At 35.7% G+C, this 144,179-nt stretch overlaps 1 protein-coding gene across 25 annotated transcripts; it reads left to right on the top strand.

Annotated features, from left to right (window-relative positions):
- The first annotated feature begins 38,969 nt into the window (after positions 1–38,969).
- Positions 38,970–136,647, top strand: ZNF280D (zinc finger protein 280D). Of its 25 annotated transcripts, none has more exons than XM_045395509.2 (23): positions 38,970–39,141; positions 60,652–60,756; positions 61,027–61,070; positions 61,190–61,251; positions 64,078–64,224; positions 67,130–67,195; positions 67,289–67,428; positions 74,622–74,739; positions 77,954–78,124; positions 78,274–78,383; positions 84,719–84,942; positions 88,363–88,520; positions 89,502–89,602; positions 90,357–90,503; positions 98,112–98,246; positions 100,062–100,369; positions 100,512–100,652; positions 107,904–107,966; positions 111,862–111,980; positions 112,132–112,168; positions 123,460–123,505; positions 131,572–131,627; positions 134,705–136,647. In XM_045395509.2, the coding sequence occupies exons 4-23, from the start codon at positions 61,224–61,226 to the stop codon at positions 135,327–135,329; spliced, it is 2,940 nt and encodes a 979-aa protein (XP_045251444.2). In that variant the 5' UTR covers positions 38,970–39,141; positions 60,652–60,756; positions 61,027–61,070; positions 61,190–61,223; the 3' UTR covers positions 135,330–136,647. The 25 variants fall into 25 exon arrangements, 19 of the variants coding, with proteins under 19 accessions (XP_045251444.2, XP_045251441.2, XP_045251443.2 ...); XM_045395506.2 differs by having other exon boundaries at positions 61,183–61,251; XR_012414993.1 differs by lacking the exon at positions 60,652–60,756 and having other exon boundaries at positions 61,183–61,251; positions 100,062–100,248.
- The last annotated feature ends 7,532 nt before the right edge of the window (positions 136,648–144,179 follow it).

Here is a 144,179-nt window from a genome sequence, read left to right as displayed (position 1 = left end):
GTAGACTTACTCCTTTGGTTATGTCTTCCAGCCCCATAGTTTTAAGTGCCATCTGTATGGCAATGTCTCCAAAATTTACATCTCCAGTTGAAAGCTTTCCTTGAGCTTCAGAATTGAAGATCCATCTGTATACAAGACAACTACTTGAAATCCTCTTAATTGTCTAATAGGTCTCAAAACTTAAAATGTTCAGAACAAAATGTCTGGTTTTGCTGTGAGGATAATTATCTACAGTGGGCAAAAGTAGAACAGTGGAGACCAGACAGAAGGCTAGTGCCATAATCCAGGTGAGATACAGGTGAGAGATGATGCCGGCTTGGACGAGTGGTGTAGGGACTTTGTCGATGATTAGGTTACAGACTTTGAGAAGACGAATTCGCCTGGATTATCAAGGTGGGTCCAATCAAATCACCTAAATCCTTAAATATGGAGAAGCTTTCCCGGCTATGGTCAGAGGTGTGGTGATAGAAGGGTCGGAGAGATGTGATGTTACTGGCTTTGAAGATGGAGGAAGGGGCCATGAGCCAAGGAATGAAGGCACCCTCTAGAAGATAAGAAAGGTAAAGAAACAGTCACACTTCTGGCCTAAATAATTTTAAGATAATAAATTTGTGTTGTTTTAAGCCACTAAATTGTGGCAATTTGTCATAGCAGTAACCAGAAACAATTGCAGCATATGGGTCCCATTCCCTGTATCAAAAGCGGGTACAGACATTAAATGAAGTTCAGAAATGTGATTACTTATGGATATGGGTATTCAAATTTCTGAACTGAGATCATATTTATGATTAAAATGACACAGGTCTTTCTAGTACCTTGGAGTGGTCATAAAAGTGATGATCTTTCCGTATGTGCACGCAGGGATGAGAGGAACATCACCCACTTTATCTCATCCTGACGGAGTTAAATTTTAAGGACAATGATAAGTAATGCTTTTTTTTTTTGGAGACGGAGTTTCGCTCTTGTTGCCCAGGCTGGAGTGCAAAGGTGTGATCTTGGCTCATTGCAACTTCCACCTCCCAGGTTCAAGTGATTCTCCTGCCTCAGACTCCCATGTAGCTGGGATTACAGGTGTGCACCACCATACCCAGCTAATTTTTGTATTTTTAGTAGAGATGGGGTTTCGCCATGTTGGTTAGGCTGGTGGCAAACTCCTGACCTCAGGTGATCCCTCCGCCTCAGCCTGCCAAAGTACTGGGATTACAGACGTGAGCCACCGCGTCCGGCCGTAACTTTTTTTGGTAAACAAAATGCATACATGGACATGAAAGGACAATGGCACTAAATCAAGGTGGACAACAATATGACTCAATGAACAGACCACAGTATAGAGAACATAATCAGACCTTAAGTAATGTAATCAGAAAACCTAAGATGGCTACAGGCCAGTGAAATAGAGGGCATTTAATAAGGTTACACTATTAAACATAGCCTTCCTCAAATTAAAATTTTAAATTTATTAATTAAATTTGAGCTAGAAGTTACTCTTTTAGCCAGAAGGTAAGATGAATGGGAAAAGTGCCAGAGAAGAGGTGTGAAATGCACAGAGCAGAAACTTGCCACACAGAGGCAAAGAAACCATTCCACTTACAAAGTTCCAAGTGGCATTTGAGAGAAAGGATATTGGAGGGTATTAAGAGGGAATAACTGTGAAAATCCCCAAACGGGGACTGAAATTACTCTGGCAGCAATCATGGAAAGAGGAATACTAATGTTATAACCATTGTTTTAAAGCCTAGTAGGCCGAAGTTCACTAAGCAATATCTGCATGTTTACATGGGGCACGAATGAATAGCATTTACAAATTCCATGTCTAAAGTTCCCTTGTTTAGAAATCTGACTTGCTTGATTTATGTCTCCTTAATCTGCTTAGGCAAAGACCTTTCCTTGTGTTTTAATATCAAATAGGCTTTAGCATAGACCAGTCTAATGGGACTTTGCCGTTGGTGGAGGCTTAATAGGGCATCAGGAGATTGTAAGTAAATTTCATTGCGAAGCTACAATCTCTACCTCAAGAAAGATTACATAGATATACGTGTGTATATATATACATGTATATGTGTGTGTATATAAATATGTAAAAAAGTCAAACATATATACTTTGTAAGGGGTCAGGATATCCCCATCTTTGCTAGAGCAATATTCTAGAAATACCCTACAGGAATTACCTGAAGGTGTCTTATATTCCATCTACTGTTCACCTCCAGTTATGAACAAGCTACATAAACTCAGGGCCCAGGATTGCTTGGACAATTGAAGTTTTCCCCTTTCAAGCAAACAGCTGAAAAGATCATGGCTAAAATATAATTATTGTTTGGACATTGAATTTGATAGAAAATAAAAGAGCATATTAATCACATTTGACTGGTAGGTAATATTAGTTGCTAGTAAGGAGGGGAATTAGGTGGCTGTATTGTAGTTGCTTTCTGTTTTTTAGAATCCTGAATTTCTGTCTAATTGTTACCAAAGAAGTAAACTATGAGTTATTGCAGAGAAGGGAAGTTTTCCTAATTTGGCAGACTCTAAAACAAATAAAAGAAATCCTCCTTAAGATTAATGCAATTAAAAAACAAATATAGTCAGAGGGTTATGAAGATTTCTGTTCATAAACTTATAGGTATTTGCATGTGAATAACCATGAGAATTATTTGAAATTTGTCTTAAAAGCCTTGCTGCTAAGAAGCACCATTCTGAGTCAGGTGATCAGGGAACTATGAATAGGGTAGGACTCCAAAGAGGGTGGGAGATAGCCCAGAAATGGGTTGATAAAAGAAGAGGCAGCCTAGGATAAGGGCGTTTCCCTTAGCCACTACTGGCTAAGGGAATTCACAAATTCCACAGAAAAGATATTACATGTAAATAACAGAATCACACATTGCTTGCTTATTTATTTACTTATGAATAGGTAATGAATTAAGATTTCAAAATTCTGATTGCTCAAGAGTATACAGCAATAAATTCTCTTTAATTCCAATACAGCCACCTACTTCTCCTCCTCACAGGCAGCTAATATTACCAAAATCTTATACATCCTTCAATGCCATATGAGCAAATATAAACATACAGTTTTGCCTTTTACACAAGTGATAACATTCTATATACTCTGAAGCTTTTTTTTTTTTTTTCCACTAAACTATACTTGGAACTTACTACGTATCCGTAAAACATTTACCCTTCTTTCTTCAGCAGCATCATATTCCATAGAATGGATGCATTATAATTTATTTGATCAACTTCATCTTGATGGATATTTATTTGCAGTGTTTTGCTATTACAAAGAATGCTTCAAAGACTTTTCTAGAACATATGTCATTTTGCACATATGTAACTAATCTGCAGGATAAATTCCTAGAGGTAGAATTACTGATTCAAAGAGTGTATGTGTTTGTAATTTTGACAAATGTTGCCAAATTATCCTACATAGAGGTTGTACCAATTTATGTTTCTAACAGCAATATATGAAAATGCCTCTTTCACACTCATATTTATGCAGTGTTACCAAGCTTTGTTATATTTTCCAATTTGATGGGCTAACTATAATCTTTCAGTTTATTTTATTTTAATTTTTATTTTTTGAGATGGAGTCTTACTCTGTCTCCCAGGCTGGAGTGCAATGGCATGATCTTGGCTCACTGCAACCTCCTCCTCCCAGGTTCAAGTGATTCTCCTGCCTCAGCCTCCCGAGTAGCTGGGATTACAGGTGCCCGCCACCACACCTGGCTAATTTTTGTATTTTTAGTGCAGACAGGTTTTCACCATGTTGTCCATGCTGGTCTCAAACTCCTGACCTCAGGTGATCTACCCTCCTGGGCCTCCCAAAGTGCTGGGATTACAAATGTGAGACACCGCATCTGGCCAGTTTAATTTTAATTTGCATTTCTCACTATGAATGTGATTCAGCATCTTTTCATATATATTTTAGAGTCCTTTTTATTTCCTTTCATGTAAACCGTTCACATTCTTTGCTCATTTGTCTTCCGGGTTATTGGTCTGTCTATAGTTTTATTTTTTTTTAATTCTTGTAGATAAAAAAGTTGGGACTTTGTGATATGAATTGCAAATGTTTTCCAACTGTTTCCATAGAGTTCATGGATATTAAAAATTTCTTTGCCTTTATCATTTGAATAATAATTTGGATGATATAAAATTTTGGGGTCATGCTTTTTTTTTAATGCAGATTTCAGGGGCATTTCCCTACTGTCTTCTAGAATTGAATATTATTGTAGAGACAGCTTATGTCAGCTTGTTTTGTTTTTACCCTGCATAGATGACTCATTGTTTTTGTCTGATTGTTCAAAGGATTCTTTTTTTATCTTCAAAGTTCAGCAGTTGTATTAGGATATGTCTCAGTGTTGGCCATTATGCGTCAATTTTTCCTGAGACCTGACATTCCCTTTCAAAATGAACATTTTCTTCCACAGTATTTCAGATACTTTTTCTAATTCATTACATAGAGATTTTGAATAACTGTATATTGCATTTCCTTTGCCTGTCTTCCCTACTTATTTACATTTTATCTATCTCTAATTGTTTTAAATTCTATTTATTTTCATTCATTTTGCTTGCTTTTCTCATTGCTAACTTCTGTGTTTCTTTTCTGTATTCTCATCAGTATCTAATCTCCACGGTGCTACTTCTGATTTTGACTCCATTTCTATTTTTAAGCTTTCCTGGTCTCTCCATTTTCCTGAGTCTTTTTTTTTTTGAGAGACAGAGTCTCGTTCTGTCATCCAGGCTGCAATGCAGTGGCACAATCATAGCTCGCTGTAGTCTCAAACTTCTAGGCTAAACTGATCCTCCTGCCTCAGCCTCCAGAGTAGCTGGGACCACAGGCATGTGCCACCACACCTGGCTACTTCCTGAGTCTTGCATATCTGCTGTATGTTCTTGTCTTTTTAAAAAAAATGGTAAAATATACATAGCATAAAACTTACCATTTTAACCATTTTAAAGTGTACAGTTATGTGGCATTATGCACATTCACCCTGCTGTGCAACTATCATTGCCATCCATGCTCAAAACTTTTTGGTCTCCTCCTGTTGAAACTGTACCCGTTAAATGCTAATTCTCATTCTTCCTTCCCTAAAGCCCCTGGTAACCACAAATTTACTTTCGGTCTCTATGAATTTGACCACTCTAGATATCTCATGTAAGTGGAATCATATAGTATTTGTATTTCTTGTGACTGGTTTATTTCACACAGCACAATGTTTTCAAGATTCATCCACGTTGTAGCATGCGTCAGAGTTTCCTTCCTTTTTAAAGCTGAATAATACTCCATTGTATGTACCTATGTGCTCTTATTTTATACATAGATTTCTCATTAACTGTTAAATCCATGGCAAAATATTTGGTCGAAATTATCATCTGTTCCATGGAAATACTTCTGTGACCAGATTTCACCTGCATTTGCTTTTTTCTGTTCCTTTTCTCCGTGTGTGTGTGTATGTGTGTAGTGTATTCTCATCATACTTTTATATATATATAGTATATATACACACATATAACGAATATATATAATGTGCATATATATACACACATTATGTATATAATGAATATATGTATATTCATTCATTCTGGATGGTTTATTCTTGATTTCTCATTTTGGATGAAACGGCTTTTCTTGACTAGCTACTTGTAAATGCTTCATATGATGGAGATGGTGGAGCTGTGTCCAAGGCTAGCAGCTCTCCTTAGGGTCCCCAGCTAAGTGTGAGAGTCCATTTAACCTCTCCCCAGCTGACAGAGATAGGCAGCTCTACGATATACACCAGGCTCTTTTTTTCAATCCTCTGCCTCATCAACAGATTGTTTCTTAAAATACGGCTTTATCACATGAGTCTGTTCAGTCCTACCACCTCTACTTCTCAGAATCAAATGGTCATGGATGCTTCTGTCACCACCCCGCCGTCCCTGTTAGGACACATGAGGATTAGAGCTCTGCAACATGGGAGTACTCTGCATCTTGGGGTAGTGCCAGTTGTCTCAGGGATTTGCATTCACAGGCATCTCCTTCTGCTTCCTCCCACATCCTGTTTGTTCTTCATTGCTTTTGGCAGCCCTTCTACCTATTTGTGGCTTAAAGTTTCATATGCATCCTAGCTTGTGTTTCTGTTTCTCATTCTTCTTTTGGGTGATTTCCTAGAGCAAAAGGGGGAAATGCCAATTTTACTTCATTATATTCAAACTGGAAATCTGTATTTAATTCTTCTTCCATAGCTTAGGATAAGTGATTCTCAAATAAATGTACTATTGTTTTTATAAACCTTCAAGTTAGAGAACCTTTCAGGTAAGATTATTTATATTTGAACCAAGAAGACCCAGCTGACAATTGCAATCACAAGCATGATGATGAGAGGGCAGAGAAAAAGCAGCAGCCTCACAAAAGGAGGCTGGCACTGGCTTATTTCTAGTTGTGTATGTTGCATGCGACACCTTTATGTCCTCTGAGTCTATGGTCATAACCATCGATATATTTTCTATCACTCTATCTTTCCTACAAGTTTCAGATTTGAAGGAAAACAGCTGTTACTAGCCAATACTGTGATTGTGATCTAAGAATAGCCCTTGCAGCTGGGCATGGTGGCGCATACCTGCAGTCCCAGGGAATCTAGAGGCTGAGATAGGAGGATTGCTTGAGTCCAGGAGTTTGAGACTAGCTTGAGCAACATAGCAAGAACCCCATCTCTCAAAGAAAACAAAAATGACCCTCAACTTTCTTCCAACTAAACATATTTATGTATGAAAAACTTGACTTTAGATGGGCACGGTGGCTCACACCTATATTCCAGCTCTTTGGGAGGCTGAGGCGGGTGGATCACCTGAGGTCAGGAGTTCGAGACTGGCCTGGCCAACATAAAGAAACCCTGCCTCTACCAAAAATACAAAAATTAGCCAGGTGTAGTGGCGCAAGCCTGTAATCCCAGCTACTCAGAAGGCTGAGGCAGGAGAATTGCTTAAACTTGGGAGGCAGAGGTCATAGTGAGCCAAGATCATGCCACTGCATTCCAGCCTGGGTGACAGAGTGAGACTCGGTATAAAAACAAACAACAACAACAACAACAAACAAACAAAAAACCCCACAAAAACCAAAACAACAACAACAACAACAAAAATTTGACTTAAGTCAAGTTTTTACGTCTATGAGTGTATAGCAGGGGCTTGCTCTACTGTGAAGATAGTGTAGTTTCAAGAAGGCCCTGAAATTGTACCTCTGATCTATGTACAATATGTGAAATCTCATCAGTAATAATTTACTGTTTTGTGTTATTAGGATCTCTTTTAAAATGCCTATATTTCTTTGAAAATAAGCAAGTTGTCATTGACATCTTTATGGAAATTACTTTTAAAACCTGTTTCTAAAGGAAGGAACATTGAGAAAGGAGACAGAGGAAATGTAAATTAAGAAACATCCAAGATAAACATTACCCTCTTAACAATTTGATCTAGCTTGCAAGTCAAGTTGCTACCTCACAGTATAATCATACCTGTGGGGAAACCACATGTAAAATTTGGTAGGTGAGTACTTCTGGGGAGAAGGCAAAAACTTTTAAAATGTCTATAAGTAATGCCTGCATTCTTTCCTTATATTATGGAATTTTTAAGCCTTTCATTCCGCACTAAGTCCAGTTGATTTTATTGTTCTTCCTAGAGCATACCTCTGCTCTATGGAAGCTTAGCTACTGTTCTGTTTATATCCTGTGAAGCAATACTGGCCAGACCAGCTAGTTTAAGGGAAATTAAAAGAAGCTCCACCCTGGGATTTTGCAATATCAACAGCTCTTATTTTATATGAAGAGTGATGTTAGGATTAGAATTAAGCTTTCCTGTACTAGGCTGGCATGGATAGTTGTTGCTCAAAGTCATAATTATCCAGTCATTTCATTTTTAGAAATGAATTTTTAAAAATAAAGTGACAGAGAAATGTAGACGTTCAATATGATCTGAATCCAGCAAGGATTCTAATGTGAAAAATAAGTTTTGTGAATTGGAAACTATCATCTGACAGAAATGCTATTTTGATTGACAGCCTCATATGGGTATAATATAATCATCCATACATTATGTATAAATTTACCATCATTTCCAAAGCCAAGCAGAACACATTGTTACTCCTTCTCAAAAGTACTCTTAATCCTTTGGCTTATACAACTGGAGTGATACTGCCAAGACAGCTATTTGAATTTCTTGTCCCATAAACAGAAGCACTTAGGCACAAATACTTGCAATAAGAACATATTTTGCAAGGCATTTTATTAATAGTTATGGTTTTGGAAATGATTAGTTAATAAGCATTGCACCTATAATAAATATTGTGTTCTGATAACTTATTTATTCAGTGATCATTCACTTAATTGAGAATTTTTCCAGGATCTACTACTTTCTTTTTCTGCCCTTTTATTCATTTCACATTTTAGTACTAAGATCAAGAAAAAGGAAAATGATAATAGCCAAAAAGGTAGAAACAATCCAAGTGTCCATCAACTGGAGTGGATAAATAACATATGTATATCCATAAATGAAATATTATTTAGCAAGAAAGAGAAATGTAATACCAATACATGCTATGACATGAATGAACCCTGAAAACATTATGTGAAGTGAAAGAAGCCAGTCATAAAAGACTACTTACTGAACTGTATGCTTCCATTTATATAAAATGTCAGAATAGGCAAATCTAGAGAGACAGAAAGTAGCTTAGTGATTACCTAGGGCTGGGCAGAGGGGAGCACGATGGGAGTGACTGCTAAAGGATATGAGATTTCTTGTTGGAGTGATAAAAATGTTCTAAAATTGATTGTGGTGATGGCTGTACAACTCTGTGAATACACTAAAAATCATTGAATTATATACTTTAAATGGGTGACCTATATGATTATGTGAATTATGTCTAGCTTAATCCATTAAAAAATGAAAAAAGGAAAGTGAGATTCTTATATCAGTCACATTTCTGAGATAACGAGTCATAGGGAACAAAATCTGGTGGCATTTTGATATGGAGTGTCAATGAAAACTGAACAATACAACGGGAATTCTTACAAGCTCTAAAAATGTTTTATCTAGCAAAATATTTTGGCTACTTTAATGCCCAGTTATTGGTCTCGATATCGATATAGATGTACACACCCCCACAACCCCCCCACACCTATTAAGACCAATATCAATATAGATATACAAAGACTGAGAGAGAGGGAGAGAGAGAGAGAGAGAGAGAAATTTATTTTAAGGAATTGGCTGACGTAGTTGTTGGGGCCAGCAAGTCTGAAATCTGCAGGGCAGGCTGCAGGCTGGAGACCCAGGGAAGGGTTGATGTTGCAGCTTGAGTCCAAAGGCAGACTGAAGGCAGAATTCCCTCTTCCTTGGGATCCTTTTCTCTCTGAAGGCCTTCGACTGACTGGATGAGGCCAACCCACATTATGAAAGGTAATGTGCTTTACTCAAAGTCTGTTGATTTAAATGCCATCTCAAAAATACATTCAAAGTGGCACCTAGACTGGTGTTTGACCCCCCCCCCCCAGTTTAGACGTCCAAATATGTGTATATCCAAATATATGGATTGCGTGGTCTAGCCAAGTTGACATATAAAATTAACAATTATACCCACTTATGTGGGGAAGTAACTACAGTAATTTTATTTTTTTATTCCAATTTGGCTATAAACTGTTGAGAGCAGAGAAAGAGCAGGCCAACTGTTGAGCAGAGAGAATTTAAAGTAATCAATACAAGCACTATGGTATTTTGGAACTTAATTTCTTTTCAGAAGAAAAATTAAAATGCCTGTTTATTATTACACATTTTTTAAATGTCAAAAAATAGAATAAATAAAACAAAACTCACTCTGTCCTCGTAATCCTGAGTTATATTTTTCAATTAGACTTTGTCTAGGATTGCTTCATAAATTGGGAGTTTAAATAAGGAGTATTTTAAAATCAAGTTTACAAAATGTATTAAGAATACTTATTATGAAGCAATTAAATACAAACTGCCTACAGTATGCAATTGGTCATTGCCACTTTTTAATACAAACAAGGAAGTGAAGAGAATCAAACAGCAGTGTTCATGGAAGAGGAGCTTTTTATGAGGCCCTGGTCCTTACATTTGCAACTGCTAATCTTGCATTTAACACAAATAATGACAATGTTTTGCCTTTCTTACCAAAACTTTTGCACCCTACTCTATTACCCACAAACATTTTCTCCACAAACTTAAATAAGCTGGCTATGAACTTCTGTAGTGAAAACATTTTATCTTAATTATGAATCAAACCACAGCCTACATTTGCTCTGGGGACCACATGTGTAGAAGATCAATAGTTATTAACTGAGAGTATACTAAGTCACAGCAAGTTATAGTTAATTTATTCTACAACGTTATCCACATGGGAGAAGAGGAAGGGAAGAACAGAAAAATGAATATGAATGTACGCTATGCACCATGTTTGCAGGCCTATCACATGATTTAATACAACAATCCTGCAAGGTAGGTCATGCTTTTCCTGTTTCTAATAGAGTAGCAAACTAAAGCCTGGATAGGTTAACCACATTGTTCTAGGTCACACAGCTAATAAACTGGGAAGCCTTTCTTCTTCCCAGAGATTATCTTTGTCTTCAGTAGTCTCAAATAAAAGAAAACAGACGTTTTCTGAGCCTCAGGCCTTGTAACTGGTAATCACTTTCCACTTTCTTAGGATCCTTCAAGCATGTTTGAGCTCCCATGTTTCAACTTACCTAAAAATGCTCTGGTTTCCCAATTGATGTAGTAAAACTTGGATTGTTGTACTTCCCCACACCCCCTGAAGCTGTCTTGGCAATGGTCCAGTGGCCAGCCTGTCTAGCCTACATACAGAATCTGGTTTCTTTCTCAAAGCATAGTCTTTGTGAAATTCACTGGAGTTTTTGAAACTAGCAGGAGTGTCTGAATTTGGCTCTGTTTCCAGTCTGAGCTTTTTGATAAGGTATGATAAGGTGTACCTGGATTCTTATAATTCCAGACAAGTTCCCACATATCCCAAAAGTTGGGATCAAGCTTTATAATGGATTTGATGAAGAATACAATGAATAAAGTCTGAGCCTCAGATTTTCATTTTGAGGTACTGGGTAAATGATGGTGCAATCAGAGACTGGTAAGACCGAGAAGCACTTTATTGGGGAAGTTGGAAGAAAATGGGCTGTTCTGAACTTTAAGCACTTTCCTCATGCCACATATCCAATCCTTCATCAATTCTGTCTTTTCCACCTTCAAAATATGCCCTTATTCCAAGATTTCTCACTAATCCATTACCTCCTCTGTACCAGTCCAGGCTAACCCAAGAATACAGAAACCATTTAAAACAGGAAATTTAGTGCACAGAATTAGTTGCACAATGATGAAAGAAGTGAGAAGCCAGAGGGGATGGTAAGATTACCTAGAGATTAACCACAGTGGGAATAGCAGAAGCTAGAGCCCTTGGGTTCCTGCCAGAGATGCTGCTTGATTGGGACACACGAGAGAGAGAGAGAGAGAGAGAGAGAGAGAGAGAGAGAGAGAGGGAGAGAGAGAGAGAGAGAGAGAGAGAGAGAGAGAGAGAGACAGAGAGAGAGAGAAGAAGGAAGAGGAGGAGGAGGAGGAAGAGGAGGAGGAGGAGGAGGAGGAGGAAGAGAGAGGGAAAGAAAGAAATGAACTTTCTTCTCCTTATTCCATCTCCAAACAGTGCCTAAAACCAGCCAGAAGCCAGATGAAATGGACTCTGGAAAATGCAGAATGCAGGGACCAGCTAGCTAGGCAGAGCAAAGGAAGGGAGAAGAATGGGTCTGAGAGCAAATAGGCCCAGCTGGCACAGAACCTAATTCAAGCCACCATCATCTCTCGATGCATTTATTACAATGGTCTCTTAAGTCATCTCCCTGCCTTTACTCTAACCTCTCCTGCTGTTAGGGTAAGATTAGGCTATGGTAACAGAGACCTAATGATACGACAGCTTGTTGCTTAAATACATTGCTTTCTCTCTCACAGGTTGATAGGTTGATGGGAGCTCTGCTCTTCAAAACCCCAAGACCAGGGCTGCTTCTGAGTCCTTGCTTCTGGTCTCCTTGTGTATTGTCATCATTTGCATATCAACACTAGGTCTCTACTGTGTCTGAGTTGTGGCTTTCAGGAAGGGAAAAGACATTCAGGGCAAGGAATTTATTCTTTATCCAGTGACTCAGAAATTTCACAAATCATTTTACTCACACTTCATTCCAGTAGGGCCTGTACTTAGACACATACCCACATGCAACTGCAAGGAAGGCTAAGAAATGTAGCTTTAGCTGAGCAGCTAATTGCACACAAGAAGAAGGAGAGATTGAACTTGGAGGGTACAATCATATCCCCTATAATCTATACTCTGGTTAGCAACCAGGATATTCCTTTTATAACAGGAGTCAGATAATGTTTCTCCTTTGCTCACTACTCTTCAAAGGCTTCCCATTATCCTTATACTTAAATCCACATTCCTCATTATAGAATACAAGACTTCCTTGAGAGCTTGTTTGGAGGTTCTAGCAGGGGAGCACAGCTACTCGTATACCCTTGACCAAAGACCGGCCCTCCTCTAGCAGGGATGGTGGTCCTCTTCGAGCGAGCGCGCAGCTTCAGGAGGGACATACATGGAGCGGTGAGGGAGGAAGGGGACACCCACCTAGCCAGCCAGATCAGCCGAATCAACTCTGGCGATCAATGGGGTGACAGATGTCGCAGCCAGATCGCCCACATGGCACATGTACATATGTAACAAACCTGCATGTTGTGCACATGTACCCTAGAACTTAAAGTATAATAAAATAATAATAATAATAATAATAATAATAATAATAAACGTTGAAGGGCCCATAAAAAAAAAAGAATACAAGACTTCCAATTCTGGCATCTCCCTACTTCTTTGACCTCATCCCTACCACCAGCAGCAGGATCCTTGATTTGTAGCATTTGTCCATTTCCAAAGTATTAGTATTCCTACCATGCCTGATATCAGCTACCAAGGTAACATCACTGATTGCAAGACTGGAAAGAGATGTAAAATTTCAGCTCTTGTAAGCTAGTATAAGCTGCCTTCAGTACACTACTGCCTACCATTGTCTCAGTTACTCAAATTTAGCCACATTAGTTTTTCTCTTGTTCCTCTAAGATAGTACTCCTCAAAGCGTGGTCCCCCAGACCATCAGGATCAGCATTACCTTGCTAGAAATGCAAATTCTTGGGCACCATCCCAGACCTACTGATTCAGATGCTCTGTGTGTGGAGCCAGCAATCTGTTTTAACAAGCCCTCCAGTTGATGCTGGTGTGAGCTCAAGTTGGAGAACCACTGCTCTAATATTTACTCAGCTTCCTCCCAACTTGGGGCCTTTATTCTTTGGTATTCTCTTCTACCTGATATTCTCTTCCTCCAGAGCTTTCATATTATCCAGGTCTCTGTGCAAATATCGCTTTCTCAAAGTGGACTTCCCTTCTGCCAGTTCCACTCTAGTCCCCTCACTAGAATATAAGCTGACATCGGGGAGTTTGTTCTAACTTCTGCATGTCCAGTACCAAAAACAGGGCATGACACATGACAGGTAGAAAGAAATATATGTCAGATAAATTATTATATAACCAGTGTTAAAGTTAGTTTTATATTCTAAAGTTAGTTTTATGATTGCCTCAAGTACCTTGAGAAATGACTAGAAAATAAATATAAGAAAGAGAAAGGAATTATATTCATACTGTTAGAGACCATTTATCCTCCTTCTCTTACTTGTTAACCTGAAATTCAACATAGTAGTTCAGGTGTAAGTGATCTAAAATACTTTAAGGGGTAAAAATCACAAAACTAATCCTTCCTTCCTTCTTTTTTTTTTTTTTTTTTTTTTTTATTTGACAGAGTCTCTCTGTGTCACCCAGGCTGGAGTGTATTGGTACATTCTCAGTTCATTGCAATTTCCACCTCCTGGGTTCCAGCGATTCTTGTGCCTCAGCCTCCCGAGTAGCTGGGAATACAGGCACCTGCCACCACACCTGGCTAATTTTTGTATTTTTGGTAGGGATGGAGTTTTACCATGCTGGCCAGGCTGCTCTCAAACTCCTGGCCTCAAGTGATTTGCCCCCTTTGGCCTCCCAAAGTGCTGGGATTATAGGCTTGAGCCGCCATGCCAGGCCCACACATTACTATTTATCAACTGTTACTGGTCCCTTTTTTGGTAAAATCCTTACTGATACAGAACATACACCACACAATTCACCTGTTTATAATGTTCAATTCTGTAGTGTTTAGTATATTCACGAAGTTATGCATCTATAACCCCATCAGGTTTAGAATATTTCATTATTCCACCAAGAAAGTCCATATCCTTTAGCAGTCAACTGCTCTTGCCCCATTTTTCTCCACTCTCCCAGCTCCTAAGTAAGCAACAGTTAATCTACTTTCTGGCTCTATGGGTTTGCCTCTTCTAGACATTTCATGTAAATGGAATCATAAAATATGTGTTATTCTGTGACTGGCTTCATTTACTTGGCATAATGTTTTCAAGGTTCATTCATGTTATAGCATCTATCAGTATAGAGGGCCTACAATATCCATGGTTCCACATGTATGAATTAAAACAATAGGAGATTGAAAATAGTTGGAAAAATAACAACAAAGATACTAAAAATAAAAAATACAGTATAATTATTTATGTAGCATTTACATTGTATTACAAGTAATCTAGAGATGATTTAAAGTATGAGAGGATGTGCGTAGCTTATGTGCAAATACTACACTATTTTATATAAAGAACTTGAGCATCCATGGATTTTGGTATCCTCAGGGGGTACTGGAACCAATCGCTTGCAGATATCGAGGGACAATGGTACTTTGTTTCTTTTTATTGCCAAATAATATTCCATTGTATGGATCTATCACATTTTATTTATCCATTCATCAGTTGATGGGCATTTGGGTCTTTCCACATTTGGCTATAATAAATAATGCTGCTATGTACATTCTATATAAGTGTTTGTGTAGACATGTGTTTACATTTATCTTGGTTATATACAGTACCCAGTGGTGGAATTGATGGTACCTATAGTAATTGTATGTTTAAACTTTGAGGAATAACCAAATTGTTTTTCAAAAAAGCTGCACCATTTTGCATTGCTACAAGCAGTGCATGAAAGTTTTAATGTACCTATACCTTTGTCAACACTTGTTATTGTCTGCATTTTTTATTATCAGCATCCTAGTAGTAATGAAGAGGTATCTCATTGTGGTTTTTTAAATTTTTATTTATTTTAATTTTTTTATCATTTTAAAAAATGTTTTATTTTTAATTTTTATAGGTACAAAGTATCTTATGGTTTTGATTTGCAATTCCCTGATGACTAATGACATCAATTTCCTTTTTATGTTCTATTAGCCATTAGTATATCTTCTTCATAGAAACGTCTATTCAAATCCGGTGCTCATTTTTAAGTTGGGTTATTTGTCTTTTTATTATTGAGTTGTAATAGTTCTTTATATATTTTAGATAGAAGTCCCTTATCAGAAATATGATTTGCAAACTTTTCCCCCATTCTATGGATTGTCTTTTCACTTTCTAGATGATATGCTTTGAAGCACAAAGTAGTAGGTCTACATTATTTTTTTTCTTTTGTTGCTTGTGCTTTTGGCATCAAATCTCAGAGCTATTGCTAAATTACAGGTCATGCAGATGCCTATGTTTTCTTCTACTTCTAAGAGTTTTATAGTTTAGCTTTGATTCATTTGAGTTGGTCTTTGATTCATTTAGATCTTTGATCCATTTTTACTTAAAGTTTGTATGTGGCATAAGGTAGGGGTCCAACTTTATTCTTTTACATGTAGATATCCAATTGTCCCAATACCATTTTTTTTTTTTAAAGACTGTTCTTTCCCCATTGAATTGTCTTGTCACGCTTGTTAAAAATCAATTGACTGTAAATGTGAGGGTTTATTTCTGATTGTCAATTCTATTTCATTAATCTGTATGTCTATTCTTCTGCCAGTGCTCTGGTCCTTTTAATCAATGTCTGTTTGGTCATATCTTAGGGCCCATTTCACCGCACAAACATATGTTTTATTCCAAAGCAATTTTATCTGCATGTTTTCTTTCACAAATGCAGTTAGTTTCCACAAATGTAGTTTGTACATTTAACAAAATGTAGTCAGTTTTACCATCTGAGGGGAGAGAAGGACGGCAAATAATAAAAGACAATGTCTCCTACTTCAAATCAGTGGAAACTCTTCTGAATACCAGAAGAAGGAATTGGATGATTCCAACCAGAAGAACAGTAATATTAAAATTATGATTGCCTCATCTGGATCCCAGATGTGGTAGCTGTCTCCTTCTTATAAAAACAGAGAGAGAGCTAGAGAGAGAAAGAGAGAGAGAGAGAGGAAATCATAGGCACAGTGTATCTAAAATATTTGGAGACACGTATTACTTGGCAATGTTAGTGAAAAGCTTTAATATGTTGATGAAAATTTAGCTGATTAGTTCTCCTGCCTTTCTGACAGAATAAATTATTCTTCCTGGGAAATTGTGGTGCTACATTTCCCCAATACTTCTCCACTCATTCCTACTCCAATACTCTAATGTCTGAGGTCCTAGGGTTACTTCCATGTGAACATTTTATGTTAATGAACACAATTGCTTTCTCTTTTGTCCAGGAAAAAAAAGATTAATTCTACCCCCTGTGAAAATGGAAATACCTAAAAAGTCTCATCAGATGGAGCCTTGGACACTATCCTAAAGCAATCTTATCTCAAAATCAAACACATAAGATATGCTGTGATCTCTCCAAGAGAACTTCAACCCATAGCACTCTAGAATTTAAATGAAGCTTGCCTCATTTTGGAGAGCACCATTTTTAAAGAGTTTTGATTTAATAATACACAGGACACATTTTTTTCCCAAGTATGTTTTCAGTTTCAAAACCATGTGTTATTTACAGAAAATAGAATTCGTGTGTTTTTGATTCATTTACACTTAACTCATTAAAAAATTCCTGTTAAACTACTTGGTATTCAAGGACTTTCAGTTTTCTAAATAAGTTTCCAAAAGCCTTCTTAAAGATATGAAATGGTGTTAAATAAATATGTACATGAGTTTCCAAACCATGTTCATAATTTTTCTTTGGAATTTTTTGCCTTTAATTAGTAAAATGTGCTTTTCTCCTAGCCAGAAAGAGATTAACGTGTGAAAATTTATCATTTGTCAATGCAAGAAAGCCTAAATCTACAAATAAGAAGTTTTAAATATCACCAATCAACAAATAATTTGATTCACATATATGCCACAAAATAAATGTCAGATAAACGTCAGAGATTTAGGAGGAAGAAAGTGGATTAACAATTATTGAACACTTCTTGGGTGCTATGTACTTAGCACTTTATGTATGTAGAATTTAATTCATAGGAGATGGGTATTTTCATCACACTTTAGCAGATGAGAAAATTGAGGCTCAGACAAGCTAAATAATCTTCTCAAAGCCACATGGTTAATAAGACAGAGCCAGGATTCAAAGGTCTGTATGAATCTTCAGTTCATGTTATTTCAATTTCAGCTACCCATTTTTGAACCCCACTGGATTTGAAATTAAGAGATCTGGTTTTTAATTACTGCACTTTTACCTAATACAAATGTGAATAAGTCTTAGCTTCCTTGACTATAGATTAGGGACAGTAATATCCACCTTATAAAGCTGTTGTTAGAGGAAATGAAATAATGCATATATAAGTGCACCTAGATTGAATTGAGTTGGTTCTCTTAACAACAGAGAACCTGTTCTCTTCAGCCTTGTCCCTTGTCATAACCTGTGTCGTATGAGACTTCTATACATTTTTTATGCAGCACAGGTTAACACTTTGAAATTGTAGATTGCATGTCTATTCCACCTTGCAAAATTGTCAGATTCTCCTAGACTGTAGAATATAATTAAAAGTTCATACTGATTTTATTCTAAATTTACATATTCATCTCCTTTTGTTTCCCCAATAAAACTTTAATCAGAATAATTTACTCCTACACCCGAAACCCACCATATACACTATACTTTTTAGAAAATTGTGGTAAAATACACATAATGAAATTTATCATTTTAACGGTTTTTAAGTTTATAATTCAGTGGAATAACTTAATAGTACATTCCCATTGTTGTAACCATCACCACTATCCCACACTATGCTTTTCCAAGTAGCATTTCATCATTCCCTACGTTGAAAGTTTCTTTCTACTTCTATTTATCAACTCTTAGTCTTCATCCAAGATCTGACTCAAGCCCCCTCATTTATGACTCTTCCTTTAGTGTGCTTGTCTGATTTGTATCAAATGTTGGAAGTCAGTTTTGCATAGTGGTTAAGTGTATAAACTCTGGGTCAGGTTGTTCAAGTTCAAGTTCTTTCTGTGTTACTCCATAATTATATGGCCTTGTGCAAGTAAATCAACCTCTAAGTGCCCTAGGTATTTATCCAAATGATTTAAAAACTTGTGTCCACACAAAAACCCACATATGAATGTTTATAGCAGCTTTCTTCATAATTGCAAAAAACTGGAAGCAACCAAGATGTCCTTCAGTAGGTGAATAAATAAATTTTGGTACATCCATGCAATGAAATATTCAGGAATAAGAAGAAATGAGCTGTCAAGCCATGAAAAGACATGGAAAAACCTCAAATGCATGTGGCTAAGTAAAACAAGCCAGTATGAAAAGGCTACATACTGTACAATTCCAACTATATGACACTCTGTAAAAAGGCAAAACCATCAATATGATAAAAAGATCAGTGGTCCAGGGGTTTGGGGCGAGTGGTGGGGGTAGGCGAGTGGAGGAGGAATGAATAGGTGGAGCTCAGGGAATTTTAGGGCAGTGAAACTATTCTTTATGATACTATAATGGTAGATACATGACATTGTGCTTTTGTCAAAACCCATATTACTGTACCCTAATGTAAACTATGGAGAATCACAACAAAGGTACTACATTAATGCAATATGTTAACAACAGGGAAAACTGGGGTGGGGAAGGCGAGGGGATGTATGGGAATTCTCTGTAATTTCTGCTCAATTTTTCTGTAAGCCTAAAACTGATCTATATATATATATATATATATATATATATATATATATATATATATATATATAAATTTAAAAAGCAAACTAAAAAATTAACAATCAATAACAAAAATGTATCTGGGAAATCGTCAAATATTGGAAAATATATATCATACTTCTAAATAATCTATATGGCAAAGAAAAAATTAAAGGATTTTGAAGTGAATGAAAGTATATAAAAACACAACAAATTAAAATGTATGAGATGCAGCTAAAGCTGTACTTAGAAATTATGGCACTCAATGTTTGTGTTAGAAAATAAGAAAGTCCTCAGGTTTTCTACCTTAAGGAACTAGAGAAAGAAGAAAAAACAAAAACTCAAAATAAGCAGAAGAAAGAAAATGCTACATACCAGAGTAGAAATCAATGAAATAGAAAACAGAAGAACTAGAGAAAATCGGTGAAAACCTAAATCTTTGAGAAGGTTGAATAAATAATTAAGTAAATAAATCTCTAGCCAGACTGATCTAGAAAAAAATGAGAATACACTAATAACAATATCTGAAATGAGAGCAATAACATAATACAGGTTATGGTTCAGATGTTAAAAGGATAAAAAGAATATTATGAACAACCTTATGCCAATAAATCTGACAACTTAGATGAAATGGACAGATTCATTGAAAGATACAATTACCAAAGCTTATCCAAGAAGAAATAGATAACATAAATATCTATATATCTATTAAAAGATTTAATTTGTATTTAAAAACTTACCCACAAAAAATCCAGGCCCAGATGCTTTCATTGGTGAATTCTACCAAACATTTGGGGAAGAAAATAATACCAATTCCACATAAACACTTCTAAAAAATTAAAGAGGAGGAAATACTTCCAACTCATTCTGTGAGGCCAGAATTACTGTGATCCCCAAAAGCAGTCAAATAGATAAGACAGGAAAACCACAGACAAATCCCCCTCATAAAGTTTGATGTAAACATATTTTAAAAAATTTAACAAATTGAATCCAACAGTATATAAAAAGAACCAAAAAAGGTCTAGGAATACCAGGCTGACTTAACATTTGAAAATCAGTCAATATAATTCACTATTTTGATGGACTAAAAAAGAAAAAATGATAATCTCAATAGTTTCAATAAAAGCATTTGACAAAATCTAGCATCCACTCATGATAAAAACTCTCAGCAAATGAGAAATAGAAGGAAATCTACTCACCTTGATAAAGGACATTGACCAAAAAAACCCTATTGATAAAAAATTAAATGTTTTGTTTCTACCTTCTGAGATCAGAAGCCACAGAAAAATGTACACTGTTGCTGGGCAAGGTGGCTCACACCTGTAATCCCAGCACTTTGGGAGGCCAAGGCGGGTGAATCACGAGGTCAGGATTTCAAGACCATCCTGGCCAACGAGGTGAAATCCCGTCTGTACTAAAAAAATACAAAAAATTAGCTGGGCATGGTGGCAGGCACCTGTAATCCAAGCTACTGGGGAGGCTGAGGCAGGAGAATTGCTTGAACCCAGGAGGCAGAGGTTGCAGTGAGCCAAGATTGCGCCACTACACTACAGCCTGGGCGACAGTGCGAGACTCCATGTCAAAAGAAAAAGAAAAAGAAAAATGTACACTGTCACTGCTTCTATTCAACATTAGTACAATAATGTAAGGAAATGAAAGAAGGGCATCCAGATTGGGAAGGAAAAACTAAAACTGTATTTGCAGACCATGCAATCATGTATGTAGAGTATCCCGTGGACTCTACAAAAAAGCTGGTAGAGCTAGTAAGGGACTTTAGCAAGGTTACAGGTTACAAGGTAAATTTTTAAAAAACTACAATTTTATTTCTACATATTAGCAACAAACAATTGAAACAGAAATTTAAGAAATTACTATTTACAGTGGCATCAAAAACATGAAACACATAGAAAAAAATCTGACAATGCATGGGTAAGACCTGTCCACTAAAAAGACTAAAATATTGCTACTAGAAATTAATGACCCAAATAAATGAAAAAATAAACCACATTTATGGAAATGAAAGCTCAATATTGTTAAGATGCCAATTATCTCCCAAACTGATCTATAGATTCCATGTAATCTCATTCAAAATCCCAGCAGGCTTTTATTGAATAAATTAACAGTCTGATTTTTTCATTCATATGAAAATACACAGGACCTAGAAGGGCTAAAACAACTTTGCCAAAAAGAAAAAAATTGGAAGACCAACACTCTCTGATTTCAAAACTTTTAGTAAAACTATTTTAATCAAGAGAGTATGATAAATAAAGCTATTTTAATCAGGAGAGTATGATATTGGTAAAAATATAGACAAATCAACCACACAGAGTAGAGAATCCACAAATAGACCTACACATATATGATCAATTGATTTTTTGACAAAGATACAAAGGCATTGCAATGGAGAAAGGTTTTCAGCAAATGATTCTGGAATAATTGGATATCCATATTCAATAAGTATATAAATAAATAAGTATCCTCAATTCATACCTTGCACCATATACAAACATATTCAAAAATTCATCCAAAATAGATCATAGACTTATGTCTAAAACCTAAAACTATAACACTTCTAGAATAAAACAGGAGAAAATATTTGTGATTTTGGCTTAGGTAAAGACACATCATCACTCAAAGCATGAGTCATTACAAAATGTGACAAATTATACCACAGAATTAAGGACTTTTGCTCTTTGGAAGACACTGTTCTGAGAAAGAAAAGACAAGCCACAGACCAGAAAAAATAATTTCAAGCCATATATTAGATAAAGGACTTGTATTCATAATATATAGAGATTTCACAAAATCTAAATATTTAAAAATATCCAATAAAAATGGGTAAAACACTTGAACACACACTTTACCAAAGAAGATATATGGATGGCAAATAAACACATGAAAAAATGCTCAGTATCATTAGTCATTAGGAACATGCAAAATTTTAAGCCATATATGCATTTATTAGAATGTCTAAAATTAAAAAAGATTGATCATACTAAGTATTGGTAAGGATGCAGCAGTTTCTTAAAAAGTTAAACATAACACCTGCCATGTGGGCCAGGACTGGAGTGAGATGACTGAGGAGACTGTCTCCTTTAAATTGCATCCTAGGTGCTTCTCTGGTTTCACCCTAGTCCTGGACTTGCATGTAACTTAGCCATTCTGCTCCTTCTCTTGAACTATTATATTTGCCAAGAGTTTCACAACTTTGTTTTCACAAGTTTGTTTAAAATGGAAAAGTTGAAGTCTGAATCTCCTAGTGCTCTCTTAGCATTTCTCCAGAGCCAATAAAAATTATACAGAACATTCATTCGATTGCTATTTTACTAAGGATGCTTCCCAATTCCCTTAGGGATGGATGTTGAATTTTATCAAATAATTTTGGCATCTACTAAGATGATCATATGACTTTCTCCTTTAAACTTTTAAGACACTGAATTAAGTTTTATTTAACATGTTTTAAATTAGGAAACATTTCAAACATACTGAAAAATACAAACAATAATGTAACAGACACATATGCACCCACTACCAGTATTTATAGACATTAGCATTTTGCCATATTTGCTCAGCTCACTCTCTCTCTCTTTCTTTTTTTTTTCCAACATGGGGTCGCACTCTGTCACCCAGGCTGGAGTGCAGTGGGATGATCACTGCTTGCTGCAGCCTCCATCTCCCAGGTTTAAGCAATCCTCCCACCTCAGCCTCCTGAGTAGCTGGGCTACAGGCACGTGCCACCATGCCCGGCTAATTTTTTGTATTTTTGGTAGAGATGGGGTTTTGCCATGTTGCCCAGGCTGGTTTCGAACTCATGAGCTCAAGTGATCCACCTGCCTCGGCCTCCCAAAATGCTGAGATTACAGGCCTGAGCCACCACACCCAGCCTCACTCTCTCTTTTTAGATAAACAAAATGCATACAATAAAGTTTTCCATTTTCTCCCTTTCATCCTTTCCTTTCTGTTGAACTAGCATTTCTACTGAAGTTGGTATGTGCATTATCATGAATATTTTAATACATTCTATGTGATTTTATTTTATGTTTTAAAAATTTTATATAAATGGTATCATACTGAATGTATCATTGTGCAACTTGGATTAATTTCTATTTTAATTTATGTTTTTTATTTTCCATGCTTTTAGTTTGTGTTTTTTTTGCCTTCTGTGATCAATTTTTCTTCATTCCCTTTTATCTCCTCTCTTCATTTTAAAGTTATGTATTTTATTTCTATTCTGAATCCTCCTGCTGAAAAAACTAAAAAGTTGGAAAAAATACTAATTTTTGTCTCAGAAGCATTGTAGAACTGTCAAAGTAGTAAGGACTTACGGGCCAAAATCTAAGAAAACACTGGAATCTGGAGAAAGAAGCTGAGCATGAGTGTACTGAAGATGCCTCTTCTCTGAGGGAACTTGTTGATCTGAACAGATTTGAACCTTGGTTTTAGCAGATGTACGCAGGGCCTATCCAAGGAGGGGATCCTACAAGATGACCCCTCCGTAACTGAGCTAGCACCCCAAAGGGTGTCACCCTCAGAGTAAAAGAAAATCTGAAATATACTGCTATGATTTCAACTCATGTTGAAACTTAATCGTCAAGGAAACACTTTTAAGAAGTTGGCCTTTAATAGGCAGAGCCCTCATGACTGGATTAGACCATTCATGGATTAATGAGTTAATAGGTTAATAGATTAATAAATTAATGAGTTATCTTGGGAATGAGTTAATTATCACCAGAGTAGATCTATTATTTAAAAAGGCCAGTAGGGCCACCTATCATAAACCCCTTTACCATGTGATGACCTATACTGCCTGAGGACTCTGCAAAGAGTCCCAACCAGCAAAAAGGCCCTCACCAGACGCAGTCCTTCAATCCTGGACTTCCCAGCCTCCAAAACTAAGAAATACATTTCTGGCAGGGCACGGTGGCTCATGCCTGTGATCCCAGCACTTTGGGAGGCTGAGGAGGGCAGATCATGAGGTCAGGAGTTCAAGACCAGCCTGACCAACATGGTGAAACCCTGTCTCTACTAAAAATACAAAAATTAGCTGGGCATGGTGGTGTGAGCCTGTAGCCCCAGCTACTTGGGAGGCTGAGGCAGGAGAATCACTTGAACCCAGGAGGTGGAGGTTGCAGTGAGCCGAGATCACAGCACCGCACTCCAGCCTGGGTGACAGAGTGAGACTCTCTCAAAAAGAACAAAGAAAAGAAAAGAAAAGAAAAAGACATTTATTTCCTTTATAAATTACCCAATCTCAGATATTTAGTTATACTACCCTCCCATACTCCCAGGGGTAGAAGGGAATATTGCCTTAACACTGAGAAGAACAGATGTAAAAAGAAAAGGAGAGAACTCCTCCCTGAAAAGTTGTGCCCCACCAAGAATTACAGAGCTGGGTTTGGATAGTCAGGGAACATGAAACCATGAAGTCGGATAATGTGGTTCTGACTGGTAGAGGAAAATTCTCACTGAAAGAAGGTAACCTTCATCCTAGGCCTCGAAGAATTCCTTTACATAATATTTTAGGGACAATAATCAGTGCACAGTAAAACATACATGTGCACATGCGCATACACACACAAACAAGAGGTCTCATGAGAAAAATATAGATATGAAATTTAGCAGATATATGAATTATCAGAGTCTATTTACAATTTAAAACATCAAAATACTCTAAAAAGTGATCATATTTGAAAAGAACCAATGGTATTGTATAGAAATAAATATAAAAAATGAAAAAATTAAAAAATCAGTGGACAGGCTGGGCTTGGTGGTGTGTGCCAGTAATCTCAGCTACTTGGGAGGCTGAGGTGGGAGGATTGCCTGAGCCCTAGAGCTTGAGTCCAGTCTGGGCAACATAGTGAGACTCTGTCTCTTAAAAAAATCAGTGGATAAATATAACAGCAAATTAGAAGACATATATGTTAAGAAATTATGCAGAATGCAGCATAGATAGACAAAAAAGGACATATAGAAGAAAAGTTAGAAGACATGGAGGAGACTGGGGGAATCTAACATTTTTAAATCAGAGTTATAAAGGAAGAGGAAGGAGAGAAATAATGACTAGGGATGTTCCAGAACTAATGAAGAAATTCATTTCAGATGACTTGGCCATCTCACTATAGACCTCAAATGTTTGCAACACAGGCTATTCCATTTTAAAAACACTACTCCACTCATCATCTACAAATTAGAAGCTTCATTTATGTGTTGCTTATTTAATATGTCATTTAAAATTCCACTTTCATACCTGATAAATTGCAGCTGTAGCCATCTGGGCCAATATTAAGTTCAAAAAGCAGGCAAGTTTCAGGTGGGCCATTCTATAATAAGAAATTAACACCTTGATGCTCTATGGATATTTTAGTATACAAATTTTATTGTTAAAGGGTGGTGGTGGTATTTAACATTTTCCATACTAAAATTATTGCTGCCATCTTTTATGGTGTGGAACTCTGAAACATCGGCAACTCATTTGTCTGTAATTCAGAGGGGACACAAATTACTTTCTGAAGACAATCTCATCCTTACTCCTAGTACTTTATTTCTTTGGCACAACTCCAAGTACCAGGTGGACTGACTTTCTATCCATGCAGCTTTTTTCATGTTTTAATATTCGCCAGAAAATGTCAATGCTACCCCCCAGCTCTGCTGATTATTAAAACATAAGGCTCTGTACTTAATTAGTGACAATGAATAGATGTTTTCTAGGTATTTCTCAGGAGAGTTAATCTCAAATTCAGAGCTCTTCACTGTATTTTAAAAGCTCAGTTCAAAGAAACACTAAGGAGGGCCATTGGAAGGATTTGCAATTCATTCATTTTTCTGGATACAAGAAAATCTACCTCTGGATTAAGACATACCATACGTAGAATCTTGCCTACGATGACCCAATAGAGAAATTATTTTCTGGTTTTAATTTAAGCAGTTTTGCTTTTCCAAGAAATTGATTTGCTTTCTGCATTATAGACAACATATCTATTTATGGTCCAGTACCTTACTACTACTGCTTTAGGGCTTAAACTTAGGGAGACAGGATGTACTCATAGCTTTCAATTCTGTTTTTGATATGGTCACTTTGCTGTAGTTACAGACTCATCAAAATGGCCATGGTTATGACAAAATATAAATTCATTTTTATTGTTTATACCTCATTCCTTATACTCACTTCATTCCTGAGCCTCATCACATTTCTGATCTTCACCCCAGCTGAGGATGTCAGTAATTGCAGGAGGCTCAGGAATGGGCTGAAAACAGTCATTTTGCACAATGTGTCAAAATGAGAAAAAAAAATGTATAAGAGTTTCTATTTTAGTCTGTACCAAAATGTACCCTAGTCAAAATGATTGCATCAAAATTTTAATTACTCAGGAGCCTATTAATATAACAAATGCCAAATTCATTTAACAAACTTTTATTGTGTCTCAGCTATGGGTTAGGCATTTGGTACATGAAAATGATAATGAGATACTACAAGATAAACCCAAATTGATAGCAAAGAAATTAATCTAATATTTGAGAGTGGAACTAGCAGAATCTGTACATAATAGAAGTAACCAACTACCTATAAAGAAGTAGAAGGGTCTGTGTGTAAATCAGTAACTAAGGAATTCTGGAAAGAAAGTTAAAATGAAATTCATTGAGCATATTTATTAGGAGCTGGTCCTGTGTTTTTCCCTGAGTGAGGAGTGCCCAAAACTTCAAACAAGATAAAAAGAGAATAGTCTCAGGAAAAGATGAATGTATTGCTATGCTATAATTCAATCCAGCTCAATCTAATCAATTTTACCATACTTTGGTAGAAGAAATATTTTAATAAAGACATACTGTTCTGCATGGCTCCTGTAGTGGTGCAATAGACCAAAAAATGCAAAGAATGCTTGCCATTTCTTCCTTTATGTGTTTATGCATTGTCAAACATTCACAGAGGCTTGGTGTAGGTTTTGTGATAAGCACTGAAAATGTAAAGACCAATAAGACACAGTCTCCACTCACAACAAACTTACAGTCTAGTAGAGAGCAACAGACCAGAAAACCAATCATTATATTATAGGCTGACTATGACTGTAACTATTAATAATAATTACATGCTGTATTAGTCAGCTATGGACACAATACTGCATAAGAATGCAGTGATTTAAAATAGCAGTTGTATTCTCTAGGTCTGTGGGCTAGATAGGTAAGACTCCAACCCCTGGGTTTTGGGCTCTCGGATACAGGTTGGGTTTAGGTCAGCTCCATATGCTCCTCATCTTTGGACCAGAAGCTGCCTGGGGTATGTGGTCTGTTCCATGTGTCTCACTCAGGGACTAGACTGAATAATCAGCAGCAACCTGGGAAATACTCTTCACGTAACTGGAACAGGAGGGCAAGCTCAAGCACACAGCATATGTCAAACCTCTGAATTACAGATGCTAACATCCCATTGGCCAAAACCCAAAACATATAACCAAGACTAATGTCAATAGGATAGGAAAGAAACTATAATTGGAGTCTACAGGAGCAAATATTTGCTGAACAATAATCCAAACTCACACATACACAGTGCAACTGGAAAAAATAGAGAAGGATTATATAAGTCAAAGTTCTTGATTATAACCAGTAGAAACAGACTCTGGAATATTTAAGCAGAAAAGGCATTTACTAAGGAGCCCTATTGATTAGTACATAAAGTCTCTTGAAAGGTCTGAAAACCAGTCCCAGAGACTATGCAACCAGGTACAACTTCCAAAATCATACAAAAGTAGGCTGGAGAAGACACCACTGTTATTGCCAGTAGCACAGACACTCCCACTATAACTGCCCACACTACTAATACAATACTGTTGCTAGAACTACTGGCACTATTGCCTCTAAAAATTGATTTTAGCTGCCTTTTTTGTTGCTATACATTGTCAGAGTTCTGAAAAAGATGCTTTTTTTCATGCCATTAGCTTCTAATTCAAAATCTGGAACATATGTATTTGATTGGCAGATCCTAGATCACATGCACATGCTCTGATTACAGGGGATGTGGGAAAGCAAGCATGTGGCTTTTTCCGTTTTTAAAGAGGGGGAGCCTCCATCTCATAATGGCAACATCTCAAACGCAGGGAGGGGACTCAGATGCTGTGTGGCAAGAAAGAAGAATGAGGAATTTCCATTATAAGCACACAGATGGAGGCAGAGGCATCAGGACAGTCTTCCCAGAGTAGATCAGGTTCAAGTTGAATCTTCAAGAATAAACAGGAGCTAGAGAGTTCAGAAGAAGTAGTAACAATGTAGCTAGAGAGTTCAGAAAGAAGTAGTAACAATGTAGCTAGAGAGTTCAGAAAGAAGTAGTAACAATGTAGCTAGAGAGTTCAGAAAGAAGTAGTAACAATGGCCTTTGAAATAGAAAGAGTCATGAGAAAATGGCACACTTGTGGATGTGCAATAGTTTAGTACAGCTTAAGTACAACGTATGGGGATGGATGTGTATGGAGCAGTCATGGAAGAGTGTCATGAGATTGTTGGTGAACGAAATAGGAGATACATCATGAAAGCCTCGATTTTTTGTTTGTTTGTTTGTTTTGTTTTTGTTTTTGTTTGAGATGGAGTTTTTGCTCTGTGGCCCAGGCTGGAATGCAACAGTGCAATCTCGGCTCCCTGAAACCTCTGCCTCCTGGGTTCAAGTGATTATCCTGCATCAGCCTCCTGAGTAGCTGGGATTACAGGCGCCCACCACCATGCCTGGCTAATTTTTGTATTTTTAGTAGAGACGAGGTTTCACCATGTTGCCCAGGCTGGTCTCGAACTCTTGACCTCAGGTGATCCGCCTGCCTCAGCCTCCCAAAGTGTTAGGATTACAGACATGAGCCATGGTGCCCAGCGAAGCCTTGTGTGTTATGTAATGTTATTTGGTCAGGTTATAATGTAGGAGAAAGAGAAAATCGGTATTTCATATAGAAAGGTATTTAATTCAGGGAAATATAACATTGGCAGAAAAACTGGAAGAATAGAAATCAAGGGGCTGCTATAATTTCATAGCTGAGATCTAGGGTTCAGGAAGCTGCTGCTGCTGTTGCCATTGTGGCTGCATCAGTTGCCTCTCACATCCGTGAAACTGGTGAATAGATATCAGGACTCCAAGTTTAACTACTGCAATTGTCTCTTAACACCAGCATCTTCATAACTTTGCTTGCCAGTATCAACAACAACAGAATATCGCCTCTACCTCATTTTTGTCTTCCAAATCTGGTGGTAGTGCATCAAATTGGCAGAATCTACTACATCTAGAGCTCCGTGGCACTATTGTATGGAGAATATAGGGTTTTTTTGTTTGTTTATTTATTATTTATTTATTTATTTATTTTTAGATTTCCATCATCTCTGATTAGGAGAATGGAGAGAAATTAAAGTAGTCAATCCATAGTGTCTAACACACCATGTATGTCATTTTATGTATGAAGTTTATCTCAAGGACTATGAAAACAGTTAATATATATCTAAAGTATGGATATTACACACTTAGATTTGCTTTCTGAAAAGTTGTTTCTGCGACACTGGAAGTAATTAATTACAAGAGTATACAATAAAATATTTTTGTAATAACTCAAGTGAGATAGGGTAGAATAACTAGGAATTGAGAGTAAAGTAAGTGCTGGGGAAATACAGAGAAGGTAGAATCTTCAGAACATGGTACAGGGTCAGTTAGTTATACTGGGTTGGAGAAAGAGAAGATGAGGTTTACTCTCAGTTTTCAGAGTTGGATAACTGAAGAAGTGGTGATATGATTCAACAAAATGGAATAGAGAAAGAAAAAGAGAAAGAAGCATAATTAGTTCTAGAAATGTTGAGCTTTTAAGTCCTGTAGGACAGTTAAAAGGAGCTTTCAAGTTTGTGATAAGATATATGGCTCTGATGCTTTGGAGAGGGATGTGCTTTGAAGGTATAAATTCAGAAATTATGGGCATAAATATAAAAGTCAGTATCACAGGAAAATTCAATGACATTGTAGTTGGATAACTAACACTAGCTACTAAAACAAATTACCAAAAATTCTTGGTGGCTTAAGATAATAAGGTTTATTTTCTACGCACCTCATGGTTCAGAGTAATCCTATGATTTTGGTGGGGGAGATATTTCTGTTCCATCAACCATTCAGAAACCCCAGGTTACTTCTTTGCAGTAGCTCCCATGTCTTCTAGAGCTCAAAATACATTGGTTGATCCTCTGCATCTGACTGACCCAAGAACCAAAAAAGCCTGGGAGAATGTTAACAAGTTTTAGGGGCCAGGCTAGAAGTAATGTTAGAATGGAGCTTCTCCAGCTGGGTGCAGTGGCTCATGCCTGTAATCCCAGCACTTTGGGAGACCAAACCGGGTGGATCACCTGAGATCAGGAGTTTGAGACCAGCCTGGCAAACATGGTGAAACCCCCATCTCTACTAAAAATACAAAAGTTAGCCAGGTGTGGTGGTACACACCTGTAATCCCAGGTACTTGGGAGGCTGAGGCAGAAGAATTGCTTGAACCTGGGAGGCAGAGGTTGCAGTGAGCCAAGATTGCACCACTGCACTCCAGCCGCGGTGACAACAGCGAAACAACATCTCAAAAAAAAAAAGAAAAGAAAAAAATGGAGCTTCTCAAACTATCCGTAGGAAAGGACCAATTAAAAAAAATTCCAATCTGCTGCAGACCATTACTTTTGTAAAAGACAATAAAAATGTTGTGATGTTGTGAGCATAGAGGGAACATATCTCAAAATAATAAAAGCCACATATGAAAACTCACAGCCAACATTTTACTGAAAAGTTAAAAGCATTCCTCTTAAGAACTGGAACACGTGAGGATGCCCACTTTCACCACTCCTATTCAATATAGTACTGAAAATACTAGCTAGTCCAATCAGGCAAGAGAAAGAAATAAAAGGCATCTGAATTGGAAAAGAGAAAGTCAAATTATCTCTGTTTGCTGATAACATGACCTTATATTTAGAAACTCCTAAAGACTCCTCCAAAAGACTGCTAGATTTGATAAATGACTTCAGTAAAGTTTCAAGATACAAAATCAACATACGAAAATCAGTAGCATTTCTATACTCCAATAACAGTCAAGCTGAGAACTGGATCAAGAACTCAATTCCATTTACAATGGCTGCAAAAGGAAAAAAGAAATAAGATACCTAGGAATACATTTAACCATGGAGGTGATATATCTCCACAAGAAGAATTATAAAACACTGATGAAGGAAATTGTGTATGACACAAATAGAAAAACAACCCATGGATTGGAAGAAACGGTATCACTAAAATGACCATACTGCCTAAAGCAATCTATGAATTCAGTGCAATTCCCATCAAATTACCAATGTCATTTTTCACAGAATTAGAAAAAACAATCTTCAAATTCTTATAGAACCAATGCCGGGCATGGTGGCTCACGCCTATAATCCCAACAGTTTGGGAGGTGGAGGTGCACATTGCTTGATCCCAGGAGTTTGAGAACAGCCTGGGCAATATAGCAAGACCCCACCTCTACAAAGAATTTAAGAAAACTTAGTGGGGTGTGGTGGCATGTGTCTGTAGTTCAGCTACTTGGGAAGCTGAGGTGGGAGGATCACTTGAGTCCTGGAGGTTAGGTTGCAGTGAGCTGTGATTGTGCCACTGCACTCCACCTGAGACTGTCTCAAGAAAAAAAACATCTTATGGAATTAAAAAAAAAAAAAAAAAAAAAAAAAAAGCCTGAAGAGCCAAAGCAATCCTAAGCAAAAAGAGCAAGGCTGGAGGCATACATTATCTGATGTCAAAATATACTATGAGGTTACAGTAACCAAAACAACAAGGTACTACTATAAAAACAGACACATAGATCCATGGAACAGTATAGAGAGCCCAGCAATAAAGCCACATACCTACCACCAATTGACCTTTGACAAAGTCAACAAAAGTACACACTAAGGAAAAGACACCCTATTCAATATATGGTGCTGGGAGCCTCTGTTACAGGATTGAATTGTCACTGCTGGAGTGATGAAAAGTTGCTGGATTCATCATGACAGGAAGATAAAGAAAAAACAGGCAAACAGGAAGGAGCAAAGCCCTTCTTCCTCCTCCAGTCTTCCAGTCTTTCTTTAGTTCCCCCTTTTGGCAGAGCCTAACAGCAACTGGAAAAGCACAAAGTTGTTTTGTAGAGTCCTAGCTCCCAGCATCACAAAGCAAGAAGGGTGGCTGTGGAACTGGAATAAATAGTAGTTTAACATGCCCACAAGCCAAGGATACAGCTGTAGGTAAAACCCTAGAGAGGGTATATTCAGCTTGATCCTACAGGGAAATTCTGGAGTGTAAGTTATGTGTCTAAGTTGTTCCTACCCAAGACAGGGGGAGCTAAAGTTTCCATACTCCTGTATTTATCAGTCATTGGTTAAGAACTGCGCTTGAGGAATATAATTTCCCAGGGACTTCTAGTCCTTGTGAAAGAATGCAAAGTAGTTCCAAAAGCCTAAGGACAGTCCTGTGAAAAAGAGTTGCAGATCCCAGCTGTTGAAAATAGAAGCACAGTGAAACTTCAGGTAATGGGAACACTCAAAAAAGGTAGATAAATATCATCTACCTTTAAATACTGAAGCATCAACAGTATTTATTCTGCAGACATAGTTCTAAAAGCTGCCTTATTTTTCTGCTTTTTTGACTAAATTTTTCTCATTTTCAATTTAATGGCCGTTACTTTGAGGCTATCTGAAATAATAGGTGCTATCTGAAACACGTGTAATCTGATCTTTTCCTAAGTGCAAGTCACTTTTTTCAAATTCTACTGGTGCTTCCTTGCTCAAAGTCTTTTAAAGTCACATCTCTGTTTGGAATGTAGAAGAAGTAGTGTTTTCCAACCCTGCAAAGTCCCCCATTGGTGGACTCTCTCTATTCCCTTTCATTTCTGTTCGTAATGTCAGGGCTCAGAGAACAACACCTCAAAGTATGGTGCTTTGGGGTGTGCTGAGCACTTCTGAATTAAAGAAAATTGGAAAGGCTTAGAAGTTGCCCCAGAACAAAGGACTTTCTAACATTCTTCTGTCCCCCCAACCCCCAAACACAGGGAGAGGCTCTCCCTGGAAGTTCCCTTATCTTACAGAAGAAAAGTTTTTTCAAAAGGAATGCAATTGTTCTAAAGCCTCCTCCCTAGGAATCTCATCAAATAACCAGCCAAGATTAACCATAAGAAGAGAAAAGACTAAAAGTCATCATCATGCCCAGACAGACTGTTCCTCTATTCTTCTCAGGGCAACTGAGATTACCTGGGAGACTTTATCTGCATAAGAAGACCATCTTTGTTCATTTCTGTTGCTCAAGCTGGAATGTAGTGGCAGGATCATGGCCCACTGTAGCCTTGAACTCCTGAACTGAAGGAATCCTCCTGCCTCAGCCTCCTCAGTAGCTGGGACTACAGGTACACACCACACCTGGCTGCTGCTGTTCTTACAATAGTAACCTGGAGTAACCTGATATTAACCAATCAGTTTTCTTTCTATTATTCTGTCTCACTGCCCCACCTTACAAGGAAAGTAACTTTGAAATGACCAACTTGCTTTTTGTTGTTTCTTCTTTCTTCAGCCCTTTTTCTGTCTATAAAGCCAACCACATCTGCTCCATTCATGGGAACACCTATTCTATCCGTGTTCTATTGCCCCTCACTTTCCTTCAACTTTTTGCCACCTCCCCCAGAGCTCGGAGGAACTTTGTCCCAGACCATTGTCTGTTCTTTGAGCTCATTCATGTCTTCTGAAAATAATTTGCTACCCCTCAAAATTGCTTATGTCCTCTATTTTCTTCTCCCCTACGAAGCGAGTACTTGAGTGTCAACTGTCTGGCCCTTCTTTGAGTCTTATGTTTTGTATGACTCTTGTGCACAGTATCACGTTAATACCTTTGTATGCCTTTTCTCCTGTTATTCTCTCTATTGTTGGTAATTTCATCAGACTCAAACCTTCAGATGTGAAAAATTTCCTTTGCCCCCAACAATAAACTGGTTAATTCTGTTCTATGCTAATCTCCTTCTGATAATGTCTTGCTAAAAACATAAAAAATCACCAACATCTACCATTAATATTGCTTTCTGAACTCCTCCCTTAGCTTTACAAGTTATGTAGATACTAATCTGCCTTGTGAGATATTGTAAGCAAGAGTTTAGCCACCGCCTAATGTGAACCTTCAGCTGTCCACCCTCCTACATCTATTTCCTCAATTCCCACCTGATTACTGTGCTAAGCTAATGACACATATTTTAGTTTTTTGTTATTGTAGGCCATCGCTATTGTTAATCAGAGTTAGTGATTTTAGCTATTGCAACAAACCACCCTCAAATCTCAGGGTCATAACCCAATAAAGATTTATTTTTTGCTCCAATCAGTCCAATGAGGATAAGTGTGTTGATACAATTATTAAGAAACCCAGAGTCCTTCTATTTAATGTTTCTGCCATCCCCCAGCTTCTCAGAGTTTTCTGTATCTGGCTGACTGGTGTGTGAAAAACAAACAGGAACTATAAATTACTGGAAGTTTTAAGGTCAGGCTTACATGGGAGGGTCACTGCTTCTGTTTACATTCCACTGTCCAGAATTAGTCACACAGCCCAATATAAAGGTAAGATAGCTGGGAAACATAGGTTTCCTGGGTGCAAAGAGGAAAATAAGATGGTGAATATGTATCATTATCTCTGTCACACTTAACGATGATTTCAGTTGCAGGTAACAGAAAATTCAACTCAAATTGGCTTTGTTGGGGAGGAAAAACTTTTCCTTGTACCTTTTGAGGTTCTATAATTGGGGGCCTGTGAATTAAACTGACAAAGGACAAGAGAAGACAGATTTTAATCACATATATGTAAGGGAGATCACAAAGAAGTGTGACTCCAGAGGCTGGTTAGAATTTGGGGCTTATAGACTGATACTTCCCTGAAGGGGAGGGGGAGAAAAGCACTTATGGGAAAACAAATGACTTCTTAGAAGGGGAAGGAGCGGAAAGGGCACTTATGGAAACGACTTTCGGGAAAGATAAATGGGCCCTTTGGAGAATAGATGGGAGATATCATAGTTTTTTGACAATGTCTGTTTAGATGTGGTGACAATTCTCACAGTCTCTGACGGTGACTCAATCTTCCTTGGTTGCTCCCTGGAGGGAATTTATAACAATTGAGTTCTTTTGGGTTCTTTTGAAAGGCTCTGCTTTTAGGTAGATAAGGGATTTCAGGAACTTAAACATATTCAGCTCAAAATAATTTTTATGCCACAATGGCTTATTCTGGATCCCTTCAGCTTAAACAACAAAGGGAATTTATTGGCTCATAAACCAGAGAAGTCTAGAGGTAGTATGGGTTCCGGTGATGTTTTATTTGAAGGTTTATGATTCTCTCAGGGATTGGCTTCCTTTCCCTATGATTGATTCTCCCAACCATTCCTCCTCCACGTGTTGGCTTTATTTTCAGTTGGCTCTACTTAGTAGCAAAGGAAAAAAAAAAAAGAGAGAGAGAGAGAGAGAATGTAGCTCTTCCAGTATTTACATTTGAATGCTATACTATTCAGAGAAAAAAAATAACTTCTCTGTTCTTTGCTATAAAACAAAAATCCTAGGCTTCCCTCTGATTGGCCTCTGAAACAAAACTAGTTCAAAGGGTGAGGATAACTCTGATAACTTTTGGCCAGTTGGACAATTCTTGGACCTGTTATGGGGTGTATTACGTCTGTCCAAATTGCATAGATGAACACAAAGTACTTGTGGAATGAGAGCTGGGAGATCACCCATATTCATTGCAGTAATTCAGGTAGGGATATGGAGCATAATCTCACTTAAGGAGAATGAGTACTGTGAGGATATCTATAGCAAGTGTGTAACATGTAAAATAGGCTGAGAACGTAAGTCAGAGAAGCTCGTAAAAAACGATGGGAAAGTTCAGACAGTAAGTCAGGAGAACCAAAAGAATGGCGTTCTAGAGGCCAAGGGCATATGATGTCAGAAGTTTGAAGTATGATGTCAGAATCATCCAAATAACTTCCTGTGTGCTGATTCTATACTCAGGATTCATCTTTTGTAATTTGGCTTCTCATGTAAATGTTCCTTTGAATGAAAATGTTAACCAGCTTTCTGGTCTCCATGGCAGTTGTGTTTTTCATGAACAACAACAAAAAACAATTGCAATTCTCATTTACACATCAGTCTCAGTAAGTTTGGTTGGTATGAATCATCCCGCAGGATTCAAATTAGTTCTGGAGACTGGCAACATTGAGCTTTTGTCTCTACAAAGTGAGGACTAGACTCTAGAATACAGAGTGCAATCTTCTCTTTCATCCTGTTACAAATAAAAATAATAGGATGCCATCATTTTGTTTTATTTTTTATTTTTATTTTTTATTTTCATAGGTTTTTGGGGAACAGGTGGTGTCTGGTTACATGAATACGTTCTTTAATGGTGATTTCTGAGATTATGGCGCACCCATCACCCGAGCAGTATACACTCTACCCAATGTATGGTCTTTCATGCCTCACTCCCCTCCCACGCTCTCCGCGGAGTCCCCAAAGTCCACTGTATCATTACTATGCCTTTGCATCCCTACAACTTAGTTCCCACTTATGAGAACATACAATGTTTGGTTTTCCATTCCTGAGTTACTTCACTTAAAACAATGGTCTCCAATTCCATCCAGGTTGCTGCGACTGCCATTATTTCATTCCTTTTTATGAGGATGCCATTGTTTTGGACCAAACTCCTGCACTAAGCCCCAACAGACTAGACTAAAAATCAACATGGAGTTACCCATGCTCACAAAACTGAAACTGAGTTGTTATGTGGCCTTCTGAGAAATCAGGAGAGAGGTAACAGCCTAATTTCCCAAACAGGCCAGTTTACACCTTCAATCCCCATAATAATGAAGTTCCCTGTTTTAACTCTTGTTTGTTTGTTTTTGAGACAGAGTCTTGATCTGTTGCTCAGGCTGGACTGCAGCGGCAGGATCATGGCTCACTGCAGCCTTGAACTCCTGAACTGAAGGAATCCTCCTGCCTCAGCCTCCTCAGTAGCTGGGACTACCGGTACACACCACCACACCCAGCTGCTATTGTTCTTACAATAGTAACCTGGAGCAACCTGATATTAACCAATCAGTTTTCTTTCTATTATTCTGTCTCACTGCCCCACCTTACAAGGAAAGTAACTTTGAAATGACCAACTTGTTTTTTGTTGTTTCTTCTTTCTTCAGCCCTTTTTCTGTCTATAAAGCCAACCACATCTGCTCCATTCAAGGGAACACCTATTCTGTTTTATGGAATGAAGTGGTGCCTGAATCTAGAATTGCAATAAAGCCAAGTGAGATCTTTAAATTCGTTGTAATTTTGCCTGACACTGTAGCATGCTTTGCTAACCTGTAGGGACTGTATTTGAAAAACGACGTCTGAAGAATATTTCAAGATTTTGGAATTTTTAAACTTTCCATGTTTGCTGTTTTGACTATTTTCTGTCTTTTCCTGTAAAGTTTATTTTCAGGGCCAGCAGGAAAGGGAAAGCTGGGTAGATGATCCCAGGCCCATTTGGGAGAAGGCTAGGTCATGGTTACCTCCAAGTACACAAGATCTGTAGGAGTGATCCAGGTGGCCTTTGGGGAAGATTAATTTGGGGGCAGTAATCAACATGGAAACTACAATAATGATAAACACTTGAGGAAAGCTAGGGAAAGCTGGATGAGAGAGAAGAAACTGAATTCAAATAGGAAGACGAATTAGCAAGATTCAGTGATTGAACAGGGTGTCTGTTAAGGATCCTACCAGGCAAGATTTCAAGTCTTGGTCACTCACAAGCTGCACCAGTAATGCCATTGCTCTTGAGAAGACAGTCAGTTTAGGAAACTTTCCTTACAGATCAGAATACAACTTTTAGCAAGTATTTATGCAAGCAGTATCTTGGCAAGTGTTCTTCTTGTAAATTCTTATACTTCTCGTTGTCATAACTTTTGAAAATGCTATTACAGGTTAATGTCCAGATGGCAGAATTAGGAATTAGAGTGTGAAAGTTAATCATTCGAATTGGGTCACTCTTGTCATAGCCAACTAAAAGAGTGGAGAAGCCAGTGGTGGGGGAAGCAGGGCACATAACATTGCTCCAAGAATAGAATTCTCTGCAAGCCTGGCTGCTGAAACCACCTGCTGTTACCTGAAGTAAGTTTTACCTTCAGGTTTTAGCTTCTGAAAGAACCTGCTGCAGCTGTAGGGCAAGTTTTACCAACCCCCTTCACTCACCAATCAGAACTAACCAGCTGCCCAAAACTTTACTGTCAATGAACTTTCTGGAAAAACAATAGATAACTTTTTTTTTTTTTTAAATAAAACCCTCCAACTCCTCTTTGTTCTTCTCACATACTGAAGACCACCCTGTATTTGTAATAACCTGAACTTGCAATTACTGTGTCCCAAATGAAACGCTAAATGTAGAGATTCGTCTCTTCGTATTTGACTTCGACAGGGTCGCAAGCAAAACCACACATTTAAAACAGACTTGGTAAAATCAGCCAATTATGAAAAGAAACGGACGATTCCTTTTTCTCTTCTGATTTAGTCTTCGCCCCGCAGCCTCCACGATTCTTTCGAACGGCGGTTCTACCCCGTGACCTTTTCACTTTCCAAGTCAACGGACTGGGGGTCGTTACACACGCGGAGGACCCGGAACGCACGGCTCCTCGCCTGCAAATTCCGAGCAGTCCGGATTTTGGGGCTGCCGCCCGGCCACACCAACGAGCAGCTCGCACCCACATGGTGACCGGGCCCTGGCCCTCGCCCCCGACCGGCGCGTGGGTCTTCGAGGGCCCGCGACGCGGCGCACATGTCGGTGCCCGCCTCCCGCGTCGGCGACAAGACAGGGAGCTCGGACACGGGGAGTCTGACCCGGAGCCTACCCATGAGGCAGCGCGCCGGCTGCACGAGAGCCCCCCCTTTCCACGGCTCGGCTGCCAGCTCCGCAATGGGAGCCGCCGCCGTCGCCGCAGTGTAGTTTTTCGTGCTCCTCCTTTTCCTCCTCCTCTTTCTCCTCCTCCTCAGGGCTCCAGTCAGGCCGATCCGCTCCGCTCACGGTAAGCGCCCCCCGCCCCCGCCCGCCCTGCGCTGCAGCAGGCAGAGGCCCTCCCGCGCGGCCTGCGCCGCCTCACTCCGGGGGCGCTGGACTGGGGGTCTTGAGGCCGGCGCGGGTCGTCGGGAGCGCCCAGGGCGCGGGGGAGGAGACCGGCTGCGCGGCGGCGGCCGGACCGCCATCTTGCGTCGGCCCAGGCGGGGGAGGAGGGATCCCGGCGCGACGCGGCAGCCGCCTCGGCTGCTGCAGGCCTGGGCCGCGCGGGCCGCTGCCTTCTGCTCCTCCACCACCTCCCCTCCCAGGCCTGTGCGCCTGTAATGCCCCAGCCTGGTTTTGGCTTTTCTCTCTGGAGGCAACTCCCTTTGGTACATTTTGTGCCGATGTTTGGCCAAGACCCATGCTTCTCACACCACAGCCCACCCCCGTGTCTCTTCAGTCGTAGGAAAGGAGACCAAAAGGGGGTTCGGGATTTGCAGGCACAGGGCCCCTCATTTGGCCCAGATGACCGGTCGTTCCACGTTTGCACCCTCATTTTTGTCAAAGGGACCTCCCCTGCTCTGCCATAGAATTCCCGTTATTGTCTACAGAAGAAGGGCCCTGAGGAGAAACGTGGAGTTGGAGACACAATTTTCTGAGCTTTGCAAGGTTCACTTACTGAGACGGAAAGAATGATCTCACTCTGAGGTTTTAGCCTGCTCCAGCGGTGGAAGGAGTTCCTCCCAACTTATCTCAAGTTTTAACGCTTTTAAGGAGAAATCTGCTGGAGAGGAAAAACGTCAAGGTGAACCCGCTTCTGCAAGCACGGGAGACCTTTGGCCAAGAGTCTTTGTTTGCGAAGATTCGTTAGTTAAAAAAAAAAAAAAAACTGTCATCTTAAATATTTGGCTTTATTGTTTTCAGGTTTGGACAGAATTTGTCTTTTTTAGTGCCATGAAACATAAAATGGAACGCTGGAAGGAGAGTTTTAAAGCACAAAAGCTGCCTCTTAGCATCTGTAAGGTGTCCTGCTTTGGGGGACTACTGTGCCAACTCCAGCTGTCTCCACGCAGAAACTTAACCAGGGAAGGCACTGGTTTGCTTATACCATTGTTAGGGCTGTGCGCCTCTGATGTTTTAACATCATTACAAATACCGTTGTAATTGTGTCTTGCTTTTGTTTCTTTCTTTGATAACCCCTGATTTGTATCTCTTAGCAAACCCTTTTGAAGTGGTCTAGGTTGCGGGAATCATTTTGCAGGCAAGGAAACAGCCTCAGGGAGAGGACTTGAATGAGGTCACTAACTAGGAAGAGCCAAGGCCAATTATATTAATAGAACCGTAGGTCTTCTGACTCCTTCTCCAGTGCTCAACGCTAGTATATACCATTTTTTGTGGGAACGAAGTAGATGAGAATAGGCAAGGAGGCTCACCTAAAGATTTTAAGAAATACTACTCAATTGCCCTTTCGTTGATATTTTTATGTTTTACTTTTGAAATGCGGGTGTTATGTTGCCCAGGCTGGTCTCAGACTCCTGGGCTCAAGCTGACCTCTCAGCCTCCGTAGCTGGGATTACAGGTGTGCATCATCTAGCCTGGCTTTTATATTTTTATTTTCGAATGAATTTATTAACTTTGCAACTTGTTATTTTTTTCGAAAATATTGAAAAGTTAAATAGCCCATTTGAACACCATACCTACCACCTAGTTTTAACGCTACCTTTTTGCCATATTTGCGTTTTCCACTTCCCTCACATTCTGTTTTCCGAACATTTTCAAAGTGCGTTACGGATATGACAGTTCAGCCCTAAATGCTGTATGTGTGTCAGTATGTATTTTGTAAGAGATCAAGGCCATTTTTCTGTGTAACAGTACCACAATCACACTTAAGAAAGTGAAGAATATTCCTTACACTCTAACATGTGGTGTAGTATATATTCACATTTCCCCCCATTTCTTCGAAATTCCTTTTCAATCGTTTTTTGTTGTTGTTGTTGAGATAGGTACTTGCTCTGTGTCCCAGGATGGAGTGCTTGGAGCAGTCTTGGCTCGCTGCATCCTTGACCTTCTTCCTGGGCTCAAGCCATCCTTCCACCTCAGCCTCCTGAGTGGCTGGGAACCCAGGAGCACACCACCACACCCAGCTAATTTTTGTATTTTTTGTAGAGATGGGGTTTTGCAGTGTTGCCTAGGCTGGTCTCAAACTCCTGGGTTCAAGTGATCCACCTGCCCCGGCCTCCCAAAGTGCTGGGATTGCAGATGTGAGCCACAGCACTGGGTGACATTGATCTTTTGGAGAGACCAGGTCTGTAGTCTTATAGAATAACCCATATTCCATGTTTTAGTGATAGTTCCTCCTCATAGTGTTTAAATTTGTTCCCTCTATCCTGTTTTCTGTAAACTTGGAATTGGGTCTAAAGGCTTGAATATATTCAGGTTTAATATTTTTTTTGATAGGAATACTTTGTAAGTCATGCAGTATACTTCATTGCATACAACATCCAAAGGCACATAAAGTAGGCTTGTCTTACTAATAATCCTAAATTTGACAGGCTATCTTTCCATTGTAAGCATTTCCTTCTGCAATTAGCAAGTAATTTGTGGTGTGATATTTTGGCATTAGGGTAAGAATTTACCTGCAGTAATCTGATAAACACAGTTGGGAGCAGTCCTTTAGGTATGGGTTTGGAAGTTAGGAAGAAGGAGGAGTGGAGACAATTCTGGAGGAAATGCTAACCTATCTACTTTAGGGAACTTGGAATGCTACTGTGTGTTGGCATCAGAGCCTAGGGAGACTAGGAGAGAGGAGGCAGAAAGTAGATGTCAGAAAGACTTTGCCTTCTTTGAAAGTTTGCTTAGGACCATTTTAGCAGTAGTAAGCTATGGTAAATAGAAAAGTTCTGAAGTAGTTTGATGTTGAAGGATTGCAAGTGCTTCAACTGGAACATCTGTCCAGTTAGGCTACTAATCCAGTCTTTTTTCATTCCAGTGTTTTATTAATCAGCATTGGCTCACTGAAATAGCAATTTTCACAAATGAAAAGTCAACTGTAGTTTTAGGTGACAGGAAATTGGAAATTTCTATTGACAACATATTTTGTTATTCCAAAAGCAAGTTTTGGAAGATGAGGAATGTTTTTGATATATTCACTAATTAAATATATAAATCCTGAATGGTTTTTTTCTTGCTTTAGAGAAGAATTAAAAAACTGTTTGAATTTTCAGTCAGATTTCTTTAAATAGTGATTTAAATAATGACTTGATTTACTTAGTGCCTTGTATCAAAAATTGTATGTTTAGAATTTTAATTCATTTCTCCAAAGCAATTTTAAGGATTCTCTTAACCCTCAGTATAGGAGGAAAAGTATACAATTATCATTATCATCTGGGTCAAAAGGGACTGTTACTTTTTTGCATTTTAAGTTATGTATAATTTATAGGAGTAAAAATATATCATAATTGGAGCTTTTAATAAGAATTTAAATATAGCAATTCTCTTTTTATATACTTAGAAAAATAAAAAACAAAATACCTATTTCATGCATTTAATTACATGACACCCCTACAACAAATATACATCACATTTGAACGCTTTATGTAAACATTCTTATTATTTAATAACACCCATTTTTTTCCTTTTTGAGTTTTCGTATCTATAGAAAGAACATCTTCCTTTCTTCCCATTTTCAGATATGTGCAAAAATCATTCTGGTTAGAGGATAAGACAACATTCCCTTCCTAGTTTCTGCAAGTTATTTTCCTAGTTGCATGAGGAATTTCTTCTTGGTAACTTACAGTTTTGTAACTGAAGCTTTTCCCATACAGTGAAAGTATACTCTGAACTAATACCAGTCATAAGCCATCTTCAAGTCATTCTCTTCCAAGTATTGTTTCTGACCCACTTTTTGAATGTATCACTCCTGTAGTCTTTTTGTAATACAGATCACTTCAGGTTAATTTATGTAAGGATTTAAAATTCATTGATGGTTGAGATGAATTGAGCTGAGAATTCTGGGTAGGTATAGTTTTCCTTAGGACAATAAGAATCATGAAGTATATTCGAAATCCAGATTTTGTGCGATTGACTTCTTTTGCTTTTCCATTTGTGAAAATTCATAGAAGTTCAATGCTATTCTTCATAAGAGTGCCAACAAGGAGAGTTTGATGCTGTATGATATTCAGCCAAGTCTAAATTTGTAAAAAATTTGTCACAAGTTATATGTCTGACAGAGTTTTGAAATTTTTCTGGCATTTCCTTTTTTTTTTTTTTTTTTTTTGAGACGGAGTCTCGCTCTGTCGCCCGGGCTGGAGTGCAGTGGCCGGATCTCAGCTCACTGCAAGCTCCGCCTCCCGGGTTTACGCCATTCTCCTGCCTCAGCCTCCCAAGTAACTGGGACTACAGGCGCCCGCCATCTCGCCCGGCTAGTTTTTGTATTTTTTAGTAGAGACGGGGTTTCACCGTGTTCGCCAGGATGGTCTCGATCTTCTGACCTCGTGATCCACCCGTCTCGGCCTCCCAAAGTGCTGGGATTACAGGCTTGAGCCACCGCGCCCGGCCACCTGGCATTTCTTATATATCAATCTTGATTCTGCTCTCATACCTTTTCCAAATCTCTGTGTAGATCTACATTGTCCAAGCTTATCATATTTCATTGTCACCTGTTGCTCAGATTTTCATTTCCTGTTTTTTACCTTTGAAGGTATTTCTACCTGAAATGGGCAACATCATCTGAATGGAATTACTTATAGATGCTCCTTGAATTACGATAGGTTACATCCTTGATAAACCCATCATTAGTTGAAAGTATCATGAGTTGAAAATGCATTTAATGCACCTAACATACTGAACATCATACCTTGGTTTAGCCTACCTCAAATATGCACAGAACATTCACAGTAGTCTACAGTTGGGCGACAGCATCTAACTTAAAACTTATAATAATAAAGTGTTGAATATCTCATGTAATTTATTGAGTACTGTACTGAAAGTGAAAAACAGAATGGTTGTATGAGTACTTGAAGTAATGAATGCACTTTGACACCATGATAGAGTTGAAAAATTGTTTTAAGTTGAACTATCTTAAGTTGGAGACTGTCTGTACTTAGCACCTTTCATACATGACCCTGGAACTATTTGTCTTATGAATACTGATTCTAAATTTCAAATGCTTCCCTAATAGGTTCTTGCTTGTCATTCCTTCTGGGTTGCCTTTTTGCGTGTACATCATCAAAATGCGATACTGGAAGAGTTTTTGAAACCTTTGATAGTTCACAATTTTGTTGAAGACAGTACATCTATCTTCTTTGCTCCACAATTGCAAGATATTTTCAATTTCAGATTTGTAAATAATTAGAATGATCAATCCGATGAATTTTTAAAAATGTCTTCATTTTCTGTTTCCTTCCAGTCACCTTTGCATACACCTGCATTCAATACTTGTGCACTTAAGCGTTGTATCAAGGCTGGGTGTGGTGACTTATGCCTATAATCCCAGCACTTTGGGAGGCCAAGGCGGGATTACTTGAGCCTAGGAGTTTAAGACCAGCCAGGGCAACATAAGGAGACCTTGTCTCTACAAAAAATAAAAACTTAGCTGGGTGTAGTGGCGTATGCCTGTTGGCCCAGATACTTGGGAGGCTAAGGTGGGAGGATCACTTGAGCCTGGAAGGTCTGGGCCGCAGTGAGCTGCGATTGTGCCACTGCATTGCAGCCTGGGTGACAGAGTGAGACCCTGTCTCTTAAAAACAAAATTGTATTAAGTAAAATTTTAGCACACACTTGTAAGGGATCAAAGACTGTCACATTTTCTTTGAGCAGAACAGCATGGTCCATATTCTTAATGTAAAAATACTGTGTGATGAAGTTCTTCCCGCTGAATGAGAATGCCATATTTCCTTTTCGTTTTTAGAAATACAATGTTCTCTTATCGATTAAGTTTGAGAGAATTTGTCTAGAATAACTCATCTGAGGGCTCAGTCTGAGATTTCCCTTACAAACTCATTTTCACTACCATCATTAAGAGTCTAAAGTGTGCTATCCATCTTTGTGTTAATCTTCTGGTTCATCTAATAGTTGTGAAGTGCCTTCCTCTGTTAATTTTCTTCTCCCATTTTGGTCAGAAAATGAAGTCTGAGTTCTTAACTGTATTCAGTGAAAACTAAAAACAGATGAAGGGGATCAGAATATGCCACTCAAGCATAAGGATTATTTTGAGTTGAAGGGAAGTGAGAATCAATAGATGCAGGAAGAGTTCTGTGCCCTCCCCTTATTTGCCTAGTAGTAGCAGAGCATTAATTTCTATCTTTTTTCTTTCCTTTTTTTTTTTTTGAGACGGTGTCTTGCTCTTGTTGTCCAGGCTGGAGTGCAGTGGCATGATCTCGGCTCTCTGCAACCTCCATCTCCCGGGTTCAAGTGATTCTCCTGCCTCAGCCTCCCGAGTAGCTGGAACTACAGGCATGCATCACCATGCCTGGCTAATTTTGTATTTTTAGTAGAGGAGATTTTGCCATGTTGGCCAGGCTAGTCCCAAGCTCCTGACCTCAGGTGATCTGCCCACCTCGGCCTCCCAAAGTGCTGGGATTACAGGCATGAGCCACCACGCCCAGCCAATTTCCTTCTTGCAACAGGGAGGAAAGAGCAATTCTTTTCCCTTGAGATGGAGAGTCAAGGCAGAGATGAGTTTGTATAAACAAACTTTACTGAAATAACTGTTATCTTCCATTAGTTCTCCCATCTTTTTCTAGCCACTTTCCCATGGTTTATTGTCCCTGATATTCCAAGTTCCCTTTTTTGGGGGAATTAAAACAGTATAAAAGCCCCTACGTCTAACTACTTGTTTGAGTTTCACTTCTTTTTTGTGAACTTCTGTGCATGTAAATACTAATAAAAATTGTATGTTTCTTCTCTTGTGAATCTGTCTTTTCATAGTTTAATTCACAGGCCATGAGGTACTGAACCAAAGATGATAGAGGAATTGTTTTCCCTCCCTGACATAGACTACAAAAATGTCTTCAGTTTTCCATATGTCTTTGAAAGTTGATGCAATATTTTTGCAAAACTATAAGAAAACTGGAAAATAAATGAGAAAAATGAAGGCTAATGCATTAGTGATGATTTATTTCACTATTATTCTTTTAGGCAGTCCCATTTTCTTATTTTTTTAGCGTAGTTGGGATTAATTGATGAACAATGGTGAAATAATACCTAGAATGATGGAGTTAACAAAATATTTCAAGATGTAGGAAGAATAAAGTCACTAACATCCCATAACGTATTTTAGATTGATAAAAGGATTCTGTTATAGACCCACATAATAATTATAAGATATAAAGAGTTTTAATCTATTTAAAAGTAGTAAGTAAATTTTCCCCTCTTTGTTTAAAGATCTCTAGGAAACAATGTGAATAATAAAATGTCAGTCTTTCTAAGTAGTAACTGCTGAAGAAAGAAAGTAAAAAGCTAAAATAGTTTCCTTTGGACTCTGATAGTACACTGAACTTCAATGGTTAATTTGGACAGTTAGAGTTCCACCCCTCTCCAAGACACACATTAAACCTACCTGCCTCTTCTACTTCCATAATAGATTTTTTTAGCCTGTTGTACTTTAATACATCTCTAATGAATATAGGCAGTACCTAGAAAGTTATTCCTTGAGGTTTCTTTCTAAAGTTTTTTTGTTGTTACCAGCTTGTTGTTGTTTTTTTTAAACCTTTCTTCCAAGCTTTACCTTCAGAGACCTTTCATAATAAAAAATTATTAATTGGAACCCTGGCACATCAGGTGTTGTATTTAGACTTTTTGGTTAAATGGATTACACCAAAAGTGTATTTCATTTCAGTCATTTTCTTTGCAAACATTCCTGTTTTTCTGGTTTTGTATAACAGGATGAAGACAAAGTGATTTTTGGGATGATGTATGCTTTGCTGCTTTGTATTTGTAAATACAATGCCTTACATGTAATTAATGTTCAATAAATACTTTTTCTTAGTGTTTTTTTTTTTTTTTTTAAATCACCTGAATATTCCCCAACAGTTTAAAATTACTGATTTACTTTTTGGGTTGTTATGTAACTTACACATTTTTGACCAGCCAATATAGTAATTTAGCTTTCTTTTTTAAAAGGGCTTTGACTTGTGTTTCTCTAGTACAGTAGTTCTTTAAATGTGGTCTTGGGCTTGAGACACTTTGAAGGATTCTACCGGGTCCTCCCTTTATCACATACTTTTCTTGTGAAGCTGTATTTTCTTCACTTCAATGGAAGAGTGTAGTGCAACAGGTTGAATGCAGAAGGTTGTAAGAGAATCCAGCTGTCTTTATTAAGACATATTAATGAGGTATGCAAAAATGTAGCAAAAATGTAAAACAATACCACTCTTCTCCAAATTTTTTGTTTTGAGAAATACACTTATTTTTTGTAAAAATATGTAATGCTTTCATTATTATCATCTTTAAGTAAATGAATGCATATTGAAAAAAATTTCTTAGGTTTGGGGTTTGTGGACTCCCAGGCAAAGATTCCATCCGTAAAGGTTAGTCAACCACACATCTTTTTTTGCTCAGATTTGGGATTTTTTTTTTTTAACGTTATTAACTGAATGCTGTTCAGTTGATATGCATTTTGACTAGGGCTAGTCACCAAAGCAAAGATGATTAGTCTATGAACTAATTTGCCTCTTGCTTCTAGGCTTCACTCCTGTGCATTCCTTATTTTGTGGGTTACCTTTGGCAAGTCTAAGCTAAGCCTGGAGGGGCTTGGGAGAGGTCTGGGGGTTTTAGGTATAATCCTAATCTCTGTTGTATCTCTTGCTTTGTTTTTTTACTTGCTCTGCTTTTCCTATTCAAGGTTTAAGATTATCTGACTCTCAGCTATACAGGATTGCTGACTGCTGCTAGAAAGGCCCTCATAACCAAAATGCAACACGGAAATAGCTTTCTTACATTCCATGAGAAAAAAAATAGACCTGACAACTTTATTGAATAGAAAAAGGTCAATAAGAAAACTGGCACTACTTTGGTGACACTACATTGTAGTGTCTGTTCATTTGAGAAGTTATACGCGAGAGATGTCTTTCTGTTCTTTGATTTCTTTTTTTTAGTGTTTAAGAGATTATAAAGTATGCTCACAGTTACCATATTCCATCATCAGAACAAATACTTCTTTGGAAAAGGTGGCGGTATCATCATCCATCCTTTACAGATGAAGAAATCAAGTCTTAGAAAAAGTTCATTTTATTCATTGGAATAATACTGGGTGCCAGATACCGTGTATTCATTTTATAAGATATGGTGCCTTGGTTTTCCCTCACTTCACCCTCAGCCTTTTTATCTCAGAATTACATGTTCTCTTCTATTTGGGCTAGACAGTGCAGGCTAGCCTTACAGGCTGGCAGTGACAACAACTGTTAGAAGTGCTGGCTCCTAAAGCATTTGACCTATTCTGCACCTCACTGCACCTAGAAGCTTTTAGCAGTAGGATAACCTAACCCAGCTCTGTATAGGTTGATGGGAAGTTATTAAAGAATTTGGAATTGGTAAATGACAGAATGAAAGCATTATTTTAGTAAATTGTTAATTTGGGGGCTCTTTATTGAAGAGATGAAAGCAAAAATCTGGATGCGGAGAGACCAAGTACAGATAGTCCCCACCTTAAGATGGTTCAACTTAAGGTTTTTTGACTTTATGATGGTGTGACAGTGGTATACGTTTAGTAGAAACTGTACTTCAAGTTTTGAATTTTTATCTTTTTCTGGGCCAGTGATATGTGGTATGATAGCATATTGTGATACTAGGCAGCAACAGCAAGCTGCAGCTACCAGTCACTCACATGATCATGAGGGTAAACAACTGATAACATACGGTATACTATGTTGTCAGATGATTTTGCCCAACCGCAGGCTAATGTAAAGGTTCTGAGCACGTTTAAGGTAAGTTAGACTAAGCTGTGATGTTCGGTATTTTAGGTGTATTGAATGCATTTTCAACTTACGATATTTTCAACTTACGATGGGTTTAATCAGGACATTACCCCATCATAAGCTAAGGAGCAACTGCATAAAGTGAATCTTATAAAGTAAATCTGTTTCACTTTAGGTGTGAGGTTCTATGGGCATGGCCAAGTATTGAGTGGATGGAGAGGCAAGGGTGGTGTGGGAAATATTTTGAAGGAAGTCTATAGGACTGGGGAATTGACTAGATATAATTAAAAGAGGGAGACATTGAAAAAAAACCTCCAGGGATTCAAGATCGGAAGGATGCCGGGCGCGGTGGCTCAAGCCTGTAATCCCAGCACTTTGGGAGGCCGAGGCGGGCGGATCACAAGGTCAGGAGATCGAGACCACAGTGAAACCCCGTCTCTACTAAAAATACAAAAAATTAGCCGGGCGCGGTGGCGGGCGCCTGTAGTCCCAGCTACTCAGGAGGCTGAGGCAGGAGAATGGCGGGAACCCGGGAGGCGGAGCTTGCAGTGAGCTGAGATCGCGCCACTGCACTCCAGCCTGGGCAACAGCGTGAGACTCTGTCTCAAAAAAAAAAAAAAAAAAAAAAAAAAGATCGGAAGGATGGCAGTTTCATTAGTAGAAAAAGGGAAATGTAAAAGTAAAACTAACTTTTATAATTTAAGGTAAGACTCATATAACATAATTTCACCATTTAAAAATGTACAATTCAGTGGCATTTAGTACATTGATAGTGTTGTACAACTGTCAACACTATCTAATTCCATAATATTTTCAGCTCCTCAAAAGGAAACCTATTACCCATTATTCTGGATATTAGATATAAATAGAATCAAACAATGTGTGACTGACTTCTTTTACTTTCAAGGCTTCATGTTGTAGCATGTATCAGTGCTTCATTTTAAAAAATTGCTAAATAATGCTACATTGTATTAATATACCACATTTTATTTACTAGTTGAACATTTGGGTTGTTTCTGCTTTTTTTGGCTTTTATGAATAATGCTGTAGAAATAATTTCTATTTTAAGATATTGCCACAGCTACCCCAACCTTCAGCCAAGCAATACCCTGATTAGTCAGCAGCCATCAACATGGAGGCAGGACCTTCCTCCAGCAGAAAGATTATGACTCACTGAAGGCTCAAATGAGCTTTATCTTTTTTTTAGTAATAAAGTAGTTTTTATTAAGGTATATATGTTGTTTTTTAGAGACAATGCTATTGCACATTTAGACTATACTATAGTTGTAAACCTAACTTTTATATTCACTGAGAAACCAAACAATGCGTGTGACTTGCTTTATTGCAATATTCACTTTATTGTGGTGGTGGTGGTCTGGGACAGAGCCCTCAATATCTCCAAGGTGTGCATGTACTGAATTTGAGGTGTTTTTATTATTTTTAAATATCTAGATAGCAGTTTTCGGTAGTAAAAGAGGAAGGACTGTGACTTAGATGAGATGTCAGGTTGTCTTTCTCCGTCTGTGTTCTTATAAATAAATAAATCCCTGAGGTTGGGCATTTTATAAAGAAAAAAGGTTTATTTGGCTCATGGTTCTGCAAGCTGTACAAGTAGCGTGGTACCAGCATCTGCTTGGCTTCTGGTGAGGGCCTCAGGCTGCATCCATTCGTGGAAAAACAAAGGGGAAGCTGTGTGGGTAGCAATTTATAAGGTGAGAGAGAAGCGAGAGAAAGAGGAGGGAGGTCTCTCAGGCTTTTTTTTTTTTTTTTTTTTTTTTTAAACAACCATTTCTTGTGGGAACTAATAGACTGAGAACTCACTCATTACCGTGAGGACAGCACCAAGCCATTCATGAGGGATTTGTCTCTTCCATCCAAACACGTCTCATTACCCTACCTGCAACATTGGAGATCAAATTTCAACATGAGGTTTGAGAGACAAACATTGAAACTATAGCAGAGGTGATTATTTTCTGATCATATAGGCTGCTGTTGAGAATTGATAGGTGAGACTATGGAATTTATTAGATCTGCTGTGGGGAACAGTTTATGTAGGACTGAGGTCTAAACTTTGTGGAAAACCTGTTTTTACATTATTTAAGGAGGAAGTAATCTGGAGAATCTGTAAAGAGTTAAAAAGGAGTAGGTGAGTACACAGGACTGTTGGTGTATAGAAAATTACTGAGCATGATATTTCAAGAAATGGGGTTAAAATAGCTGTGAGATAAACAAGGAAAATGCAAATGAAGAAAAGGTAATTTGATTTGGCTATTGGGAGGGTTTTTGGGATCTTCAGGTGGATACTTGCTTTTAGTAAAGTACTGTAGAGTAGATAATGCTATAGCTGCCCTGCTGTGCTCAGCTCAGTTTTGACTGACAAAGTGGGTAGCAGTAACTAGAGCAGGTGGTTTGCAACCTGGATCAGGTTTGCAGGAGGTTATAGTTGGGTGAAGAGGAAGTGATGAAGAGATTCCCTGTACCCTGTGTGAAAAAGTTTTCGTTCATAGCAAAGCTTTTAATAACTGTACTGATTTAGATTCGTTTGTAGATTTAAGTAGTCTGTTGAAGCGTAGCCTTTCTATGTATTAATATTGTATTAAAAGAACTTTGTGTTTACAAAAATGTTAAAATTCTAAAAGGTTGAGTTATCATGATGCTATAATATTTGAGATGTTTGATCTGAATCGGTGTCTGTGAAGCAGGTGATTTCATTGAGAGTTTTGATTTAAGCCATCAAACATCTTTATTAAAATGAAATTAATTTAAGATTATTGGATGTTACTTTTTTAAAAGAATTTACTTGTTTTGAATAAACTCAAGACTTTTATTCTCAGTGTTGAGCTTCAGCCTAACTGCTTCATTCATTATATTGTACTTGCAAGGTCCTAGAAAATATTTGGATGTAGCAGGTTGATTACCAAATATTTTATTGCCAATTCAAAAATGAAGTTTTATAATTCAACATGTCTAATTAGAATAATTTTTTTTAGTGAAATAATTAAAAATCTTCCATATCTTTCAGTCTAGGCAGAAATTTACATACCTCTACTAGATGGAAATATTTTCGGTGTTAGGGTTGGAAGGGTTCTTGAAGGGATCTTGAAAGTGAACATTTTCAATCATATAATGCTTAAATTTTTCATATTTTTCTTTGGTGAGCTTTCTCACCTAGAGTTCGTCTTAGTTTTTGATATTTTAACTGCTAATTGTTTTGTTCTTGTATTGAGATGAAGTTTGCCTCCCTGTAATTTGGTATTCCAAATATTCCAGTATTCCTGGTGGAGGCAAATAGTGTCATATCTGAAATATTCAGCCTTAGAAGTGCCTGGGTTTGAATCCTTGCTCCTTTACTAAGTTTTGTTACTTTGGACAAGGTACTTACCCTGTGTAACTAAATTTCCACAGCTGTAAACAGGGGATGATGATAGTGTCTACCTCATAGGAGTTTTTGAGGATTAGATGAAATAATATATGCATTTAATGTTAGCTAATGTTAATAATTGTGTACTAATTACAATTATTTTATAATTATATATTTATCATTATATTGTATAATTTATAGTGATATTTTATATATATAAAATATAGTATATAATATTCTATTATAACATAGTAGAATGTAAGGAATGAAGTAATGTTAAAGCTCAATACTAGCAATTCTCTAGTTTGCTCAAAACAAGTAGATATTACTATTGTTGTTATTGTTACTTGAGCCACACAAAGATCAAGTCACCTTCTTTCCTTCTTTCTCATGACAAACTTTAAAATTTCCGTAAATAGCTTTTACTTCTCCCACCCTATAGTCTCATGTTTTTTAGGACTTTAGTCCTTTCAACTTGACCTAGACAAAGCTCTAGTTCTGAATTCCTTGTAGTGGACATCTGTTATTTTTGCCACCCAGCATCTATTTACCCTTACTTGGTTTTCCTTTGGAAAACCATTCTTTCCTCCAATCTTTATTCTTGTGCTTTTTGATTAAGACTCTCCCTCTGATACCAGGGAGAGCATGTGATGTAAGCCCAAACCTATCACAATGCCTTAGCATTCCCTTAGTGATTGGCTTAGTGAAGGGCATGTAATTTTAGCCAAGCAAACCAACTCCAATAATAGCTGGGTCTCTTGTCATTGTCCTGGATTTCAGTTTTGAAGAGTGTTAGACTGGAGCTGTTACAGTCATCCTCAATGGATATTATGAGGATAGAACCAATACAGAGGAAGCGAAGCCCAGGAATGGAGAAAGAAACCAGATTCACATGATATTGTTTGAATTATGTCTAGTTATTTTTACAAATGAGCCAATAAATATCCTTTTGCATAAACCAGTTTGAGTTGGGTTTTTGTTACTTATAGTTGAAAGAATCATGACCAATATGTAGTATTTCAAGTGGGGGTGTTGATTAGTATAGAATAGGGTAAAATGACCTTCTCTCTGATTTAATACTCAAATTCTGTTATTTTGACACTGTGTCACAAATCTGATATCAGTCCCCACTTAAAATCCCTCAATGGTTTTTCGTTGTTCTTAGGATAAGGACAGAATTTCTTAACACAGTCCATAGGTGCTTCATTGTTTAACTCTTAACTCTTGTCTATCTCTGTTGTCTTATCTCTTCCCATGTAACTCCTTGCTTTTTTTTTTTTTTTGTCACAGTGGTTTCTTTGCAGCTTTTCATATTTGCTGGCCTGCCTTTTGCCATAGGTCTTTTGCACATGCAGTTCTTTCCTCATGGAATCCTCCCTTCCTTCTCCTGTTTGCCTAGTTAACTCCAACCCTTTCTTCAAATAACAGCTTAATCATCACTTTTTTTTTTTTTTTTTTTTTTTTAGCAAAACCAATTTTGATTATACTGGCTATAATTCCAGATTCATAACCTTCATAGCACTTACCATTGTCATTTTACATCCCTTTGTATGAGTGTTTGTCCCTATCTCTAGACTACAGGTTTCATGAATGCAATAACTGTGTATTAATTTTTGTTCATTGTTGTATTCCTACCCGACACACAGTACATGTTCAATCAGTACAGCTGTCCCTTAGTATTCATGAGAGATTGGTTCCAGGACCCCAGTGGATAGCAGAATCTGAGGATGCTCAAGTCCCTTATATAACATGGTGTAGTACTTGGATATAACCTATACACACGCTCTCATATACTTTAAATCATCTCTAGATTACTTATGATACCTAATACAAAGTAAATGCTATGTAAATTGTTGTTACATGTTTTTAAATTTGCATTTTTTATTCTGTTGTTACTGTTTATTGGTTTTGTTTCTGAATATTTCAGTCCGTGGTTGGTTGAATCTGTGGATGTGGAACCACGGATAGGGAGGGCCAATTGTATACTTTTGGAATAAATGACCTTCCGTCTTATAGATCTTCTGGTACATCTTCAACAGTACATCTTCAATTTGTATTTTTGTTAATTTTTTTGGAGGGGGGCAAATACAAAACTGTTACTACCATTCGTTCTCTTATTGAGATCTTTTAAAACTTCATTCCATTTATTTATTTATTTAACATATTCCTTCATTTGTTTTTCGATCCAGGGACAGACTGGGTAAAGCCTCATTCTGCTTGTTTACATGTATTACACTCTCTACTCATGTATAAATTTAATCTGCACACAGGATAGGCTTTTTTCAAATTATTGCTGTAAATACTGCCCTTAGTTAAGTCATTCAAGGCATTAGAATACCCTTTTTACCCCTTAACCACAACTCTGTCTTCAATCACTATTATCTGTTGCATCACACACACAGCAAACTACTGAGTGGGATTGGGAATAGGGCAGGAGAGGGAATAGATTCTTACTTTGTACTCTATATACTTCTGTATGTTTGAACCATTTTCAGTAAACATGTTTTATTTTTTTAAAAACAGTGCTAATGAAAATATTTTTACTTTAAGGATTAATGTATATGTTTCTTCCATGATAGGGTATTTCCTAACCCCTGGCTAGTGTGATTGCTTTTATTCAAACTCCTAACCTAGAAACTCTTAACTTTTTGGTTCATAGGCTGCTATGAGAATTTGATGCACTGTCTTATCTTTCCAGAAATTGAGTATTCACAAAATGTTGCTAACTTTTATATTTCTGTGGTGCCCCAAACCTTATCAAGAACCTCTGCTGTACCACTTTTAGTTTTTGTAATTATAGCAACCATATCCTCTTTTATAAGATATTTATGTATTCATCATAATCCCCCTAATAGGTAGCTTTTTGAGATAGGGTCCTTTTCATATCCTATGAAAAAAGTGTTGCGATTTGCACCTTGCATTAGAAAGAAAACAATTAAGGATATTATTTTTCAAATTCTTAATCGTTAATATTATTAAGTATTTTATTGTCCTTTCAAAGTCTGATTGAGCTCACTAACTTGGAGAATTGTTTTGGCTTTAAGGAATCCATCTGGATTTATCTTAATTTCAGAGAATTAAAATGCTAATTATTTGATAAGTTACCTTCAGAGAACGAAGTTTTTTGTGTAAGTGAGGAGATGGGCAGGGAAAGCTGGCCTCATTGAGGACCTGGATTTTCCCTGTTCTAGTCCTGATCACCTTGAAGGCCACTTCTTTCAAGACTGAATTCCAACCTTTTCCCTTCTCTTTGCCTGTTCATTGTTAAGATTCTCAAATATGTAATCTTTTAAAAATAACATTTGATATTTTTGGTTTGTTTTAAAAATAAAAACTATGGTGTATCCATATATTCCCTTTTTAAAGATCTTTTCTTTCTTAGAGTGCTTATTATCAGGAGACAACATTCTTCATAAAAATTAGAATCTTTCAGAAACTGAGTGAGATTTATCTTCTGAAGTCTCTTAAGATTCTATAATCATCTAGTGTTTTGTCTCTAGTGTTTTAACTGCTGATCAGGTGTTTTTAATAATGAAGTTTGTGTGGCCCGAATGTGCCCTTTTCAAGAATAAGACTGGTTTTTAACAGTAACAACTAGACTGATTCTGAAAAAGATACTTAGTTTTCTAACACTAAAACATTTGTAAGAAATGCTTGAGGCACAAAAGAAAGTATTGATTTAAATTTCATCTGCTTAAAGATTGTAAATAAAAAATATAAAAGTTAATTTCTTTATAAAATTTCATAGCTAAATCCCTAAATTTTTAAAAATCATTTTAATCATAGGTCTCTCTTTTAATTATTTTATTATTGCTTATGATTTACATTTTCTATCACACAGATAGTGCCAAAGTAGATATCATCATTCACTGCTTTTCTAATCCTGTTACAGTAATTTCCAATTTTCCATAATGGAATCAACAGGCAATGGATAGTAAGGGGATATACAACAGTAGTTTTAACAATTGCTGTTTTTACTCAAAAGATTTCATATGATTGTAAGGTGATGAACATTAAATAAAAATTAATTTTCAAATACTTTCTTGAGATAGTTGGAAGTGCTTGAGGGATCACAAAATCAGGGTTTGAAATTTAGATTGGTATTCATAGTTAAGAATTCACTTTGTATCCTTTAAGTTCTATTCATTTGAGATTAGAATTCAAAAATGATAGTCCTCCATTTCAGTATGCCATTGGTGACAGAAAGACTAAAGAATTGCTTATAAAATGAAATAGAATATAAACAAAAGCTGATTTAAGTAGAATTACTTAAATGCCTGATTTCTTGGAAAATTTCTGAGAGTAAAAAATGAAAGATCAAACTTTACTGAACCAATAAGCCAGTGTCATCTAAATGATTCCACCGAAACACTCATTTTAAGTATATAAGTAAATTGTTAGTTTTTTATAGATAGAACATTATCTTGAGCTAACTTTATGAGTTAGTTGAAGTTCATTTTTATGTGCAATACTTATTTTGCATATAAATTTTTGCTATTTGAAATGGTTTTCTTTTTTGTACCTGTTTTTTTGTTAAGTTGATCATATCTTGTTTTTTTTGGCGTTGCCAACTTCTTGGTTAGTAATACAATCCCCAATTAAAATATTTTTACGATGGGGAGACAAAAAGAAAGATTAACTTTATAATGTGATTTTTTGGATTGTTTCATTGATTATATATCTTGAATTTATGGGATTGGGGAAGATGTAGAAGTTAACTGTTCTGCCGGGCATGGTGGCTCACACCTGTAATGCCAGCACTTTGGGAGGCCAAGGCGGGCAGATCACTTGAGTTCAGGAGTTTGAGACCAGTCTGGCCAACATGGTGAAACCCTGAATGTACCAAAAATACAAAATTATTCGGGCGTGGTGGTGCGCGCCTACAGTCCCAGCTACTCAGGAGGCTGAGGCAGGAGAATCACTTGAACCTGGGAGGCTGAGGTTGCAGTGAGCTGAGATGGTGCCACTGCACTCCAGCCTGATCAACAGAGCAAGACTCCATCTCAGAAAAAAAAGCTAACCATTCACCATGTTCCTCATAATCTCTTTTGTGTTTTAATTACTAGCTATTTATTTATTTATTTATTTATTAGAAAATAAAATACTAAGATACATGTAGAATGAGTGCTTTTTCTTACCTTTTCTTTCTTTTTTTTTGGAGTGAGGGTCTCACTCTGTCACCCAGGCTGGAGTGCAGTGGCCCAGTCTCGGCCTATTGCTGCCTTGACCTCTTGCAGCTGGGACCATGGGCATGTGCCACCACTCCCGGTAATTTTCGTGTATTTTTTGTGGAGATGGGGTTTTGCCACGTTGCCCAGGCTGGTCTTGAACTCCTGAACTCAAGCCATCCTCCCACCTTGGCCTCCCAAAGTGCTGGGATTATAGGCATGAGCCACTATGCCCAGCCTGAATGTTTTTTCTTAATAGAAATGTCATAAAGATACCTTATCTAAATGTTAATTTTTATATGTTGGTACTTTTGAATGGGATACTTATTCTATTAGATTAGTAGTATATAATTTAACAGTGTGTTATGTTTATATGAGGGTAAAATTTTTTTTGGTGTATATTTTAATTAGTTTAGAAATGCTTTTTTTGTATATTTTAATTAGTTTAAGAAATGCTTAGCTGATAGCACATAAATTCCAGTATAATAGAATTGGAATTAGTTCTTTTTTTTTTTTTTTTTTTTTGAGACTGAGTCTTGCTCTGTCGCCCAGACTGGAGTGCAGTGGTGCAGTCTCAGCTCACTGCTGCAACCTCTGCCTCCTGGTTAAAGCCATTCTTCTGCTTCAGCCTCCCGAGTAGCTTGGATTGCAGGCACGCTCCAACATGCCCGGCTAATGTTTTAATTTTTAGTAGAGACCGGGTTTCACCATGTTGGCCAGGCTGTTCTTGAACTCCTGACCTCAAGTGATCCTCCTGCCTCGGCCTCCCAAAGTGCTGGAATTATAGGCGTGAGCCACCGTGCCCGGCCTAGAGTTTTTTAAAATGGGATTTATCCCAGAGTTAAAAATAGTTAAACATTATTAAGTGGTTTCTATGTGCCAGGCACTGAGATGTGTTTTATATATATTATCTCATTTAATCTTCATTATAATCCAATGACATAAGTCTATTTTTATTTTATATGTATATGTAAATGGTAAATGTATATATAAAAAGCAGTAAACAAGGCACTAGGTTAACTAACTTGTCCAACATCATATGGGTAGTAAGTGATTGAGTCAGAATTTGAATTTGGCATTCATTCTTCACCATGTTTTACTCTTCATGGTTACTGAATGTTTAGGTATACAATAGATTTTGAGCTGAATTAAGCCAGAATCTTTTCAGTTGAAATATAGTATAGCCTGAGAGCTAGAATTGAAGATGACTTGGCAGAAAGTTGTGGCCATGCTGGTACTATGACTTGGTTCTCCTGATTTCTAGTGTGGTATTCTTTTTTCAAATGTGCATACACTGTAGTTGTAGTTTGTGAAATTACTTAATTTTTTTCTTATCAGAGAGTAAAGAGGACTATGTCTAGTATATAGCACACCTGTGTTCGTAGTATGTGCTCAGTACTAGATCACATACAGTATTAATATTATTTAATACAGCAACATTACATCAGGTGATATCTATCAATGGATGAAAGTGAAAATTTCAGTTAGTGAAAATACTTAGACCCACATTTCCATTGATTTCTAATTTTTTATAGAAAAAGATATCGTTTAATTTTAGATAAAAACTGAAATCAAACATTTATAAAATAGGAATTATAATTATTTATGTGGGCAGTATCCATAAATGAACGGATTTTATTTTAAGTCAGTTACTTGGAATTCATTTTTCCCCCATACAAACAGTATATTAAATATGGGCATGTAATCTGTACCTGAGTTAGTAGTTGAACTTGAGAGTCTCCCTTTTTTTTTTTTTCCTGGCTATTTTATTTTATTTTATTTTTTTGAGAGTCATAGTCTTGCTCTCTCTCTCAGGCTGGAGTACAGTGGTGCAGTCTCAGCTCACTGTAACCTCTGCCTCCTGGATTCAAGCGATTCTCCTGCCTCAGCTTCCCAAGTAGCTGGGACTACAGGCATGTGCCACCACGCCCAGCTAATTTTTGTATTTTTTCATAGAGACGGGGTTTGACTCTGTGTTGGCCAGGCTGGTCTCGAACTCCTGCCTCAGGTGATGCGCCTGCCTTGTCCTCCCAAAGTGTTGGGATTACAGGCGTGAGCTGCCACGCCCGACCTTTTCTGGCTATCTTAAAGAGCCAACTCTGAGCTGATGCCTTTGACGTCCCCGTTGCATATCTTTGTTGGATATACCACTTCTCTGGCAGCAGATTTAATGTTTCATAGAATTCTGTGCTTTACCAACAAAATTCTGAAGCCAGTAGATACTTATGTGGTCACTTAAAAACATTATATATGAGTCCATCGGATATGTAATTGTGAATCTTAAAAATATTCTGTGTTCCTGGTATTGGTAAGTCCTTAATGTGAAGCAAGAATTATCATGTATTTATCTGAAATAAGCATTATACTGTTGCTAGTGGGACAAGCTACAGCTATTCAAAAATTGAGTTAAAGAGATTTTTAATAGTACAACTTTAGAACTAGGGGATATTAAGTTAAACACAAGATTCACTAGAGTCTCTTGTGATAGTAACTCTGAATAACTGAATTAATAACAATAACTTCTGGAATTAAAGTAATAATTTTTTCCTTTGTGCTATTTCAGTTTACATAATTTGGAAATTGAAAAGTAGGAAAGCTTGCTTTTGTCAGCCTAAGGATAAAGAGGAAAGTGAAGGTTGAATTAGTTGTGTATTCCAGTGTTTTAGATTTCCACTGTTTAATTTTTGACATTTTTTTGCTTTATAACTCAGTTTTATAAAAGCTTGTTTATTTTGTAAAATTTATGCTATTGCGTGTGCATGGAAATTCAAAAAGCAGATTCTCAGTTTGAATAAAGCAATTCAAATAGTTTTTTATTTTCCAAAAAAAATGTGTATTCTAACAGCATTTTTAAAGCCAAATAAATTATTGACATACTAGATTGTAAACTTCCGAAGTCTAGGAATGTGATATACTCATTTTTGTTTTCCCCTGACCTTAGCACATTACCTTGCATACAGAAGGCCATGAGTAGTTATTTTTTGAATGAATTAATCTATGATGAAATATTTCCAGTGAATTTTCTGTTCCCATTTAGTTGATAAAAAACCAGAAAGATAAAACTAAAATTTATTTAAAATTGTGTTTTCTTACAGAAATAATTACATGTATTTCTGAAATACAAAGAAAAGATAAACAGTTAAAGATTAATGTCACTCAGCATTTGAAAAGTTCGATTTCCAGTAACAATACATTGTAAGGTGATTACTCATTTTTACTAAATAATACTTTAAAAAATTATTTGTAATTTATGAATCATGACATTTCTTCAAGTATTAAGTGCTGAGTATAATAATCATGTTTTTATTAAATTTGGGTTTATTCAGGAATGAACCAGTTATGTAAAATGAACTATATGTGTATATCAAATATATCAAACATAATTGATCTCTGTATAGGAGAAAAGATTAAATATGTATACGTCTAATTTAATGAAGTCCACGCTAATAGTTGGTATCTTTATTTTATAGGAAGGAAAACAGAAATAACTTGCTGCCTTGTCTGGAGTCACATGGTGAGTTTAGAGATTAAAGTTACATCCAATAATTTGTGAATCCCAAGTTTCATGTTTCAATATTTGGTGTTACTTAAAGTGACTCATAAAATTGACTGATGTCATGTGTCAGTACTTAGGTGACAATTTACAGAAAGTCATCTCTGCAGCTTGATGGGCGACAACCCTTTTCAACCAAAAAGTAAGTGTTGCTGCCACGACTAATACTAGTATATGTGACTTTCGTATCACTTTACTTCAGGAGAAAGGATGAAAGTTGGGAGACATTTAAAAAAAAAATGCTTAAAATTGTTAAAGTAACAAATGTTCACATAAAAACAAGTAATATAAATAAAAAAGTGAGTAAAATAGAGGTGTTTTCCCCCATTATCAGAAGAAACTACTTTTACCAATTTGATACATATAATCTTACATGTTTCTTCTGTACACAGAGAAAAAGTAAATTGTTTCTTAAAAAGTTGTAAAGCTATTATGCCTTAAAATATTTTTTTCTCAAAAATATATCCTGGGTATATTAACAATGGCAGTGCCCTGTTAAAAAGAACAAGGAAGACCTTTGTATACTATATGAGTTTGCTAGGACTGCCATAACAAAGTACCGCAGACTGGGTGGCTTACACAGTGGAAATTTTTCTTATAATTCTTGAGTCTAGAAGTCCAAGATTAAGGTGTTGGTAGGATTGATTTCTTCTGAGGGCCATATGGGAGGGGTTTGAGGCCTCTCTTCTTGACTTGTAGATGACCGTCTTCTCCTTTTTTTTTTTTTTTTTAAGACGGATTCTCACTCTGTCACCCAGGCTGGAGTACTGTGGCGTGATCTCGACTTATTGCAATCTCCTCCTCCTGGGCTCAAGTGATTCTCCTGCCTTAGCCTCCTGAGTAGCTGGGACTACAGGTGCTCACCACCAATCCTGGCTAAGTTTTTTTGTATTTTTAGTAGAGACTGGGTTTCACCGTGTTGGCCATGCTGGTATTGAACTCCTGACCTCAGGTGATCCGCCTGCCTCGGCCTCCCAAAGTGTTGTGATTATAGGTGTGAGCCACTGTGTGCATCCTCCATCTTCTTCTTATACCTTCTTGTGATCTCCTTTCCTGCTTGTGTCTGTGTCCTAATCTCCTCTTCTATTAAGGACACCAGTCATACTAGATTAGGGCCCACCCTACTAACCTTATTTTAGTTTAATTACTTCTGCAGACCCAGTCTCCAAATATAGTCACATTCTGTGGTGGTGAGGGTTAGCACTTAAACATATGAATTTTGAGAAAATGCAGTTCAGCCTATACATGTAACAACTGGATGTAAATGATACTTTTGTTATTACTATACAACGAGTGTCCCTAATTATTTAAAATTATGCATTTTCTGACTTCGCCTAGTCCATATATTATTATATGCTATGTGCCTACTGCCCCTCTAATGTGTGGGGGGAATGTATTCCTATATGACCTTGAACATATAAAATTAACACACATGAAAAAACAGTTTGAGATCATATATGTTAAATCTTGAACTGCATGATATTGATTATCAGTGTAGTTCAGATTTTGAAGGAAAGTAAAATCTAATGGTTTATTAGGGGAATTATAATTGAACCAAGAGTCAGGAGGGCCAGGGAATTAATATTTTGTTGAATATTCACTTGATGTTAGGTGCTTTATGTGGCATTTTCTTGAATCTATGTGATACTTCTATTAGGTAGATATACTTCTATTATAGATGAGGAAAATAGGTTCAAGTAACTTCTCTAGAGTCATATGATTATAAACAGTGGAATACAGGTTTGAATTACTCAATTTGATATCAAGTCTCTGCTGTCTTTGCTGCAGACTGGAGTGATATAGGCTAGAGCTGAGAAGGAAGGATATTCTAGGTAGAAGAAGTGGTGTAAATAATAGCTCTGAAACACACAATAAGGCTGGTGTTTCAAGTATTTAAAAAACACAAATGCTAAGTTATGACTTGCCAATGAAAATTAGTATTTTTAATTATTAGATTTGAAGAACTCTGTATAATTAGTCAAATAGTACAGTTTAGAGAAAAAAAGGTTGCTGATATTGATGGCATTTAGGAAAATGGGAAGGCCTTTTTTTTTTGGTAGGTGGACTACACTATAACATTAGACTAGAAAATGATTTGTGACTTTCTTCCTGTGAGAAATATCTACTTTGCCCTTAATTGAATAAGCCTAATTTGTTTTCCATATTCTATTCTAGCGTCTCTTCCCTGCTGTGTTCTGTGCCTGCCATTATTATTATTATTATTATTATTATTGTTATTATTTATTTTTTTAAAGACATACTCTCACTCTGTCACCCTGGCTGGAATGCAGTGGCATGATCTCAGCTCACTGCAACCTCCACCTCCTAGGTTCAAGCGATTCTCCTGACTCAGCCTCCCAAGTAGCTGGGATTACAGACTCGGGCCACCACGCCCGGCTAATTTTTCTGTCTTTAGTAGAGATGGAGGTTTCACCATGTTGGCCAGGCTGGTCTCGAACTCCTGACCTCAAGCAATCTGTCTGCCTTGGCTTCCCAAAGTGCCGGGATTACAGGTGTGAGCCGCCTCTCCCATCCTGCCTGGCATTCTTGAATCTGCTTTAGTTTATCCCGTTTATCTCCCACCTGTTGCCTCTTATTCTTAGTTTATCTGCCTTTTGTGAATACATTTTTAAAAAGACAGTGGGTATAATCCTTTTTGTAGAGATAATCATATTCTATGTATATGACTAAAACTCACTTTCACTGAATTTGACTATTCCAGATTTTCTGTCTACTGTAAATAACTACTGTCATCAATGATCTGTTTATCTAAATTTTATTATTTAATATTTTAGAGAGTAAGCTCTGCACTTCTCACTGTTGTTACCACATACTGACTACAAATATCAATTCAGAAATTCCTATTAGGGTTATTAAAGTACATCTTAAATTTAATGCTATGTATTACAAAAATGTTTTTATCTTTATTTTCAAAAATGAGGTTTACTTCTCTCCTTTTGAAAATCAGGTAATTCAAAAATGGCAGAACTGTTTATGGAATGTGAAGAAGAGGAGCTGGAACCATGGCAGAAGAAAGTAAAAGAAGTTGAGGATGACGATGATGATGAGCCAATCTTTGTTGGAGAGATATCAAGTTCAAAACCAGCAATTTCAAGTAAGCATTTACTTTTAGTGAAACCAAACTTTATAAGGTATTACTTCTAATAGAAAAACTTGTGAACTGTTTAATAGGTACTTGGTGTTCATGTTCCACTGTAAAGAGTTAGGTGTGAGAGATTGGGTGGGAGGCCAGTAAGAGCTTGAGAATCAGGATGGCGATGTGTTTGGGGACTTGAGGAAGGAGGTAAGAGGTTAAATATCAGATGTCGGAAAAGAGAAATGGACTGAGATTAGCTAGTGACCCTGGAGGTCTTCTGAGATTAGAAATCGTAATTTTTAATGGAGTTAATTAATTAGTTAATTAATTTATTTGAGACAGGGTCTAACTCTATTGCGAGACTGGAGTGCAGTGGTGCAATCACGGCTCACTGTAGCCTCAACCTCCTTGGCTCAAGCGATCCTCCCACTTCAGCTTCCCGAGTAGCTGGGACTACAGGCGTGTGTTACCATGCCTGCCTAATTTTTGTATTTTTTGTAGAGACAGGATCTCACCATGCTGCCCAGGCTGCTCTCGAACTCCTGAGCTCAAGTGGTCCACCTGCCTCATCCTTCCAGAGTGCTAAGATTGTAGGTGTGAGTCACTGCACCTGGCCTTAAGTAACGTATTTATCTGTTTATTCTTTTTTATTTTTTTTAAACCCAGGAGAAAAGAAAATAAAATATTTGGAATGCTTTGCTTAAAATTTCAGAATATACTAAGTGAGTTTTTGTTGGTCTCAAATGGGACTTCTCACATCCAGTCCTCACTGTAGTGTCATCTATACATGGCCACAAAATGTATAGGTGATGAATGATTGCACAGTCTCTGGCCTGTGTACCAATAGAAGCTGCAGCTTCTGACCGTATCCATCTTCCAGTAACTCCTTTTTATATTCATGAAAGATAACGGTGCTGTCTACAGCCGCTCTACTTGGATGATGTAGCGTTTAGTACATTAAATCCTTAAGGCTTTTGGGCAGAACAACTTGGTACCTTTGTGGCTTATTAGCTTTGAATTAGAGAATTGGTCTTGACATTGTTATAATATTAATGTGCAGATACTGTGACATTTGTTAAAATGTCCACTCAAAAATGTATGACAGTGCAGAGAAATAATGTACAAATTTCAGGGAGAAAGAGAAAATAGATCCTTTTGCATTTCATTTACTTGTTTGAAGCCAGGAGAATTTACCAAAGAATGTTATGTACCCAGTTTACTAGTGTGTGTGTGTTTACTTACCATGGTAGTGCTTCAAAGTGTGATTAAGAGACTAAAATTTTCTGAAAGCCTAGTTCTTGCTTCGCTTACCTCTAAACTCGGATTGGCACCTTTATTCAGTTTTATTAGAGAGACAGTAATTACACCAATCGGATTTTCAGTACCATTTCCTGTGGCACGTTGGTCATCTCTCATGGAATGCTAAGCGGAGTGCCACTTGGATTATAAAATGTATTACGCATGATGGCATTGTTGGTAATAGTGGAACATAATATTCTCTTGATTATTGTTTTATATTGAAATGTTATATTGCAAAATTATTCAAACTCTTACCGAAAACATGACAGTTAAGATTCAAGTTGAATTTATACTGATTGTAGATGACTCTTCATGGTATTCAAGTAGAACGTTGTACATTAGTTTTAAAATAATTCCATCAAGAAGGGGATTGACCCCAATAGAATTTCTTTTCTACAGTGTTAAGGTGAATAATTTAAATGGTTTTATTGTTATTTTATGTGTAAGCCATAAAATATGTTAACGTATGGAACATGAGTTAAATGTTTGTATAAAACTGCAAGAAAGGAGGTCAAAAACTTGTGATCCGTAGACTACACCCAGTAAAAAGTACGACAGCAATAGTTCTTTCATGGTCTGAGTAAATATTTAATCCTGAATTTCTGAGTGAAAACAGTTTCAAGTTCTTTGAGTAGAACTTTCTGTAATAAGATTTCTGTAGTGTTTAATTACAGAGCACTGCATTGACCTTATCAGAAAACAACCATATTTCTGTTTGAACCATTATTTTATAGAATTACTTAATGGGATCTGGTTCCTTTCTACTGTGAGGAAGATACAAGAAATTTTTTTGAGATTTGGTGGGTTCTTTTTTTTTTTTTTTTTTTTTTTTGGTGCTTTTTACCTTTTTCTAACCAGCAATTTTAGGCAAATCCTCATGCTTCCAAACCACAATTTGATAAGCTAGAAGTTACAGAGTTTACATGCATGCAAGAATGAGGAACTTTAAATTGATCCTCAAAGTCATGGCAGGCTCAGATTGACTTCTGGTGTAGTGGTAGTTTTGAAACTTCTTAACTAATAAAATGCTATGATAAACTGTTGGTTCACTTTAGTCTGCAATCTCTGATAGTTTTTCTTTTTTAACTCAAAACTAATAGTAGATAATCCAATGAGATTTTCCGTAATGAAACTTCAAGGCTTTTAGAGGAGTGAATGCAGTGTAGAGGTTGGGCAAGGATTTGATTTTGAATCATAGGAACTTGACTGTATGTACAGCCCTGTCATCATGCAAAGAAAGATATACATTTAAATTACAGGTTGTATATAAATATATTTTTGGAAAATTTTTATTAACTATGTGATGTTTCTTCGCAAGCACAATGTTTTGAGTCACATGTAGTCAGATTTGTCATTCCCTTACTTCTGGCTTTTGGATTTTGAGTTACAATGAGAAAGATTGTTCTTAGTCTATAAAACAAAGCCTAGTTATCTTGTTTCTTTTGTTTCTTTAGTAGATAAAGATGAACTATATTTAAAATGAACTATATTCTTAAATCAGTGATTAGTTATATACTCTTTCCATAAATCTGTTTAAATGTTTTCAATTGATGATTTCTATTATCTTAATATGTATTTCATTCAAACAATGAATTTTAAAATAAATAAATATAATCTTTTATAGATATTTTGAACAGAGTTAACCCCAGCTCATATTCAAGGGGACTAAAGAATGGTGCACTCAGTCGAGGTACAGTATTATTGTACTATTTTATTTTTAAAGTGAAGTATTTTGACAAAATTGATTATGTACAAATAATTATTGTGTTACTTTAAAATACAGGTATTACTGCTGCATTCAAGCCTACAAGTCAACACTACACGAATCCAACATCAAATCCAGTGCCTGCCTCACCAATAAATTTTCATCCTGAGTCTAGATCTTCAGATAGTTCTGTTATTGTTCAGCCTTTTTCTAAACCTGTAAGTGTTTCTAAAACTATACAGCCAGCTCAGGGATCCATTGGATGTTATTTATCAATATCAACAATACCCAGTTAAAATTCTGGACTGTCATAAGTAGTCATCCAGTAGAAGCATAGTTAGCATCAGAAAATGTCACCATATTTTTGGTAACTCTAGCAGTACCCCAAGTAATAACTGAAGGAGCTAACTACCCAATCTGTTAATAACAGGCAGTATGCCTAAATAGGTACAGTAATGAAAACTATACTATCAAAATGTGAATAAAGTTATAATCAGTAATAAATATTGCATAATGACAAATATTTAAGATTGCAAACTGGGCCAGGTATTCTTAATTGGGAAAACAGTCAAGAGACCATCATAGCTTTTTATTCTGAAAACATTCCTTTATAGTTCAGTTAGTTAATAAAAAAAAGGTTTTTTTCCTATTACGAAATACTCCCACTTTTTTTGTTACAAAAAGTAATAGAAAATGGTAATAGTTAACATTCATTGAGCTGTTAGTATGTATAAGGCTTTGTGCTGAATGCCATAGGTAACTTCATTTCATTTAGTTCTTAAACATCCCCGTGAAGTAGACACTATAATTATCCTCATTTTTTAGTTGAGGAAACTGAGGCTTATAGAGGTTGAAAGATTTATTCAAAATCCCAAAGTTGGCAGTTGATGGATCTGGGATTTCAATCCAGCCTAACCCATAGTTTATATGTATATGCACACATACATACATATATGTTGTATATAAATGTACACTTTTTTAGTCATGAAAGAATTGCCTTAGTCGAACAGTTCTTAGACTGTATTTTGCAATCCTCTGGGGTTCCCCAAGACCCTTTCAGAGATTTGAGAGTCAACAGTGTTGTCATTATAATCACAGACTGTTTTCCTTTTCCACTGTGTTGTTATTTGCACTGGTGATGCTGAAGTAATGGTGGGTAAGCTGCTGGTACCTTAGTGTGAATCAAGGTAGTGCCACCAAAGTGTACTTACAGTTTCTGTATTAGTCACCTGCCATGCACTCACAGTAAACTATATTACTCAACTGAGTATTACTCAGTTATACCCAATTTCCCTGATGAAGCATTAAAATGTTATTAGTTTTGTTAACTCTCTACACTTGAATATGTGTTTTTAAAAATATTCTGTGTGATGACATGGGTAGTATGCATAAAGTACCTCTGTGTCTGAAGTATGATGGTTGTCTTGAGGAAAAGCACTTGTGTGATTGAATTGTGAGGTAAACTACCTGATTTTGTTGTTGTTGTTAATAGAGCACCATTTTTACATGAAAGAATGACTGACATACCATGGTGTATTAGATATTTATTTCTGTGTATCAATATTACCACAAACTTACACAGCTTAAAACAACATATACTCTTTATCTCATGGTCTCACAGTTTCTGTGGGTCAGGAATCAAGCCATGGCTTAGGTGGGTTTTCTGCTTAAGGATCTCACAAGGCTGCATTCAAGATATGGTCCCTGAAGTTGCAGTTTCATCTGAAATTCTATTGGGGAAGTATTTGCTTCCAAGTTCACATGGTTGTTGGTAGCATTCAGTTCCTTAAGGGTTGTTGGAATGAGAATCTCAGTATCTTGTTGGCTTTTGGCTGGCTCCTTGGCAGGTAGGTTTTCCCAATAAGACTGCTTGCTTCCTCAAAGCTAGCAGGTGAGAGTGAGTCCTTAGCAAGATGCCCTTACGGTCTTAGGTAACATAATCATGTACACAAAAATCATATATATCCTGTCACCTTTGTTGTATTCTATTGGTTAAAAGCAAGTCAGAGGTCCTGCACACACTCAAAGGGAGGGAATTATACAGAACATGAATACCAGGACCCGGGGTTTATGGGTAATGACATTTACATGGAGGCCAATTTAGAGTCTGTCTGCCACACACTTACTCAATCTTGATTGTTTGGCAAACATTTCCTCAAACCTCTCACTTCAACAAAAACAATTGATAGTAATATTTCTTGCCAATGGTAAAATTTGAACTTTCAAGCAAAAATTAGAATTTTGGAAAACTCATTTGCCACCGTGATCTTGGCAGCTTTTGAATACCAAGAGTTTTCTGATGAGTGGTGGCGTTCATAAATAATGATTTAAAAAATATTGTGTAATGAACTATGTCACCATTTGGAAGACCTGTATAATTCAGTGAAACCAGTATTTTCCACATAACTAGTATATATATTACAAAAGTATGTATGGGTAAAACATCCATTTAAAAGCTAAGATCAATGATTTTAATGGAACAGGGATACGGTTTCAGATTTCACACTGCAACAAACCTTTAAGAAAGTACCAACTGTTCAGTTTTGGTATAGTATCAAAATAGTATATCCACAGTTAATTAAAACCCTGTTAAAACACTCCCTTTTCCAGTTACATATTCCTTTGAGGCAGATTTTAATAATATTCTTCAACCAAAACAACATGTCCTAGTAGATTGAAGGCAGAAGCAGATAAGAGGCTAAAACAATTTTTGATTAAGCTAGATAGTTAAGAGCTTTGCAAAGATGTGAAACAATGCCACTTTTCACTAGCTTTTTTTTGTGTTTGCAAGTCAATTTTCATTAAAATGTTATTTATGTTAATCTGTAATGAGTTTGTTATTTTAAAATGAATAAATAAATGTTATAAAATATTCTCTGTTTTAATTTCTAATATGGAAAATACTGATAGACATAACCAATGTAAACAAAATCTTTTTGGGTTCAACAATTTTAAAGTGCATAAAATGGTTCTGAAGCCAAAGAGTTAGGGCACCACTGTCTCAGAAAAATAGTAGTGAATTTTCCTAAAAATGTATATTCTTTAAATAATAAGAACAAGGGAGACTGCTGAGTCTCTGTCTTGAATCATCCAAGGTTCCACAGGCTATTTCTAATGTTTTAAAAAATGTAATAGGTGGCTGGGCGCAGTGGCTCATGCCTGTAGTCCCAGCACTTTGGGAGGCCAAGATGGGCGGATCACCTGAGGTCAGGTGTTCAAGACCAGCCTGGACAACAGGGCAAAACTCTTATGTCTCTACTAAAAATACAGAAGTTAGCTGGGCGTGGTGGTGGGTGCCTGTAATCCCAGCTACTTGGGAGACTGACGCAGGAGAATCACTTGAACCTGGGAGGCAGAGGTTGCAGTGAGCTGAGATCATGCCACTGCACTCCAGCCTGGGTGACAGAGTGAGACTCCATCTCAAAAAAAAAAAAAAAAAAAGAAAAGAAAAGAAAAGGAAAGGAAAAAAAAGGTATTCCTGAAGGTAGCTGGAAGGCTACCCAGAATGTAAAAATTCTTTGCTATTAGTTGGAATCAAATTAACTCAGTGGTTTCTTTCATGCTTCTTATAAGCTATTTGGCATTTGAGGGAAAAAAAATAGAAAAAGAAAACATTGTTTAATAGTTTGTTAGGTAAAAATCTTTCCAACATTTGACCGAGGGAGGGGAAAAAAAAATAAAAGCAAGAGTTTGTACATTTGGTAAAGGAATTAGGAATTAGATTCTTTTCTGACTCAGAATGTTTTGGGCATAGTTTTTAAATGAAAGCACCTCAGTTGATGGTTCCTATATGTGGGTTCTTTTTAAAAATGAGAGGTTTTGCCAGTTGGTCTGGGTGGAACCCAGAAATGATAGCTTCTTAAAAACTCTTCAAGTGTGATTCTACTGTGCAGTTAAAGTTAAGAATGACAGTGGAGTATTCTGGAATGAATTGAGAATCCTGTTTAAGGGACTTTTCTCTGAATTTTGGAAGTTATTTTAATAAATTATAATTAGTAATTTTTTATGTCATATTTTGTGTGTGTGTTTTTACTTTTTCATGGAATGTCGTATCTGAACATCGCTTTCAGGTTGGCAGGGATGGGATATATTATTATTACCTAGAAAGTCAATGTGATATAGCTTAAGTGCTTGGGCTTTGTAATCAGTCAGACCTGGATTCTATTTCCAGCTCCATCAGCAACAAGTGGGGCTGTACTGGGAGCCTTATTAGACCACACCTAACCTTAGTTTACCTATTTATAAAATGGGGAATAATATTAGGTCTTTATTAGTATTGTTGTGATAGCTGCTTAATATGATACATGTACCATGAAGAGCAAGTACATTTAAAACAATTGTGATTATTTCAGTTTGAAAGGTGAATAACTTGAAACTCAGAAGTAACTTTCCCATTTTTTCACAAATATTTGGAGAAAATGTTTACTTTGAAGTGTATGTTTTATTACTGTTAAATCATAGGGCATAATTGATTTAAAAAAAAATACCACATGTTGAGGCCCAAATGCCTACATCTGCCTATTAGGCCTCGAATTCTAGGATTAGTTTGAGTTACATCAATAGCTTGTTTCCATAACTTCTTAACAAACCCGTGTCAATAGAAAAGTTAGTAACAAAGCAAAATTCTTCAAACTTAAATATTCCTTAATTTATAATAAAACATTTATGTTTCTCTTATGAAATAATATGTATTTGGGGACAGAGTTTAGAACAGTGAAAAGAGTATATCAGGACCCTATAGTATATGCAAATACATATTTCTGTTTTTTCACTGAACATTCTACTTGGAACATTTCCTAAAAAAATGTTAATTTGGCCGGATGCGGTGCCTCACACCTGTAATCCCAGCACTTTGGGAGGCTGAGGTGGGCAGATCACAAGGTCAAGAGATGAAGACCATCTTGGCCAACATGGTGAAACCCTGTCTCTACTAAAAATACAAAAATTAGCTGGGCATGGTGGTGTGTGCCTGTAGTCCCAGCTACTTGGGAGACTGAGGCAGGAGAATTGCTTGAACCCAGGAGGTGGAGGTTGCAGTGAGCCGAGATCACGCCACTGCACTCCAGCCTGGCGACAGAGTGAGACTCCGTCACACACACAAAAAAGTTAATTTTTGCACAATAGTTTATCAGTTTAATCATTTCTCCATTGTTAGACATACAGGTTATAATTGCTTTGCTGTTATAACTAATTTTCCCTTAAACATTTTTATTTCATTACCATAAATTCTTAAAAATGGAATAATTAGATAAAAGAGGGTAAACTGGCTGGGCACAGTGGCTCACACCTGTAATCCCAGCACTTTGGGAGGCCAAGGCAGGTGGATCACTGAGGTCAGAAGTTCAAGACCAGCCTGACCAATATGATGAAACCCCGTCTCTACTAAAAATACGAAAATTAGCCAGGTGTGGTGGCATGCGCCTGTAGTCCCAGCTACTCAGGAGGCTGAGACAGGAGAATCACTTGAACTCAGGAGGCAGAGGTTGCAGCGAGTGGAGATCAGTCCATTGCACTCCAGCCGGGGCAACAAAAGTGAAACTCTGTTTCACACACACACAAAGGAAGTGAACATTTTAAAGCCTTCAATAGCTACTGCGAAAGCTTTTATGCAGAAAAATTATGCTAAAATATAAGCTCTACTTTGCCAATAATGAATGTTACTACTTTTTAATTCAAACTAATATTAGACAGAGAAAAAATAGTACAAACAGTTCCCATATACCTCTTACCCAGTTTCCCTTTATGTTAACATCACAACTGGGTAATTAACATTAACCCAACTATAGACCTTCCTGGAATTTCATCAGTTTTCCCATTAATGTTTTTTTTCCTGCCCAGTATCCTGTTCAGGATCCCACCTTGCAGTTATTTCTTTTTAATCTCCTTATATTTTCTAGTTATTCATTCTTTCTTTGTCTTCCATAGCCTTGACACTTTTAAGAGTAGTGGCTAATTAATTTATTTTGTAGTAGATATTATGGTAACATGCCAATTCATTAGTTAAATATTGCTATTGTTTTTATTTGCATTTCTTTGGCTAGCAATTTGGAAAAAAGGTATTTCGTATGTGTTGTTCATTAGTATTTGATATCTGAATTCTCTCAGTTTATGGCCTTTGCCCATATTTCTCCTAAAGTGATAGTCTTTTTGCTTTAATTTTTAATCATTGTTAATCTTGAAACTTTTGCTTGTTATATATTATGACATGTAGAATGGTCCAAAAGTCACTCTGAGAGCTTACTGTCCACAATGAGTATCTTTTAAATGTATTAATAGTACTGGAGTAAATTTGTGTGTGTGTGTGTGTGTGTGTGTGTGTGTATGTATCATTATATTTAATGTATAATAATATTGGAGTGTATGTCCCTAAATTATATTGACCATATTTTTCATAATTATGTACACTATATATGTATGCTCATATATGTTATAACTTTATACTGCTTTATACTTGACCACATTATCATGCATCTCATACTTTTCACTCCTCTCTTCTTAAGATCTTCCTTTTAGTTTGGACCACCCTTTCTCCTGATGGAAGGGCTAAAACTTCCTTTGAGTCCCAAGGCCTCCAGGGGCAGGACAGCTGGCCCCAATTATTCCTATAAACAACTTCTGTTCTAAACCGTGTCTGCCTGGCATTCTTATTTGTTCACTCTACTGACCGGTTTGCTTTCATATTTGCCTGATGAGACGGAAGATTCCTGGCCTAGCATGGCTTTCTATGGGATGATGGAAAGGGTGTGGGGCCCATTTTTTCTCCTTCTGATGTGTAGCTTATACATTTCTCCAATAAAGATGATTTCAAAATTCATATTATGTGATATATCCATCCTTAACACTGATGCATAATACTGCAGATTGATTCTGTTTGTTTGCCCTGATATCTCAGTTGTGAGGTTTTTAGAGGCATAGAAGCTTTTAATTTCTTCGGTCATGTAAATATGGTTTTTAGTTTTCTCCTTGCTTATGCCCAAAGATTTTGCTAAGTTCTATTATTTGCCCTTTAATGAGGATACTGCATCTTTAGAAGTCATCTAAAGTGTATCAATCTTATTGATATATAAGTTGATTTATGTTTCTTTTACCTTGAAGAAGTTGAACTAAGAATACGCCCCCCATTTTAGTTTTCTAGTCAGCAGTAAACCAGCTCTAAGTAATAGCTTGCTTTCAGTTTCAGTAGATGATAATTTTGGCAAAGTAGCAGTTATCTTTGTGTTTTTAACTTATTAATAATTGAGTCATCAAAGGATTTCCTTAGAATATTGGGCATACAATTAAGTTTACTTTTGTAAATGTCTATGAAATAAAATTCTTACATAATTATGTAAAATTACATAATATATAATTATATTGAAATAATTATAACTGTTGAATAAACGTATTATTTTTCCTTTGAACTATTTAACAGGGTTATATAACAAACTCATCACGAATTGTGTCTAATAAGTCATCAGAGTTACTATTTGACTTGACCCAGGATACAGGATTATCACATTACCAAGGGGGACCAACACTTTCTATGGCAGGTTGGTTTTAGTATTTTTTTCATAAAGATTATAAAAAGAAACTTGATAAATATACATATGAGATTGACTTTCTGTTTTGAAGCCCCTACCCTTGTGTGAAGTTTTTCATATATTGTAAGGTGGAACATCACTAGCAGTTCTTGAATACCTTTCTTGGGTAATTTTCTGTAAAATCCTATTTAATGACAGAATATTTTATTTCTTCCTATTAAATAAGTAACCAACTTTGAACTCATTCTCACTTGGAGCTAACCATAGCTGAGATACACTAAAATAATCTGTGAGTTAGAGAACTTCTCAGGTAGCCTAAATACTCCGTTTAAAAAAGTATTAATTAGTTTCTATGGACACTAGTGTGAAAAATATATGGTTATAGTTGATTTCCTAATTAGTATCTTTCTGTTCTAATTATTTCAGAGTGATAGTTCAATATGATTATAAAGTGCTATTATAAACTGCCAACAGTAAATAAATAGTGATTTGCACATAGTAAGTACTCATTAATGTACGTTGAAGGATTAATGAACTTTCCCTGTTGAGGAACATTGAAAGTTATTTGATTGTATACTATAACAAAGTTCTTCATTAATCTAAAATAAATTAGTGTACTATAAAAGAATTTTATCTAATTGAAAATTCCCTATAATCAAGGCGGTTATTCTTTGTATATTCGCGATTTGTATCTATTCAAATATGTGACTAAACAGACGTATACATGATTTTTTGGAATTTTTAGATTTACTAACAAATCAGTGCAGAGAATTTACCAAACCCTCTCCTAGTTTCTTTTTAATGGTAATACTAAATGTGTTATAAACTTAAACTCCTTTTCCATTTTGATAATCCTTGATTTGATATTCACCTCTCTGGGTGTCACTTACATATTTAGTAACAATCTGGTTTGTGAAATAGCTAAGAACCAAAAGAAACAGGGAGAAAAAAAGTTGTCTTAAAGTCTGGTTTCATAAAGCATATAGACTTTATTCATAGAAAAAGTCTAAATTCTTGAAACTTCTTGAGAATAAAGAGAAATAATGACTCCTATTCTTCCTGTAAGTGTTCTACTTCAGCGAGTGGGACTTTAGCCTGAGCAGTAAGTAGGATGATTTGATCCTCTATTCTTAAGATTTTTGTAGTCTCTGTTAAGTTACCTAACCACTTTGGTTTTCACAAATTGTTAAAAGGGAGATTTTAATTTTTCTTGCAGAATGCATTCATTCTTCACATCTGGAACCATTCATTTGGACATGTAATTTTAATTCTTGCTCTACTTAGGGATTTTTTAATGCCCAAATCCAAGTGAAATGTGAGAATACATTATAAGCTTTAAAAGACTTGACAACCCAGTTATTCTGAATGATAATTATGAATGGTATGTGCCACATGTTCAGTAACATGATTAACAGACTACCATCTAGGGAGATTATGGGGGTTTGGAGAAGACTGGATTTGAGCTAAATCTTGAATGAGAATACGATTTTTACCAGCAGAGAGAGAGCTGTTGCGGGTAGGGAGCAGCATAAGCCAAACACAACAGAGAAATAAGTTAAAGCATCAAAATTTAAAATAAATACAGAGTGATTTTATTTAATCTTGAGATTTCTTGTTTTAAAAATTCTTAAAGCAGTCTGTTTCTACTGTCTAGCCTGCTGTATAATCAGATGCTTAATTCAGAATTCCAGCATTCGTTGGTTTTTCAGGTAACTTAAACATCTCACAAGAATGTGAATGTGATTATACAGAATCTTTCCCATGTACCTACAGTATATCTATCAGTAATCGAGTATTTTGAAGATGGAAAAAAATCATTTTTATGTTATCTGAAAAGGATGAAACAGAGAAGCCAAGTAGTGTAGTACTCTTAATTTGCTGTAATGTTTGCCCTTATTAAAAAGCTGACAAGTGAATCTATTATATTTTTCCCCTTTAAGGTAAGTTAAATATAAAATATTTTGTTAGTAATAATAGCTGTAATTTATTACTGAGTGCTTTCTGTGTACCAAATGTTTTGTTGGGTGCTTTAAGTACATTATCTTATTTGGTCCTTAAAGCAGCTCTGTAAAATAGGGTATTATAACTTATTTTATAAAAAAGGAAACTGAAGCTTAGAGAAATTAAGCTAAGAATACGTAACTAGAGAGTGACAAGGTGTGGATTTGAACTTATCTTGTCTGACTTAAAAACCTGAAATATTTCAAATATAGTTACCTTACCATTTCTACTTTTAATGTATAGTTGGGAGGACTAAAATATGATGTACAGTTTTAGAATCTCTTTTACAAAGTACAGTTGTGTGTTATTTTCAAAATAAGACTTTTCTGAGCCTTATTATAGCCTGGATATCCTCATTTCTCTTGCGAATGCATTAAATAAAACTAAAATTGTTTAGTCTTAACAAATTGGTTTTCAAATGGGAAAGTGTTTTTAGGAAAGAAATCCTTATATAAACAAAATTTAAATAAATAAAACAAAAAAGAGTTTCTCTGTTAGACATGCTCAATATATTCTCTAAAACAAACCCATTAATTTCTGGGGAACATAGTGTGAAAATCATTATACTTACTACTTCCATGATGTGTCCTTTCCTATAAATGAATGAAGTATTATCATTCAAGATTAGTTGTTTCCACCTTGTACATAGCGATAAATGAGTAATACCACTCAAAGCCATGAGTAGACCACTCTTACCACTCTTCAGTTTGTTAGGTAGGAAAGAACTAAGTTTCCATTAGACATTTTAAGTTGTTAAATAAAAAAAGGCATCTTAAGAGCATCTCTAAATTTTTGAAACAGGTAATTGTTGGTTTTTTGTTTTTTTTTTTTTTACAAACTCTAATGTACTCAATGCACTTAAGCATCTAAAGATAATTCATTTATCAGAACTTATTCGTAGTATACTTTTTTTTTGGCTTGGAGTATTGGTCTGGCTTCCTTTATGATAGCTCTTTATATATTTTTTTATTTGAAGTCATATTTAGAATTTTCTTTCATAGAGGGATTCTTTTTTAAATTATTTAAATGTATGTAGTCCATGAAAATATATGTGCAATTTCTTTACACCCTTGAGTTTGGATCATATCAAGTTTTATCATTATTGTCATGATATGATAATTCAATTATATTACCTTTAATTTAGCTCCAAAGTATTTTTACTCATATGTAAGTAATATTCTAATTTTTAAAAATATATTTCTCACTGTTTAAATTATTGTAGGTATGAATGAAAGTTCATTTTTATCAAAACGTCCTTCTACTTCTGAAGTAAATAATGCTAATCCAAAGAAGCCTAAGCCCAGTGAAAGTGTTTCTGGAGCAAATTCCTCAACTGTATTACCTTCAGTTAAATCCCCTTCAGTGACATCTTCCCAGGCTATGCTAGCAAAAGGTAAATATGAAATCTGGTTTGTAAAAAGAAGTTATAGTATTTATACATACATTTTAGAAGTGGCTATAAATTTAAAAAGTATTATTAGTGGTTATTTAAGGTTAAAAAATGATGAATTTTGAGTCATAAAAGTTCTGAATTTATTTTAGGTGCAAATACCTCATCAAATCAATCTAAAAATGGAACACCTTTTCCAAGAGCCTGTCCAAAGTGCAACATTCATTTCAATCTTTTGGATCCTTTGAAAAATCACATGAAGGTGAAACTCTTTCAAAATTTAATTTGTAAAAAGTTTGCACGTTTCTAAAAATACTGATGATTATAGTAATTAATGATTTGTCCAGAAATAATCTTACTGGTATATCCATTTAAGTAACAATTTACATTCGTAATGATTATATAGATTCTCAAATTCCTTCTAAATCCTCAAATTTTAAAACTTAAATTTGTATATATTATAATGTATGCTTATTGTATTTTAATTTTAAATAAAGATAACGTATTAATCAGATTATTTTATTTATCTGGTCATATTCTTCAAACTTCTTATAAAACAGGCATTTTATTACATGTTTACTTTTGCATATAACTTAAAAATTCTGTTACCTTATTTTTGTGTCCATGTTAACATGTACATGTCAGAATGAAAATCTGAGTTTTATATTTTAATTTTTAATATTCAGGTATAAACTCCAAATGTTGGAGCATTTCATATGAAATAATTGTTTTAAGTCAGTCCAGAATATAGTTCATATAATTGTATAAATTAATTTGAGCTTTTTATTGGTACAGGAAGCCCTTGAATTTAGGTTTTAAGAAATGTCCAAAGTACTAATGAAGTATGAGATTTAGGTAACACTTAAAAGTATTTTAGTAGATACTATAGTATCCTGTGTTTGTGTAGAGATGGTCTGTACTCCCCTTGAGTGCCCAGTATAAATGACAAGAAGGGAGAAAAGAGATCAGAAAAAAGGCAATGTAGATTATATAAGGAAAAGAAAGAAGGAGAGGGGTGCAACGGCAGAGAAGTAACTTAGGAAAAGTTTCTGCTGTTTCAGAGATTGACACATTTTTATTGAAATTGAGCATTTTACAAAAAAAGTAGAAAAAAGGGAACTTAAAAAATTATAAATACAGTCATCTTATTCATGTACACAATCATATTTGGTCTGTCCTTACTCTCAGAGTATAGCCCTGGATAACTGCACATTATGCTTTGGTCTTATAGGAGAATTATCCTGTAGAAGTACTTTCAATTTTCCTCTTCTGTGTAATGTTTTGGTGAGATTTCTGATGTTTTTTTTGTTTTGCATTATAAATGAAGAAAAAAAAGACTATGCTCTTTATCTCTTTAATTTTTTAAGTAGGTAGCAATACAGTCACATGATTCAAAACTAAAAAGCCTACAGAGATACACATGTGAAGAATCTTACCTCTGTGTCTTTTTTACCTGGTTCCTAGTATGACTCAAAAAAAATAATTTTTTATTAGTTTCTTTTGAATCCTCTATGGTTTTCTTTCTAGACGTACAAGTAAACCTGAATGTTCTTATTTTCTATTTTGTACAGAAATTGTAGCATGTTATATATACCTCTGCACCTGGAGAGAATGGCAACATTCTCCAAAATGTGGCTTTTATGTGTTACTTCATGGTTGTAATTACGTATAGTAGAAACAACCAGAACTTCATAGAATTTTCATATTAATATAATAGAACAATATTACATTTTAAATAAGGAAAGTATCTCTATCATTCTAAGAAATTGTATTTCTTACAACTGAACTAAGTTGAAGATAATATGAACAGTGTATGTGTTTGTATCATAAGGAAATCTTGAAAGAATGGTCTCCAAATCTGGGAAGGGAAAGTTTGAATCTGTGGGAACTTTTTACTTTCTAGTTTATATATTTTTATGTATCAACTAAAGTTTTAATGTTATAATAACTTTCATTTTGAAAAGAATGATTTTTAGATTATTTGTGAATGATTTTTTGCACACTAGCATGTAAATAATGTTTTCTTTCAATGGAAAAATATTTAAAATATCAAATATTCTACAATAATAAAAATGTATTTATCTGAGAGCATGTGTCAGACACAGTACTAAGCTTTAAATACATTATTTCATTAATCCTTAGAAAATTCTTTGAGTTTTTTTTTCATTGTCGTATAACCAATTAACTGGCATAACTAGCTTTCAAAACTCAGTTTCTTTAATGGTAAAGCCCAAGCTTTCACAAATACTTTTTTTTGTAAAGTATAGGGGGTATTCAATATTACATGGAAGCTTGAAAATAGGTATATTATTTTTCCTTTGGGGTATGGAATTTGATATTTATCAGCCAAATATAGCTTATTAATTATATTTATATTTCTGTGTCTTTGCTTCCATTTAGTCCACTTGGTCTGTCCTGGATTGACAAACACCACGTTTCAATCCACATCTTTCACTACCAGTATTTTCTTTCATACATTGCAATTTTGTTTCAAAGTTGTTGCTGTTGTTTATGATATAGAAGAATCTAGCTTTTATAACTGTATTGTGAGGCCAGGAGTCATGGCTCACACCTGTAATCCCAGCACTTTAGGAGGCCCCGAGGCTGGCAGATCACCTGAGGTCAGGAGTTTGAGACCAGCCTGGCCAACATGGTGAAACCCCATCTCTATTAAAAATACAAAAAATTAGCCAGCCATGTTGACACGCGCCTGTAGTCCCAGCTACTTGGGAGACTGAGGTGGGAGAATGGCTTGAACCTGGGAGGCAGAGGTTGCAGTGAGCTGAGATGGCACCACTGCGCTCCAGCCTGGGCGACAGAGTAAGACTCTGTCTCAAAAATAAAATTAGAATAGAATAGAATAGAATAGAATAGAATAGAATAGAATAGAATAGAATAGAATAGAATAAACTAAAAAACTGTGTTGTGAATGTATCCTTTAGCATTTTAAAAAAGTATCCTTTTCTTGGTTTTAATGGTTAGTGCCTTTTAGCCCAAATTCTACTTTGATGTTAGAGTCACAACCCCTGTATGGTTTCCATTTGCCTGCGATATTCTTTGTTTATTCTTTTATTTTCAACTTGTCTGAATTACTTTGTTTTAGGTGTGCCTTTTGCTTTGAGCAAAGTTGACTTTTCTTTTGTGATCCTATATGAAAATCTCTTCTTTTAATAGTGGGTTTAGATTTACCAAAGTGATAGTTTTTTTGGTCTTAGTTCTGTTAATATTTTTCATTAATCCTTTCTTTCTCTTTTTTTAAAAAGACTTTCACAATGTGGTTGCTTTATGTGTGGTTAGCTTGGGTTTCTAAGAGAGTTGTAGTTGTGTTCTCCTGGTTATTTTTCTAATTTTAATGTATAACTCCACTAGTCTTCTATTCCTTTAGCAGTTCTCTACTGTTCTTTTCTATGAGGAAGGATTAAAGTAGCATGAAACTTCCTGTTTTCAACCCACCTGTCTTTCTCTTTTTTGCTACTTGATTTTAGTCAGTATTGTCTGAGCATTTGTTTGCCTTTGCTGTTAAAATGCCTATACCTATATTAGTTTTATTTGGTGGCTCTAACTGATAATCCTTTATGAACTACTACTATATGTGAGGCAATCTATGAACTTTTGAGATCATACTCTTTGTCCTTTTATCCTCTTCCAATTTTTATTCATTGTATTATTTTTCCATTGTCAGGGCACATGACATTACATTTGTGGTTTTTTTTGACCTTGTGTCATACTTGTTTTGATCTTTTTCTACAGTAAATATATCCAGTGTTCATCATCAGTGTTTTTGTCATGGTTTATTTGGTTTTCTGTTTAGCTAAAGTTCATTCTGTAGTAATTTCATTTAGGAGGAGTCTGAAAATGTCTTTCTTTGAGGTCGTTCATGTTCAAAGCAATTTCACTATAGTCCATTCTGGAAAGATAGTTTGATCTAATATAAAGTTAATCGAATCCCACTATCAGGATTTTGTTGGTGTAGCTCCCGTTTTCTAGTATTCAATATTGCTGTTGAGGAATCTGGGACAAGCTGAATTATTTTGCCTTTTATAAGTGGTTTGATCTTTTTGTTTGGCTGTCTATAGCCTTTTGGTTGTCTACATTGTTTTTGTTTTGAAGACGGATAATTTTATAATGATATAACTTGGTGTTGGGAATTTTGGCTGAGTCCTCTCTGGCATACTTCTTGTTCTTTCAACCTGTATATTTGGATTTAGCACAGTTTATTTGAATTGTATTTTTAAATATTTATTCCATACAAATTCATCTCCAATATGAATTTATTTTATCTTCTTTCCCTGGCATATGTCTGAATTTTTTTTTAAATGGACTTTTCTCTTACTAATATGTTTCCTTTATTTTATTTGAAATGTCTGCTCACCACTGTATTCCTTCCTAATTTGTCTTCATGTCTCTGATTTTATTTTTTTTCCTATACTTTCACCCTTGATTTTGCCACTCTTTTTTTTCCTTCTAAATGTCTTGTGTTGGCATCTTTTCTTGCTTTGTGGTCTTCCAAATAGAGACAATTGCTTCGTTATGTTTTTAAAATTTGTGGCTACTGTTTTCATCTGCATCTGCTCCATGGCAGCATATTTCTGATGTTTTTGTTAGAATTTTATATTTTTCTGTTATTTGCCTTCTTTTATTATATGGTATTGTTGTTTAGATGTGAGTGCTTATCATGTTTACAACTTGGATTTTCTTGGGCCAGCTGTTGTTATACAAGCTTCTTTTAGGAGAAAGCATAGGTTGCCAGGATAGTCTCACAGCTTGCTAGCTGGTTTAAACAGCTTTTTGCTGGGCAGAAGGCTTCCTGCCATTGTGACTTGTGTGTCTGATTCTTTATGTAGCACTGCCTTTCTGCTCTCTGTACTGAATCAGGTCTGGGGTACTTCTCCTGCCATCCTTCTCGCCTCAGCTTCTGCACCTGTTTTTGCAAACAAAGGATATACCCTTGTGATTCAGAATATGTGTTTCGCCTTTAAGATGTATATTTTTACTGACTCTTTAAGATCTGTTACCACCGGGTCCCCTTTACTTCTCTGGTTTACTTCTAGCTAAATGCCATCTGCCTGATGTTGGCTGCTTTGAATAGTGCTTTCATATATTATGGAGTCTGTGGATTTTATCTGACCCTTAGTTTCAGTGATAAACCAATGTGTGGAATTTGCTTGTGTGGTTTTTAGATGACTCTCAGGAGGAAAAGGGGAAAATGTTGACTGATGTCAGATGTTCTCATGAGAAGGCCTATTTAACTATAAAAATAGGATCCTTTGCTCAAAAAAATGCACCTAAATTTTTAGGGCACTAACAAAGCAACAGAACATGGTCTGTGTACTGGGAGGAGTAAAGATAAGAATGATACATAGATGATGTCTGGTATTTGTCAAACTATAGTATACGGCATTAAAGTACATATTTAATATTTGCAGAATGTTTAACCCACAAAAATAAGGGATAAATGAGGAATTGCAGTGAAGATCTATTAATAAAACTAAAAGGTACTAGAGCTGAATAAAACATGACCAGTTGATATTGTACCATAGCTCAGCTATGCCCCCCATAGCTTACTCTATCCTCCTATAAAACCTAAAATCTAACTTTGGTTCTCATCTCTTAAGGTGCTTATTTGTTTTTTGGATAAGCAAAGGGTACTTTGCTGTTCTCAATGACTAAATCCTTCACCCTAATTCACTACACGTTGTTGTCCATTTTTGGTTATCAATGGTTTATTATTCAGCTCTTCTACAGAGATAAGAAATGTTTAAAAGGTACTCTGTGAACAAAGTTTATACGTTTATTTTAAAAATCTGATCCTATCCTACTTTTCTGTTAAAAAAAAAATAGAAAAACAGCAAGTAATTTATCATCTATTATGGGTATCATAATTTATAGGTATTTTAGGGTAATCTTTAATGTTCATAGACGTTACATTTTACAAATGTAAATTACATTACAATGTTCATAGACATTACATTTTACAAATGTAATTATAAATTACAATGTAATTTGATAATTTTACATTTGGGACAGAAGATTATCCACATTTCTAATTAGTGAGACTATTCTATATTATGTAATTTTTGTATAATTTTTCCCCAACCAGGCTTTATGAAATTTCTAATTAGGGAGACTATTCTATATTATATAATTTTTGTATATTATAATTTTTCCCCAATCAGGCTTTATGAAATTTTGTATATCACTTGATAATTAAATATATACATCAAGGCATATAAACATTTCCTTTCTATACATCTTGACATGGACATGAGATGAATGATTTTTGGTTAAGGAACAAATTATTATTAAATATTTACATCTAAAAAAGCAAATTGCAAGGGTAAAACTGTTAGAGCTACAGCCGTGTCTTGGTTTTAGGGTTTCTCAAATCTTTTTGAATTCTTATATTAAGATAATAGGTGTTTATTATTTGAATTTTTAGACTGTATATATGCACCACAAATTTTTGGTGACTATTTTTCTAGATATGTTACAAGCATAGTTTTAATGGTCTGGCCTTAGGTGTAAACACACAATCACCTTTTGGTGTATTTTTTTTTAAAGAATAAGTAAGGCTTATATATTTTTTTTCTCTTTCAGTATTGTTGTCCAGACATGATAAATAACTTTTTGGGACTGGCTAAAACAGAATTTTCAAGTACAGTAAATAAAAACACAACTATTGATTCAGAGAAAGGAAAATTGATCATGTTAGTTAATGACTTTTATTATGGAAAACATGAAGGAGATGTCCAGGAAGAACAGAAGACTCATACAACCTTTAAATGCTTCAGTTGCTTGAAAATTCTAAAAAATAATATTAGGTATGTAAATACTTGTTTTTATTTCTATTGAAAATTGAAATGCTGCAAATAAAAATGTTACACTTTTATCTTGTGTTTTCTATGCCATTCTAGGTAAGCGATTTTAACACTTTCTACTAAGAATAGAGGCAGATTCTCTTGTTGAAAAGCTTCTGTTCTTTCTTGTGTTGTGGAGTTTGACTCTTGGATCCAGTTAGTTGTATTTCTTTCACATAGCTTAAGAAAGGACAGTTTATTTTAACTTAAGACAAAATGAACTTCTTTTTTCTGTTTTAGTAGTGCTCTTTGAATTTTTATTAGACATTTTTTATTTTCTAGTTGCCTTTGAATTTTATATTTCTTCACATTACAAGAAGAACCACTTTATGTTTGTTCAGGTTGAGCTCCTCCATACTAATCTGTGTAATGCTCAAATTTTTCAATTTATATTTACAGTTTTTAGAACATTCATCTTGCAGGAAAAGTTACCTGTTTTGGAGATGTATCAGTTATAGGAAACATGTCTGTTTTGATTTTAAAATTTAACACCTTTAGAAATTAGAGATTTAATTCCCAGTGGAATATATAAATGCTTTAAATACTGGAAATTTGCACTTCTTAATCGTTCAGTTGTAATCTTTGAAACTATTCTATATAAATTAGTAAGAAGAGAAAAGTAATAAGAAATTGAATGATATTATTTGTTGATTATGTAGCCTGATATTCAAAGTGAATAATTGTTAACAGTTAACATTAAATATCTGATATTTATATTAGATAAGGGTTTTTCTGTCACTTTACTATAAAAATTTTCAAATATTAAGCAAAGTTTTGAAAATTTCACATTGGACCCTTGTACACTTAACTACCTTGATTCTACCAGTAACATTTTACTATATTTGCTTTATTATGTATCTCTTCATCCTTCTTAGAACTATCTGATTTTTTTGGTGCATTTCAAAGTGATCTGCAATATGTTTGTGCATGTGTGTACAAGCATATACATATACGTATGCCTTTTGTGTTCTTGTTAACTGTCATCTGTAATTAGCATTTCAAAGCACCTGTAGTTACTTCTGAGTTCAGCATTTATTTGTTTTCCTGTGAGTTCTTGGGTCCAAAAAGAAGCATATATTAAAATCCTGAAATACACTGTGATATACACCTATAACAGTTATTAGTGGTTTCTTTATGATAGTGCTTTATAATTTTCAAAGTTTTTTAACTTATTTTATATGAGTTTTCTTATTTACCTCCTTTTATCAAGTTTTAAGGGCCATCAATAGCTAATGGTTGCAGTAGTTTCACAAAAGGGAAAGTGTATTTTGAGATAAAACACTGAAACAGTGTTGCAGTAGAACTCTACCACCTATTTCTGATGTCATGCCAACATCAGGAAATCATGTTAGCAAATAGGGTAAAATGCAAAGCAATGTGGTTCACTGACTTAATTTCTTGTACTGAAATATGAGGTTATAAGTTATTTCAGCAGTATTTTTTTGACCTTTCCTTTAAGATTAGCCCATTTAATATCAAACATGAAAATGAGGCTGGGCATGGTGGTTCATGCCTGTAATCCCAGCACTTTGGGAGGCTGAGGCAGGACGATCGCTTTAGCAAAGGAGTTCGAGACCAGCCTGGGGAACATGGTGAAACCTCATCTCTACAAAAAATACAAAAGTTTGCTCTGCGTGGTCACACGTACCTGTAGTCCCAGCTACTTGGGGAGCGCTGAGGTGGGAGGATCGCTTGAGTCTGGGAGGTTGAGGCTGCGGTGAGCTGTAATCGTGCCTCTACACTCCAGCCTGGGCAAGAGCCCAGGACAGTCTCAAAAAGAAAATGAAAAATTCATTTTTTTGGTAATTTTTTATGAAGACTAGCTACATATGCCTAGATTTTCATAATATTTACAGATTTTAAGAAAATTGTATCTGATAATATCCAGGAATTGAGTATTTTAAAAAATACCGATCTTTTATTAAATGTAACCTTAATGGTAAACACCTCATAAACAAAGAAGTTAAATGTGTTATATAATATTTTACTTTAACAGTAAAAACTGGGAAGGCAACTTGATATTTATAGAGAATGATGAGAAATTGATAGGTCAACATTTCATTTCTATTCTCTGCCATGTCAACATATTGTGGTATGTGTTTCTTTCCTATATTGAGTGTCACTAAAAATATTTAGATTTATCTTGTTCTGTGAATGTCCTTGCAAGAGGTTTTGCTATTTCCCTCATTTCTGTTGGTTTGAGAAGTACGAGCTCCTGATGGGAACTCATATAACTGGGAAAAAGCGAATTGGAACCAGGGAACATTTTATGTTACTAGACTTTAAGCGCCGAAAGCTGTGAGCTGAAAGTTTAATGGCTCATTATCTTTACTCTATATGTAAATATTTAACCAATACCAGGATTTTCTGTAAGCATTTGTAGAGCTGTTTTTAAAACCAAAGGAGCAAAAGATATTTCAAGGTGTACCATAGCCCATTCTAAAGAGAAGTAGTGCTGTAAATTTGTGAAAAGAGGTGTATATTATAACCTTCATGATGATTGCTATCCAGATTGATGACATTTTCACTTAGTTTCAAGATAATTTCTTTTAGGGATTCAAAGTGAATAATTGTTAACAGTTAACCTAGTCTAAAAATTATTGTTTTTATTGAATAACTTTACTCTCAAATTCAGCAAAAAGCTTTAGTAAGCTCTTTTAAATATATTGCCATTTGTATTGCACCTTCTGCCATTGAAGGTCATAGTTCTTGCTCATAAGAAGCCTTTTAAGGAAGCTGAAGTAGCGGTATGTAAAACTGAAAAATGTATGTTGCCTACAAAGGGCACTGTCTGCAAGTTAAGATGAACAGTCTGTGCTAACAGTAAACCAGTATCATTAAATAAAACAAAAGGTTCTTGTAATTGTAGGCATTAAAACTGCTATTACATGTATTTAGAAACCAAGATACAAGTAAAAATACCAGTAATTTGTCATTTAAGCAGCTGGAATCTACTGCATATTTTCAAGGCCTTAAAAGATTTCCTCCTGACTCTGTAGCTGCCTTTGGTGATAGGGTTTCCTTTCTTTTAGTATTTCATTTTAAAATGTAAATAGGATTTCAAGTATGGATCAGGAACCTGCTCTTTTATCTAAAAAAATTTTAAAAATAATCTGAAATGATTAAGAGTTATATCAAATTGGTGATCTTTCAGATTAATTACATGAATGAATTATTTTAAAGTAAAGATTAAAAAGATGTTTACTTAGCCACTTAAAGAAAGTGATTATTTAAAAGTGTATACTTTCCTAGACAACTTTAAGACTTTTGAGAGTTTGAGTAATAACATCTATATTTTTAAGATTTAGGTTCAGATTATTGTTTGTGAGATATCCTTTTTGTTTTTAAATCTCAAGTTTTGCACCTGTTGACAACCATTTATAGGTTTATGAACCACATGAAACACCATTTGGAACTTGAGAAGCAGAGCAGTGAGAGCTGGGAAAACCATACCACCTGCCAGCACTGCTACCGTCAGTTTCCCACACCATTTCAGTTGCAGTGCCACATTGAAAGTACACATACCCCCCATGAATTTTCTAGTAAGTTACCAAAACATTTAAATATTCCATATTATTGATTTCAACAATATAAATTGTGAGAAAACCTTAAGTCTGTTAGAAAAATGAGAATAAGAAATAGACTTTGGAATTTGAGGGCACAATTGAAAGGCCAAGTTTTAACTGTGATAAACTTTTAAATAGAATTGGTTATTAATATTAAAGTGCCTCTTACAAATGATTCAGTATGGTAATTTCCTTGACATAACCTATGCATTATATGCTGGGGACTAAATTAGAAGCCTAGTATCATAGTTTTAAAATATGAAATAAGTGCTCTTCATTTAAACTTTAATAGGAAAGGGAACTACAGTTGTAGTTAAAAATCACAGGCCGGGTGCAGTGGCTCATGCCTGTAATCCCAGCACTCTGGGAGGCCAATGTGGGCAGATCACTTGAGGCCAGGAGTTCGAGACCAGCCTAGCCAACATGGCAAAACCCCATCTCTACTAAAAATACAAAAATTAGCCAGGCATGGTGGTGCTGCATGCCTGTAATCCCAGCTACTTGGGAAGCTGAGGCAGGAGAATCACTTGAACCTGGGAAACGGAGGTTGCAGTGAGCCGAGATTGCGCCATTACACTCCAACCTGAGTGACAGAGCAAGACACTGTCTCCAAAAAAAAAAAAGAAAAGAAAATTACAGATGTTGGAGCAAGATAGCTTGGTTTTAAATCCTAGATCTGCCTCTTAATATAGCTACAAGATTTTAGCCAAGTTACTTAATACTTGACTAATGCAGATAATAGAAATACCTTCTTTATAGGGTTGTTAATAGAAGTTGAGTTAATGTAGGTGAGGTGATGTGAGTGCTTAGAACTATTCTTTGCACATAGTTAACAAGCTATTTAACTGTTCACAACTGTCCCTACTGCTACTGTTATTGTTGTTGGTATATATGTATAAAATGAATTTTTATATTAATATCTTAAATATTGTAATACTGTTTTTCTCCCACATTTAGCTATTTGTAAAATCTGTGAATTGTCATTTGAAACAGAACATGTTCTTTTACAACACATGAAGGACAATCATAAACCTGGTGAAATGCCATATGTCTGCCAGGTACACATACATTTTATTGTTTTCTTACATGTTTGGTTTGTTTGTTGTTTCGGTTATAAAATTTAAGCCTATTAGACCAGCGGTCAGCAAACTTATGCATAACTTGGCATAACTTATACATTATATGAGGGGTAGGCAGCAAGCTGGGTTTGGTCCACAGGCTTTTGTTTGCTTACCTCTGTACTGGACAAGGATGAGCCCTGTTGTATGTAGAAAGACAAACATATGGGCTTACTGTGCTATATAGGGAAGAATGTAGGCATACAAGGGAAATACAAAGTGCTGTTAGATACAAAGAACCCTACCAAATGCTTTGGCAGAAGTATTTTTCCAAAGAAGAAGAATTTGAAGGAAGAAGAAAGCAAGGAAAAGATAAATTGCCATTGCCATAAACCTGGAGGTTAACAATCCAAAGGAGAATGCTGTTTCATGTAGCAGAAAAACATTTTATAGGGCAAGAGGTGCCAAAGCTTGAAACTTCAAGTCAAGACAGAAGGTGACAGACAAAAAGATTTGATAAAGAGAAGGAGATCTAGTTGTCTTTTGAGATGTATCCCTTAACTTTGAAAGCTACATTTAATGTCTCAAAGATGGTCTTTTGGTGTTGCCTGAGTGAGATTCTTGGTTGCAAAGGCATCAGAGCTAGATTAGTAGCATATAATGTTCTCCTGACAAATTATCCATCGTTGTTACTTTGTAATTGCATATCAGTTACAAATTTTCAAGTTAAACTAAGCCTTCTTTCTGTTTTTAGGTTTGTAATTATAGATCATCATCATTTTGTGATGTAGAAACTCATTTTAGAACATCCCATGAAAATACGAAGAACTTGCTATGCCCGTTTTGCCTCAAAGTTATTAAAATTGCAACACCATATATGCATCATTATATGAAGCATCAGGTGAGATTTACCAGTTCTTATTTGTTTATGTTGTCTTAGTGAAAAAGCTGATTATGACTTGGAGAATCTTTAGATTTGTTCTTCAAGAAAAGCAGAGTTGTTCCAAATGACACTATTAATTTACACTTCATGTTGAATTGCTTGTGAAACTTCCACTTCTTTTCCTTACTTCCTTTCTGGTGATGGTGTGGGTCATAAATTATGAAAATTCTGAAAGATAGCTAGGAATAGGAAGCCTAGGATTGAGAGAAAATAGAAAAAGTGAGTGGAATATCCAAAAGATTGAATATTTCAGGGTCTAAAGGTAGATATGAGAATGATTTTGAAGGGAGTTATCAGGACAAGGGGAAAAATGAGTTTGAACTGAGGAAGAAAAGATTGAGGATTTATAATCTTATTTTTCCTTTTGCTCTTCAAACTTTATTTCCACTTTCTAACCTCTTATCATTATGAGAAGACATGTTGTCATTGACCTGGAGTTGTCTTTTATAGTTGTGTGACCATGGGAATAGTAATGACACTTACTGATCAATGTATGAACTCTGGCAGAGAACCGTATTTAGATCATCACTTGTTCCCTGGATGGCTTCCACCAGTTTTGCTATATAATTTTGGAACTCAATATTAGTGCTTGTACCCCTCCCTTGAATTCTGATATTATGCTTATTGGCTCCTTTCCTGAAGCAATTAAACCATCTTTTATTTGGGCTAAAAATTTTGATGCAGCACTAGTCTTGTTCTTGAGTGCTTGAAACAACAACAGTGCCTTTGCCAAAATTAGTAGCCAATGGATTTACTGAATCTGATCATGTAATCAAATTTTGCCAACTCACTACAAAGCTCAATGCATTCTCTTATTATTGATAAAATTGACATGCCAATTTATTCAGCATTGGTGCTCACTTTGCTGTCATTTTCAGTTGTTAGTTAATCATGAAATTGACTTGCTGTTTTTAGTTGGAGAAGATCATGAAAGTAGAATTTCCAGATCAATTTGGGATCGTCTGTGTTGTGACTGGGATGCCACACATCCTTGAGAGTTTCTGGCAAGATCTTTTCTAGGGTTTCTCCAACAGTATTCCATCAGGTGTTAATAGATATTTTCCCCCAAATCGTCACTGGTCAATAAATTTATTAAATGCCTGGATTTCTAAAATCAAGCAGTTTTGTTTTTTTTTAAAACAGGACTTCTCAGAGCTTTTAATATGCCAGTGGACATTGTAAATCTCCAAGAAAGGATATAGTATGTGTCATTCCCCAAACTTATTTGACCGTTGACTTCGTTTTTAGCGTAGTATCTATTAATATTTTTTGATGAACAGAGTTTGGGAAACACTATTCTTGATACCCTGTATTTCATCTTTGGACTTTAATTTTGAAAGGGAGAATGAGGTATAAAGCAGTAGCTCTAGTTCATGATGGGGCTTTTAAACATGATATTTCCCAGGTGCTTTGCCAAACTATAGAGTGAAATAGAGATGTGGGAAGAATAATAACTATGGTAGAGATTTGGGGACCTGCTATGTGGGCTGTGGGATTTATAAGCAAGTTGTTACGCCCTGAGTTGTATGTTTTAACTTGCCATGGCTGCCAATTTTCTTTTTTGTTTGGAGTGCCTGGGAGGTAGATAGCCAGCAGTAAAGAGGGGGCAGTCTATTAATAAGAACAGTCATCGGGCATCCTTGAAGGTATTTACAATTTGTGTAATTATTTACAAGGCTGGAAAACCATAGCTGAGTGGGATTATAAACTTGTAGTTGAGATGACATTATTACGAAAGTATTAGACAATCAGAGTAGTTGACTCCATGCCTCATTTTATTGTCTTTGAAGAACTCAGTTGTAAGTTTTTTTTAAAGATTATCTTACTACATCTTTAGTGATTTTAGAGTTAATAACCCAGTTTGTGTGACTTTTAAGAAATATTGATAGCAATTCCAGATGTGTTAAATACTCTCATTACAGCTTTAATAAAACAAGCAGTTAACATACACTAATTACGTACCTTATGGGAGCAGCTGGTACTTTACATGCATTTTCTTATTTAATCCTCTCAACCACTAGATGTATATTATTATTTCAGTTTTATAGATGAGGAGACAGAGGTTTAGAGAAAGTCACTTGCCTAATGTCACATTGTCTAATAAAGCCAGAGTCAAAATTTGACTTCAGCATCCAAGCTTTTACTGCTCTACCAGAGTTGGATTTCACATTGGCATTAGGTCTAAAGGTAGGAATTACATATAGTAAGAATTACCTATAAATCTCTCAAGTATCCCAAACAATATAGTGTACTTATAAAAGAATTTAATACAGATGTTTATTTCTTAATGCTTGGAATAGATCACTGCTTGTTTTGTTGAACATAGTGTTATAAAAAAAGTACTCTATCTTCATCACCCTTAGTGCATTGAAATGCATGCATGCATAAAAGAGTTGTAAAGGCGTGAGTCCAACTGAGGGACTAGTAGATTAATATATTCTACCTCAGGACTCTGGACAAACATTCGTTGAATGAAAAGGCAGATATTTTGAACTAAATTGTACATGCTACTCATGCATTTTCTCTGTTAGTCTCTTTCTTTCTGCCTCACTATTCATTTAAGAAATATTTACTGAGTGCCTTCGTATGTGCCAGGGGTTGCTTTAGGTATCATATAGCAGTGAACAAAAGCAAGTTTGTGCCCTCTGGAATTTACATTATAGTAGAGAAAGATAATGCATTTGTGTATGTGTGTGTTAGAATGTATATGCTGGCAGTAAGTACTGTGGGAGGAAAATGTGGAAGATGAGGAGTGCTAAAGATTGGGGAGGTGGTAGGAGTAGAGTAGAGGTCAAAAAAGGGTGTTGTATAAACGCTGTTCAAACATGGCCCTCTCTGAAAGATATAAAGGAGTAAGCCCTGTGAATTACCTGGGAAAGGTAACGTTATATAGGGTTGAAGTGAGTATATACCTAGGATGCTCAAAGAATAGCAAGGAGGCCAGTGTGGCTGGAGTAGAGTAAATTAATAGGAGGAAGAATAATAGGAGATGAGGTTATAGCAATAGAATGCAGACCAATTCATGTGGAGCTTTGTAAGCCACAGCCAAGACTTTGGAAAGCCACTAGACATTTTTAAGCATGTAAAAGATGTGCCATGTTTTTATTACTGGCAGCTATGGAAAGAAAAGTCCATAAGGAATAAAGGATATTAGGGGGAGAAGATAGAAAGTTTTTACAGCAGTCCAGGTAAGTGGCTTGGGCCAGTATGGTAGCAATGGTTGAATGAGGTAATGAGAAGTGGAAAGATTATGAATGGTTTTGAAGGTAGAGCTGACAGGTTTTACTAATTTGTTTGACAATGGATGTAAGAGAAAGAGATTAAATTTTTTGTCTTGAGCAGTTGCAAGAATGGAATTTTAATATACTGAGATATGAGGAAGACTGAATAAGGAACCGATTTTTTTGGAGGAAGGGGACAGGGATAAAGGAAGGAAATATTGAGTTCAATTTGGTTCAGGTTGATTTGGGAAGCATATTAGACATCAAGCAGTAATGTTAAGTAGGCAGTTGCATAGATGGTGTTTAAAAACCATGACACTGGATGATATAACCTACTGAGTGGTTATAGATAGAGAAAAGATTTCTGGGAACGCAACTGTAGTGAACTTTTTACCTGCTCTATTGTTTTGCTATGTATTTCTTGGTCTATCTCTTCTTCCTTGAGCACATATAAGCGAATTTGTTTAAATTGCCTGTACCTATAATGTAATCCGGTGTATCACACTTGTCAAATAGTCTTAAGAGCCCAGGAGGTTGAGGCTGTAGTGAGCCAAGACTGCACCACTGCATTCCAGCCTGGCTGAGAGAGTGAGACCTTGTGTTAAAAAAAAAAAAAAGTCTTAAGATGCAGCTATTAATAGAATTGTAACACATATTTATATATTGCTTTGAATTTTATAAAGAACTTTCATTTATGAAGTGCTTGCTGTATGCCAGTAACTGTGCTAGGTACTTCCCTATATATTACTTCATTTGATTTTTAGAAATAATTGGTTGTGCAAAAAAACAAAAAACAAACAAAAAAACCACACACACAAAACTTCAGGCCAATATCCTTGATGAACCTCGACGCAAAAATCTTCACCAAAATACTGGCAAACTGAATCCAGCAGCACATCAAAAAGTTTATCCACCATGATCAAGTAGGCTTTATCCCTAGGATGGAAGGTTGGTTCAACATATGCAAATCAATAAATGTGACTCATCACAAACAAAACTAAAGACAAAAACCGCATGACTATCTCAATAGATGCAGAAAAGGCTTTCGATAAAATTCAGTATCCTTCATGTTAAAAACTCTCAATAAACTAGGTATTGAAGGAACATACCTCAAAACAATAAAAGCCATATATAACAAACTCACAGCCAATAGCATACTGAATGGGCAAAAGCTAGAAGCATTCCCCTTGAAAACCAGCACAAGACAAGGATGCCCTCTCTCACCACTCCTATTCAACATAGTATTGGAAGTTCTGACCAGGGCAGTCAGGCAAGAGAAAGAAATAATGCGTATTCAAATAGGAAGAGAGGAAGTCAAACTATCTTTGTTTGCTAATGACATGATCCTATATCTGGAAAACCCCATCATCTCAGCCCAAAAGCTTCTTAAGCTGATAAGCAACTTCAGCAAAGTCCCAAGATACAAAATCAATGTGCAAAAATCACTAGCTTTTCTATATACCAATAACAGGCAAGCCAAGAGCCAAATCATGAATGAACTCCCATTCACAATTGCCAGAAAAAGAATGAAATACCTAGGAATACAGTTAACAAGGGAAGGGAATGATCCCTGCCATGACAATTATTATACAAATCACTGCTCAAAGAAATCAGAGATGACACAAACAAATGGAAAAACATTCCATGCTCATGCATAGGAAGAATCAATATCATGAAAATGGCCATACTGCCCAAAGTAATTTATAGATTCAATGCTATTCCCATTAAACTACCATGGACATGCTTCACAGAACTAGGAAAAACCATTTCAAAATTCATACGGAACCAAAAATAGCCCAAATAGCCAAGGCAATCCTAAGCAAAAAGAACAAAGCTGGAGGCATCACACTACCTGATTTCAAGCTATACTACAGGGCTATAGTAACCAAAACAGCTTGGTACTGGTATAAGAACAGACCCATAGAACAGTGGAATAGAATAGTGAACCCAGAAATAAAACCACACACCTACAACCATCTGATCTTCAACAAACCTGACAAACACAAGCAATGATTCCCTATTCAATAAATGGTCCTTGGAAAACTGGCTGGCCATAGGCAGAAAATTAAAACTGGACCCTTTCCTTACATCGTATACCAAAATTAACCCAAGATGGATTAAAGACTTAAATGTAAAACCTAAAACTCTAAAAACCCTAGAAGAAACCTAGGCAATACCATTCAGGACATAGGCATGGGCAAAGATTTCATGATGAAGATGCCAAAAGCAATTGCAACAAAAGCAAAAATTGACAAATGGGATCTAATTAAAGAGCTTGTGCACAGCAAAAGTAAGCAGACAGCTTACAGAATGGGAGAACATTTTTGCAAACTATGCATCTGACAAAGGTCTAATATCTAGCATCTATAAGGAACTTAAACAGATTTACAAGAAAGAAACCAACCCCATTAGAAAGTGGGCAAAGGATATGAACAGACACTCTCAAAAGAAGACATACATGTGGCCAACAATGATATGAAAAAAAACTCAACATCACTGATCATTAGAGGAATGCAAATCAAAACCACGGTGAGATACCATCTCACACCCGTCAGAATGGCTATCGTTAAAAGATCAAAACATAATAGATGCCGGCAAGGTTGTGGAGAAAAGGAGTGCTTTTATACTGTTGCTGGGAGTGTAAATTAACCATTGTGGAAGATAGTGTGGTGATTCCTTGAAGACCTAGAGACAGAAATACCATTCCACACAGCAATCCCATTGCTGCATATATACCCAAAAGAATATAAATCGTTCTGTTAAGACACATGCACACATATGTTCTTTTTAGCACTATTCACAATAGCAAAGACATGCAATCAATCTATATGCCCATCAATGGTGGACTGGATGAAAAAATGTGGTACATATACACCATGAACTACTGTGCAGCCATAAAAAGGAATGAGATCATGTCCTTTGCAGGGACATGGATGGAGCTGGAGGCCATTATCCTTAGCAAACTAATGCAGGAACAGAAAAACAAATACCATGTTTCTCATTTATTAGTGGGAGCTAAATGATGAGAACACAAGACACATAGAGGGGAACAACACATACTTTGGCCTACCAGAGGGCAGAGGGTGGGAGGAGAGAGAGAATCAGGAAAAATAACTAATGAATACCTGGATGATGAAATAATCTATACAAAAAGCCTCCAGGTTACACGTTTACCTGTGTATCAAACCTGTGTAACAAACCTGTACATCCTGCACATGTTCCCTGAGCTTAAAAGTTAAATAAATAAATAAACAAACAAACAGTTAGTTGTATTTAATGGACATGGTGATGTATCTGGCAGAGATACAGCTTTAGAGAAGGCATTCCTTTATATGTTGTATAATTATGTGTGTGTGTATATGTGTGTGTATATATGTAAAACTACATATAACTACAAAGGAGTGATTTCTCTAAATCCATTACACATATATATATATAAAATATATTAATGAGGGTAAAAGTTGCAGTTGATAATCTGTAATAGAAGGAATACTGGATCAGGGGTCTGGTAATGTCACTAACTAGCTATGGGGAAATGCCTTAGAATTTTTTCGGGTCCCATTTCCCATCTGTAGAATAATGACAGGACTGGGTTTGAGGAGGGAGTCAGTCAAGGGGTTCTCAATCAGTAAGTTCAGTTGTTCTGTTTTATGCCTCTTCATCCACATTGTCTAATGTAGTAGCTACTAGCCACATATGGCTTTTTAGATTTAAATTAATTAAAATTAAACAGTATTAAAAATGTACTTCCTTAGTCACAGTAGCTACATTTCAGGTGTTCAATAACCACATGTGGCTAGTGGCTACTGTGTTTGACAGTACAGCTCTAGAATATTTCTTTATCATAGGAGATATTATTGGACAGCATTGGTTTATATAACCATTTCTATAAACTTCTTTGAAATGTCTGGTTAGATTTATTTGGTTTTAGAGAGTTTAACTTATTTTACCAACTTTTCAACCACTAGAAATAGCAAAAATTAGAAATAATTTACTTTTTCTAGGATGAAAACGTAGTACATCTCATTTTCACAGTATCATGTGTTTACTTCAAGTTTATAATTGAGATTTCTCACCACACTTAATAGAAGTTTTATTAGAACCTATTGATAGAACTTTCATGTACAGTTCCTACATAGTAGCAAACACTTTTGAAACCCAAATACTAATGTAATGACTTTTTAAAAATGAGGCATTTTGGTATTATTTATGATAGGAGATGTTAAACTGCAAGTTTTTACATTATTTAGGTATCATTAAAATTAAGCCAGAGCAGTTTCAGGACACAGGATTTGTAGTTGTTGAAATTATTTTCCCCCCTTTTTCTGTTTTCTTTTCTAAACAGAAAAAAGGAATACATCGTTGTACAAAATGCAGGCTGCAGTTTTTGACATGCAAGGAGAAAATGGATCATAAGACTCAACACCATCGAACATTTATAAAACCTAAACAACTAGAAGGGTTGCCTCCTGGAACAAAAGTGAGTTAAAATATATTGTGTTTTAACATCTTGTATGATAATAGAAATTAACTCCTGCCCAGCTTTATCTATTGAATATATTTTTTAATGACTTCAGATTTTTGCTCAGACTTTAATTTTAGGGTTTAATTTTATGCGTAGAAAGAAAAACTTCTAACCATTGTTTTGAGTTCAGTGATAGCTGTTGGGTTAGAGTAGTAGTCCTTTCTAAAAAGTACAACTCAATTAACTTTTCCTGGGTCAGTGGGTTGTTTCAATATTCTATAGGCTTTTTTTGAGCTTTCAGTTGAAAGTATATGTTGACTTTCGTTGCTAAACTATAAGATGCTTGAGATCAGGAATCATGTTTTATTTATCTTTGTGTCCCCAGCATCAGGTATAGTGCCTAGAGTGCCATAGGTTCTCAGATGTTTGTTGTAGTTGTTATTACTGAGTTTACTCTGAGAAGCAAGTTCTGCTGGATAGCGTTGTGTTTTAAGTGAGCAAACACATGTCTGACTGCATACTGATGATTGTAATTTACTTTTCCCTTTTTGCCTTATATACATCTGTTTTCTCTGACTTCTTTATATACAGTCAGCTCTTGAATATTTGCTCCAGTGGAGGGAAACAGAGGCATGGATAATCCAAAGTGAATAATCCCCAAAACATTTATTTTTGGCTTTGGGTACTTACCTTTGAATGTGGGTATGTCTGTTATTTGAATTAACTAAAACAATATAAAGCCATGCTCTGAAGACATGATAGCAAGAGAAGCTATCCAGCATCCTTCCCTGCAATCCATTCATTCCATGTTGGGACTAGACATGCAGAACACTAATGTAAGCAGTGCAGTCCTCTCTCATTTTTTCCCTTATTAATAATAATAATATTAATGATAATGATACTAAATGTTTTTATAGCACCTTAGAATTAGACTTTCAGTGTACTTTTTCATACATTTTATTGTCTAATTCATACCACAATCCACGGAGGTTAATAAGGCAGGTATTACCCCATGTCATAGATGTGAAGAAGCATAGAGAAGATAAGTTCCTTGTTCAAGGTCACGTGGCTAGGAAGGCCTTTTGATTCCTGGTCCAGTGCTATTATATGTTACCCAAGCACATGTATGTCATAGGACTTCCTTATTGACTGTTCCTCAAATACAGGAGGGTATAGTCAAATGATTAATCAGAATGTTGGTAGGCACTGTGTTTTTCATTGTCAACCAACAGATAAAATTAAACGTTTTCTCATTCTGAATACTAAATGATGAACTTTGTATTAGTTTACTTTAAGAAAATTCTAAATCTTATTTAGCCCTCTATGCAGTATAATAACTTGATGTAACTCCTCCTATAACATTTGTAAGCATAAATCTTGGGCACTGAGCCCCTGGAAAGAGGAGATCACATTTACTGTAGATCTGTTTCTTTTATAGTTGTTAAAGGGTAATTTAGGCCTTTCTAGAATTATTTTTCAGGCTTGAGATTTAAATTTTGAGCTCTATGTTTGTGAATTTCTTAAAGTTAAGTCAGGGCATAAAACTAGCTATGAAATGTGCTCTTTGTATATTCATATAATTTGTATTAACTCCTAATTATTCACTGATAACTGTGTTAACATATAACTGATAGCAATACAAGATGTAATATTACAACTTAATATCATTTAATGGTTTGAACATCTAGAATAAATGGGAGACTTACCTGATTATAGTTTATATGTGCTTTTTTCAAAATTCTTGATTTTTAACTATTTTTGGTACCATGATATTTTAATATTAATGTAATGATTAATCTTTTAAAGCAAATCTTCTCTTTATTTTTGTAGGTTACTATTCGAGCTTCAGTTGGACCTCTGCAATCAGGAGCTTCACCTGCACCTTCCATTAGTGCAAGTGCTTCTACCCTTCAGCTTTCACCTCCAAGGACTAAAAATATAACTGCTAAAAATCCTGCAAAATTTAATACAAGTAAACCTAATACAATCAAATCCAACGCAAGTAAACCTAATACAAGTAAGCCTAATGGAAGTAAATCTAAATACAAACCAAAAATCTCTAATATGCAAAAGAAACAAAGCACATTGGCTAGTAGCAATAAAAAAAGTAAAGTCAATACAGCATTGAGGAATTTAAGGTAATCTTTTATTCCTGATATACAATATAATTTAAACTTAAGTATAAAAACTTGTACTTTAGTTAACAGAACATTAATAAGGCTCTTCCTTATTATTTTTGTTTTAAAATATATTTTTATCATTTTTTTATTTCTCCCTAAGGTATCGTCGGGGCATTCACAAGTGCATTGAGTGTTGTTCCGAAATAAAAGATTTTGCAAACCACTTTCCTACGTACGTCCACTGTAGTTTTTGCAGATACAACACTAGCTGTAGCAAAGCCTATGTAAATCATATGATGAGGTAAGATGAATTAAATGTGTAAATTACCAATGAAAATTATAGTTCAGCAAGTTTCTGTTTTGAAAACAAAGTTATCTATTAGAAGCCAAGGAGCCTATTAGAAGCTCCTCTTCAAGGAGTTGAAAGGATCTAACAGTAAGGAACTTTTAGGGTATTGCCTGGTCCTATTTCTCAGCATAGTAACTAGAAATTATGGGACTAAAATTGTAAGAAAAATTAAGCTAATGAAATTGGAATAGGTTTGTTAGAGAAATAGTTTTTCTTTTTCACTTTTTTGAGATGGAGTCTCGCTGTGTTGCCCAGGCTGGAATGCAGTGGCATCATCTCAGCTCACTGAAACCTCCGCCTCCCGGGTTCAAGCAGTTCTCCTGCCTCAGCCTCCTGAGTAGCTGGGACAACAGGTGTGTACCACCATGCCTGGCTAATTTTTGGATTTTTAGTAGAGACAGGGTTTCACCATGCTGGCTAGGCTGGTCTCAAGCTCCTGACCTCAAGTGATCTGCCCGCCTTGGCCTCCCAAAGTGCTGGGATTACAGGCATGAGCCATTGCACCCGGCTGGGAAATAGTTTTTCCATGAACGTTTTTATTGCCCTATTGGTGTTTATTTTCCAACAGAATTTTAAATTTTTAAATATATTAACTGGATAAATATTTGTAAAATCATAAGTGTCATCCTCTTTAAAGCAGTCACTTTGAGAGACTAAGATTTTCAGTGGAGTCTGTTTCTCTTTCTGTATTCCAACTGTCTTTTTATCCATCTGTCAGGCCATCTATACTTGCATCCATTCAGTGAAAATGAGGCACCGTTCTGGTCATGATGCCACTTTTGGAATTCTTTTTCATTAATTCATTCAACTTAGATTATTTGAGTACTTACCATTTACACTATGTTAGGAAAAGCCTTCAGAGTCTGCGTTACTTTCATTTAGATCTCACTGGGGGAATACTTTATTCCTTCAGAATGGGTCTGTATTTTTTTTTTAAGTAGGCAAAAATTGTTTAGATATAAATCTGAGAGTTTGCTTATTCAAAGTAAGTTTGTTCAATTTTTTAAAAATTAGGATTAATGTATTATAAGTGACTTTCTTGCGGATTACACATGACTTCTCTGTTACTTGCTGGTCATTATCAACTACTGCTTTCGAGGATTCTCCTACCGTTCTTGGTGGCTTCAGCACTTCTCTCAGTTTTTCCACATCTTGATGATTGGCCTGACCTCATGGTATCTTGCTTCTTTAGTGCCAGAATTTCACATCAACTTTTAAGTTCATATATTGTCTTTTTTTTTTTTTCTTGAAACTACAGTACCATTTAAATCTCTTCCTATAAACTGTGCATTCCTTTTGGATTTCCATTACCCCATGATGGTCAGGGCTTTGACTCCTTTTTGCAGCCTAGTAACACCCATCTAATTTTGTGTCAACCTCACTCTCAGGATCATCTGTTCTGATTGCGGCTTTTTGTCCTAGAATCCTTTACATTTTTAGTCATGCTCACTTGGCATAAAGGCCAAGGTAAGATTTGAACCTCTTCCCTTTTGAACTTTTTCTGTGCTCACTTCTAAACTATCAAACGGTCCTTGATTTAATCAACTCTGATTTCAAAAACTTTAATTCTGATTAGGTCTTATTTTTTCTTTTAAAAGACCTCTTTATTTTTACCTTCAACATTTGTTTAATCCTTCTTCAGTACCCTAAAGATTTTATTTTAGTTTCTCAGTTGTTAACCTGGCCTATTAGTCAATTGTAGGTCATCCTTTTTATTTTTCCTAAAAGTAACTCTTTCAACCCCACATATTTGTCCTGTTACCTTCAATCAGATATTAATCTTAAAAATCTAACATGTCCCACTTCCCCATTAACTGTCCTTTCTCCCCCAGTTCACCGACCATATTCAGTTAACTTGGATCTTCATCTCTTTTTCTCTATATGGTTCCTTCTGCTTACAAACATTTTCAGGTATTTAAAAAATTTTTTGAAAGAGGACAATTTGTCCCAACTACTTATTTTCCTTATTTCTTGTCTTCCTTTTTACTATTAACATTTGTAAAAGGTGTTTGCTACCAGCTTTATTGTGATTCATTTACCCTTTGAGTATTTCCCCCACCTACCAACTAACATTCCCCTTTTAAAAATTATCTATTATGAACATATCACCATATTTACTCACTGTTTTTCATTCTTACTCCTCTGTGACTTCTTTAGAGTATTTGACATTGGTGTCACTCACTTTTTAAAACTTAATTTGTTTAATTTTCCTGACAGCCATGTGAAATTAATTAATTTAAAAAATTTTATAGAGACTAGCTCATACTTGTGGAGTACATGTGATATTTTGTTACAAGCATACAATATGTAATAAACCCAGAATAATCATCACTTCCAATGTTTATCATTTCTTCATTTCTTCTTTTTATTTTTTTGAGATGGGGTCTCACTCTGTCACCCCAGAGTGCTAGGTAGTGCAGTCAAAGCTCACTGCACCCTCAAACTCCTGGGCTCAAGTGATCCTCTTGCGTTACCTTCCTGAGTAGCTATATAAGTGTGTGCCACCATGCCCATCATTTCTTTGTGATGGGAACATTCAAAATATACTCCTCTAATTATTTTGCAGTATACAGGAAATTTTTGTTCATTGTCATCACACACAGCTCTTAGTGTCGTATGGAACTAAAAGCTTCCATTGCCACTCTTAGGGTTTGGTAGGTCTTTTTGTCTTTTTCTCAACTTCATTGGTACCCTTGCTTCCCTCATTGCATTAGGTGCATCCCACTGAATGGCAAACTCTTCTCTGCAGTGTTGATTCTTGTTAGAAGCTTGAGGTTTATATATATAGAAGCCTAATTTTCTCCAAAGCACGAGAACCTTTAATTCCTATCCCGTACTAACTCTGTAGCCTCTCAATTGGTCTTTTTCCCTCTGGTCTCATACCTGCCCCAATCCATCCCTGTAAGTTGGTTAATCTTCCACAAAGTATAGTTTCTTCCATATTAATTTTCTTTCTTTTTTCCTTTTTTTTTTTTTTTTTTTTTTTTTGAGAAAGGGTCTCACTCCAACCCAGGCTGCAGTGTAGTGGCTCCATCACAGTTCACTGCAGCCTCAACCTTCTGGGCTCAGGTGATCCTCCCACCTCAGCATCTCGAGTAGCTGGGACTTACAGGCATGCACTACCATGCCCAGATCATTTTTCTGTGGAGATGGGATTCCCCCCCGCCACCCCCGCTGCTGCACCAGGCCACATGTTTGTTTTCTACAGTGACTTCTGTATTCCTTGTTAGTTCCCAGAATGCCCTGTTCTTTCCTCTCAGTTTACCTTCTTTTTTCAAGTGTCTGATCACCACAACCATTACTTTCTTTGAATAATTGTGTACTATTCATCTATTTTGCCTTTTTTTTTTTTTTTTTTTTTTTTAGAGAGAGAGTCTTGCTCTGTCATCTCTCACCCAGGTGATCCACCTGCCTCAGCCTCCCAAAGTTTTGGATTACAGGCGTGAGCCACCGCGCCTGGCCCTATTTTGCCTTTTATTGTATTTACTTGTGTTTGCATTATCTTCTTGAAAAGAAGGGGGTCTTTGTATTTATCATACCACCTAGCACATTACAAACTGCAGATGATAGTCATCATTTGTTTTAATTATAAAAGGTCCTAAATAAAATCTCAAAAGAAGGTGTTCAAAAATCTTGAAGCAGTTGAAGTATTGTTGGAGTAAGATCCTTTCAAAGAAAAGCATCATTAAATGTGTAATTTTTAATTTTTTTAAGCAGCATTTTTTAGGTTCAGTTGTTTAAATTATTGTGCCTTATTTGCTTATAGCTTTTAGGTAGTAATAGAAATTATCTGAAAAAATGCACATAAATTACTCTATAATACTGCTATTATTCCTCAAAATGATGTATAAGAAGCATTTTTTTTTACATAAAAGAGAATTAAGTTAACATACATAAGTAGTATCTCTTTTTTGTAGCAGAGTTTTATTTCAACCAGGTTCATGTATTTCATTATGTACCTACTAGGAAGGTATTTAATAAAATTTGCTAAGAAGTATGGCAAGCTGGGGGTGAAGAATCAAACAAGTCTGGATTTGAATCCAACCTTCACTGTGTATGTGTGGAACTTTGAACAAGTTACTTAATCTGACTCTCAGATTGTGTTTCTTGAAAAGAAAGTTACTGTGATTATTAGAAAAACTGTATTAAAGTGCTTAATAACAATTTGCACTTAGGAGATATTCAAATAATGATAGCTATTAATTTCTAAGTTATCATTATTAGGATTGGGGGAGTCCTTGATTGTAATTTTCACAATTTAGAAGGGGAAATAAATTTACCTAGCTTAATGTGATAACCAAATGACTATGAAAGTACAAAGGAGGTAAAGATGAAATCTTTAAACAAGAAGTAAGGGAAGATTTTCTGTAAATTTCACTTAGGCTTTGAGGGATGATATTTAAAATTTCCAAGGAAAAAGAAAGCTGGTATAAAAATCTGTTTCTTATGCAGTAGGTAAGACAGAGTACTGAATTTTAAAAAGATCTACTTGACTTCATTATAAATTTTACATAAATTTATTGACACTAAATGATAATCATAGGACTAGTTAGACTATTATGATAACATCATAACTGGTCTTCTGCCTACAGTTTTCCCTCTTTTTTCCAGTTCCTCCTTTCTTTTACCATAGGCAAATCTGGGCAGGTCATTCTTTGGCCTAAAATCCTTTCCTAACATTGATAGAATGAAGTTCAGATTTTCTGGACAATATAATACCTTTCCATATCAAATTCCTAACTACTTTTCAACTCCTTCAACTCCTTTTATTCTCTTGAAAATCCTTCTGTATCTCCAGTTACTCTTTGCTTTGCCCAGAAGTGAAGCAGTAAGAACCTTCTAACTGCAGTGAACTCCTAATTGTTAGCTGGCTTCTACCTCATTTGTCTGCAGCTTTCCTTCATGCAACCACAAACTCTCTATGTGTCACTATTGATTTTTATCTTGTGTTAATTATTTATGAATATGTATTCATTGATTTAGCAAATATTTATTGGGCATTCATTCTGTGCTGGCCCCTGTCTCCCTCAAACACTCCCCTCAACCAACCATAAGCTCCAGGGCAGGCAGCTTGCCTTTGTTATTGTATCATCAGTTTCTAGTCTAGTGTCTTAAAATTGTTAAGGAAATTGTTCCTTTTATGTTTCTTAGAAAGTAAAGTTGTTATTTATATGGAATCAAGATTATGAAGAAAATACGGTTAAAGGAGGTTTTTGACCTTAGTTTTCTTGAGGTATAATTTATACACAATACAATTCAACTATTTTTAGAGAATTGCTTAATGAGTTTTGATAATTATATACTGTCAGCTAACCAGGTAAGGGATTTTTAAAAATTAGGTTTTAACATTATATTTTTACTATATTGTAATAAAAAACATTTCTTAGATTTATTTCTGTGTTGCTGTTACCTTTATGGAGAGCTAATAGGAAGAAGGGTAGTATTTTTTTTTCTTTTTATTTGTGAGCTATGAATTCACTTTTCCCTTCCTATGATACACAAAACTGTAAGTATGGAATTAAATAGAGGTAAATCAAATAGATGGTAGAAATCCCTTTTTATAGATGAGAAACTCTAAAACAGAATTCAGGCAACTAAAAATTTTTAATTATCAACATTATGATCTGGTATAAGTTGTAGACAGATGTAGAGGCTATCAAAAGACTCTATACTGTAATATTTTCTCTCCTCTTATATTTAATATATAAATAAACCAAAAATAGTCTGCTTGTTGGAAGAGAAAGAATAAAGAGCTTTTAAATCTCATTTAAAAATAACTTATTTTGGTTCAATGTTTCAGTAATCAAACAAAATCTTAGACTTATTTCTCTGAGGAAATATAGTTGTGTATACAAGTTTTTGCATATAATTTCAGGGCTTCCCAACTTCCCAATATACTCTTCTAACAAAACTGTTTTTGTGATACCATCTTAAATTTGTAAACTCTAATAGTAATTACTCCTAGGTTAAAGAAATGACTATTAGAAATCTGAGGATATTTTCTGGGGATTACAGCTAGTGACACATACAGAGTCTGTGATTGCATGAAGGAAAGCTGCAGATAGATGGGTAGGACAAAAATATATATATATATATTTTTTTTTTTCAGCTACATCCATGTCCCTACAAAGAACACGAACTCATTCTTTTTTATGGCTGCATAGCATTCCATGGTGTATATGTGCCACATTTTCTTAATCCAGTCTGTCATGGATGGACATTTGGGTTGGTTCCAAGTCTTTGTTATTGTGAATAGTGCCGCAGTAAACATACGTGTGCATGTGTCATTATAGCAGCATGATTTATAGTCCTTTGGGTATATACTCAGTAATAGGATGGCTGGCTCAAATAGTATTTCTAGTTCTAGATCCTTGAGGAATCGCCACACTGGGAAGACTACATTTTGAAATACAGTAGTCCCCCTTATCCGCTGGGGTATATATTCCAAGACCCCCAGTGAATGCCTGAAACTGTGGATAGTATTAAGCTCTATGTACTTAATACATAGAGATACACTGCCTCTGTAGCCTGCCTCTGTAGTTTTGGCTACGGAGGAGACTGAGGCAGAAGGATCACTTGAGCCCAGGAGTTTGATTCCAGCTGGGCAACATAGTGAGATCCATCTCTCAAAAGAAGAAGAAAAAAAGTCTACTAGTAATTACAAGGAACACTGTAAATGTTTGAATTTACAGATGGTAAACAGTGGCATTTAGCTCAAGTTCTGTTTACTTCCCAGATCATTTGGATCCTACTTCCCTCCCCCTACACAAACATGTTAAGATTGGAGAGTAATAAAAAAGAATTATTATTGATAACTGTTCATATTATAGCACACGTGTTATTAACAAAAATTTAGAATTGTTTTCAACTCTTAGTAAATCAAAATATTTAATTTGATGCTCTTTACATATTTAGTTTGATGCTCTTCACATTTTTTTAATTCTCAGTATTTCCTTTTTTAATATGATGGTAAGGTACAGTGCTAACCATCTAAGAATATGCCTAGGAAAATAGTGTCATTAGAATATAATAGGTAAGATGGAATATAAGGTAAAATATTGAATTAAATGGAAGTAACGGGCTTCCATTTTATTACTTACATTATAATCTTTTATTAAAAACTAGAAACTTAAGTATGGACTTGAAATATAAATTAAGACTTACTGTATAATAAAATTCTTACAATCTCTTTTGTTTCTCCAGCTTTCATAGTAACCGTCCAAGCAAAAGATTTTGTATTTTTAAGAAGCATTCAGAAAATCTCAGGTAACTAGTTGATCTTTTTTTACTCTATTGAAAAATTGTAATGACTTAAATTTTTTTAACACAACAGCTTTATTGAGGTAGAATTAGCATACCATACAATTTACATGTTTATAGGTTTTAGTATATTCACAGAGTTCTGCAGCAATCACCAGTTAGTTTTAGTACTAAAACCCAGTACCTATTAGTGGTCATTCCCATTACTCTCTGGCTCTCCCCATCCCTAAACAACAACTAGTCTACTTTCTGTCTGTGTAATATTTGCCCATTCTGGGCATTTCATATAAAAAATGATATATGATATGGTCCTCTGTGACTGGCTTCTTTCATTTAGCATAATGTTTTCAAGATTCATCTGTGTTGTAGCATGTATCAGTATTTCGTTGTTAAAAATTGCTGCATAATATTCCATTGTAAAGATATATCATAGTTTATTGATTTAGATTGCCTTCATTTTGAGGCCTTATGAATAATACTACTGTGAACATTTGTGTGCATGTTTTTGTATGGACATGTATTTTTATTTCTCTTTAGTATATACTTACAATTGGAATTGCTGGATTATTGATAACTCCATGCTGAGCCTTTGAGGAACTGCCAGACTGTTTTCCAAAGTAGCTCCACTGTTTTACATTCCCACCAGCAGTGTTTGAGGGTTCCAGTTTCTCCACATCTTTGCCAACACTTTTTATTATCTCCTTTTGATTATAGTTACCCTAATGGGTATAAAGTGGGATCTCATTGTGGTTTGCTATAACTTTTTTTTAAACCTGATGTTAGGTGCCTAATTTGAAAATATAATTGATTGCTACTGGACATTAGAGAGTGGTGTTCATTGTATTCTTAGACCAGAAGTGTGATGAGCCATTGTTCTCTTGCTGAATTTATTTCAGTGGAAAGGTGGTGTCCAGAGGAAACCTTGATGCTTTTACATTGTAAAATGAGAACAAAAATAAGACTTTGCAACAATATTTGAATATTTAAAAGATAGCTAAGCTATCTAGTAAAGGAATGAACACTTTTTTAGTTTTGAAGTAAATTTCCTTTAACCACTGGAATTCTTGAAATCAGTATATGATTTTTATAATTCTTATATTTTCTTTTGAAAATAAAGAGAATTATACAATTTTATTACTATACAGAAAGAACTGTTGATAAAATTTTCTAAAGGCATTAATAGTTATCTTTGATTATACTACACACTTAGAATCCACTGAGCACTATTGTTTCATATTCTTGTGATTTCTTGGACTTTGTTTGTTCATTTTATGTTGCCATTGCTCCTTGAAATGTCAGTGTCTTTGTTCCACCAAGCTGATCTGTAGAGATAAGTTTAGCCAATACTTATTTTGATGCTTTGGATTAGTGGAAAATGTAGAAGAGGGGATGGTATGTCTCAGGACCTTTGCATTTATTATTTCCTATGCCTAGTTTGCTTTTCTTCAGATATTGTATGGTTAGCTCTTTTGTCTCCTTTAGGCCTCTACATTGATTGAGTCTTTCCTTGACTACAAAATTTAAAACTGTATCCTCTTCCCTTTGCTTTATCTCAGCATTCCCTGTCTCCTTTTTATGTTTTACTTTTCTCTAGATCATCTAACATACTTTTATTTTACTTACTTATTGCCTCTGTTCTCTCACTACATTGTGTGTGGTTTGGTTTTTTTGTCTATGCCTGGCACATAGTAGGCACTTAGTAAATACTTCTTGAATAAATTAATGTATATATGAAAAATGATGTATGTGGAAAATAGGTCCCATCTGTGATGTTAGACTAGTAGCTCACAGGGAGAGAACATTTCATTCAATTTTTAAAATATATTAGTACTACTTTTAAAATATTTACTGAATCTGGGGAAATAATTAAGGTACATTAGATGTTACCTTTACTAAAAACAGTTACAAGAGTGAATATGGTATTATTGCATGCTAAGAATGAGAGTTTAATTAAATTTTTACCTCATTGTTGTCAAGCTCAGTTGTGTGTTTAGTTTCTCAATGGGGACTATGTGATTTTAAAGATCTGGGATGTTTTTTCACTTAATTTGGGTAGTCTCAAATTGAAAACTGTTCAATTTCTGTGAATGGAGCTTAGCATATTTATAATTCTATATGATACTAATTAATGTAATTACTCTTATTGAAATGGACTATTCATACTGTAACTATTTTTTATGTATCTATCTTGCACATAAAGTAGCAGGTCCTGTAAAGGTAACAGTGATAAAGCAGTGCTGGAATCAACCTTCAGGGAATGTGCAGTAGAGTTTATTGGGTGGGAGTTAAGGTCTGAACATAAATAACTATGAATTTTAATAAGTGCAATGAGAGTTATTTCAGAGAGGAAAAAGATTACAGTTCTTGTAGTGATCTGGATAGGTATTAGGCCTACTTGGCTTTAAAGGATGGGTATTGTTTCTACTGGTAGAAGAGGCACGGGGGCATTCTAGTTCAATAGACTAAATTTTTTTCAAGAGTTCTGTTTTATAATTTAAATTACTTTAGGCAACTTAACATCATTTATACATTTAACATAATTGATTTTCTTTTAAATAGCACTTCAAATGCTTGGTGTAACAAACTCCCAAGTGCTTAACTCTTATAAGAAATTAAATATATAGTGGCTAAGTTCTCTGAAGTATTTTACAGGCTTAATATTTTAAAACACCTTTCAGCTAAAAATCACACAAGTCTAAATGCATTTTAAATTAGAATCTTAATGTACTTTATGTCAAGTATATTCAAATACTTCAAATAGCAAATGCTAAACAGTTAGATCCAGTGAGGACAAAAGCTATTCCTGTACCCAAAAATAAAGTATTGATAACTAGGGACTTGTTTCCTAACTTCTTTAAAAATTTATAATAATTACACATTTCATTTAAGAACTACAGCACTCAGGCCAGGCGTGGTGGCTCATGCCTGTAATCCCAGCACTTTGGGAGGCCGAGGAGGGCTGATTACAAGGTCAGAAGTTCGAGACCAGCCTGACCAACATGGTGAAACCCTGTCTCTACTAAAAATACTAAAATTAGCCGGGTGTGGTAGCATGCACCTGTGGTCCCAGCTACTCAGGGGGCTGAGGCAGGTGAATCGCTTGAACCCAGGAGGTGGAGGTTGCAGTGAGCTGAGATCACACCACTGCACTCCAGCCTGGGTGACAGAGCGAGACTCCCTAGTTCACAGTGCTGAGATGATGAGGAACTCAAGTTTGCAGACTTTAGTATTTTATTAACTACTTGAGCTAGTTCAGTGTTAAATAAGAATAATACCAACCTTGATGGTTATAGCGAGAATCAGATGAAATAATACATGGGAAAACTCTTGACACATAATGTACAGTTGATGGTGGCTATAACATGATCTATTTTTAAAGCCTTCCCGTTTTTCTTCTATCTCCAACTAAATAAAACACCAGCTTCTAAGTAAGCTCCATTTGAGCATAGACATTACTATTTTTTTGTTCACCATTATATTCACAATACCTAGTAGTAGAGTATGTATAAAAATAGCTCCAGTAAATATCAAGTGAATGAATATGCTATCTTCACTTTGCAGATGATGGGAGAACAAATAGAGTGTGACTTGCCTAAGTTACACAAGTTGGTTGTGGAGCCAAGACTGACTCTAGGTCTTGTGACTCCTAACTTTTAACAATTGGTATGACAGGTAAAAGTATAAAATAAATACTTCCTGTAAATAAATGGTCGCATAATTTGGACATGGCTGTGTCATTTTCCAGAGAATAATTTCAGTTTATATCAAATTTATATAATAAAAATGGGAAGTTATAATTATGTATGACACAAAAAGCAAATTATGGAAAAATAATCATCGAAAATATATGGATTTTCGTAAAAAATAAAAATATTTTTTAATGCTGTTTTCTTTTTTTTAGGGGCATTACTCTAGTGTGCCTTAATTGTGATTTCCTAAGTGATGTTTCTGGCTTAGATAATATGGCTACACACTTAAGTCAACATAAAACTCATACTTGCCAAGTTGTAATGCAGAAAGGTATGTCATATGTAACCGTGCTACTTTAGATTTTTGATTTTTATTCCAGTATTTTTGGTCATCCACAATATGGTCTCTTTACTAGATCGTTATTCTCACTCATCATATTTCATATGCTGTTGTAAATGTAAAACTTTTCTTCTAATTTCAGTTTCTGTTTGTATCCCAACTTCTGAGCACCTTTCTGAGTAAGTTTATTTTTTATTCAGTGCATTTTACTTTGATGGATTTTAGCACTACTGCATTTTTAAATGTATCATTAATACGAATGAAAAGTATTAAAGTATTTTGTTTTTGTTTTTTTTTTTAAAGCTGCTTGTTGAAATAGGTTCCTGCTCTATGGAGCTCGTGACCTGGTGCAAGACAAGTTGGAATTTCCTAAGTTCAAAGTTCTGAGATGTTTTCTTACACAAAGGCAGTTGAGCAGCCAAGTTCATGACACTAGCTCTCATTATTCAGCTCTTTTCAGCTTTCAAAGGGGATTAGATTCTTATTCCACCTTATCTTTGTGTCAGGTTGACATATCTTAACATATTTTTTTCTCCAGTTTGCGCTGTCTAAAAATAACATTTGTTGCTATGGTCTTTTCTTTGCTTACAATAATTTTTGTTTTTCTCTGCTGTACTTGCCTTCAGAATAATAGATTCCAAACTATATGGCTGTTTGTCTTTTTGTCTATTTGTCTGCTTTCTTAATTTCTTATACGTCTTAAGTTTTAGGCCAGATAATTGTCTTTTTCCTCATTCGTTGTCTGTCATTGTGCTGTTTTTCTTATTTTTCAGATGCAGAAGCAGCCCAGAGATTTCAAAAAATGTCCAGGGTATACCTGGACAGTGTCCCCCTTCGATGGACACAACTGATGCCTGTTCTCTCTTTCCAAGGAATGTGAATAATTTGACTGTGGGACCTGCTCTTAGGTTGTGGCCTCAAGAAATCAGATCTTGGGGTGACTCCCTTTCTACATGGCTGGCCTCCCATAAGGCTGATGCTGTTTGGCCAGAGATGGCTTTAAGGCCCACCAAATTGAGCATACTTCCCACTGGGGGCTTTGGCTTATGATCTTAAGCTTATGAGTCGATTATGACCAAGAAAAGCCCATCATATCACTGCTTCAGCATCCAAGTTGAAGTTTAGTCATTTTGGCTGCTGCCTTTAAATCTTTCTGTAGCATGAATGCAGTCCAAGGAATATAAAAACTCTAGTTGTTAGGAAACCATGGCTACTTTCATATCCTTGGAACAACAGGTCTCCACAATTATGTTCCAAAATTGCAGTTATTTTTACTGACATATAAAATCTATTAACCAGTATTTATTCTGTAATTTGTTTAACAATACCAATTCTTGCATTTTGATTTTTTAAAAATTAATTTAATTTTAATAGCTTGGTTTTATGTTCTCAAAATTTATCAATGTCTATTTTATGATGTCTATTTTTATATTACATTATTTAAAATTTGTTTAGTGTTTGTTTTAAGAACTCCAAGAGATTTCTTAGAATTCTCTACAGATTTTGTATAGCTGCCTATTTGTAGATTTTAAATTTGGCTGTTACTCAGCCCATTAGACATTATTAGATACTCTGTCCTATTGGGATTATTATTAATATTACCTTAATTGTGAGTTCTTAGGTGTAAAGAATTGGCAGTACTACTTGCAGACGTTAAGAGCCAGTTTTAAAGTTACATATTTGTGGGTCTAGGATGTAATATCTACTTAGCCATTAATGTAGCTCCTTTGGGTAAAGGTAACATGTTAAAAAACATACTTATGGTAACCAGTAATGCATGTATTTCTTTCCTTTATATATTTTAAATTTGTCATGTGTTTATTTTAGTTACATTGAATATAGATCTGAACACTTTTGATACTATTATTCTTTTAATAAAAATTATATTGTTTAAGTGCCTCAGGAATTATTTGCTGATGAATAAAGGGTGTAGATTTTATCTTATAAATAGGAACATTGCTCTAATTGTTATATGGAAGCCTTGTTACTTGGCTGCAGACAGTGCTATATCTCCTTAGTATACCTTGCATTTTTTTTCTTGCAGCACAATGGAAAGGTTACTATACTAATTTCTTAAATTTTAAAGACTAGTAAAGTGCCTTTTGTGATCTTAATAGCCATAAGGATAGGCAGGCCAGTTTAGATGACCAGTTAAAGCCAGTTTAGATGACCACTTATTATATGATGTGTTTCTTGCAATTATCAAAAGAGTTTAATAGTTCTGAATTTCCAAACTAATTTATATTTTAAGTGAAAGGTTTTCCAAAATCTCCACAAGTGGTTTGTTTCTTAGTAGTGGACTTAGTGATATACTAGTTTTTTCTTTTTCCTTATTTGTCTCTAGGAATTTTGGTTATCTACTCTCTCTACCCAGTTTTTAAAAGTTTATCCAGAGACAATAACTTTTTCCATTTTTAACATTAGTTCATTTACAGATACTCACCTTACCTTGGTCATAGGTCGAAAATAGGATAAGCCACATTCTTAATATAGTAATTTAGGAGTACAGTCAATCCTTCATATCCTTGGGTTTTATGTTTACATATGTAGCCAATTATGGATTGAAAGTATTTTGGGGGAAAAACCATAACAAATAACAGTACAACAATAAAAAAATACAAATAAAAACAATACAGTTTAACAGCTGTTTACATAGCATTTACATTGTATAAGTGACCTGAGCATCTGAGGATTTTGTTATTCCTGGTGGAGGTTTGGGGAGGTACGGGGACCTATGGGGTGAGGGCAGTTTCTGTAACCAGTCCCCTACCAACACCAGGGAATGACTGTACTGCTTTGTGGTCTTATATAAAATTTTATTTTTTATAGTATATATCAAGCTCATTTTCTTAAAGTATGAACTCTTAAAGTTCTCTCACCAGTAAATTCATTTTTTTAAAAAATTGGTTCAAATAAATCACTTGGCAGTCAGTACAGAGTTTGCTTATTGTAAGCAACTAGTTGAATTTTCAGTTTGGTGCTAATGAGTTTTAGCTTGAGTCTAATCCCTCCTTATCATCATGTTATTCTGGTTTATTCATCTGGTCAGATAGCCATTTCATGCATATGTGCTTTTTGGTTACTGTTGAATAAAATATGTGATTGGTTCAGTTTGAGTCCATCACCATTCTTAGAAAAATAATTATTAAACTACAGAGGCTCAGATTCTTGCCCTATTTTTGTCACATTTTGGCAAAACACTTTGCTTCTTTGGGTGTCATATATTCAGCAAATATTTATTGAGCATCTACTTTGTGCCTGGCAGTGTCCTAGGTGCTAGAAATATAGACTGTAATCTCTGCTCTTATGGAACTTACACTATAGTTGTGAAAGACAATAAAAAGTAAATAAAACATATAATATGTTAGATGGTGATCAATACTATGGACAAATATGAATCAGAGAAGGGGGATAAAGGAGTATGGGGTAGGAGTTGGAAGACTACCATTTTTATTTTAGTGAGGCCTCACTGAGAGATGACATTTGAGTGAAGACATGAAACAGGCAAAGTCAAACTCAGTCATGAAATTGTTCTTTTCTGTTTCTCCCTTACTTCCATTTTTCCCCTTCTCTGTTTTCTCCCATATCTACCTGGATGGATGAATTATAACAAAATAGAAGTAAAGGTTTGAGTTTTGTAAGTTTATTTTTCTTGACAAAAAGTTGAGAATAGAATGATAATTTCCTCTAACAGATCTGGAGAGTGTAAGAATCTGTGGTAAATACATAATAACTCAAGCTTGCTAAACTAGGCTACTTAACTGGTTACCTATTTTATTGTTGAATCAAATATCCTAAAAGCCACAATTTGAAGAGATTTTAAAAGCTGATTTAGTTCTCTGAGTGACATCCATGTTTGTTCTAAGCAAAGTACAATGGGAAAGACATTGATCACCAAAATATTAGAGTTAAAGGACCCAGCTGCCTCACTAGCTTTATTTAAGGTAAAGTTACTTCAGTTTCTTTTTCTGTGAAATGGGGTTGAAAATATCTTTGTTTTGAAGATCTTAGAAATATGTAAAATGTGTTTTACAGATGTTAATATGTGTATTTTACTTTACTAAATCCCCCTAATTTAATGAACTTTATACTTAGCACCAGTAGCAACTACATGGCTCATTTACAGTATGATATAGATAACTCTCCCATATATTCGTTGTCACTGAACATTGATATCCTACTTTTTATGTGTGCAAGATTCTGTGTCAGGTGTTGGAAATGGAAACATGAATAAAACATGGTTTATAGCACCAAAGCAATTACAGAATAAGGGAATTAGAAATGTAGACACTGAATCCACATTTTTTACAGGGCCTACAGTCAACTGATTTTGTAATCAGTTAAACCATTAATATCATGAATATATTGCATTATGGGATTTTTTGTGAAATGCTATATCAGGAGAGAATCTGGACCTGTTCTCAAGGTGAAATATCACTTTATTCTGCCACTCTCAAACCAATAAGTCATTAATTATCTTTCATAAATGTAAGCAGTAAGTAAACTCTTAGGAACAGAATGACAGCCTTTTTCTATAAGTGTTATGTTTTAAAATATTATTTCTGTTAAGAGATACTTACTGTCATTGAATCTGTGACCACTGAAGATATATAAGGATTCATTCCATTATTTTCCTGTGAAATTTTGAACTTACATGGAGGAATTATTGGCTCTGGTCATAATCCTAAATTATAACTCTGTAGTTCTTATGTGTTCAAAATTGTCAGGAGTCTTCATTTCATTTATTTAGCAAGATTTTTTTTAAAAAGCAAACTGATCTATTGAGTTCATTTTGGGCTTGTTTCCTTTAAACTTTTGAAATGGGACTGGGATTGTAGCCCCTAGATTCTCTTATCCTACCATGGACATTAATACCTCAAACCAGATGTTTAGGAACTGTGAAATCGTTCTTCCTTTTCAAAGTAGACTTCCTGGTATGTAATTGCAAATCAGTAGGTAGGACCTGTGCATCAAGATGTGGTGGTTTCTGGCAGTTTGGACTTCTGCCTTTGATATCTGATAAGCAGGGAGAATTTGAGACCCTATGAGATGGAAAAATAAATGAAACTTTAGTGTAGTCTTTCATTTAGGACAAACTGTGCCAATCTGTACCAGTGATTCTGAGGTTACTACCATTTTTTTCAGTCTCTGGTTCCTGAGGGTTGGTGCTTATAGATTATAAATTAAATATCCAGGGTATAATTCAATATTACCAACAAACCAAAATAATAAAACAGAGTCCTAGACTGTCATTAAAATCTTCTGCCTACATTGATGGTCTTATTTTTTTCTTCACATTTTTACACGTGATTATTTTGGTCTTTTTTATTTCTTGTCTCTCTGTCTTTACCTAGTTCTTTCTTCCATCTATCTAAAATGATTTTTCTGCTCTATCTTTGTTATAATAGCTTTAGATGGCCAAATCATAACCTGGTGTTCTAAGATTAGTAGATCATTTCATACGAGAAAAGATAGAATTAGTCCTAAGGAGAGTAGACCAGCAATCAAAATTATGTCTGTTGGGTTGAGGATGAGGTGGAAACATGGGAGTAGAGATATTTAGATGGTATACTAAATTTGTTGTATACTCTCAAGCAGATTCTGAGCAAGAAGATTGATTCGATACTCTACCCATGCCCATGACAATAATAGCTAACATTTCCTGAGCACATACAGTGTGGCAGACACTCTTCTAAGTTTTTTGCATTTATTTACTCATTTAATTCTCACATATTTGTGAGATATGAGCTGTTACTGTCTGATTTTATGGATGAGACATCTGAGATACAGATATGTTAATTAATTTGCCCAGGGTCACACATACCTGTTAAGTGGAGTGCCTCAATTTAAATTCTGTCAGGCTGTCTTCAGAGACTAAACTACTCAGTAGTATCCTCTATTACTTCTCTGCTTCTGCTTGTAGTTTCAGGTGTAAATCCTGCCTTGTTTGTGACTGGCCAAGAAACTGCATAGGACTAAGATTCAGTGTTAAGGTCCTCTTTCTGCAGAAGGGTAGGCAGCAACTGACACAATCATAGGATTGGGACAGTAATCTAGCATACCAGTTTACTGTCCCAATCCTATGTTCTGTTGCTCAAACTTCATCGAAATACTGCCCTAATGATGTTTGGGCAATATAACATTTGAGCAAATAATGGTATAAATTGGTCTTTTAGTAGGATTAATTTGGCAGTGATACTCAGCACGTTTTAGAGTGGAAAACATACAGAGGCAGAGAGATCAGTTAAGGTTTTCGGTTTTCTTGGCATGATCATAAAAGAGCCTGATTCACAGGAGAGGAATGGGCTTGAGGCAGTGCAATGGAAATTTGAAGTAGAACCCACAAATTTAATCTTCATTCTATTGCTTAATGGCTTTATAACTTTAGCTTTTTTAGGCCTCAGATTTTCTCATCTGCAAGATAGGGGCAGTTGAATTATATAATCTCTTAGGACTCAAGTCTAACTCTAATACACTGTAATGTTTCTGAACTGAATTGTCAACTGTTTGAAAAATAATAAATTGTATTAAAAATGGAGGAGTCATTCTCTGGATGTTGATTTTGAAGTTGTAAGAGAAGTGATGGTTGGTGGCCAGGTGTGGTAGCTCACACCTGTAATCCCAGCACTTTGGGAGGCCAAGACAGGTGGATCACTTGTGCTCAAGAGTTTGAGACCAGCCTGGGCAACATGGTGAAACCCCATCTCTACAAGAAAGTATAAAAATTAGCCAAGTGTTGTGGTGTGACTGTAATCCCAGTTACTCAGGAGATGGAGATGAGAGGATCACTGGAGCCTGGGATGTGGAGGTTACAGTGAGCCATGATCGTACCACTGCACTCCAGCTTGGGCAACAGAGTGAGACCTTGTCTCAAAAAATAAACAAATAAATAGAAGTTGTGGTTGGAATTGTGTATAAGGATGAGATACACAAGAGGCAGGTCTGAGTGGTAAATATTTCCATATGAATGTTCTATAAGCACCAAAATTCCAGTATGTCCAAAATTGAATTTATTTTTCTCTCAAAGAATGCTTTCTGCCTCCTCTGAATTCCGTGTCATGAATAATCTCTTACCATCCAGGGCAGGCATTTGAGGGGGTCATATTTGTTCTCCACATTTACCTTTATCTAGTATATACTTACATTCTTTTGGTTTTAACTTGTTCTCATCTCCTTAAACCAACCTTTTCTCCATTGACACTGTTACTGTTTTAACTGAGAAAGTCATTAACTGTCTCTTAACTGGACTCTCAGTTTGTCTTCTACCAATACAGACCTTTGTCCTTCTGATGCACAAATTTGGTCATACTTTCCTATTAGCATTAAAGTTCTTAGCATGAACACTTTAGCATGGCAATCAAGACCTTCCCTGAAGAGGCTTCATCTTTGACTACTTTGCTTTGTGCCTGCCATTTCAGTGATATGAGACCACCAATTCTCATATTGTCATCTTGTTTCATACTTCTTTGCTTTTTCATACTTTCTTTGCTTGTTTTATACTTCTTTGCTTTTTCTCTGCCTTGGATCTCCTTACTCTGCTTTGCGAACTCCTGCTCTTTTTGCAAATCCAAGTTCACTGTAGTATCTTCACTGCTTCCTGGCCTCTTTCCCTTTCATAGTGGCTTAATTCTCTGAACAAAGATGTCTCTTCCAAAACTTCATAAGTAAACATTTGCTTCGTTTTGTTTTCTTGACAGTGAACTCCTTGAGAGGAGAGACAGTCTTTTTTAACTTTGCACTGGAACACTTAGTACAATACCGAAATATGTACAGCCTGATAGATGTTTTGCTCAGGCATCCTTTCCAAATATAAATGTATTGATAATTCTCAGAACAAATGATCAGAAATGGTAGAGTAGATGTTTTCCTGTTATTTCTTAGTCTGATGATTACTATATTAAATTTAGTCCCTGAATGTCTCAGTGAATAATCTTTTTATTTTATTCTGCTGTTTTTTGTTTGTTTGTTTTTTGTTTTTTGTTTTTGGGACAGGGTCTTGCTGTTTTGCTCAAGCCAGGGGGTTGGTGTGCAGTGTGCAGTCATGGCTCACTGCAGCCTCAAAGTCCTGGGCTCAAGCAATTCTCCTGCCTCAGCCTCCTGAGACTGAGATGGGACTCAGGTATGTACAACCACGCCTGGCTAATTTTTATTTTTATTTTATTTTATTTTTTTGGTAGAGATGAGGTCTCTCACTATGTTGCCCAGGCTGGTCTCAAACTCCTGGTCTCAAGTGGTCCTCCCATTTTGGCCTCCCAAAGCATTGGGATTACAGGCATGTACCACCATGCCTGGGCTAAGTGGAAGGTCATGATTACTAGCTGACTTTACTACTAGTTGCTTTACAGCCTCTTTTCAACTTTTTTAGTATGCTTACAAATATTCTTAAAGATTACATTTCTAACATTAGCATTGAAATTTTTGGCTTTTAAATGTCATCAGAAAGAAAGAATGTGGCCTAGCTGAAATGAATCTGAATATTTTTCCCCTTACAGTTCTTCCCCTCACCCCATGGTATGTTTATGGTGTGAATGAAACTTCAAAGGAACATACTACTATAAGTGAGCCAGAATGTTAAATTTTGTATGGATTGGCTGGGCGCAGTGGCTCATGCCTGTAATCCCAGCACTTTGGACGGCTGAGGCAGGCGGAACACCTGAGGTCAGGAGTTTGAGACCAGCCTGACCAATATGATGAAACCCTCTGTCTACTAAAAATACAAAAATTAGCCAGGCGTGGTGACATGCTCCTGTAATCCCAGCTTCTTGGGAGGCTGAGATGGGAGAATCGCTTGAACCTGGGAGGTGGAGGTTGCAGTGAGCCAAGATCATGCCATTGCATTCCAACCTGGGCAACAAGAACAAAACTCCGTCTCCATAACAAAACAAAACAAAAATTTTGTATGGATTGCTCCTAAGACGTGCAGAAAAATGCAAGTAGGGCTATTTTAGTCTTTAGAGGAAAAAGCTTATCCTGTAGAAATACATCAGAAAGATCTATTTCAGCAGGTTTTCATAGAGGGGAAAAATTATTTACTTGCAATCTTGATCACTAATGATGTTGAAATTGATCACCAGTCAGTCCTTCTGTTCTCTTTGCATTTAAATTTTAAATAGTGTTTGCTATAAATACTACACTATATTTTTCTATTAAAAATTACTGTAACATTCACAGGTGAAAAGTATAATTACCTAATGGTGGGTCATTAGCTCAGAACTTTGAGCTTAGCAAATTTCACTGTCTTCTACCAAAGTAATTGAATGTCTAAAATAATGACTATTTCAGCAGGTATCTTTAGTAAATAAGAATTATAGGTAAGACAATTTTTCTTTTCTAAAAGTATTAATGATGTGTTAGTAATTGTATTAGAATTTATTAATCTTAAAGTATACTTTTATAGTTCAAAATTTTAGTGTGCATTTTAGTGATGCATTTTATAATTTAAAATTTACTGTGTGTTTTTCTAAATATTTTTAAGATTTATTTTTCTGAAGGTGTTCACTAGTTATTACGATTCTGTTCCTTAAAGAGAGTACTAATAAGGTAAAAGGCACAAAACAAGATTGAAATCATAGGCCTCTTAATGCAAGTTATTTCAATAACTTACTGTGTTCTCACCTACCAGTTTCTTGTCAGTACGATAAAGAGTAATAAAAACCTCTGTCACCAACCCCCATCGCAGGGATAGCAAGAGGACTGCGTTTCCTCTGTTGAAATGCCAGCAATAATGAACATACTTAATGGGGCTCGTTTTAATAGCTGCATACAATTAATGTATTATAATAGGCGTATGCTAAAATGATTAGCATGGTAATATTTCTTTTATAAGAATATAAAAGGTCTTACTTTGATAACATTTACAATGATAAGCTGAGGGAGAAAAATCTTTTATGAAATATTTAAACTGTTCTATGACCAATTTGTTTTTCAAACTGAATTTAAAATGACTAAATGCTTAGAAATAAAAATGAGTTGTAATATACACATTTATTTCAAAACTTCATTAATTTGCTTTTTCATGCTTTTTGCTTTTTTAGACTAATGTTTCACGTTTTCTTACTACTTTATAACTAATTTTATTCTTAAAACTTATTTTCCTTTATACTTCCTTAAACCAGTGAAGTTATACTGTATACTTGATGTGATCTCATCTTTATAAGTATGGTGCGCAATTAAATACTCGAGACAATTACAAAATCTTTAGCCCCCAAAATGATTGACATTTGTGTCTTTTGTCAATTTTTTGTGCAAGTTTTACTCATTTCAGTTGGCTTAACAAGTTGGTTGTAAATTATTGTAGTGCACTGCCAATATAGTGGTTTTACAAAGGACATAATCTATTTTAAGTAGCAGTTTTGCCTAATAACTAAAATATAGATAAGTAATTTCATATAGTTAATTATTAATATTTAGCAAAGTATTAACATTTATAGCCCTAATTTTAAAAACTGTGCCCTCAAAGGATGGATAAAGAAGGAGGGTTTTGCCAAGTCTGTGTCATTCATTAGCCATAAGGGTAGCTTTTAGGATGGCTGACATTTCTATCCTATTAGATATCTTTTTTTTGTCAATGAAATTTAAGATAATATAGTTGTTGCTTATGTTAAATATATTATTCCTTAGGTATAGCTATTAAGCCTTCATAAAATTATGTATCACTTAACTCCTGATTAATGACATTTCACATCAGATAGGTACCCTACTTACACAGATTAAAACTGAGTTTAATATATAATATCACAAATAATATTTAGTCATTTCTGCAGGTTCTAAAACAAAGATTCTTTGGATAAGCTAGCTCCTAGATTAACTTGATTATTTTACAAGATTTTCTGGATGGCATATACCTTTGTTAATGTTTTAATAAGTTATAATTAATATTTTTTGAAATCAAGTTTTAATATTTGAGCAGTGCTTATGGAAGTTTTAAAGAGAATATATTCCTCAAAATTCTAATTATTTCTGTGATTTAACTGCCTCCGGAGTAAGTTAATTATAATATATATTTAAGTGGCATTATCATGTTGAATTTCACAATAGATAAAATATTTATCTTTTTTCACTTTTTAAGTCCTGTAATCATAAATACTGATGCATATTACTTATAAAGCATATAACCTGCTTTTAATTTTTAAAGAGTAATTCTTTTTTTGAAGCTGTTTTACTAATATGTATGTCTTTTATTTTAAATTGTACTTAGCAAAGAGAACATTTCTTAAGTGCCCTTGTTTTTAGAGAACAAGGAAATATATGTCTTTATTGATTTAGCACATTTATCGAATCTACTATTTAGTCTCATACGTTTAACTTTTACCTTAAGACATTTACAGAGGTCAATTTACTATTAAAGTATAAAATGTACATTAGTTTCGATCTACATTTTAATTATTTTAGGCTGGCAGAGAAAGAACTGTTTCATATTTTACCATCGTACGTATAAAATAAAATATTCAATACTTATCTTGTTTTCAAGATTAAAAAAAGAAGCTCCCACAAAGGAACAAGAACCTGTGTCTAAGGTAAAGTTTGTTTTACTTTATACCTTAAAGGTTTATACATTGAAAGTATTATTGGTATGATATAAAACTGTTTTTCAATTTCAGCAAGCATACATCAACAATATTTGGGATGTTGTAAGGAAGAAAAAAATTGAGATTTAAAATTTTTCATTACATATAAAAATGTCTAGCCCTAAGTAAAATTTTAAGGTATTCTTGTTTTGACAAAGACATCTTTTATTTCACTTGCCTGTTATTTAGTTCAACTAGTGAGTAATGGAGATAAATTTATGAATTAAAAATCCCCAAATCAATAAAACGTCAGTCATTTGGCACACTGGAAAAATTAATCTTTCCAGGTTTAATTTTCTGGGATAATTTTTAACTGTCAAAAGGTTAAACTAATTTTTAAAATAGAAATATTTTGAATGTATGTTAAATATATTTTAGCTATCTTGAACAAGTACTCTGAATGCAAAACTCAGAATTATCATATAAATGTTATTTACCGAACAGTCTAATAGATGAGTGTAGAAATAGTTTTGCTCAACTACTTGCTTTCTTGATGTCAATTTATGTTGTTATTACTTAATGACTGCCTCTTTTTGAGTGTAATGAAGTGAGGTAGATTTGGCATTTATCTTTTGAAGACTTTGTCTTGAATGGTGCATAATATAAGTGAAATCCAGACAGAAGTATCAGCCTTCTTCCAAGCAGCTTTCTTTTGTACCATAGGAAGTTTTTTGTTTAAAAATTTTTTAACTACAAATTTCTTTAACAGATGCAGGGTTTTTTTAAAATCTATTTCTTCTTGAGGGAGTTTTGGTAGTTTTTTTTTTGAGGAATTGTTTCGTTTTACCTAATATGTTGAACTCTATAATCTTATGTATTTGTATAATGAGAAAGTTTCTTATAGTATCCCTTATTGTCTTTGTAATCTTTGGAATCTGCAGTGATATCCCCTCATTCCTGATATTGACAATTTGTGTGTTTTTTCTATTCTTACTGTTTATTTTACTTTTAAACATGTTGTAAATACACAGAATGCAGTGTTACAGTTTTTACTTTAGACAGGTTTTTTTAGGGCAATTAAAAACTTTAAAATTAGCTTTATATTTACCTTTATTTTTACCATTTCCTGTGCTCTTCATTTCTTTATGTAGTCTTCATTTCTATTTATCACATTTACATTAAAAATTCTGGCCAGGGATATAATGGAGCAAATGTTTCAGGTGTATACAGGGGTATACAAGCCAATGTTTGCCCCCAAAATAATTATACCAAATTTGTTCCTTGTTTAACTCATCATAATTTAACAGGAAAAAATGCTGTATTCTGTGAATTTAAATATGATCAACTTTTTTAGTATTGTACAAAGGATATATATTTTAGGGGCAGGGGGATTTGGTGAGCAAACGGGATATTCTTGTCTGGTCTAAAAACGACATTAAAATCACATATACTTACCTTATGGACATCAAGATAAATGCAGTTGAGACACTTTGCACACAAAGATGATTATCAAATATTAAGAGATATAATATCAAATGACAAAATACATTATGCTGAAATTGAAAGCATATTGATACAAATAGATTACAGATTGTTATGCAGATTGTCTGTATGTATATTTTGAGCCAAGTGGAAGAAGCCAAGGCTTTACAGTCAGTAAACATGACTATATATAAAGCTACACACTTAATAAAACTCCTATCCCTTTGCTTACAATTGAAGGTAATTTTGAAAGCGTATTTGATGAACATAAAACTTGAGCAAGAGATAATGCATATTCTTCTCAAATTTGAAAATAAATGAAAAAAGTAAACAAATGAGAAGTGCATGAATCACTGGGTGAAGCGTATTGATAATTATGAGGGCAGTGCTTATTAAATAGAAATGAAGATTATAAATGCCCTAATTTCATATTTTATATAGAGAAAAAAAATTCAGTGAAATGTTTTCAGATTTTGAATTTCTAAACTGGAGAAAGGTTGTTTTGTATAAATACATCTGATTTACAAAAACGAGCCACTAAGTTTGCACTTAAATATTCTGACAATTTAAATTCTGTAGAAATTCTATGTGAAATAGTTTAAAGCAGCATTTGATATCAGTAACATGCAATCAAGTTTGTGTTTGGGTCTTCTAAATCTTCTTAACATATTTTGCTTAGTGCAATCTTAAAGAGATTTGGAAATGGTATTCAAAAATTTTAAACAATTCCAGCCAAAGTGGAATCCTGCAAATGAAGCTTACTGTAAACTGAGGTTAATATAACATTTTTTAATGATTGTCACTTGTTCAAGAGAAATTGTTGTACGTGACAGTTTGCTCATTTGAAAACAAAATAAGAAAAGAGTTAGATTTGAAAATCTACTATTGATGCATTTGCTTCCATTAGCCAGGAGAATAAAATAATACTGTTGTTGGCATAAATAAAATTTTTAAATTTAAGCTAATATGAGTTTAATTCTCCGACTTTTAAATTTTTCAATATTTTTCTGACTAACATTCTAGAAAACAATTTTTTTAAGTACACAAAAACAGGCTGGGCACAATGGCACACACCTGTAATCCCATCACTTTGGAGACAGAGGTGGGAGGATTGCTTAAGTCTAGGAGTTAGAGACCAGCCTGGGAAACAAAGTGAGACCCTGTTGCTAAAAACAAAAAACAAAACAAAAACACACTGCACACAAAGCAAAACTTACAGGGGCATTCATTTTTTCTTTTGCCTCAGGCTCCAATATGGCTTGGTATAGCACTGATTGCAAAATAGTTACATCAAAATTTTTGAGACTGTTATGCTGAGCCAGAAAATACCCCATGGTTTCTTTTCCTTTTCTATACCTTATTTTATTTTTCTGGAGTTAAAAATATATATCTCTTTTACTTGTTTGTTTAGTTTTCTGTGTACCTAATGCTGTATTTTTTTCTAATGTTGCAATTTCTCTCTCTAATATTTGGAAATAGTTTTTCCAGTATTCACACACATAAAAAAAATTGTTGGGGGGTGAAGGGGTCTGAAGATCTCCTCCCAGACTCCCCACCTCAACTTAAACTAGTTGCTCTCTAAGCCTGTGCTTAGTTTCGTTACGTCAAGATTATCCTTTGCCACTCTATTGTGTTGGATGTCCTGTTTACTGAACCGTGAATTATTCCTCATTTCTTGCTTACTCATCATTTTGATGAATTGTGCCCTCTACTAGCTTCCTCAGAAGGTGTGCATCTTTTTTTCAGTCCAAAAATATCTAAAAATATATTTATCCGAATGATAATTTGGCTGAAGTACATAAAAACAATTCTCACGCAGTTTTTAAAATGTTGTTTTTACTATCTTCTTATGTCCAGTATTTTTATTAAGTCTAATGCATGTCTTGCTCCAGTTTCTTGGTATTTAGGTTACTTTTTTTCTTTTTGGAAACTTTAGTGATTATCTCTGTCACTGGTGTTTTGAAATTACATGCTATGTTCACCCATCCTTTTTTCATTCATTACATTAGGCATCTGACAAACCTTTGGAGTTTGGAGATTTCTGTTTGGGAGAAGTTTTCTTGTTTTATTTCTTTGGTAAATGCTCACTTTTTTTTTCTATGCTCTCTCTTTTTTATAAGAAACTCCTATTATTCTGATATTGAGCCTCCTGCATCAACTCCTTTTTTTTTTTTTTTTTTAACTCCTTTAATTATATGTTATTTTCTTTATGGCCTTTCATCTTTTTGTTTTTTTGTTTGAATCTTTTTAAATAATTTTCTAAACTTAATTACTTATTTTAGTTGCCATATTTGTAATTTTGAAGAGCTCTGCAATTTTTTATTTGTTCTTTAGTTCTCTTTTTTACAGTTTTGTTATTATTATTATTGTTTATTTTCTTTAATTTTTTTTATTTTTTGAGACGGAGTCTCGCTCTATCACCCAGGCTGGAGTGCAGTGGTGCGATCTCAGCTCACTGCAAGCTTCGCCTCCTGGGTTTACGCCATTCTCCTGCCTCAGCCTCCCGAGTAGCTGGGACTACAGGCGCCCGCCACCTCGCCCGGCTAGTTTTTCGTATTTTTTAGTAGAGACGGGGTTTCACCGTGTTAGCCAGGATGGTCTCGATCTTCTGACCTCGTGATCCGCCCATCTCGGCCTCCCAAAGTGCTGGGATTACAGGCTTGAGCCACCGCACCCGGCCAGTTTTGTTATTATTTAATAGATATAATAACATATACCTCTTTGGGGATATTAAATATTTTATATACACTTTTTTCTTTTGTTCCCAGCAATGTATCTGATGTCTCCAAGCCCCTTTCTTTATTCCTTTTTATTTTGGTATTTTTCATGTTAAGGTGTATCTTTTGTTATGTGGTGATCCTTGCCTACCCCTACGTAATTAAAGAATGAGGCTAAAATAATCATTGAAAACCATAAGTGTTTGAATGGGGACAGGGCTCTCTTGCATAGCCATTCAGGTTGAAGACTGCAGAACTCCTGCAGATATTATTTACGTATATCCTTTGTAGTCTCAAAAATTACTAATGTTTACCATATTAGAAATTGAAATAATAGTATTTTAAAACTATTGTCAAAAATAAAAATAATAAATATATGTCAACATACATAACATTTTTTCTGAAAAATAACTATTTTCCAAAACAACAGAAATTTAGTGAGAAAGAATGGCTTTATTTTACACTTTTGCATGTTTCTTTAATGTCAGGCTTTGTAGAAAAAAATTGTATTCTCATGTTTCTGAATCCAATCTGTTGTGATACATTCTTTTGGTTGAAATGTATGAGGAATACCCGGCCTCACCCAGTACTTTGATAATATTTTCCAATAATTGAGATTATTTTCCTTTGATACTACACCAAAAGTAGACAAGTGGAAGTTTTCTTGCTTGTTACACTGTGGAATCTAACTCCGTATCACTGACCTTTTTTGCTTTGTTACATCAAAATCTGTTTGTCTGTTTTACAATTTGAATGGATCTTTTATCCGTGCCTAATTTTGTAATATCATGCATTGGTCATTTGGAACATATTGGCTCACTAAGTGCCCTAGATCTTCCAAATGTTGAAATATTTCATTATATAATATCAAGTACTCACAGTAAATATTAGCATTAATCTAATCAGTGATAGATAGGAGTTTTTGCTTGATTTTGTTACTGGAAACGAATGCTGTCAGTTGTTTTCCTTGATACGACAGGCTCACTTCGTTGATTTTTCAAAAAGAAAAAGTCCACTGAAACTCAAGTCTAAATATTCATAATTTGACAGTCATTCTTTAAAATAAAAATGGTGTTCTATGAAAAAAATGTAGGTAAGTACAACTCACGACTCAATCACAGACCCAAATATTTTCAGTAGGCAACAGTTGTATCTTATGCGTACTTTGCATTTTGTCACACAAAATATTAAAAAGATATGAGCTCAAAGATTGAGATTTAGTAAAATTATTACTTTTTAAAATTTGTGTCGGTGTGGTGTGAAGAATACTATGTGTATGGTGGTGAAGGATGCAATGACTACTGGTACAGGTTGGGTTTGGTGCTCCTGCCTTGAGTTATATTAATTTGCCACCATTTTTACACACTACTGTTTTTATGCCAAAGTTGTGACTTCACATGCCTCCTGAAAGTGGCTTGGAATCCCCAGGTGTCCATATATCTTACTTTGGGAATGGATGATATGAATTACAGTTTGTTGCCTTCTGGATTTGTGCACTGTACAGTATGCACAATCTGCATGAGAATTACGTAGACTTCAGTGTGGGAAAATTAGGTGCTGAGCTGACTGATTCTTTGTTGAGGAGGATGGTCTCAAAATCATTATGGAGAGGCCAGGTGTGGTGGCTCATGCCTGTAATCCCAACACTTTGGGAAGCTGATGCAGGAGGATCCCTTGGGGCTAGGAGTTTGAGAGTAGCCTGGGCAACACTGGAGACTTCGTCTCTATTTAAAAAAAACTTTTTAACTAACCAGTCATAGTGAGCACATAATGTGTAGTCCTAGCTACTCAGGAGACTGAGGTGGGAGGATTGCTTGAACTCAGGAGTTCGAGGTTGCAGTTGAGCTATGATCATGCCACTACATTCCAGCCTCGGTGATAAAGTGAGACCCTGTCTCTTAAAAAAAAAAAAAAATCATTCTGGAAAATTTTTTCTTTGGGGTTGATCATTTTCTTCAGAGAGAAATCTAGCTTCTAGCTGAGGGTGCTAGGTTGGGGAGTGAGTTCTCTGGCTGTTGGCATTCTGGAAGCCAGGCATGGAGAAGAATTGTTAAGTATGTGGACTTCTACGAAATCTTTGCGTTTTCTCAGTATCTCCTGCGTGCCTTTTGCTGTTCCTGGTGTTCATAAGTCTAGACTATCTCCAGTTCAGAAAGTTAACTTTTAGGCCTGGCACGGTGGCTGACCCCTGTAATCCCAGCACTTTGGGAGGCCAAGGCAGGCGGATCATTTGAGGTCAGGAGTTCACAACCAGCCTGACCAACGTGGTGAAACCCTATCTCTATTAAAAATAAAAAAATTAGCTGGGCATGGTGGAATATGCCTGTAATCCCAGCACTTTGGGAGGCCGAGGTGGGTGGATCACCTGAGGTCAGGAGTTGGGGACCAGTCTGGCCAACATGGTGAAACTCCATGCCTACTAAAAATACAAAAATTAGCCAGGCATGGTGGTGGGTGCCTGTAATCCCAGCTACTGGAGGGGCTGAGACAGGAGAATCGCTTGAACTTTGAAGGTGGAGGTTGCAGTGAGCTAAGATCGCACCATTGCACTCCAGCCTGGGTGACAAGCAAGACTCTGTCAAAAAAAAAAAAAGGAAGGAAGGAAGTTAAGAAGGATGCTAACTTTTAGCCTCTTTGGTAAGGGAAGGTATAGGTACCTGTTGTGTAAGCTTCGGGGAAGGAGCATTTAGATTTCCCAGCAATGCTTTGTTTTTACTTTTTGTGTGCTAAATAGTATACTGACCACCTGCAAATACCAGATATTTTTGGTTCTCTGGGCAAATTGATTCTCTTCTCCTTGCACTCCTCCACTGCAGACATTCATTGTAACTTCCTCCATACTGCTAAGTCAGTACCAACTCTTCCAGTGACTTTCCTATTTCTAAAAAGTTGGTGAAATCTGTTTAGCAATTAGTATACTTTGATGTTTTCTTCATCTTTATGAGTAAAAATATTTTATTTCTTTGCCCTCATTTTAGCAGGGTTTTGAGAGGGTGAGTAGATGAATGTGTGTGATAAATACACCATTATCAATTTTATAGGCTTGAGTTGATCTACCATAGTGGTTAAGAGGTAGATGTAGATTTGAATCTTTACTACTAATTGTGGTATTGCCTTGGTTCTTTGCCAGTTATTGTGGTATTGCCTTGGGTTCCCACTCAGTCTTATTTCTCATGTATAAAAATAGTGTTTATAAAATCTAATATGTAAATTAAATGAGATAGTGAATGTAAAGTTCTTAATACACTGCTTCATGCATCATATGTACTGCATAGCTGGTAATTGTTACAAGCTGTTAGGTTGGCCTATGGCTTACTGAGGTTTTACTCTTTTCTTTCTTCCCTGTAAAACATTTGAAATAAGTAGAATATTTCTTCCTTAGTGGACTGTTTCATATTTTTGGTTTGACAGTGGAAGGGTTACCGTGACTCACTATGAAATCATAAATTCAAAAATATTTTATCTAAATATCTGTGCTTAATATATTTATATAAAATACTATGGAGGCATCTTGTTATTCAAATTCAAGTTGTGTTTTACTAGTTTTCTGTTTAAGTAATTGTAATTATGACCCACATTTGAAATAGCAGTTAAGAAAAGCAGATATTGACATGGGTGGGTAACTGCTTTTTTACCTTGAATCAGAAACTTTTGGTACACTGAAACTTTTATAAGTTTAAAAACATTTTTAAAACCGCATATAATTATGATAATTATTCTAATTATATTTTATATTTAATAAATTATTTTTCTATTTCTGTGTTATATTAAGTTGCACACTTAAGTTTCTTTTATCCAGAAAGTTTAGCATAATAAAAATAGTTTTCTTTAAGATTAACTGTGAATGTAAAAGAAAAGTATTATTAATTATTTCAGGAAATTGGAAGACCTAACATGCCTGAAAGAGAAACAGAAACATCGAATTCTGAAAGGTAAATATAAGGAAAAAATGAGTTTCTTAAAATTCAAGTATACGAAATAACACTTGAGCTGCATTATTTCACAGTTAACTGGCAAAGGACTATTTAAATTTTTGTATATAGTGCTATTTTCTATAATGGCTCTTAATTAAAATAAAACTTAAAAACTTTAATCCAACAAAAATATTCTCTATATCCTTCGTTTTTAAATATTTTAAACATATAGAGTATATTTTGTGTTGTTAAATTTTTGAAAAACTACTTACTAGCAAGTAAAATGTTGGCAGATTTTCTTTGCCCCTATTAAATGAATACATTTACAAGATGCTACGTGTTACTGGACAGGAACAGTTATTGCAAATAGATAATCTTAAGATTTTTTAAAGTATTTTCCAAAAGCTATAAGACTGCTTATGTGGTAGGATTTCAATAGTTTCAAAATTCAGGGATTGGCTTTTAAAATTTTCATACTTTGGTAGAATGTTAAAGAACACACGATGTTTCACAGTCTTTTAGCAGAAGAGAATCTGAACATTCCAATTAGAACATTATTCCAAAGAAGGGTAATTTTATTTTGTCTTTTAAGTAATTTCACCCATTTATATCTGTATGCTATATATTTTACAGTAGGTTGCCTGTTAGTCTGTTGAGATTAATCTTTTGTCCCTAAAAGCAAATTATTAATTAAGTTCCTATGGAGGTGTTTCTTATACTTCATTAGTAAAGTGATCTCGCCCTTTCTTCACCTGGCATTTTTTGTAAGTTCTCAGGGGACTGTTAACAAAAAATCAACTAAAGAGTTAGAAAATGCGGACTAATCATCTCTGTATTATGTAACGTTTTCTGTAAATTGTAGTTAGTCCATTATGATCTGAACAAAAATAAGAATTATACAAATTTGAAATGAGGAAAAAAATAATAGTTTTTCTATATGTAATTAGCCAGTTAAGATCCAAAAAATGAGTTAAGAATGATTGAAATTAATGAGAATACTGATTAAAGTAGCCTGGTGTAAAAATCAGAATCTTTCTAATCTACCACTAACATATGATTACAAAATATAGTGGACAAACTTGCCCAATCATAATGTAACAAAAATGATACAACTGATTGATCACAGCCAGTTGCAGAGTTCTTTGTTCTTTTTCCACTCCCACCGCTTCGCTTGACTAGCCTTAAAAATATCTATATCTATATAGAGAGAGAGAAATGGGGAGGATCCAAATCAAGAAAAGCAAAATTTTACCATGATAAAAAATAATATATTAACTGCATGATAGACTATTTTACAAATTAAATTATGAATTGAATAAACATTTATGGGATTTGTTTTGGAAACTGACAAACTTAAAAAAAGATTTATATTTTTCTACTTAGCAATACCATAATGTATTTAATCATTCCTTTCTTGTTGGATAAGATATTAGGTTTTTGGCTGGGCACCGTGGCTCATGCCTGTAATCCCAGCACTTTGGGAGGCCGAGGCGGGTGGATCACAAGGTCAGGCGTTCGAGACCAGCCTGACCAATGTGGTGAAACCCCATCTCTACTAAAAATACAAAAATTAGCCGGGCTTGGTGGCATGTGCCTGTAATCCCAGCTACTCGGGAGACTGAGGCAGAAGAATCACTTGAACCCAGGAGGCAGAGGTTGCAGTGAGCCGAGATCATGCCACTGCACTCCACTCTGGGCGACACAGTGAGACTCTGTCTCAAAAAAAAAAAATTAGATTTTTAATATTCACTATTTTAAACGTTGTTTTAATGAGCTTCCTTGATAAATATCTTTTACATTTTTAAAGTATGAAATTTATGGGGAAGAGTTGTAGAATATAGGTGATTTGTTTAGTTCTAAAGTATATTGTTAATCAGTAATTGTTAAAACTGGGTGCTATTGGTTTAGGAATAGTCTAAAGACAAATCAGTAGAACAAAACAAATAGCAGAGAAATAGCCTTATATAAATAACAATTTAGTAAATAATAAATTGCCTTTTGGAAATGTTGCTAGGATATTTGTGCAATTCATTGGGAATACGTCTAAATGTCAGATTGATTAAATGTAAGAAATAAGGTATATGTAATCATTAAATTTATTTTTGTAAAATAAGCATCCTTAGATCTAGATAATGCATTGGTGATCTTCTTAGAAATCTTGTTTCTCGTATTTTATGGTTCACTAGATAGTTTCTGTTAACACATCAGGGCCAGAATAAACACACAGAAGCACACACATATAAATATATATGTGTACAAACATGTCCACACACTTAGATGTGTATGTATGTTATATATTTACATAGTTTTTCAGGCATGTGTTTATGTTTTTAAAATTAGGCTATTAAAAATTAGAGAATATGTTTGAATGATTATCTGATTTTATGTATGGAAAAACATCCTAAACATAAGAGGCTATTTAAATCATAAAGGAGGCTGGACATGGTGACTCACACCTGTAATCCCAACACTTTGGGAGCCAAGGCAAGAGGATTGCTTGAGCCTAGGAAACCAGCCTGGGCAACATGGAAAGACCTTGTCTCTGTGAAAAATAAAAACATTAGCTGGGCTTGGTGGTGTGCGCCTATATTCCTAGCTACTTGGGAGCCTGAGGTAGGAGGATCACTTGAGTCCAGGAGGTCAAAGCTGCAGTGAGACATTTGCACCACTGTGTTCCAGTCTGGGTGACAGAACAAGACCCCGTCTCAAAAAAGAAAAAAATCATACAAAAATATAGATTTTTTCCAAATATATTTTTTTATTTTAGGTACTTTTGCAAGTTAATAAAAATACTTAAATTTAAACTAGAAACAGGCAAGAGATATGGACAGATGAACATAATGACAGCCAGGACTAAGACTAGTTGATAGACATCTTTTAGTATGTGACTCCAGAGTTTCTCAGAATCTTGCCTAAGAAAATGGCCTCCTGCTAAATTATACTGGCACAGCAAGGATGGGGAACTTGGACTTGTTTTCCTTTTTGATGTGCAAATGTACCTTGACTTTTTATTTTTTAGAGCATGTCTTTATTTTGATAGTGTTCAAAAACATTGCTTTATGAAGAAATACATAATAAATTACTTTATTTTTCAGTAAACAGGATAAAGCTGCTTCTTCAGAAGAAAAAAATGGATGTAATGCAAATTCATTTGAAGGCTCATCAGCAACAAAAAGTGAAGAAAGCCTAACAGTTTCAGATAAGGAAAATGAAACCTGTCTTGCAGACCAGGAAACTGGCTGCAAAAACATCTTCAGTTGTGATTCAAATATTGGTGCAGATAAAGTAGAAAAGAAAACACAAATACAACATGTTTGTCAGGAAATGGAGTTGAAGATGCGCCAAAGTTCAGAAAACATAATCTTATCTGCTCAGATTAAGGATCACAACTCCAGTGAAGCCAGATTTTCTTCAAAGAATATTAAGGATTTGCGGTTAACATCAGATAATGTTAGCATTGATCAGTTTTTGAGAAAAAGAGATGAACCTGAATCTGTTAGTTCTGATGTTAGTGAGCAAGGCAGTATTCATTTGGAACCTCTGACTCCATCAGAGGTACTTGAGTATGAAGCCACAGAGATTCTTCAGAAAGGTAGTGGTGATCCTTCAGCCAAGACTGATGAAGTAGTGTCTGATCAAACAGATGACATTCCTGGAGGAAATAACCCCAGCACAACAGAGGCAACAGTAGACCTGGCAGATGAAAAAGAAAGAAGTTGAAATTAGTCATTTTAAGTTTCAGTGTACCAACGATAAGGGCATTTGGAACAGTGCTATCAGGTGAGCTCAGTGGTGCTTTTGTAGGTTCAGAAATGGAAATATGTAAGGGAGGTCACACATACACTTTACCTGTGTGTTCAACCTATGTTATCAAATCAATTTGCCAATAATAGCATGATTAGTAGGGATTCCCAAGAAGTTATTAAAAACATGAACAAGATTTTAATGATAGTTACAGTTGCAGTGGAAAGGTCTCGTTTAATGGTTTTCAAGGAAATGGGATTTGGTTGCTGACATGAATTGATGATATTAGTTATATTTATAAAGCCTTTCAAACTTCCATCAGTCCTAAGCTAAAAATCCTTATTACTTATACATCCTTTTCAGTGAACTGAGAGGAAAAAATTTGGAAACCATGTACTTTTTGGGAGTAACTGATTTAAAATAATGGCTGATTGGCATTGTTAATGAAGGCTTAATTTTTTAGGATGATGCTGGTAAATGGAGCATGCTTAGAGTACGAAATTGACCTAATGAGAATTTGGATGAACATAAACTTAATTTTGGATTTAATATAACATTCCAGTCTGTCAGACGCATGTAAACAGAATATTTGAATCTTTGTACCTCCATACAAGTGTTAGCCTGCTAGGCTGTAAGCTTACCTTAATTAAACTTTCAGTGAAAGTGGAATTATTAAGATATAAATTTATATTTGTGCTTTTTGTCAGTGTGTAAGCTGTGTAGAAATTCTTCGATGTATTAGTTGTATTAATGTAAAGTAGACACCCATTGTTGAAACTCCTGTAGCTATTATGCTTTTAATATTGTTTTAATGATCTGCTTTAGAAATAGGCCCATAAAAATGGTCTGGAAGCCAAACCAAAGTATGGTATAATGTAGATATTGTAAAACAGTAAACTGAAAACATATCCTGGCATGTATTCAGCCATGTTTAAGTGACTTTTCTGTAATTGTAAAATAAAAACTTCAAATGGGACCTAAAACAGTGATGTAAAAAACTGGCTTTGGAGATTTAGCCTAATTTATCTATAAGATGGCTGCTACATTGATTTCTCAGTTTTTTTATCATCTAGAATATAATAGATATAGAAATGAATAATATGAAGAACAGTAGTTTGCTTTGAAGTACTAATAAACTTTTATTTAAAATGCTTCATTTTTACTTCTTAAAATGTGCTTCGGATTCTTAAATTTTGTTTCACTGAATGTTCAATGTTTTAAATGGCGATTAAAACTCTGCTGTATATAGTAGTTTTTGAGTAAATATTTGCAATAAAAATCTATCCCCGAATAATTCTATTTTTCCAATCACTGCTTGATTCAGATTACCTTTGGTTCCTTTAGAAATTATATACTTGTTTAAGAAATTTAATATCAGTGTTAGTGGTGAGGATTCCATTCTACGTTCTTTAACTGCTGATGCATTATTTTAAATTAGGACTTAAAGTACAGGGGACAATATTGCTAATATTTATTTATTTTATTTTATTTTATTTTTGAGACGGAGTCTTGCTCTGTGCAGTGGCCGGATCTCAGCTCACTGCAAGCTCCGCCTCCCGGGTTTATGCCATTCTCCTGCCTCAGCCTCCGGAGTAGCTGGGTCTATAGGCGCCCGCCACCTCGCCCGGCTAGTTTTTTGTATATTTTAGTAGAGATGGGGTTTCACCGTGTTAGCCAGGATGGTCTTGATCTCCTGACCTCGTGATCCGCCCGTCTCAGCCTCCCAAAGTGCTAGGATTACAGGCTTGAGCCACCGAGCCCGGCCAATATTGCTAATATTTATGAGAATAGATTTGCTTTATAAATTCTTTTACTTCCAGATAAATAGAATTTAATATCTGCTTTTTTATCTGCTCAACAATTTAAAGAGGCTAAATAGGCAAAATATATTATGAATTATTTTGAGTATTTTGAGGAGGAGAGCTAATATTTTTATCTTTCCTGCTCCCAAGGAAAGATAGGGAGAGAGGGAGCCATTGGCTGTCATCCTTCACCTTGTTAAAATGTAATTCTGTATCATGGAAGATTTTTGGAAAATATGAATCTTAGAAGAGCAGAGTGTAGGGAAAAGGCCTGTCTCTATAAGGACCACTTTGTGAGTCTCATTCAGTGTGTTGCCACATTATCACATTATACCACAAAACTCTAGAGCACTATGCCAAAATAAGCCTCTAAGTGCTCAAAATAAGTCTATAATCCCTTTGGAGCTTTGCTACTCCAGCCCCCATATACCTTTCGAGTTGTGGTATTCAAAGTAGCAGGTCAATGAACTGTTTGTACCTATATACTATGAGAAAAGGAACCTATACTAGACTGTAACTGCTTCATTGAGAAAGCCTGGCAATGGAAAAAAAAAAATAGTTGAATTAAGAATTGTACTTGGAACCATAGCTGGTTTACATTCTCTCTCAATCTCCTTATCTCCAGTCAGGAACAACCAATCCAGGTATGCAAACCAAACCTTTGGTAGCAGTGCTTTAGAGCAGTGGTTAGGAAACTTCCTCTACAGGGCCAGACAGTAAATAATTGTGGGCCATGTAGTACAGTTACCCAACTCTGCCTTGTATCATGAAAGCCAGTGTAGATGATATGTAAATTTGAAACTGTGTTCCAGTAAAACTTTATTTACAAAAATAGGATGTTGACTGGATTTGGCCCATGGACTGTAGTTTGCCTACCCCTGCTTTGTAGTGCTTAAACTCCTTTGATAGAAATATGAAAGCCAGTGATGCACTCTAGTGACTGTTTGCCTAAGAACCATCAAGACGCCTTAGTATGTTATAGTTCGCTGTTAAAACAATAGGATTATGCTGGATTATAAGTGCAGTTTAATAATATCAAGAAGCTTTACTTTATAGGACGCACTGTTAATTTATATTGAAAATCTGAATACCATATTCACATATGCACTTCTTGTTACTACAAGACTACTCTTTGTATTAACTTTAATGAAATAGGAAGTTTGTATGCACTATAAGAGGATTGCAAGTGTTTTATTTTTACTAGAGTATTATAACACTAAGACTTGTTTACTCAGCTAAGAAGCAAAACACTTGATTTACCTATTTCTAAACATAAGAGGAAAAACAATTATCTTTTAAGTACAGTTATGTGCCACATAATGACGTACCCCATGTATGATGGTGGTCCAATAAGATTATAATGAAGCTGAAAAAATACTCTTGCCTGGTGACATCTTGATGATGCTGACCCCACATAGGCCTAGGCTAATGCGTGTGTGTGTCTTAGTTTTTAGCAAAAAAGTTTAAAAAGTAAAAACAAACTGTTTAATAGTAAAAAAAAGTTATAGAATAGGATATAAAGAAAGAAAGTATTTTTGTAGAGCTGTCAAATGTTTGTGTTGTTAGCAAAACATTAATAGAAAAGAGTCAAGTAAAAGGCCAGGCACAGTGGCTCATGCCTGTGGTCCTAGCACTTTGGGAGGCCAAGAGGGGCAGATCGCTTAAGCCCAGGAGTTTGAGACTAGCCAGGAAAACGTGGTGAAACTGCACCTCTGCAAAAAATAATAATAATAATAAAAAAATTAGTCTTTGGGAGGCTGAGACGGGTGGATCACGAGGTCAGGAGATCGAGACCAACCTGGCTAACACGGTGAAACCCCGTCTCTACTAAAAATACAAAAAATTAGCCGGGTATGGTGGTGGATGCCTGTAGTTGCAGCTACGTGGGAGGCTGAGGCAGGAGAATGGCGTGAACCCGGGAGGCGGAGCTTGCAGTGAGCCGAGATCGCGCCACTGCACTCCAGCCTGGGCGACAGAGCAAGACTCCGTCTCAAAAAAAAAAAAAAAAATAGGCATGGTGGCAGTTGCCTGTAGTCCCAGCTACCCAGGAGGCTGAGGTGGGAGGATCACTTGAGCCTAGGAGTTCAAGGCTACAGTGAGCTGTAATCGAGCCACTATACTCCAGCCTGAAGGACAGAGCAAGACCCTGTGTCAGGAGTCAAGTAAAAAAAATTTAAATATATAAAGTAAAAAAGTTATTGTATGTTAGGGTTTGTTATTGAAGAAACATTTTTAAATTTAGACCAAGTGTACAGTATTGATAAAGTCTACAGTAGTGTACAGTAATGTCCTAGGCCTTCACAGTCACCATTCACTGACTCATCCGGAGCAACTTCCAGACCTGCAAGCTCCGTTGATAGTAAGTACTCACAGGCGTACAATTTTTTATCTTTATACTATATTTTTACTGCACATTTTCTATGTTTAGATACACAAACACCATCGTGTTACACTTGCTTACAGTATTTAGTACAGTAACATGCTGCCCAGGTTTGCAAGCTAGGAGCAATAGACTATGCCATATAGCCTAGGTGTATAGTAGGCAGTACCATCTAGGTTTGTGTAAGACCACTCCATGATGTTCACACAACGCTGAAACTGCCTAACAATGCACTTCTCAGAATAGATCCCTCTCATTAAGCGATGCATAACTATTTTTTTGACTGAGGCACATCTGCAGATCAATGTAGACAAAATGAATAAACAGATTTTTGAAAGCCATGACAATATTTAATTTTCAACTTAAAAGCTTCAAATTAAAAGATACACTCAGATCATTTGTGAGGAACTAAACACATCTGTAGCAACAACTATAACATCTTTAAGAAATGAGATATGTTGGGTGAAATTGCTTTTTATAGTTAGCTCTAGCGAACTTTTAATTGCTTGTTAAAAGTCTTGTAAAATTGCCTTCATTTTTAACAAATATTTTCCACATAATTTGGACTTCATTGATGGCACAGTGTGCCATTATTATGAAGATTATTGGGCCACACTTTAAGGGAAGCTGTAGCTGCAGAAGTTAATGACTTGAAAGACAGTTGATCACAGAAGTTACCTTGGGTTTTGGTTTCTGGAAAATGCCCCAGGTACATCTAGGATCATTAGACTTAACCAAAAACAGAATAGAAAAATTGACTGTATTGCTGATCCACTCCAACACCTTTTTTAAAATGACTTTTCTCCCCTGAATATTAAAGTAAGGCATGCTGTTTGTGGAGATTTGGAGAAGTATAAAGTATGATTTTAAACTTTTTTTTTCAGATGGAGTTTTTGCTCTTGTTGTCCAGGCTGGAGTGCAGTGGCGCGATCTCGGCTCACCGCAACCTCCGCCTCCCGGGTTCAAGGAATTCTCCTGCCTCAGCCTCCTGAGTAGCTGGGATTACAGGCATGTGCCACCATGCCCGGCTAATTTTGTAGTTTTAGTAGAGACGGGGTTTCTCTATGTTGGTCAGGCTGGTCTCGAAGTCCTGACCTCTGGTGATCCACCTGCGTCAGCTTCCAAAGTGCTGGGATTACAGGCGTGAGCCACCGCGCCAGACTGGTTTTAAACTTTTAATGTATTTCATCTTTATCCGGTACCTTAAAGACATTTTTTTTTTTTCTTGAGATGGAGTCTCGCTTTGTTGCCCAGGCTGGGGTGCAGTGATGCAATCTCAGCTCACTGCAACCTCTGCCCCTCAGGTTCAAGCAATTCTCGTGTCTCAGCCTCCCAAGTAGCTGGGATTACAAGTGCCTGCCACCACACCCAGCTAATTTTTCTGTTTTTGGTAGAGATGGGGGTTTCGCCACGTTGGCCAGACTAGTTTTGAACTCCTGATCTCAAGTGATCCACCTGCCTTGGCCTCCCAAAGTGCTGGGATTACAGGCGTAAGCCACCATGCCTGGCCTCCACTTCCTTGAAAACATTTTAATTCTCTGTGTTAGGGGTTAGCAGACTATGACCCACAGTTGACTACCTATTTTTATAATCAAAATATTAGAACAGCCATACTATTTAATTACATATTGTCTGTTGTTACTTTTGCACTACAACAGCACAGTTATATGAGACAGAGACCATAGGGCTCACAAGCCTAAGTTATGTACAATCTGGCCCTTTAAGGAAAAGTTTGGCCCTGACTTTATATTTTCATATAGTCCATATCATACTTTTATAACCATTCTTTAATTTTCATTATTGTAAACATTACAGTGGAACTTAGTTTATAAATTTGGTCCACATTTCTTACTATTACCTGTTCTAGAATTACAAGTTTGCAATTTTTTGAAGATTATTCAGTTTTTAAATTAAGAGACTTTCTTTGTCGCCCAGGCTGGAATTCAGTGGCATGATCTCAGCTCACTGCAACTTCCACCTCCCGGGTTCTAGCAATTCTTCTGCCTCAGCCTCCTGAGTAGCTGGGACTACAGGCGCACGCTGCCAGGACTCGCTAATTTTTTGTATCTTAGTAGAGATGGGGTTTCACTGTGTTGCCCAGGCTGGTCTTGAACTCCTGAGCTCTGGCAGTCCACCCGCCTTGGCCTCCCAAAGTGCTAGGATTACAGGCATGAGCCACCATGCCCGCCCTTTTTTTTTTTTTTTTTTTTTTTTTTTGAGACAGAGTTTCGCTCTTGTCGCCCAGGCTGGAGTGCAATGGCACGATCTCGGCTCACTGCAACCTCCACCTCCCGGATTCAAGCAATTCTCCTGCCTCAGCCTCCTGAGTAGCTGGGATTACAGGCGCCTGCCACCATGCCTGGCTAATTTTTGTATGAGATGGTGTTTCACCATGTTGACCAGGCTGGTCCTGAACTCCTGACCTCAGGTAATCCACCTGCCTTGGACTTCTAAAGTGCTAGGATTACAGGCGTGAGCCACCACGCCCGGCCAAAATATCCATTATTATATTAACATAATCTTTATAGAAAAATAGTAAAATAATACTTAAGTTTGTAAGGTAGAAATGGAAAATTCTCTTACCACAATATTAGCGGAAAGCTTCTTGTCCTGGCATAAACTTCAAAGACTTGATGTTTTCATCTAGATTTTTTTTCTTCAACTCTTCAGTTTTATTTATTAATTTTTAAAAACCTAATGTGATTTTCATTCCTACAATTCACCAAATATTTCTAGTGTGTGTGGCCATGTAACTAGTTCCTGGCCAGTGCATTGTGAGTGAAAGTGGCTTCTGGTTTGGAGCATATAATTGTTGATGTGAAACTCTTCAGAATTTTTTTTCCTTTGTCGTGGTGCCTTGTCATATTTGAGATGGTGACTGCTCCATCAGGCTGGGTTACTGAGGGACTACTATGAACAGAGCCTCCCTGTTTATTCAGATGGGCGTGTGAGAGAGAATGAGTATTTTTGTTTTAAGCCTCTATAGTTAGGGAATTTTTGTTTCTGCAACATAACCTGGCCTATCTTGATAAATACAGTCGTGAATCCTGGAAGTGTAGTGCTACCATGAAAAAAATAAAATCCAACTTAACTATTACAGTGGCTTAGGTGACAGATGGTGTGGCTACATGAGGTGATCCAAATTCTGATGTGAAAGATTTGGTAAACTATTTCCTGTAATACTTGGAAGACAAATAATATTCTTAATAAACTTGTATGTCTATCAGAAGACTACTTCGGATAACAGAATGTTAACAGCATGTTTTGATTTCTGTATTAGCTGCATTTGACAAGATTATTATTATTATTTTTTTTTGGATGAAGTCTCGCTCTGTCACTCAGGCTGGAGTGCAGTGGTGTGATCTCGGCTCACTGCAACCTCTGCCTCCTGGGTTCAAGTGATTCTCCTGCCCCGGCCTCCTGAGTAGCTGGGATTACAGGTATCCATCACCACACCCAGCTAATTTTTGTTTTTTGGCTTTTTTTGTATTTTTAGTAGAGATGGGGTTTCACCATGTTGGCCAGGCTGGTCTCAAACTCCTGACCTCAGGTGATCCATCCACCTGGGCCTCCCAAAGTGCTGGGATTGCAGGTGTGCGCCACCACGCCCGGCCTGACAATGTATTTTAAGAAAGAAATTAACTCAGCTGAAAAATAAGAAAAGGTAGGATTGCAAATGAGAACAAAAGAGAACACAGGAACTCTAGAAATTCAGATATACGGCCGGGCGCGGTGGCTCAAGCCTGTAATCCCAGCACTTTGGGAGGCCGAGACGGGCGGATCACGAGGTCAGGAGATCGAGACCATCCTGGCTAATATGGTGAAACCCCGTCTCTACTAAAAATACAAAAAACTAGCCGGGCAAGGTGGTGGGCGCCTGTAGTCCCAGCTACTCGGGAGGCTGAGGCAGGAGAATGGCGTAAACCCGGGAGGCGGAGCTTGCAGTGAGCTGAGATCCGGCCACTGCACTCCAGCCTGGGCGACAAAGCGAGACTCCGTCTCAAAAAAAAAAAAAAAAAAAAAGAAATTCAGATATATGCAAGGCTGGAGAGGCAACAACTTCTTACCTCCAACCATTAAAAGAAGGCCTTTAAGCAACAAAACTTAATTAAATAAAGAATATGGCCATTACAGTAATTGTTAAAACTTTTAACTAAATTAAAGAGAGGTCCCATAGTGTTTCTATATGGGAACTCCTAACAGCATATTTTGGGAAATTTATATATTTTCTGAATTTCAAGACAAATCAGTCAAGAAATTGTTGAGACAGAGAAAAGTATTGTAACTCTCCTCTTAGAATTAAAGCTTAATAATCAACTTAGAGCCATTATCCTTTGAAGGAATTCATTGAAGTCACGCCCAAAAGCAAGAGCAGGGAATGCTGACATGTGGAGTTCAAGGGTAAGGTCAGCATTTCCCAGAACCAGAACAGAAGCACTTAGAAGGAAAGTGGTCACAATTGAATCACTCAGTGATTGCCATTGTCATATTTTAAGTCTGTGTTCTTGCCTCATCTGCTGCTGAGGGTTAGTCATTCTTGTAAATGTAATAAATATCCATGGGTTTATGTAGATAGTATACTTTATACAAATCCTATCAATGGTGTTCCAAGAAATAGCACAACATAGGAGCAAAATAAGCCCT

The sequence above is a fragment of the Macaca fascicularis genome, chromosome 7 (assembly GCF_037993035.2).
Source record: "Macaca fascicularis isolate 582-1 chromosome 7, T2T-MFA8v1.1".
Lineage (NCBI taxonomy): Eukaryota > Metazoa > Chordata > Mammalia > Primates > Cercopithecidae > Macaca > Macaca fascicularis.
This window is presented reverse-complemented; position numbering and strand designations above follow the sequence as displayed.

What these genes read in the sequence shown, in the direction of transcription:
- ZNF280D (XM_045395508.2), top strand. Translation starts at nt 61,224, where the DNA reads ATGGGCGACAACCCTTTTCAACCAAAAA. An exon ending in ACCAACACTTTCTATGGCAG is followed by an intron (nt 74,740 to 77,953) that starts GTTGGTTTTAGT and finishes AAATTATTGTAG; the next exon opens with GTATGAATGAAAGTTCATTT. An exon ending in ACAGCATTGAGGAATTTAAG is followed by an intron (nt 100,370 to 100,511) that starts GTAATCTTTTAT and finishes TTTCTCCCTAAG; the next exon opens with GTATCGTCGGGGCATTCACA.